The following is a 141,560-nucleotide window of genomic DNA, read 5'->3' as shown; positions in this document are numbered from 1 at the left end:
CAGCACCGCCATTGAGCAAGGAGGCATCGAACCCCGAGCAGCTCAGGGGCACCCCCTTTTGTGCAGCCCCCTCACTCTGACATCTCTAATGTCCATATAGAGCGCCACAGGAATGAGTCCTAAAACCTGGAAGCAAGTGAGCATCTGAGCGCCATGGGGTCTAACGTCTAAAAGTCAACTGGGATTTTGAATGGGTTTGTGGTGAGACGCCTGAAATAAGGTCTGTGGTTAACACAAGCTTAAGAGATGTTGGCGTTTTGTTAGACCACATGAACTACGTTAGGTAATACCCCCACTTGTGAATTTTGAAGTTTTTACCTGTCTTTAAAAAGGCGGTTGCTAACAAGTAGCTAAATGTGACTACAGTGGTTGTCGGGAACATTAAACGTCATCAGAGGCCGGGAACTCTCTCACTAGTCGGAGATGTCTCCTGTAGGTTTAATCTTTAGGTTAAGGCAAATATTATGTTAATAAACTATTTATTAAACTATGCGGATTAGTTTATCGGAGATCGTCTGAAGCATAGCGGTAGTGACATCACAATTATCCGACCGTGGCGTAGTTCGCTTGTAGCATAATGTTAGCATTTTATTTCTGTTGGCCCCATTAACGCTTCAAACATCATAAAAACGGTGTTCATCTGTGAAGATTATCCTGCTGAACAAAACGCCTACGCTTCAGAAACGTGCGTTTGCCACAGAGTTTATTTTCTGCAATGATCCAAAATCCAATTCGAAAATCCCACAGGCGCATTCTCGTTAGACCCCATGGCGATGATACTTCCGGGTTGGCCTACAAAAATACACTAGAATGAAATCAAAGTTTGAATTTCAGGTTTTTATGATGATCCAATTCACAAACTGGAATTTTTGGGCAATTTACTTGGGCAGTTTTCCTTCCGTCAAACACAACCCCCAATTGGAAATTCATTGTATTTGCAGCTGTAACATTACAGCGAATGGAATAATTCAAAGAGGTCGAATCATTATGCTACTATCAACTATAAAGGGCAATCCTAACAAACTAAATCCTTACAACTCACATTAAAAAATATATATATAGCCTGACAGTTTTGGAAAAAAAGGTTGATCTTCAAACATATAATAGAAAAATCATTCATTCAAATCCAGTCTTCCTCCTGCTCCAACACGAGCAACAAGACTATAGTGTTACAGCAGCAGGGTTTATTTATACATTAACTAAACATCAAGCATTGCAAAACTATTTGGGTCAGTGGGCTGAATAGTCAGAGGCTCCATGTTTATTAAACACTGGGTGTGGTGAGCTGTGTAGACGCCGCAGCCTGTGATGGAGGTTGGTGGCTTCAGGTTAGCTCAGGGCATCGGGTCCACAAACACGATCCATCAGCACAGAATCTGAGAGGAGAATTTGGTGAATTTTGTTTTAATGTGCGAGTGAGAACCTCTTAAAACTGCCTGAAGAGTAGTTCAGCATGTTAGTCCTCTATAACGCCTTCATTATGAATGTTACAGAGACGTAATAGGGGGGATTGAAGAGGTCCAACCTCTCTGTGTTGGAGAGGAGGGAGTAACGTTGCTTGTGTGTGTGCATGTCTGACTGTGTGTGTGTGTGTGTGTGTGTGCATGTAGAGCTCCCGCTGAGTGTTTCCACATTGTGCTCGTCTGCAGACTGGGACACCAACATTACACCATTTAATATGAAAGTACAAAGACGTAATGAAGCACCGCCTTCAAAGGCTCTTAAAGGGCTTGAAAGAATTAGCAACATTACAAAATGTGCAAAGTACAAACCTGTAATGTGTCCTCTCTCTCTCTTTAAGGACGAAGCTTGCTCTAGGAAAAAAATCCTGCTTCTGAATTCAAGTGTTGCCAAGGTTGGTTCTCTCACAGGCGATAGTCATTTTGCATAATTTATTAAAACATCTGCTCAACAAGTTTTCTCCCGATCACCGGGGGTGTGTTTTACACAAACACAGCACTTTTGATCGGAAGGTCGCAGACTGTTATAAAAAGAGAAAAACAAGAGCTGACTGTTTGTAACCAGTCAAGTTGGCACAGATCAGCACAATTAGCTGCTTATCTCAACATTTGGCAGGTTGCAGGTCTACTGGCTGAAACGGCAGAAAACTCGACCACACCAACCCCTCCTCCCTCTGTCAGGCAGTGAAGCTGCAATATCAGGACGACTGAAGAAGGAGAATTATTATGATGACCAAAACAATGAGTGGGACTTTCCTAAAAGACTAAACTACACAAATCACCCTTCTAAATCATCACTGACGACACGCTTGGAGTGTGAGGTGTCGTCTGTATCTGAAGTTTGCCCTCTGATCTTACTTTCAAAGACTGTCAAAAATGTGAAAACTTTGATACTGTTCGATTTCACCTGTTTTAAAATTAAACAATCTTTTTTATTTGAATTACTATTGTAACGCACTGAAGTTTAAAAAAAAGCCAGAAGATAGTCATTTATATTTTTAACCCAAAGATGCAGCAAAAGAGAAGTGACAGATAGAGAGAGAGAGCAGTGATACTACATTCAAATTCAGGGGTCAGCAAATACTGACATTTCTTTCAAAGACAGGTAGTCAGAGTCCTTTTTTTTTTTGCATACGGGGCCAAAGTTTGTAGGCTCATCAAACAGTCCCAAAATCAGGACAAAGAGAAAGTGTGACGATCAGGTTGTCGTCTCTGCCCTCTGTCTAAGTTTTACCGATGCCACAGGGTGCATTTGAATTGAGAATTTGACACAAAAAGCATGTGTATTTGCAAACCTCTGAATGAGAAATGTCGAATATGTCTCGTCTGTTTAACGGCTGCAGCAGGTGGTATGAACGAAGAGCAGAGAAGGACACACAGCGGGCAGAGTTAAGCGTCATACAAACAGAATCTGACACCTTCCTGCAGGGTTGTGAAAAGGTGTGGGGCATGTTATTTCTTCCTTAAATCATTACCGCTGCAAAACGATCAGAAAGAATGTTCACGGAGGCTAAGGGGTTAAAAACAAAACAAGATTTTCTTAAGCTTTATACTTGATAATTCTCAAATGTAACGCTAACTGAAATTGTATCGCACTGAACATGAGGTATCAAAAAAACAAGCGTGGATACTTTTAACAATCTTAACCACTCGGGGCGGCTAATTTCAGCACAATCTTTTTCAGTGGTTGGCCGCACTATTATCCAAAGCACTTCCTGTGTGTGTGTGTGTGTGTGTGTGTCCAATATGAAAGAACAGGATGTGATGATTACTGTATCTGTTCAACAATCTGCTGAGATGTATCATCAGACCACATGTGCATGCCTCCGTAAAGATGCACACACACAAACAACCAGCTCATTCATCTCTGAAAAAACCCCACAGGATATCTGATTTATCCAACCGCTGACTCAAGAGTCCTTATCACAGCTGGGGTTTGGCATGAGGCTGCCAGCTGTGTGAGAGTATGTCAGTGTGTGTGTGTGTGTGTGTGTGTGTGTGTGTTGTCCCTGACACCTTCTCCTCACACTGTTCAAGCTGGTTTGTGCGGTTGACTTTAAGCTATGACACTTTTGGTTTGGGTGCTGACAGCTGGAACTATTTTTAGGCAATGAATAAGTCAGTTTGAGGTCATTTTAACACCGACAGTCAAAAAAAAGTTTTCTAACTGATTACACAAGCATGGCAACAAGTGGGAGTTTAAATTACATGAACATAAATCCTAGTTTAAATAGGGTACAATGTTCGTGCAGGAGGAAGTATGCCACTGCCTTAAGTCACACAGGTAGGCCAAGAAGTTCTCTTTAATAATATAGCTTGTCACCAACTTTTTGAAAGCTGTTGCTGGCATCAAATTCAAAATGAGCACACCATTGTCCAAAAATAATACCGTCTCTGGTTCAAAATGTGATGTGAAATTTGTGCTGTTTTCAATCAAACAAAGGGGTCTTAAAATTTTATTAATTTGAATTTCTACACACTGTTTCGGCTTTTTTCAGAAATGGGGTTGTACATATCTCTGTTGGAGTCAGTGGAATAATCTGTACAATGTCTTCTTGTATGAAGCAGAACTTTTCCTGAAATAGCTCGCACTGGCTCATAAAGTGCATGCATAGAGTGGAAAACATCTCCCCAAATAAGTCTTAACCACGGTATAAATAAGCATGTAGATTTAGAGAATGCCCTTTTTGCTTCCTGCATGATTGCAGCCGCCATGTGACATACTGACAAATAACCTCTGCCCGGTTGTGTGCATGTACAAATGTACAACACCACACACTGTTCAGTGTTCACTTTCCTGTGAATACGTATCATATGGATTAACCTTTAACTGCACCCCATGTGACTAATATATGATAGGAGGCTTCAGCTTGGGTGTGCTACAATCACGACTGCTGCTGTCATCAGCTACACCACTACACTACTATACTATGTTTGGGCTGGGATGGTCTAGAGCTGGATGAAACCTGTTTTTTGAACAACTTTCTGCCCAATGCAAAACTCTTCTCTTGCCAAAAATCGCTGCAAAACACTAGATAAATATCCACAACTGACATTGGTGCATGCTACAATATCCGTGGAATATATATATATGGAATATGTTTGACCAAATCACTGTTGCATCCATAATATTAATAGTGACCTTAAATCAAAGATTTTAGGCCCTGTGTCCACCTAGGCCCTGCTGCTGCTTCCACTGCACATTTCCATTAGTAAGCATGAGCCCCTTAATGTGTTAGTGCCTCTGTGACACACTTATGAGTAACAACTTATAAACATTAAGAGGGTTTAAATGAACAATGGCCTGACTAGCCTAGAAAAACACAAAGCCAGTGTTTGTTTAATACTGCTGCGGGAGACAATAGCGGGTCACAAAGTGAGGTCAAACAAGTTCATTAATGACTGTAGAAAACTGAGTCCTGTTTGAGACTATTGTCGTGTGTATTTGGAAGAATTTCCCTCTTTGGGTTCCATATCATTGGCTGTAGAGTGAATCTTTTACACTTCTACTTCTTTTATTCAATAAAAAATATTTTAATAGTTTGCTTGCTTCTGATTAGCATGAAAACGAAGCTAGCTCAGATTCAATCAGTGTGCTGCTCAGTGTGTTGACATCCTTTATTCAGCACTCTGACTACCTGAAATATTAAGGTCTGGGGTATCCACAGTAACCAGGGGGGACGTCGAGTACTCCATGCACATGTTACCTAGGTAACCAGGAACCCTCCATGTAGAGCAGCTAGTGTGTGTGTGTGTGTGTGTGTGCAAATGAGCAACACAGAGCAGTTTTATGGGGCTCTGAAACTACACTGGACAAATAAACAGCCTGGGAAAACTCCTCTGTTGCTAGAATTAACATTGTTTCCCCTGAATGCAAACAGGCTGCGGGTGAGAAAGGGTGGGAGACGAAGAGGGAGGAAAGAGGGGAGCCGAGGGAGAGAAGCGGGGGTGGGGCTGTCCTAATTACGCTTGTCCCATGTATATGCACATTTTTTCACATGATATTTATGGTGCGTCCATTTTGGTCAAATCAGTGTTTCCCATACATCCGCTTATCAACCGACGACAGCAGAAAAGAAATGCACCACAAATAGATTCTGCTGGTTGATAAGGCAGCAGGGTAAAACTGCTTTTGTGTAACTTGTACACAACATCAACTGCTTAAATCAGCAGGGGGGAGGTGACCTACGAGAACCCTTGAGATTGTTCCTGGAAGTCGGCGGTTAAAAGACGAATAACAAACGTTGAGGACACAACCCAACGTGGGGTTAATGTTCCTGCTGGACTCAACGGAGACTTAAGGAAACTAGTCAACTAAAACTGAGATGGTGCTTAAGGCCTTAGTCGACTGTTGCTTTGTGAATAGACATCCAACAACAACAACTTTGATAAGAGCTTCATTTATCACACGCATAATACCAACCCATTAGCTGTTTTTAGCTTCCAAAACACTGGATTTGATGCTTCTATCTTTGATAACATACCATAAATTGAACATATTTCACATTTTAGTCTATTTGGTCAAACAACAAAACATTTAGAAGCCATTTAAGATGCTTAGAAATTGTGATAAGGACTCTCATATTATTGAAAATTTGAAAAATGCACAGTATGCCAGAGTGCTCTAAATGGAAAAAAATAACAACAGCTGACGTCGAGGTTGGTGGGGAATCATGGGAGTGATTCTCTTTGCTTCTTTTCCTCCCCACTCCCAATGAAAACAAAACTCTGGTTTTGAATAGTCAAGACACACGGGCAAAACAGACCTGTGAATATTACCGATGAGCTAATGTATCCTAGTATAACTTACATCGATATACATACAGCTACATGACACTATAATGAGAATATTTGTCTTTATATCAGCTATGTGTAGTTCAATGGAATCTCACTATCAACAAAAGAGCAGAGAACAACATACTGACGAACAGAAAACATAATGCAGCCGTAGCGGTCAACTGCATACGCTCACTGTTTCATGCAGCAGTCAGAGTACATAACATCATCCCCTCTCTCATTGGCTCGAGGTGAATTCTCCGCAGAACATCCTGCTGCTTCCTCACATCAGCTCACTCAGACTTTCTGCGGAAAAAAACTAGGGGTCTGGAAGGAGAAACTCCGGATGAAGCTCAAGTAAAATCCGGCTGTATGCGTTTACACATACAGCTCCTCAGGCAAATATCGGGAGTTTTTCAGGAGTTTCCTGCTAATGTGAAAGCCCTGAATTTATCCTGTTAAAAAAACTAAAACATCCCGTATGGGCCCTGTTAGAACTTTTTCAAACAGCATCTCTGCATCACTAAAGCCTCTTAAAGGCTCTCTGACATTAAAACACTTTTAAATCAAGCAGCATTTTATCTCAGTCTGTGAGAAACTCTTGTATAAAAGTGTCCAAGCTGGAGACTTGTTATCCTGACAGAAAACAGGCAGGAGCTGTTCAGGGTGGATGACGAGGAAGAAGAGAGGTCGGTGTAAGGATGGAGAGAAGGGAAGGGGCGTAATAATCAACTGTATAATGGGATGAGAAGAGGTCATGGTTTATCGTCACTCTGAAAACATTAACACACTGATTCTTCCTCACATGAACACACACACACAAACAGGGAACAAAAAAGCGCCTGATTCATTCATGCCTGATTTAGTCTCCACACTGTAACATTGGTAGCTAAGGGAAGCGATGGTGATGTAGAAACAGAGAAACAGATCACTTAACATGGAACTGATCCAACAAACAGAGGACACAGGGCTGCACAATGGGAGCTTTGTCTTAAATAAGTCTCTCTATGTTACCCTGGCGTCTTCATGTGTAATCCATTTGAGTTTACACTTCTCAACTACCGTATAGAAAATGTGCTACTGGCTGCTCAAAATGTCTATCATCTATAAAGAGGTCTCTCCCGGGCAATAGGCAAACTAGAGAAGCCTTCCGAAAGTAATTTCAGGGATCGGAGTGGGAGTGAAAGCAAACTCTGGCATTATATAAATAACCATTGTCAGGAGCAGCTACAGATAGCATCAGTGCAGCAGAGGTGAGCGGGTTTTGCAGACAGCTGATGTGTTCAGTACACAGAAACCATAAGGACATCAGCTGATGGACATCTTGAGTGTGCGTCACAGGCTAGAAGAGTTGTCACAGGTTCAGCAGCCATGATGGATGCATTAGTCTCACTGATGTTTTTAGTCAACAGAAATTAGCCTACTAAGGGATGTAATCTTTGCAAAGTCATGCAGGGGCGCTGCAGATTAATAAGCTTGGTCTATAGGAAGTGAAAAAATGCCCAACAAAGTTTCATATAGGCCGAGTAGCTGTCCCCAAAAAACCCCAAATTACTGAATTTATAAAAGACACAAAAAGCGTTGGTCCACTTCTGCAACTTTGACAGCTGGCCCAATTGTCTGGTGTGAAATGCTCACAGCTTTATGGCACTAGTTCACTCACCAGCCTGCGATTGTGACATAACATTGGGCTGTGTTGTTTTCTGTTTAGCAGCTATACCGGGGTGCAGAAAGTCATCGAACCCAAGTTTTTCTGCTCATACAAAAAAATTAGAAATAAATCTAACGTAAAAAAAAAATTCTCTTTCCTTGTCGATCTTTAAAAGTTAGCTTACTAAGTTTGAAACCCTATCCTATCTTAATTGGCATGTTACAAAGTACCCTCTCCAATGTAGCCATTTAACCACGGCCTGCAGACATGGTCGAAGATGAATACACATACACATACTCCACGAAGGACGGGCTGTAGACATTAGCAGAGAAATAAGTGTTGCATAATATGACTGTAGATCGCTTCTCAGTCGATGTGGTTGTTTGGCTTCTAACAATCTCTGTGACTGCTTTGCCACCCTCAAATCTAAAACCATGCCAAGACATTTGGAGCAATCTAGACAGCACTCTCTCTTTCACTTGTAGCAGCTTTTAGCATCAATCATGAAAATAACAGAGAGCGCATGGTTTTAAAACAGATGGTATTGAAATGTATCTACATTTCAAACTTTTTCTTGACAACTTCAGCATAAAAAAAACCCCCTCAAAACATATCTACAGTATATCAACTGTATGGTATAAGTCAATTTGTTGTGACTCTTTTCTTTTGCACAATATTTAACAAATCTTTACTGAGTGTCAACGTTAATAAACAGGGCAAACAAACAGGAATGCTCTCACTGTGAAGTCTACAGTACTGTCTGTCGGCATGTTACACAAGCAGGCCTCGGATTGACAGCAGCCAGAAATCCAGCACAGGCTTAGTGTAATGACTGGGTTTGCGATCTGGGGAAAAGTCAACAGAAAAATTCCCCACATCTTCCAATTTTCCACATGTCCTGAAGCCTGCATTTTTATCCGCTGGCTAATAAAGAAACTGACTAATAAACTGTTGACAGACAGGCTGACTCCTGGACGACAGCAGACAGTGAACACAGCTGCAGCAGCTCCGACCGAAGCTCTGCATCTAAACAAGTCATGACTCTGAGACGTCTGGAACTGTTTGTGTCTCTGGTGATTCAGATTTGTACTTCCTGGAAATAAATTATAATAAATGCTGGGAGGTTTTCATGACACAAATTGGCAAGTTAGCCTGCAGGCCATATAGTAATCCTAAAGGTAAATACACCTGTTTTGTTTCCTGTACAACTATGTCACAAAGTCAGGCCATATAACCCATGTTGGCCCATTTAGTCCGACAGGAAACTGGGTTTATCCGAGGTCAGTAAGGAGTACAGGTGGGATGTTAACTGAGTCCATGGAGAGCTCAACTGCCAAACAGCTGGCGGGTTGGATACAGCTGTGGTCACATCCAGAGGGAGGCGAGGGAGTGAGGCAATGAGAGGAAGGACGAGAGGGAGGGAGAGGAGAGAAGCCTTGGGGATCGAGGAAAAAGGAAAGCAGCTCTGTGTTTGTTCGTTTCCCATGATAAAATTAGGTTCAGACGACTATGAGTTGGTCATTCAGTATGTTTGAGTAATTTATTGCTAGATTGGTCACAGCTTTTCTTTGTTTCTACAAGTGTCACAGATGATTTTGCCAAAAACCGTTCATCAGATTCTGTCTAAATTCTTGAGAGTTTACACCGCACCGATACTTTTCAGATCAAATCAGGTCAAGTTTTCTTCATTGAAATGTGAAAGTACACATTGAAATGACATTTTGTTCCTCTAGGACCATGGTGCTACAAAGGACGAACAAGATTTGAGGTAGAAAAATAAGGTTAACTTTTTTAACTAGAGAAACAGATGAAGTGTCAAAAACTTGAGGTACTGGACAGAGTTTGAAGGGCCTGGACTAAGGGAGTGCTTTGAAACCAAAGCATTTTTTGTCTAATAACAAATACATCATGAATATTCCTTTTGAGCCCATAAAGTACATTTCGTCATTAAGTCTGTAGCCAAAAATCAGCCCAATTGGATCCATTTTCACAAACGCCCTTTCACACAATGCATCCTGAACATGTGGACACTTGTCAGGATAGATAAGACCTTGTCCCTCACAGCGGGAGACTTTACCTTGTGGAAATGAAGGGGGGTCTCAAGAGGCAGGACATGTTGTGAAAAGAATGCCATGGAAGTCACAGCGTCATGTGTCCCACACTATATTGATTCTAAAAAAATGTTTTGGATATGTTTGGCTGTTATTTGATAGGGGAGCTGAAGAGAGAGACAGAAAACGTGGGGAGCGAGAGTTGAGGATTTCATGTACCGATCAGGAGTTGAACCAGTGCAACTGTATCCTCTGTACATGGGTCGCCTCCTCTGAGCTAAACCAGCCCTAGATGTTGACGAGGCTGGTTTTGCCTGTTTATCAATGCTATGTGTAATTGGGACTTCTTCACTGTGTAAATGAAACAGTTGAGAAGAACATACTGACAAAAAGAAAAGATTGTGAAGCGGCTTCATTTACTGCAAAAACATCAAACTGGTCGCCGAGCAGTCCCAGGATATGAACGTCTTCACTCCAGCACGCTCGCTCACGGGGCATTTCCCAGAATGTCACCTGCTGAGAGTTCACACATCAGCTCAGTATGACTTCTTGTGGAAAATGTTCCTAGAGGGCTGGCAAGAAAAATCCCTGATGAAGTCCAGATAACTTCTGCCATTATAGTTCACACATGAAGCTCTGGATTTCAGGACATTTTTTCAGGAGTTGTGCGTCTGTGTGAAAAGGCTAAAACAATGCTTTAACTGGTTAGTACACTTAAAGTGGTGGTGTTTCCTGGTTTTAACTTTCATCCTTTGATGACTGATGTAGATAAATGTGTGTAAATCATGTGTTAGATTTATATATAGGGTATCTTTCAGTGAGGGTTTCATTAATAAATCCAGCCTTCCTTTGGTGCTGTCCAGGTAGAGTAGACGGAGACAGCGGGAGGGGGATATTCAGAATTGTTAACACATTGATATCTACACACATTTGCACACATTGCATTTATTGTACTGTATATAAAAACTGTTTCTGAAGCTTCAATTTGGACATTTTGACTGGTGTCATATGGGTTTTCCGGCGCAAGAAGTGATATCTGGACGAAGGGGGGATTTGCATCTCTTCCTTCCTAGCCTCAACAAGAATGACAGATGTGGAAGCAAGCTTGTGAATGACAGGTAGACATGCCTTATTGCTGCCCTGCTTTGTCTTCATTTTACTCTAAACTTGCCCATGTTTTAATGTTTGGTCTGTTTAAGCAGTGTAAACATATTCTCCTCTGACTGACAGGCTTTCATTCTGATGTATCCTGTTACTGCTCCCTGTTGCAGCAGCCAATGCCTCCACTGGGATCATTAAAGTTTTATCTAATCCATTATATCTATAAACTCCAGTTGTCTCTACGTCCATCTGCCTTCATATTAAAATACCCACCCCCCCCTCCCTTCTCTCCTGTTATTAAACCTGCTCTCCCTTCTTTCCTCTAATGGGTTTTTTTTCTCCTCCATTCTTCTCTCACACCTCCCTCCTCTCTCTCCATCTTCATCTTCCGCCTGTCTCCAGAAGGAGTGTGTTAGCACAATTTTATTAATTAAGCAAGACATGCTCCTTCGCGCTCAGGACAAAAACTAAATAACGAGGGCTTCTGCTATCATTGTCACTCATCCATGGCAACATGTTCTCTCTCTCTCGCACCAACATAAACACCCCCCCTCCACGTACACACAATGTGTTGAAAAGCTTGGCTGGACTGGATGTAACAGCCTGTATTGTCCAGGCCAGTGCCCTCAGCTTCAACATGACTTCATCCAAACCCGCTGTGATCTGCTAAGACACAGACTACTGCCCTGCTGAACAACAGGAACCCTCCTACCAGAGCAGAGCCTCCACAGTGAGAGCTTCAAAACCCAATGACACAACAGAAGACTGAGACTCTCCCTATGCAACTGTCCACACTATATTTACTGTTTTAAGAACATACTGCATCTATTTTTTGCAACCTCTACCTTATGCATGTATAAGCAATCTGCCTACATCGCTATGTATTATTTATTTTATTGTCCTTTGCACTCTTTTTCACTGCACTATAGCCATAGTACATATTTGTGTCAGTACAAAGAGAGTCGTATAAACTATAGAGTCGAGTTCCTTGTGTAGATTTACTAAATCTGACTCTGGATACATAGAATCAGAAACCATCACATTGTTATTTTCATCAAGTCTCTATCTCTCAATAACTGGTTTAAAAACAACAATGTTTACCATTTCCATGCTTCATGTCAATCCGGACCAATCTGCAGGTTGCATCACAGAAGGATCAACTTTATAGATTTAATCATCTCCAACATGATCATACAATTGGACCGACTACACTGCTCTACACCTTTAAGGATCGGCTCAACTCGCCTGGGAGCTCATCCAAAAAAAATAGGAGGTATAGTCAACAAATTTGGGGAATGGAAAGCCGGATAAAAACACACAATACACATATGTTAGTGGCTGGGCGTCGGTTGTTGGTTTGGACGACACTGTCCGATGATGGAGGCTGGGCATCGGGCGGTGGTTGAGGGACGATACGGTCCGATGGTGGAGGTAGGGTTTTTGTATGACATTTTTTATTTGATCAATTACTTGAACTATTTATCTGTTACCACTGTTGCCAGTTTGAGTTCTGCCAGTTAAATAACATCTAAAAGGCTTGGTTGCAATGAGCAATATTTCAATATACAAGTTTGTGTCTACTTTTGCATTGCCATAAAAATTCCTGCAAATGTACTCTACATTTGACTAAAAGATAAGAAGCTAGATGGTAAACAGATATCCCTCCAGACCTTTGTCTACTGTAGTCTGATGTCTATAAATATCAAAAATAGGAGCGGTAATGTTGAGCCGTTTAGACCCGAGTCTGGCTGTCACTTTGCTTTTCAGTATCAAATGATACAAACATACCCCCAGTGTCCGCGTACTCCAACAAAACCTCCCTTAGGACACCAGAGGGAAGACGTTATAAGCTTTTTTCAAATACAAACAACCAAGGGAGAAGCAAACACTTCAGAAGGGTAAAACCCTGCTCAGTGCTCTGAAGCCGACTTTCCACAATCACTCTTAAGTGCCCCATTTATTTACCAGCTGACAGACCTCAAAGTAAACTCAAAAGTCTAGCCAGCCGTTCAGAGTCTGCCCACTTTCCTCCACCTCTGCATCCATTATCCTCTTATCTTTGTCTTTCAGTTTGGCCGGTCGGTGGAGAAGCCGGACTTTCACACTTGGCTGCTCCGCTCTGCTGGCCTCCGGCTCACCTCCACCAGGCAGACCACAGCACAGCATGGCGGCATCCTGGCACTCGGCACACACACAAAACGCACACAGAGCTTCAATTCAGACAAACACTTCCTACTCTATGTGTGTGTCTCTGAGGGCTGGAAGCCAGAGCGGTAATAGGATGTTCCTCGCTTGCTTTGTGATGTCTCAAAGAGCTGAGCCGGAGCCAGAACGCCGGGTAAAAGCGAAGGCGCCCAAACTAAACTGCATTTTCTGAAACCGCCTTATGTGCGAGGCGCTTTCTATTTAGATCATGCTGTTTATGAATTATACCTTTTGATTGGAGTAGAAAGATGCAACAATTATTGGTTAAAATGATGCATTCATTTGTTTGCAGTCTCCTGAATGTTGCATTGCCAACAAGAAAAATCTAAGAATCACAAGTTTATTTAAAATCATATGCTCCGCCTGCTTGTCGCCTCCTCACATGGGGCGTGACCTAACCGCTATAGGCCATCCAGCGCCTGGCAACCAGCAACAATTTTAACCATTTTCACATTCATAATTAGCAGATCAATTATTTTCAAATAAAATATTTTTAGCTGGTATAAGTGTCCTAAATGTAAAGATTGCCTGAATTACTTGCATGCAATTATTTACTTTTGAGCTCTTTGTACAATAAAACAAGAAATTAAAAACCATTTATTCAGAAACTGTGATTGGACTTTTCCATATTTTCTCACAATTGAAACCAGTAACAGACTACAGCACTGTAAATGCTCAAGAAACATGCAACATGAAACATATATAACAGGGATTATGCAGCATTATATTGCAATATTTTCCCACTTATTAAACATTTAAATGTTGTTGTTTTTTTAATATCTAATGACACGAAAAACACCAAGAGTGTGTTATGTAGTCAGAGCAAGTGAACAGATATTTAAATATTATTAAAAAAAGCTGCAACCTTGCCCTGTTAAACTTCCATAAAGTATCATAAAGAATCAAGTGTACCAACATTATCTTACTCTCTGAGATTATTCAAGGAAACAATAGGCGGATAAGACCTTAATAAAGATAATAAATAATCACACCCTGATGGGGAAACTATTTACATTATCAACACGCTTAAGCCTCTTTTTTTTTTTTTTTTAACAATAACCTAGGCGTCATATTAATGGGATTCATCCAACAGTTGTAATCTGTACTGTTGTACAGCTAAACCCCCTGTATAGGTTCACGGTCTGTAAAATGAAATTAGGCAGACAATGACGCATATTATACGGCTGGTATTTAAAAAAGTCAGTCATGTGTAAGACACAACAGGCAATCATCTGTTTTTAAATCACATCACACGGACGATAATCCATAATCTGAAATCAGACAGCCAATCATGTGTAATCGGACGGCCGACGCGTAAAGCTCCTGATGGACTCTGGGGGGATTATGACGGCCTTTAGACAGCATCTCTACCCGGCACTGAGGAAGAAGATGATTCATGAATGAATGAATGAATGAATGAAACATCCTTGATGAGCCATTTTGCTTTGTTTTTTTTTCAAATACTCATGTAATCTTTTCATTTATTGAGATGGACTCTTCATGTTGGTTTCACTACTTTACTTTTGCACGTATTAAAAATACTGATTTTGAATTAATTGAAATTTAATTCAGCTTTGTTTATCTCATTACTGTCCATATTTTAATGTCCCAGAGCTTTTGAGAAATTACAGGGTATACATAATTTTACAAATACACCATGTTTAGAGGACTTCTTGTATTAAATAAAACAATACCAAATTTCCCTCTGGGATTAATAAAGCATTTTCTGATTCTGATTATATTTTGCTTTCTGCACACTGAGCTACATATGCAAACACACATCTTGTACAATGTGTGAAGATGTGGTTCTCCTTTGGATATAATGGATCAAAATTTGATTTTGTAATGTTTCAATTGCAATACATGCTTCATCAGTTTAAATAAAATGAAACCAGATGAGCTGGAAAGTACATAATAATAAGACACAGTGAAAAAGACCACCATTTTTTCACAAAACTGAATCAAATGTTAGTAGCAGTAGTGTTATCTTTCACTTTTCTGATTTAAAAAAATGACTGAAACCTATTTTATAGATTTAGAAACAGACTTAAAAGTAAATGAAATGTCTCATTCTAAAAGGTTGACTAGCCAGTCTCTACAACGGTCAAAGTGGAAACAAAAACTACCACAGCGGACTAAATCAAGCACCATAAAAATGTATAAATATGGATTACACACAGAGGCGCTGCTTATCAACAAGCAAGGCAGGCAACTGCTTGGGGCCCCAGACCAGTAGGGGCCTGGGTCAACAAAGCAAAAGGAAGAGGAATTATCCGCCTAAAGGAGAGAAAAAAAAAAGAGGAAGAAGAGTACGCATGGGGACATAACGGTGATGGACGCTGGTTGGAGGGCGCAATTTATTTTTGCCTAGGGCCCCAACAGACTCTTGAATCTCCACTGATTACACATGGAGGGGGGAGACACTGAAATCTGGACAAATCATATCCTCATTTGTACAAAATCTGTTTCGATCACAGAGGAGCACAAACCTTCAGTTACATTTTTGAGGGCCGAGTGAGCAAAAATTGGTACATATTAAACTGCAGGTAATAAACCACTGAGGTCAGTTAGAGGAGCATCACACACACACACACACACACACACACACACACACACACACACACACACACACACACACACACACACACACACACACACACACACACACACACACACACACACACACACACACAGGATGCTGCTGGTTGCCTCTCTGGTTACAGCAGCTTTGCCATGGCCTGGCCAACACCCCAAAAATCAAAGGTTGATGCTCCACCACAACGTCAGCAAATAAAATAAAACAATCTAACAAGCCTGTAGTTTAAGACAAGGAGCTTATCAAATTAAGTATTCATCACTCTGATGTTGCAGCACTAAGAGCTCCTGTTTGTATGATTTAATGAGGACCTTATATGTATATGTGTATGTACATCTTACAGCAGATATTGTGATTTACATTGGGCTATTGTTGAGTTATAACGAGGGAAGCTGCAGCAAATGTTGAAGTGTTTTATAAGGGCTGAGAGTCCAACTAATCACATGGCAGTGAAGAAAACACGCTGGGGGAAACTGGCAACAAAGAGACTTATAATGGCTAATTAGTGAGTGATAAAAAATAAATAAAAATCATTGTTAATTATGGTTGATTATGAGAAGAGGGAGCAAGAGGATGGTGGTCTCTCCAACACGGAATACACCACCCTGTTACCGGGAATCCCTGCCAGCCTCTCATTGAACAGGGTGTGACACACACACACAAAAACATCAACATACTACTTTATAACTTGCTATTTAAATGTAAAACATAATTAAAGTGGGAGATATATGTTTTAAGTGTACAGTTAATCAGGCAGAGAGGGTATGCTGACCCCCCACCACACACCCACCCCCCGCCCCGTCCCGTGGTTTCCTCGCAGCTTGTCTGCAGACTATGTTGCCCTATTGTTCCGCCGCTGTCACAGCCCTTAAGGTGGATTAGCTTTAGCTTTAGCTTTAGCACTCGCCGGCTAACAGCAGGACAGCCAGGAGGGGGAAAGCTAATGCTAACGATTCAACAACACAAAGCTAAAAAAAAAAAAAAAAAAAAAAAAAAAAAGGTAACACGGCACCTTTCTCCCTCTCCGTGTCCCAAACAAAGTCAACGTCGTACCCGTGCCCCTCCAACACAAAAGAAAAGACCGCAGTTAAAGTCAGTTTAAGGAGTTCAGACATACCCAGAGCTCCGTTCCCCAACTCATTGCGGATTCCACCCTGTTGACTTATCCCCGTATTTGACGCAGTTTTCCCGGCTCGGATTCTCCCAAACTGCCGCTGAGACTCCCGGTCCACACTGACTGACTGTGTCTGCCCGACAAACACACCCCTCCTCCCCCTGCTCCTCCTCCTCCTCCTCCTCCTCCTCTCTACAGGGCCGGTCACACCAGGGGCCCTGGACCACAGAAATACTCAGTTAGAGGTTAGAATCCCAAACAAAAAGAGAGAAAATGGGAACAAAATGATTCAATATGCTTCATATAAATGTATGACAATAACAAAGGACACTTAAGTAGCCTAATAAGATGTTTAAAAACAAGGCTTTTCAGATATTGTAATATATATATAGAATAGAATTACTTTATTGATCCCAAACTGGGAAATTGTGGGAAACAGCAGCAGGTTATCCAAACACACAGTATGAGTAAAAAAACACAATGTCAGCAAATCTAAACATAATATAATATTAACTACAGAGTAAAAAAGCACTAAAAATATCAAAACTAAGAATGGGAATATATACAACCAGGATTTAACTAAGCATTACTAGTCTTAAATAGGAAGATTAAATATGGAAGATTTAATGTAAATGTGCAAAAGCAGAGTCGTAAATGGTTGTAAATTAAACATGAAAGATTAAATGTAAAAATGCCAAAAACAGAGTTGTAAATGGACAGTACTGACATAAGTTAAAGTGCATGAGTGTAGACATATTATAAGCAGAAACTATACAATATAACGGCGAGTAGACAGACAAATGAAGTGAACATGAGTGCAGGGATAATTTGTCAATTTAACATGTGCAGAACAGATTACAGTAAGGTGAGACAGATATTATCATGATGACAGTTCTCTGCTCGCATGAGGTGAGCTGTTGTACAGAGTTATGGCCTTCAGATATCAGATATCAGATATTTTATTTATTCTTATTTAAATCAATGTAATCTTTAAATAATAGGTTAGTATGCGCACAAGAACTAGAGATAATAAAAATCAAATTAGTAGTCTACCTGTTAAAACCATTTAGCTTGTTCACACAGCTTACTGTAAAATCTGAAAAGGTCAGTAGTGATTATATACAATCAATATACATCAACAATAATAATTTTTAAATCTATTATGTACAACAATAGATTAAAAAAAAGAAAGAAAAACATTTAGGGGCCTATAGGAATTCAATGTGGGAGTCTGCTCACGGAAAGGTTAATTAATTTAATTTAATTAATTTCTTCTTGTAGAGCTAGACATTTACCTGCTGTGCATTGATTCCCCCTTCTCACCTGTAAATGCGCTTTACACTGAAGCCAAAGTCGTTAATTAGTAAATGAACATTACCATCTAGCGGTCAGGGTTTGTTACTACAGCTTCAGTGATTAGAGGATAGATAGATATATAGATAGATAGATAGATAGATAGATAGATAGATGTCCTAAGGGGATTTAACTTGTGATACACTTACATATATTTTTTCAGTATTTTATATGAAGGGTTGAAATTGTTATGCCGAGTAATGATGATCTCTGCTATTAACCTCGGCAGATAATTTCTAAAACAACAGGTTATTCTGGGACTATGAAAAATTAACAGACAGTAGCTCAGTCTGTAGGGACCGGAGGGTTGCCGGTTCAAGTCACATAATAAGCTGATCAGTTCAGCTCAAAAATGTAGATACTGGGAGGTAGTTCAATCTACAAAGATGCTTATTGTGTATCTTAATTTATAAAGTACAGAAACTCCGAACCACCGTTGTCAGATAAATGCTATCCAGACAAAAAGGTGAAGTGTTTCCTCTCTGAATGGTTGTTGAATATAGTTCATACAATTTAAATACTCATATAAAGTACAGAAAATATATATATTTTTTAAACTTTATTTGGATGTAATGAATTTCCACTGCACTTCACCTCCTTCTCCTGTAGGTGGCGGTAATGTACGACAGCTCTCAAACCGCCAACAGATACAGAACCGACGAAGAAAAATGTAGCTACTGTAGAGCTAGTATAGAAAGGTGTAAACTACCTTAAGGGGGCTGTTTAAGCTTATTATTTTGCCAAATACATAACTTGTTTAATTAGTTAGTCATAAACCGGGAAGAGACAGCCATGTACAGACACATGGCGAGGTAAGAGACGTCATAATAATATAATATTACATAAATCCAGACATTTATGTATCACTTGAAGTGCACTCAGATGTCTTTACGACCTTTGGCACACATTTTATTTACATGCTGTGAACGATTTGTCTTTCTTTAGAAAATGTCCATACAGTATTTGACAAATGTTTGACAGTATCCTCTGTCATTTGTTTAGATTTATGCGTAGAAATCGAGAAAAATATGAACAACACGTATTAGTGAACCATGTAACATAAAGCTTAACCTGCAGCTTATAGTTATATTATGTTAAACGAGAATATCACAAGTTAAAGTTGTTTGTTTGTTTATGCTCATGTTGCTTTTGAAAATGATGTCCATTCAATCACATCAAGGTTGACATACACGTAATACTTTTAATCTTTAATTAGTTTAGTTTATTGTTTTATTTTGAAAGGGCAAAGCAGATGGGAAGGAAGTGCTGTTATAATAAAAACATTGCAATCTAAACAAGTCGATAAACAACAACTAAGAACATCACAACTTTACAATTAGTATGTCACAAAAAGAAACGACATATAACAAAACTGCATCACACTCTCTTCTTCTTTGAGGTGGATTATTTAAAGGTTGAATTTGGAGTCTTACCAATTAATCGACCGATATTCAGATTCAGATTGAGATTCTTTATTTTCCCACAAGGGGCAGGAGCACACAGAAGACAAGAAACACAAGGACAACATCACCATAAAACATAAACCACAACGAATTAAAAATAAAAATAAAAATCAGACAACACAGCAAAATAGAAAACCAAATAAAAACAACACAATAAAATCAGTCAAGAGCTCATACCAGAATGGAAATTCAAGTTATTAAAGTGCAAAGTGGACTATCATGTGACTATCTGTATCGGCTAATTTAATGTCAGAAAAATGCCGATATAAGTAGGTTTATTCAATTTCGGTTTATTTTTTTAATTTTTTTTGTGCCTTTATTTAGAGATAGAACCATAAAGTTTGAAATCAGTTAGAGAGAGAGAGAGAGAGAGAGAGAGAGAGAGAGTGGGGAATGTGGAAAAGAAGCCACAGGTTGGATTTAAACCCAGACTGCCCGCTTGGAGAACCACTAGGCTACCTGCGTCCTGATAATTGTTAATTTCTAAGTCAAATTTAGTCTTTAAGCGCATTATATGTTTATTATGCATTTGAGGGAACAACACATCAAACGTGTGTGTATATCTACATCTGTCCATCTCTAAAGGTCGAAGAAAGATCTAAGAAAGATATCTGGCTGTACTGTATGTTGGTACCCGAGTTTTTTTTTTTGTTCCTAATGTTCGCCCCAAAAATCCCACATCAGTCGGGCCCTAGTTTTAACCGGTGATCACATGATTGGCTTGCCTTGAGTCATGATTTAAGTTCAGTTTTAAAAAAAACACTGAAGACTCTGATATGGGCTGGAACTGAGTTCCACTTTTCTTTGGCTCTCTCTAAAAGTGATGATTGTCCAAAAGTGGTTTCTTTAAATTTAGCTGAACAGTCACCTCTTGTCCAAATGTGTCAGATTCCAACCCATGATCTTAAAGCTGTGAGGGGACAGCGCTCATTTACCTTACTGGCCGGAAGACAGTTAGTAAACATGCTCCAAGTTGTTAAAACTACCATCAAGGGAACGTCTGTGTAATCTTCTAATGTGACCCTCAAAGGAGTGTGTGCAGCGGAGGAAGAGTGTGTCCCGTCTTTGTGCCTCCTTTTACCCCGTCATCATCATGGACGATGAGAAACACGACAGAGGAGAGACACTACAGGTGACAACATCAGTTTAACTTTTCCACGACGGTCACCTCTTTGTTTTGATCATGCTGTGAACAGGACATCTGCCACTACATTTGATCTGAAAATCTAGACACTTACTTACAATCTGTGTTTAGTGTATTCACTTGCTGTTTGCATGTTGTGTTGCAGGCTGTCTGATCCCCGTTGGCAGTGTCCTGTCCGCTTTATGAGCTCTGCAGCCCGTAAGAGGAGATCTCTGCGCAGTGCCTTCCCAGTGCTGGAGCAGCCCCTCCAGCCCATCCAACGACACGTGTATGAAGCAAACCTCCGAAACAGCAACGCCTGCCACAAGAAGTATGTCTCTGCTCTCATCGGCTGGCTTTTTTTTTCCGTCTCTGATCAACTCAAAACGACTTCATTATTAACTGTAGTACTTTGTAAGATGTTGCTGTTCCTTGTCTCTCCCTCCCTGTGTTAGGTATGTGGAGTTGAGTGAAAAGGTTAGAAAAGGTGGAGGGGATAATGCGGTAGCCAGACACACTCTGAGAAACAAAAAGCTGCTGGTCAGGGATCGCCTGAGGCTCCTGCTGGATGACGAGGACTTCCTGGAGCTGTCACCGTTCGCTGGTCTAGGTCTGCCGTACGGAGACATCCCTTCAGCCGGCTGCCTGACTGGTCAGAAACCACTAGCTGCATCTGTATCTTTGGTACTAACTATAGACTGTATCATGTGATTAGTTTGACTGCAGCTAAGTTCACACAATGTACTCCTCTTACTCTTTAGTTCAGCCAGCCTATGGCTTTGTTTTTCCACTTTATGAAAATCCAGGTAAGAAACAAATGTTTGCCTCTGACCTCTGCCCGTGTGTTTTGTCTGTATGTGTCGTTCTATGTCTCTGTTCAGGCATTGGCAGGATCAACGGACTGTGGTGTGTGTTTATTGCCAACGATGCCACGGTGAAGGGCGGCACGGCGTATCCAATCACAGTGAAGAAGCAGCTACGTGCACAGGAAGTCGCAATTCAGAATCGCCTGCCCTGTGTTTACCTGGTGGACTCGGGTGGAGCTTTTCTTCCTCTGCAGGTTAACATTCAAACGCGTCTCTCATTAAAATATTTTCTTTGCATTCACGCTTATTCTTTTGGTATGTTTACATGAAGCGTCCAAGCTACTCTGGCACACTGTCACCTTCAACAGAGACTTTAGAGAATGCAACTGCATCTCAAATCTTACCTTAAAGTTTATGTGTCACCATGGTGGTGCGATGGCAGACAGTAAAAAAAAAAAAAAGTCCCCATGGTGTGTAGTTCTCAGGGAACCCACTGGTGGATAGCTCCTCTTCAAAAAGTCCCCAGAACTATTTGGTTCAAAAATACCTGATAATGAAACCAAACTAACTCCCCTGTATCAGTCATGATGTTTTACATTTTGTGCGTCTGTAAGATTTCAGTCCAAACAAAGGAACCTTTGGGCTACGCTGCTGTTCCTCAGTTTATGTATTTTCCTTCCTGTTCACACCAGCACAGTGCCCGCCGCAGAGATCTATTTCTAAATGAAACCGTATAAGGGTTGACACAGGGATGTAGAGGCGTCTTTTCAGGAGGTTTGAATGTAAGCTGAATTTGGCTGCCTGTTGTTTTAATCTCTAACTCTCTTTTTATGTGTTTGTACAAAATGTGCAGTCAGAGATCTTTCCCGATAAGAACCAGGGTGGACGGACGTTTTATAATGAAGCCATCATGTCAGCCATGAAGATCCCGCAGGTAAAGAAATCAAGAGCAGTAGAGGCCTTTTTTTAACCAGGGGAGGATACAAACATAAAAAATGTGTGGGTATAAGTACGAAACAGATGACATAGCTGACCTCGCAATATATCCGAGCGGTCATGGAAAACAATGGATTGTACATATTATCCAAAGTTGCTTTGCAATACTTTTTCCCCGTGCATTTTATTTTGGTAAGTTAAAAGTAATATCTATTTCTCAGTTTGAGCGGCATCCTTCATTTGTGTCATTAAATCAGTGTTTAAAGTTAAAAGAAAGAGTGTACCTAGGAGAACCTCGGCAACAACTGCATCAAAAATATTTCATCTATAACTTTACCCAATGGCACGAGGACCAAATGAATATGAGAGATAAAGAAACTTCCAATGTGAAGTCTGCTTTGATCCCTTGTTCTTTATTCTCACACACAAACACATATCTTTCTAAATCTGAAGGTATCAGTGGTGTGTGGCTCGTGCACGGCGGGTGGAGCTTATATCCCAACTATGGCAGAAGAGGCTGTGATGGTGCACCGGATAGGGACCATATTCCTGGGCGGGCCGCCCCTTGTGAAGGCCGCCACGGGAGAGGAAGTCACACCAGAAGACCTGGGAGGAGCCAGACTTCATGCAGAGTACGTCAATTTAATTAAGAGCATCAAAGACTCTGATATTAAATAAATAACCGTACTAATCAATCATGTCCGTCTCGTGGTTTCAGAGTGAGCGGCTGTGTGGACCATTTCGCCTGGGAAGAGAAGGAGGCGTACGATTGCACCAGAAACATCATCTCTACGCTCAACTTCCAACTTCCTGATGAAGAGGAGGAGGATGAGGAGGCGACTAAGAGGAGGAAAAAGGAGGAGGAGCCTCTGTACAGCTCAGAGGAGCTCCTGGGGCTCGCTCCAAGAAGTTACAACTACAGTCTGGATGTTAAAATGGTACAGTGTGCAAAACGACAAATAGTTAGACTTGTACAACAAGTCTAAAGTATGGAGAAGAATCCATTTGACCTTAAACAATGTGTTGCCATGGTTATGCACACTTATAGAAAACACTTTAATTACTCTTTACATGCTTGGTTGTTATTTAGTTGAATTATTTAGTTTGATACCTTGAAAACGCCTGAAAACAGCTCAGCATTTTAATATTAAAGGTCACATATTATGCAAAGTACACTTCACCATGTTTCTCTAACACTAATTTGTGTCCTTAGTCTGTCTATAAACCCCTAAATAGTGAGAAAAGTCCATCCTCTCTGTCTTTTGCCTGCTCCACTTTTCAGAAAATGTGTGCTCAAACAGGCCGTTTGGAGATTTTCCCTTCATGACATCACAGAGGGCAGTAGCCCCTCCCACAGCTAGGTGTTTGTTCTTCCCTCTGAGTCTGCCTTCTCACCGTAAACAATATGACATGGAGCGAGAAAGCCCGAGACACCCGAGCCCTACCAGAGAGGGGGCGTGGTCAGACACAGCTCATTTACATTTAAAGGTACAGACACAGAAACAGCCTGTTCTGAGCAGGGCTGAAATAGAGGGGAAACAAAGGCCAACCATGAAGCAGAAATGTACGGTCTGTTGAAAAGGTTCTTCAGGGTCATAGCTGCCATGTGACTCTCTCGCTAAATCCAGAATTATAAAAAATGTGGGTTGTTTGTCTGTGTGCTCAGGTAGTCAGTCGGCTGACAGACGGGAGTCGCTTCCAGGAGTTTAAAGCTCGCTACGGGACCACACTCATCACCGGCTTTGGAAAGATACACGGGTAAAACGCACACACACACACACACACACACACACACACACACACACACACACACACACACACACACACACACACACTCATTACAGCTGGGCAATATATAAGTTTTTAATGTATTGATATGTTTTCAAAGGAGATAAAGGGTAAGACGGAGAGAATCACTCCCATTATTCCCCGCCAGCCTCAAGGATTAACAACCTGCCCTCAAGGACTTCTTAATCAGATCAGTACTCATCGACACAGGTCCAAAACAAAACTCTGATGCTTCCACCAGTTACCAACAGCTTCATACGTGAAATGTACCTTTAATGCTCAACCTCACTGATCTGATAAGAATAGATATTTTAAATAATAACTCAGAGTAATCTCAGCATTTTTTGTGTTGCTGACACTCAGAGGAACATTGTTCCTGCACACATTGAGTTTGTCTGAGTGTTGTAGAACTGGAAAGCTACCTTGGTTTCAAGACCGGTCACAAGACCACTTTTTGAAGGACTCTGTCTCGTCTTGGAATCTAAAGCATTTTTACTCGGTCTTGTCTCGGTCTCAGACTGGGCAGACTCTGGATTTTAAATCAAGACCACCACTGAGAGGCTATTTTTCCACGTCATCACTGTGCTTAGAAGGAAAACGCCTCTTTCTAAAACAAAATATAACTTCAATCAATATATACTTCAGTTTTTAGCCCCCGGTTACTGCCGCAACCTTCTTGGTGTTAAGGTCTAAGTGAGTGACACGCCCCCTGCACACAAGATGATGATGTTTCAGTGATATTTATGGTCTTGGTCTTGTCTCAGAGCACTCTGGTCTTGAGCCTGTCGTGGTCTTGGTTAGTGTTGTCTTGACTACAACACTAGTCTGAGCAGCACAGCTCGAGCTTTCATTGTATTTTACCAAGCATGTGAGACGTCTGAGTGTTTGTCTGTTTAAATTCCACCTTTTAGTCACCTGGTGGGAATCATAGCCAACAATGGGGAGCTGTCAAACGAGGCCGCGCTGAAAGGAAGCCACTTTGTGCAGTTGTGTGACCAGAGAGACGTCCCGCTCCTCTTCCTCCAGAACACAGCACCCGCAGCAGCTCTGACGCTCTCTCTAGCACAGGTAAAAACTCCCAAGAGAATCCCTCATCAGCTTGCATTAACACATGTTTCAGAGTCTTTCTTTTTTTACCACCAAAGGGTGCAGGCTTTATCTCAGATTTTTAATCAAGTCAATACAGAACATAAAAGAGAGAATAAAGGTAGTAGACAAAGAGATGAAAAGTAGGAAGGATCTGAGAATTAAGAAAAGCAGCACTTATAAATGTTTTTATTTCATATCTCTTCGTCTGTGTCTCTGTTGTAGGCAGAAACAAACACTAACCGTCTGAAGGCTCAGGGGTCGATGATGTCAGCAGTGGCATGTGCCTCAGTCCCCAAAATCACTGTTGTGATTGGTGGTTGCCACGGTGCCGACAGCTACGCCATGGTGAGAGCCTCAGGAAACATTTCTGAAGTTACTTTTTTTAGGAGCTGGAAATTAAAGGTCAAATGTCAATGCAGAAATGAATTTGAAATGTATAAAATGTTTACTTAAGAGTATCTGTCATAGGGGCGCTGGTGGCGCAGTGGTTGGTGCGCATGCATGCTCCATGTATGGAAGCTGTGGTCCTCCAAGCGGGCAGCGCGGGCTCGAATCCAGCCTGTGGCTTCTTTCCCGCATGTCATTCCCCACTCTCTCTCTCCCTAGTTTCCAGCTCTTTCCACTGTCCTGTCTCTCCATTAAAGGCAAAAAAAGCCTAAAAATAAATCTTAAAAAAAAAGTATCTGTCATAGAAGTTTTTGGTTCATAAATCCTTCATGATGTTCTCGCAGGATTAAAGGATACAGACGTTAATGATCTTTTTTAACTTATTTTTGTATCTAGTGTGGACGAGCCTTTGATCCTAATTTCCTGTTCCTGTGGCCAAACGCCAGAGTGTCGATGGCGGCTCCTGGTCACTCCGACTCTCTGCTCTCCTCAAACAGTGAGAAGCAGCAGCAGGAGGAGGAGGAGGAGGAGCAGAAGAAACAGGAGGACAAGTTAAATAGGAAATTAAAAGAGGAGAGCTCAGCCTTCTTTTCCTCGGGCCGGCTCTGGGACGATGGAGTCATTCTGCCTCAGGACACCAGGATGGTAAAATGATAACATTTTGTTCAACAGCCTGACACATTAAATCTGTGAATAATGCATTCAAAGCAAGTTCCTCTTTCTTTTTTTTAAACAACACAGGCTGCCAGCTACATTTCACATGTTGTGTTTCTGTGTGCAGGTTCTCAGAGACTGTCTGGACATCATCCAACAGAAGCAGTATCAGCTCTCCACAGAGAAACTACAGTCGGCTGTTCTGCGTATATAGAGAATCATTACCTCCTCTGGACAAAACAAACCTCTGTATATCTCTTAATGGAGCAATATGTAAGATATCTAGTGAATGAAACCATACAATGACCTTACTATATGATCAGACATTAAGGAAACATGCTATGTTGAAGTGCTGGCTTCTCTGACAACAATGCAGCAGCAAGTATGTCCTCCTTCTAACTTTAGATTCTGGTCCTGAATGGTCTGGATTTGTTTTGGACCAGAGAAGGTATAAGGCGGTTTTAAGGCACCCCCACACGGCCATTTTGGACGGCCGTTTTGGACGCCCCTTGGTTTGCCAGATATGAGAGCAGTTATCAGGTCAAACCAACAGGTGTTGCAGCGATGGAAGTGGGTAAGAGAACTGGTTCAGATAGAAGTGATTGTACCCGACATAAAAAGCCTCTGCATGGTTCTAATAAACTCCACGAGCAGAAACGTGCTCACACTAGGATCAATATTGGAGATGCTTTTGAAAAATGGAGAGAGATTAGAACGCAGAAAGGTTTACAGACCGATGCAGAGCTGGCTAAACACTGAAGCTTCAGTGTCCACCACATGGCAACTTGCGTGAGCATCAACTCTAGAGAGGAGGGGGCGGGGGGAGACAGCTCTCTACAATGTTTTGAATTTAGACTGCAGTACCCATTTTAAACACTAGGTGTCAGAGTTACATATTGCTCCTTTAGATCAAACTGCTGGTTGCCTCAGCTCATAAGTGACTCTCACCAACATGTGCCAAGAGGATTCACACAAAGCTCCGTCCTGTACAGACTGGTTATTGAAGGAAACGTTTGTAAGACGCTCTGAATGATTGTGCTCTTCTAAGGTTTTTTTTTAATTTAAGAGTGTGATAACATGCAGATACCTACCCTGGTTCTCATCAGGTTCTGAGAGTATCAGGTTTCTGTGTGAGAATGTAAACTCTGTAGACTCAGAAACTGGGATTAAAACCAGGATTCTGTTAAATGTGAACACTGTATCCAGGCATCTGCACATTCTTGGTTGGTTTAAATGAAAGCCTCTAAAGTGGGGGTGAGGACACCAGAATTTTAAACTATGATATGATACAAGTAAAATCAAACTTCCTTGATACCTCTTTTGATACCACAGCAACAAAATGGAAGTCCAAGCGTCAAAAATTAGCTCATTTTGGGTTTTTAATTACCAAAAATTACAGATTAACTACTGCACGCTGTCTAAATTGCACAAATACCGTGGCATGCAGACAGTGTCCCCTCCTCTGTACTCTGTAAGAGACGTAGTGTAACTTAAACACCAAAACTATTTCAGTCACGTCTTGTTCAGCCCACCTGTGAATTTGAACAGACCACAGCTGCTCTTTCTTTATTTTAGCAGCTTTGGGTTAAAACAAGTCTGAAGATTATAATATTTTCGATTAAATCTTTGGTACTTTTTGAAACTATTAATCATTAAAGAAACTAAGATTGTATCATTTAGAGCCTTTGGTATCAAGAAAGAAACCTTAGTCTGCAATGTGATGAGAAATCAAAACATGAAACAAACAAATGATTAAAACCCTGAAAGTGTTTGGAAAATGGTAGAATTTGTATTTTCGTTTTGTTTGTAGATTTCTTCTGAGGGTAATTTAAAGTCCTTTATAAAATAAGTCTGTGGTCTGGTGAAAAATGCAGCTGGCCTCATGGGTCCGTTTAAGCCTTGCCTTAAGTTCAAGAGAGATTTAGCTTTTTTTTTTAAACAGATCATCATGTGATCAGAGCCCCAACGTTTAGCACTGATTGTCCCTTTAGCCACATATCATGTCCTGTAATTACACCTGTAATTTAACCCCGTAATGTATTTTTACATATTTGTATAAAAGACTATTAAAATAGTGTAAATACATTTTAAATTGCTAAAGCATGTGTTGTTTTTTATTGATGATAGATGAAATGATGAGGTGCAATTTAAAATTTTGAATTAAAAATATTTCCCAAAAACTAAATGTTGTTTTTTTTGTAACAGGATGACATTTGACAAAAGATACATATATGAACAAATGTAATTTAAAAGTGTCTTATCCATACATAAATGTGCACAGTATTATTATTTTTTAAAACTGAGAGAGCTAAGCAGCCAGAATAGCTTAATTTTAAATTAAGTCCCGCCTCTAGGGACGTAAAGATTCACTCAACTCACGATTTATTTTACAAAATGAGACTGTTGACAAATTATGATTGAAAAAAGATTCCTTTAGGGGCTGCAAACCCACTTGTCACTTTGGTTTGTTTTTTCCTCTCAACAAGGGGAGGTGATTGGAGCGTCTCGTCGTGGTGTCGATTAAATGCTGCATCATGTTGGTCGTGCTATTTTGTCTTGTCTGTTATCTTCTCACCTCTTTCATTTTCTGTCTTAGTGAAGCCAAACTGCTTCCACACCTCTGATTTAAAAGACGGTAGTGCGTCCAAAATTTCAAAATCTTGCTCTACAGCTGCTGACGCTCACCATGTTATTTTGACACCCTTGAATCGATTTATTAATATAATTTTACGATTCACCTTTACATCCCTACCCGCCTCTGATAAGGTAAATAGCAACTCCTAGTTTGGGATTTTGGGGTGACCAATCTGATTTCAAGAGGGGGGCCCATGCAACCCCTCTGGACATGCCCCCTCTTACACTTTAAAGTGCTAAAAGCTATAATTTAATTGGTTGATAATCAACAATATTAATAAGCTCCTTTGAGCTTTTGACTTTTATGAACTGCAGTCTTAACATTTGGGTTCAGGATCTGTGCTTCCCCAGGTTGGCTCCATGCCTTTTTTATATTTTTGCCCCGCCTCCGTGTCTTTCACTCGTCTGTCAGCGTGAGGAAGACCGTCAAAGAGGCGAAGGTGAAAAGAACCGAGTCGAGCCAGGACCTCCTCCAGCGTGTCAGGAGGAACGTGGAAACGTAACCTGAGAGAAAACACATGAAACAGTCACTCTTTGGAGGAATAAAAACATACCCGTCGATGTTTCAGTGTTCATGTGTACTCACCTCAGATGGTGTTCGGTTGTAGTTTCACCATTCTGACATCCAGCTCCTAATAACACGCCTTCTTCTTTCAGCAACCTCTGACAGTACAGAACGTCCGCCTCCACCTCTGATACCTAAAAACAGAGACGTTAATATTTACAGTGTGTTATCATTATTGGCCTTACAACATCCAAACAATACCATATTTTTCTCTACATGTATTTGAAAAGGTCCTTGATATATTCCCACCTCTGCTTGCTTTAAAATCTCAGGTGGTAAACGCAGGCAGGGGTAAAGGTAGATCCCGCCCATCGCTGGTTCACAGCTCATCCCGGGTAGATCATTCAGGAACTCCTGAGCCCGCTGAGCATTCTGGGACAAAGTGGCCTGAGTGAGAAGAATCTTCTTTGAAGAAGAAAACACAGTATTTTGAGTAGGAATGTAAATCCGACGTCAGGAAACATAGAGGAATAAATGCAGCAGCACTTGATTCTCTTTCATAATCTCTTCTAAGCACACAGGAGCTCTACAGATGTGTCACCTGTGTGTATGCGTCATAGGAAGGGTCTCCAGGTGTCGGTGGGTTGACCATGATATGCAGAGCGAGCTGTCCTGTGACTGGAGCGCAGATATCAGTGCACAGACACGTATCCACAAAATGCTTCACCTCCGGGTCTATGTTGATCAGCTCCATGTATCCGGTCCTCAGACCACACCTGCTGGGACACAGACAAGTTATTTAGTCATTCTTACATGCTAGCACACTAAAACTGTCTGCAGGTAAAAGAGAGAGAACTCACTCTCCCATGGTGCCGCTGGAAAGGGAGTGAAAGGAGACCAACTCCACCTTCTCAGAGTACTCTTTGCCCATCTCAAACAGGACTCTCTTGAAGGAAACAAACTCTGTGCCCGGTCCGAACACACAGTCCTGGTACACCTGGAGCACAAGGGAACGACATTCATGAATGGACTTACTGCCGCCATCGGGAGAATGATACAAATATTAAAAAGTTATGACTTGAAAAGTTAATTGTTCTAACAAGATGTTTGCCTTGTTTTATCAAGATATGGTCATGTTATTTTAAAACATATAATTCATGGAATACCAAGAAACTTAATGATCTTGTTAAATGCTTCTTCTAAAAACATGATTTCTTAAAGGGGACATATCATGAAAAATCCACTTGTACAGTGTTTTTGAACATATATTTGGGTGACCTGAGTGTCTACTAACCCACAAAATGTGAAATAAACCCATCCAGTCCTTTGTTTGTGGTCTGCATAAGTCTTATAACACAGAGAAAAATGCTCTGTTTCAAATGTGCTCTCCTTGTGATGTCACAGTGGGATTCTGGTAAAAAAAAAAAATTCCCTCCCCTCCCCTGGTATCTCCACCCATGGACTCCACCCCCAGCCTAAAACAAAACTTTTGAGCAGGTCCGCCATTTTTATTCGCTAGCGAAGGAGTGATGTTAACGGGGAAAACTCAGGGGGGGCTCATTGCATTTAAAGAGACACACACACACCAAAACGGAGCGTTCTGAGAGAGCTGCTTTATACAAGGTCACAAACCTCCTCTGGTGCTTGATTCATGTTAAATTTTGACCAAAGCACAGCACAGATGTTTCATTTAGACCACAGGGGACAGTTTGAAAAGGTGGGAAAGGGGTATAATATGTCCTCTATAAATTAACCTTTTTCACACATGCACTCCAGAAATTTTCAGGACAGCATGTCCCTGAAACCTACCTGAGTTGCTCCCGCACACCTTCCCTGCTGGGAGACTTTCCGAGCTACATGTGTGAACACCAAGAGCCAAATTATTCACCCCTGACTTCATCCGTACTTTGTTCTGCCAACCGCCTAAATTTTCTGCAAGAGGTCAGGTTGAACTGATGTGTGAACACAGCAGGAAATATTCAGAAAATTCCCCATGAACTGGCTCTGATAGTAATTACATAAAAGGAAAAAAATACTGTCTTTATAGAACCGAACCCTGTCTCTACGTCTGCCATTTTGGATTTACGCAGCATGTTTTTCTGTTAAGACTTTCTTCCTGCCCTCCCTGTCAGACAGAGAGAACTTCACGTTGAGAGGGACATCGATGAATAAGCAACTCTGGAAGATTTCAGGGGCAGGCTTTCAGAAATGTTGTAGACATTTTCAGCAATTTGTGTGAAAAAAAGTTGTTGTTTTGTTACCTCGTCTACCAACAACAGGAGTCTCTCAGCTGCTGCAAACTGGATCACTTCCTGAATTGACTTTCTGTCCTGCACATGACCTGTGAAGACAAACATCAGCAAACTAAAGGTAATGACAACAAAGAGATTTGAACAGGCAGCTTTAATGTTGTTTTTCTTTGCCGTTTACCTGTAGGGTTTCCTGGGTTGCTGATGTAAATAGCTCTTGGGTTACAGCGCCCCCTAGCGACCTTTAAAGCTCGGTGTAGCTCGTTCAGATCGACAGCCCAGCCTTGGTCCCCCATTAGCTTGTACGGCTCTAGCGTCACCCCGGCCTCGTCCAGCAGGGCGGGTATGGTGTGAGGACAGGGCAACGGGGTCAAAACACCTGTCTGAGTCTCCCCCTCCACAGTGGATATCAGTCTCACTATCACCTGAAGAGAAATGATCAAAATGTCAAACCTATCCTTAGTACCTACTGCTGTGAGCTACTGCCATACTGAAATGCAGAAATTTAAAATGAGGGTGCAAAATGTTGAATTGCGCCCTCATTTTAAAGAACCCTCGTAGAACCAGGCCTGTTTTGGCCCCAGGCCTCTTGAGGGCCATCATGGGGTGACAAACTTCAAACCACAGCAGTAATGACAGTAGGAAACCCCCCCTAATGGGGCTCCATCTGACAGCACTCACTCTCATTGCCCTGCTTTAGCGTCTCAAGTATTACTCCTGTGAAAAACCAAAGATTGTCAATAAAAATCACTGAAGGAAAATGAAGAGGAATCATCAAATAAAGAGGAAGAGCGTCAGGACACTGGTAGCTATAATCATGGTTGGAGGGGCCTCCAATTAACTTTTGCCTTGGGCCCCAACAGGCTCTGGAATTGCCACTGGCTGTGAGGTACTTCAGCACTGAGAGTTTACATCAAAAACAGTCTACAAAGATGGACAACACATCACGTCCCTCGAAATGAAGCCAAAAGATTGAACGTTTTACAGGAAGATGTAAAAATATACTCTTACATATATTTGGCAGATAAATTAACATTTAACACAAAAACTATCGACTTAACCCCCTGAAAATCATTTTCTTCAGTTTAGATAAATGCATGGTAAGATTTGAATCTTTGCAGTCATGCCTCCAAAGTGCAGCTGCAGGCTTTCTGAAAAGTTGATATTTCTCATGATGTTAACTAGACAGCGAAACATTCTGATACAGTGATATTAATCGTATATTTTTACCATGAGGGCCTTCTGAGAGCCACCAGAAATGAAGACGTCTTTAGCGTATGAGGGCACCCCAGCGTCTCGTCTCGTGATGAACTCAGCCACGCTTTGCCTGACGTACCACATGCCAGAGGAGGCTGTGTAAGAACCTATTTGATCAAACATTAGATGTGTTATTTTTCTTTCTTTCTTAAAAAAAAAAGAATATCAACAGAAAACACCTCACCAATACTTCCTCCATCGCAGACCTCCAGGAACCTCTGAGCCCTGAGCCTGACATCCAGAGGCAGATCTTTGTCCTGTAAGAGCGCGGGGTACAAACACACTGACAAGACCTGAGAAGAAAAACAGCCCAAATATGGGATACATGCAAAGCACATAGAGAATTCAGAACATAAAGTAAGCTATAGTGTTTTTTGATCACTTTGATGACACAACTTGATCACTTTATTTTTTTTAGATCCTGTTGAATTTGGATCATATTTATGGATAAATAGTTCCTGAAAAATAGCTTTTCTAACCTCATTGCTAACGTTAGCAGCTGCTGTTGATGAAGAAAATAATCAAGCATCATCATATGAGCGTTCAAAAGTGTGGCGAATCAAAAACAGCTGCAGTCAATATACAAATGGAGTTACTTAAAATACCAGAGGAAACCATAAAAGGACAATATCCTAAAATAACAAACAAAAACACATTTTAGTCTTTCAGTTTGTTAAAAATAATGTCCGACAAGTTTGAGGAAGTAGTTTCCTGATGTAAACAAAAACAAACAAAAAGACTGACCTGGCGAACAAATGAGACAGGTTTCATTCCTGCTTTGTGGAGATCATCTGAGCTGACATCGATCACCTCTTTAAAGGGTTGCAGTGCCCCCTGCTGGTAGAAACACATTACATCAAGATAATAACTTGCCCTAGGCAAAATTTTATTGGGGGCCCCTCCAACTACCATTATGTCTTCCAGTGTCCTGACACTATTCCTCTTCCTCTTTCACTCCCAGACAGATAATTCCTGTCAGATGGGGCCCCATTAGGGAGGTTTCCTACTGTCAATTCTGCTGTTGACAAGCAGCGCCTCTGTGAATGACAGATCTTCTATTGAACTCAGATCAGGGTTAGGTGTGATGCTGTATTAGACTCTGCATCACTTCACTTCACTGAATCAGCGCTGTTGGGTTGTGGAGATGCAGTTGGACCATGTCAGTGTTATAGCATTTAAAAGTAAATTAAAGTGGAGCGGGTTGTTTTGGTTTATTTTTCGTGGTTGTTTGATGGTGGGGCTAAAATTATTCTTGGTATGGCTGTATCCCAACCAAGCCCTGTCCAGCCGACTCCGCTGTTTGGATGTCCGGGGATGACCCTGCAGGCCACGAGCCGAATCATGTCGGTCTAATTTGTTACGACAAGTGTTGCTGGACCTCTTCAAGCCTTTCAATCTTCATTTACCTTGCTAGTTGGTGAAGTTGTACCTGTGTCAGAACATCCCACTCTGCTTTGGATGTCGGGGGTTGCCAGAGATTTGTGACGTCAAAGTGAGGTCACGAGCCAAAAAAAAAAGGTTGGGAACCACTGCTTTAGCTTTACAGGTTTTGAACATACATGACCCTCTTGAATTACGACCTTAAACACATACAAACAAATAGCCTATATAAATCCATTTTTATCAAGTTGTGATCAAACGTACGCTAAATCCAATCACGTTCACTCACCTGTGTGATTTGTGCAGCCAGACTCTGCAGCTCGCTGTGTGATGAAACTCTGATCCCCTTCACTCTGGGATTCACAAGCTGCAGGCCACTCATCGTCCCTTTTTATGCTCAATTTTTTCTTAAGCTCTCCAAACAATTCACATCAAACCCCACACACTTTCAAAGGAGGAGTGTTGCAGGACAGACTCTGGAGACGCTTCAGTCAAAGTTGCAAAATCTGCCAAGCTCAGCGCATACCTGAGAATAAATATATAATCATTGAGTGTCCTTGCTCCAAGTGTTCTTTCTCCAAGTTTTATGAATAATCCTTCAAACTTATTTTTGGTCCGAACAGCGGTTCAAAAACCTGCCTCTGAGGTGAACTTTGTCCTCGATGAAGGTGGAAAATGCTACTCTGATGTTACATCCGATGACTGTTACATAAACATACAAGTTATGACCCTGAATATTTAAATCAGGGGAGCCAGTCTCCTAGTGGTTAGTGTGTGCGCCACATGTACAGAGGCTTAAGTCCTCGAGACCGCACAGCCTTGGTTCAAATCCGGCCTGTGGCTCCCTTCCAGCATGTTGTTCCCCACACTCTCTATTCCTGTTTCCTGACTTTATCCATTGTATCTCTAAAATAAAGGCATAAAAAGCCCCAAAAATAAATATCAAACAAAAGATAATATTTAAATCAATCTCTTAAAATCAAAGAAGTGAGAGATTTTAAATCTTAGGCAGAGTCCTTTATTTAAATGAGAGGATGCAAACATAAACACAACTAAAGCAAAACAGGTTAAACGCTTATAATAGTATAATATAATATAACATAAGGGCAAATAGAAACAATAACATAAGATATGAACAGTGACACTCGACCAGGCACCAGATCTCATACTTAGGGGTGGCATGCCCCAGTCGGGCCACCCTACTCCAAAAAGTCTGGACACGCCCCTGCACCTTGCATATATAAAAATCTTTAATAGTCAAAAGATAACATTAAGCATCACTTCTTGTTCTCTCGGCTCCCTCAGAAACGATGACAGTTGCTGTAAATACTTTTGTTCGACTGCCTCGTTTCAAGTCACTGTTCGGGGTACGATATGTTCAGAGATCCACTATTTAGAGTCCGAAGGATGAAGGCTTATGGTTTGTACAGACCGTGGAGAGTCACAGGGATGATGGTGTTGACTGTCGCCCGGGCCAGCTCAGTCAGTTTCATGGCGTCCAGCACCAACAGGAAGCCTGGTCTCTCTGCACCCGGCTTCACCACAATACTCAGCAGCACACCTGAAGCACAAAGACAGAAGATAAGGTTCCTTCACAGACATGATGGATAAATGCGTATCTAAGGGTTTCATTTGGGTTGATGTTTATCCGGTGTTTGAAAGTGTAACTCTGTGTCTTCTGTACCGTCGTCCTCCTCTGTAGCTCCAGGTCTGGATACAAACAGCGGCTCTGAAGGGTAACACTCGTCCTCCTGCCACACCCAGGTCTCCTTGGTCTGAACGTTCAGCTTCACGATCTAAAACAAGTCAGCAAAGACAACGACGACATCACCAAGACGTTTTTTTTAGATTTCATAAAGGTAGGGAGACAGACGATGTGTTTACTGAAGGCCACTCTCTCTCTCTCACCCTGTCAGGGATGAAGTGGTTGAGTCCCAGGCCGTAAGTGAAGGAGTATTTCCTCCCGCTGCACAGAGAGTAGTTAATCTGAGGAAACTCAAAAGCTGCATGAGAGAAGGAGAGACAACAAGATAGATGTGATACACAGAGTTTATAGCCACACTTTGTATTTTAAAGTAGATATTTTTTATTCACTTTCACCATTAATTATGTCAGTCTGGGACACTTACTGAGTCGCATTACGAGACGTGTAAAAACCTCCTTATTTATCGGATACTGGTGTCAGTTAAATCCCTTATTTTTAAATCCTCTACCTGAAACGGTTCATTTCAGCTACTGTCTCTTTAAGGCCCCCCTCCACACGGGCCCACTTCCCCCTGATTGACCATAGGAAAGCCATTGGTCATAGGTAAATTTGAGTCAGCTTCCGGGTGGGTGTGTCCTCGAAAGCGCTGCCGGGATGGGCATCCTACAACTTTGCTCCGTACTTTAATGGGAAGACTTCCAGGGATTGTATGCACAGATGTGTATGTGTGCAGTGTATGTGTGTGTGTGTGTGTGTGTGTGTGTGTGTGTGTGTGTGTGTGTGTGTGTGTGTGTGTGTGTGTGTGTGTGTGTGTGTGTGTGTGTGTGCGTGCGTGCGCGTGTGTGTGTGTGTGTGTGTGTGTGTGTGTGTGTGTGTGTGTGTGTGTGTGTGTGTGTGTGTGTGTGTGTGTGTGTGTGTGTGTGTGTGTGTGTTACCCAGTCTGGGTCCAGAAAAGAGGACTTCAGGTTCGAGCCAGATGGTGCCATCAGTACGAAGAACAGCAGTAGCTGTAGTGTAGGGCAAAGACACCAGATTCTTCCCCTGCTCCTCCTGAGAACAAACACAAAAAACACGAGAGGTATTCAGACCTTCTAACTTAACACGCAGTAAAAACTGTTAAAACAAGGTTATGCTCATGTTAAAACAGGAAGTTGGGATTTAGTTGGAGAAGAGTGTTAATAAGATCCACCAGGGGGCGTAATACCATAGTGATATGCAGATATATGTAGGATCATGGATGTGTGTATTATTCAGTTCTGGACTCTGCAGATCTCAGGGCTCATTGTTTAAAGGAAGAATGTGTGACTGTTCGATCAATAAATATCAAATAATATAACAAAGAAGGCCGTCTTCTTTAGGATAATACATAAATGAAATAATAATCTATACACCTTTTTAATCAATGAACAAAAAAAACATGTTTTGTGTTATTATAGCTACTTTAATCGTTTGTCTTGGACAATGGTGTGCGCGCATGTGTGTGTGTGTTTGTGTGTGTATGTGTGTGTGTGTGTGTGTGTGTGTGTGTGTGTGTGTGTGTGTGTGTGTGTGTGTGTGTGTGTGTGTGTGTGTGTGGTGTAGACTCACCCGATGTATATCCAGCGGCAGTACGTATCGTCTGACCTCGGGTTGAGGAGCTCTCATGGCTGCTTTCTTCACGTCCTCCCAGTCCTCCCTCAGGTTGGCCAGGTACAGGTAGTTATACACAAAGTCATGACTGTGCCAACAAAAAGAGAGAGAGAGATGTGAGGACGAGATTATAACGCTATTCTTTAAACACTCACACACACACACACACACACACACACACACACACACACACACACACACACACACACAGGGTCACACACTCACCCTTTCCAGGTGCAGACGTCGACCACGATGAATCCCTCCTCCTCCTCGTACGTGTTGATGTGGTGAAAGATGTTGAAAGCTGAAGTTCTGAACTTGTGGTTGCTCAGATAGTTTGCTGGGTCCTTTGTGGCGAGGTGGAACCACGTCTACAAAAACACACATTGATACATATATGAACACGTGTAATCAATGAAACCCCCAGAAAACAAACAACTTCAACAGACAGACTACAACAAACTCCTGAACGAGCTGAATGTTGCATTTATTTGTAGTAATTTGTGTCTTTTTGAAGTTATTTTGCTTTTTTTTCCCCTTGGGCTCACTTAGGTAACATTTTGCATCTCTTCATACTCTTCTTGCAGATGTTTTTGGGGTTTATGTCCAAAAGCTTCTTGTGTCTTTAAGGCTGATAGTGTTGCATTGTTGTCATCTTGCTCCTCTTTTTGTTCCCTTTGTGTTGGTTTTTGGGTCTTACCTGATGAGTCTAATACCAAACAAACCTCACAGTTGTTTATGTCTTTGCATTCACAGGTTTAGCATCTCTTTGCTGTAACTCTATGTCTATGCTTTGCTGTTCTGTCAATTGACTTTTGAGCGTTTTGATCAATCACAGTCTAGGCTGGTGATTAAACACGATTAATCGCACATTTAAACACACCAGTATTTACTTTATAAAATGTTAAACTCGTAATGAGCCACATGGAAACACAAAGAAAGGTACTAGAAGCCTGTTTCAACACAGCCCATATTGATGTTGTTTTTTGGGTGGCATATCAGATTTTAAGTGGGCCCTGGCTCTCCCCCTGGATCCGCCCCTGCTGCCCAGCCAAAATAACCTAAGCTCACCTTGCTCATCGTGCACAACACTGCACATACAGAGGCGCCTATTCCCCAACATATGAATGCAAACACAGAAACTGATGGTGTGTTAACGCTGCACAAATGTGTTATGCATGATTTTGCGCTAAGATAAGATCATTTTATTTGTTTTGAAGGAAAATTAAAGTGAATGAGGCTCTCTGTAAATGTGTAAAGTCCTGTTTAATTTGCATTGAAGTGTTTAAGTCTCTAGGTGAATCACACGTGTTAAAGTTGACAGCTTAAGTTGTTTCTTGTCAATTTTGGCCGCTTAGCATGCCTTTGACTTTTTTGTATTTCGGTTTGTTTTGTGTCACAGTTAAGTACTTTTTCTTTTTTTTTGAGGGGGGTAGGGGTCTTTTTATGTCTCTTTATGCACATTTTAAATCTCTTCATGATCATTCTGGCTTTTTGTTGCAATTGGTGTGTTAATTGTGGTACATTAAGGAGCTCTGTTTGATTAGTTTTTGTGTCTTTTTGGTACATTTTCATGTCTTTGGATTATGTTTGATCCTTGCTTTATAAAGAGGTTCTGGTTGAGAACCCTCATCTATCCATGATACTACTAAACCATACAACCACTCTTTGCTCCACCCCCCTGCCTAACTTACCCCCATGGTTTCGTTGGGTTCAAAGCAGTCCATGTATGTGGCTCCTCTGAAGCTCCACGCCGAGAGGAACTTGAGCAGGTTTATCTTCACCGGCGGCTCCACGAACACAAAGTAGTTTTTTGTCATACCAAAACTGCAGACATATAAACAGAGACAATAAATGTGTTCATATGAAGCAGTTACAACTTTGTGAGGTGTTAATTATTTATTTTATGTATTCTTGGTGAAAAAATGAAGTGTGAACCTATGAATGTAGGAGGGCTTTAACCGCTCACTGCTGGGCAGCTGAACCACAACCTCAGATTTCTCCAGTGGATTTGACTTGTCTGAAAACACAGGAAACGGGGAAGTGACATTAAAGTTCACATGTGCTCCTCCTCTTCAACCAGTTTAAATAAGACTCAGAACTACCCTAAACATGTCTGTGAAGTTTCTTGTTCTAAATCCACTCTGATCCTGTATTTGATCATGCCTATAAACCCCTCTATTTCAGCCCTGCTCAGAACAGGCTGTTTCTGTGTCTGTCCCTTTAAATGTAAATGAGCTGTGTCTGACCACGCCCCCTCTCTGGAAGGGCTTGTGTGTCTCGGGCTTTCTTGCTCCATGTCCTATTGTTTACGGTGAGAAGGCAGACTCAGAGGGCAGAACAAACACCTAGCAGTGGGAGTGTCACCCACCTGGGGGAGGATTTACTGCCCTGTTATTAAACATTTAAAATGTTTAATAACATTACAGAACAAACTCACCTTCTTGAGCAGGCGGGATCTTGACGATGTTATAAGCCAGACTCAGGTTTTTGCCAAAGCAGTTTCCGATGTTATAGACCGCACCATCTTCGTCGATGTGGGGATGGGCAGTCAACCCGTTCACTGAGAGGTACTTACACAGGTCCACCTGTTTCATGGATTCAGGCAGAAGCAGAAAAATGTGTCAGACTGATGAGGAGTAGGTGCAGCAGATCTGTACAAAGCTTTTTAAATGACATACCGTTAAACTTCAAATAAAGAACATTCAGATTTAAGGCCCAGTCTCGTTTACAGAACTCATTAAGAGACTCCTGTGCATTTAGTTTTGATTAGTTTGCAGATCAAAAATTGTAAGATTAACAACGGGGTCTCCCCACAGTGCAGAGACGGGCTGTCATACAAAGCAAGATCAAATACGTGATTTGTAATTTGTTGATGTATATCCCAATTTTTTTCCAGGTGTAAATTTACAATTTATAGTCTTTCCCATCTTTTCTGTTCATGGTAAATGGTAAATGGTCTTGAGCTCGTATAGCGCTTTTCTAGTCCTGTGACTACTCAAAAGGACTTTTACACCGCAGGTCACACCTACACATTCAAACACTGATGGCTGAATTGTAAAGTGACCACCAGAAGTAACTAATCCTATTCACACACATGCCGACAAATCAGCGGGAGCTGATCTTCTGGGGTTAAGTGTCTTGCCCAAGAACACTTCGGACATTTGGCTGCAGGAGCTGGGGATCGAAACCCCGACCTTCCTGTTGAGAGACGACCGACTCTACCAATGGAGCCACAGCCGCCCCTGAATGAGTTCTGTTTGAAATTAATCAAAGGCCTGTCTCATATTGACGCCTGTCCCAAATAAAGGCAGGGTCATCATTTCATAAGACTCAAGTAAACTAAAGCCTCATCTATTAATTTGAATTTTATGGTAACCATTTTAAATTACATAAACATTTAAAATAACACTATCAATACTAAGAAGAGTAAAATAAATCTGATCCATCATTTTTGCAGCATACATACAAAGAAAACTTATAGTCTCCAAACTATTATGGCCACATTATAATCAAGTAAAGTTAAAAATTTGCAGTCTTCTACAGAGTCATCCTCTCTGCAAGTTCTAAGAAATGATTGTGATGTTAACCAATCAGCTCTCACCTTCTCTAAAGTCTCCAGAGAATCAGGATCCACTTTAGTGATGTAGTTGGTTTCCGTGACAGCGTAGAAGTCTTCACCGATTGGATAGAGGTTCACCATGCAGTTATCAGTCACCTCCATGCCTTTGAAGTAAGTGAAGAACCTGTGCGGAAACAAAGAAGCTTATGGTCTTTTTTAATGAACTACAACTACTACAATTCATTTAGCAGACGCTTTTATCCAAAGCAATGTACATCAGAGAGTAAGTACAACACAAGCAAGGATCTAGAAAAAAGGGAACAATGTCAGTAAGAGCAAACGATCAGCTTTGAGTCTGATTGGACACACAGGTGCTGACAGGAAGTGACCAGAGGCAAAGCACAACATGGACGCCAGTACTTTAGAGCTCTAGTCAGTACAGAAATCATCTTAAAAGTCGTCGTTATCAAACAAAACCATCGTCATTACCATCATCTTCATCAATAATATCGAGACCATCAGGGCGCTGGTGGCGCAGTGGTTAGTGCGCGCGGCCCATGTGTGGAGGCCCACCCGCGGCTCCTTTCCCGCATGTCATTCCTCTATTCTCTCTCCCTGATTTCCAATTCTATCCACTGTCTTATCTCTCCATTAAAGGCCCCAAAAGCCCCCAAAAAATCTTTTAAAAAAATAAATTATAATTATAATATGGAGACCATTGTGATCGTCATCATTTTATGTGACCAAACTTCACTATCAGTATATAAATATGTAAAATAATGACATAACAGTTTATAAATACAGAGGGGCATTTGACAACACAGGTAAAGACTCTGCACAAACCCTCATGACAGCATCAGTTAAAAGACTCTACCACTGAGCCACAGCCGCCGCCCCTGAATGGCATTGACCATATATTCGAGGCCCCACGGGAGTAGCTGTAAGGGACATGGTTAAATAACATCCTGTTCTGTCGAGGGTTCACCTGGAGAAGATGTTCTTGCAGGGGTCTGGGTAAGCTGCTGTTCCAAACTCAGTGACGACGATTCTGTTCTCCGTCATGGCACGGACATAGGCGTCCGAATTGAGAAACCTGCAGACGAGAAATGACGCGTAATCATACGCCAGAGAACTGTAAATTCACAAGGTATTTATGAGTCATCAAACTGTCAGGGTTTATTTGAATTCCATAAAGCGTTTAACTGACTCGGCTAAATAAATGAAAAGCATTTTCAGCAGTTTGAAATGGCTGGATGAAGGATTTTTGTGGTCTGCTGCTGATGAATTTCATGTCAGCTGTTTTTCTTCAGTTGCAAATGATCGACTAACACAAATCAGATGTGATAAAATGCTTCTGTACCCATTTGAATTGGCATGAAAATGATAAATATGATAAAGGGAAACATCTGCTAAATTATTTGCTGTCAACAGAAAAGATTAAAAAAATGTGGGCACAGCAATTTTAAGATGTCTTTAAAAAATTCCTGGATTCACACCTTGATCAGATCCAAGCCAAAAACTCAAGAAATCAATTCAGTACAGTTGAGGAAGTTCTCCCGAGATCAGACATTATACCTCAAGCACTTAAAAAGTGGTATAAACGTTATGCTTACTTCCTGTAGTAGGTCAAAAGTGGTATGCTTACTTCCTGTAGTAGGTCAAAAGTGGTATTCTTACTTCCTGTAGTAGGTCAAAAGTGATATGCTTACTTCCTGTAGTAGGTCAAAAGTGGTATGCTTACTTCCTGTAGTAGGTCAAAAGTGGTATGCTTACTTCCTGTAGTAGGTCAAAAGTGATATGCTTACTTCCTGTAGTAGGTCAAAAGTGGTATGCTTACTTCCTGTAGTAGGTCAAAAGTGGTATTCTTACTTCCTGTAGTAGGTCAAAAGTGATATGCTTACTTCCTGTAGTAGGTCAAAAGTGATATGCTTACTTCCTGTAGTAGGTCAAAAGTGATATGCTTACTTCCTGTAGTAGGTCAAAAGTGATATGCTTATTTCCTGTAGTAGGTCAAAAGTGATATGCTTACTTCCTGTAGTAGGTCAAAAGTGGTATGCTTACTTCCTGTAGTAGGTCAAAAGTGGTATGCTTACTTCCTGTAGTAGGTCAAAAGTGATATGCTTACTTCCTGTAGTAGGTCAAAAGTGGTATGCTTACTTCCTGTAGTAGGTCAAAAGTGGTATGCTTACTTCCTGTAGTAGGTCAAAAGTGGTATGCTTACTTCCTGTAGTAGGTCAAAAGTGGTATGTTTACTTCCTGTAGTAGGTCAAAAGTGGTATGCTTACTTCCTGTAGTAGGTCAAAAGTCATGTGCTTACTTCCTGTAGTAGGTCAAAAGTCATGTGCTTACTTCCTGTAGTAGGTCAAAAGTCATGTGCTTACTTCCTGTAGTAGGTCAAAAGTGGTATGCTTACTTCCTGGGCCCTTTCCGAATTGTCACAGTTCAGTAGGCAGTACGTACTTTTCAGTATGGAGTTTCAGTATACTGAACTTTCGTGGTCATTCAGTCTGCATTTTTTGGGTCCACCTCAGTATACTGAACATTTCAGCATGGATACTGACTTCCGGGTTTCATGCAGTATGGATCGGATGCGTGTATTTTACCACCCACAATGCTGTGCGAAATTAAACTTAAATCGTCACTTCACGTGCGCCTCCAAATCAAAACAAACGAGCGTGGATTCATTTAATCAATTTTTAATCTAGAGTTAAAGTCCCGACTGAAATCACTACTTTTAATTAACAACAGAAAATGTAACAAATGTCTGCATTATTATAAAAGCTTTCCCCCTCTATTTAAATAATGAGTTCACTATTTAAATGCGTCTTTATTGGTTGATTTTACTTTATATTCTGTATATTACTGTCTTTCATTTTTACCTTTATGTAGCCTACTGTATGTTATTTAGTTATTTAATCTGTCTTTTACTTGATTTACATTGTGATATTGTTTTTTTGTTTACCTGACTGTATATGCGCATTACTCTTCTTGAATAAAGCTAAACAAAAGAAACGGGTGAATGCGGCCGGTTCGGGAAACGTAAATGACGTCACTTCCATACTGAATGAATCAGAAGAAGTAGGAACAAATATCTGCCTACTGTGTGTGCATACTGAATAGTAGATACTAACAGTAAACAACACGGATAGTACGTACTGCCTACTGTCTACTGAAAGATTGAGTATGTACTTGGCAATTCGGATACAGCCCTGTAGTAGGTCAAAAGTGATATGCTCACTTCCTGTAGTAGGTCAAAAGTGATATGCTCACTTCCTGTAGTAGGTCAAAAGTGATATGCTCACTTCCTGTAGTAGGTCAAAAGTGATATGCTCAATTCCTGTAGTAGGTCAAAAGTGATATGCTTACTTCCTGTAGTAGGTCAAAAGTGATATGCTCATTTCCTGTAGTAGGTCAAAAGTGATATGCTCATTTCCTGTAGTAGGTCAAAAGTGATATGCTCACTTCCTGTAGTAGGTCAAAGGTGATATGCTCACTTCCTGTAGTAGGTCAAAAGTGATATGCTCACTTCCTGTAGTAGGTCAAAAGTGGTATGCTTACTTCCTGTAGTAGGTCACCTGACCGTCCTTCATGTCAAACTTGTGAATGAGAGCATATCCATCAAACAAGTGGTGGAAAGGTTCATCCCCTATCTCAAAAAGGCCTGGACCCATCCTGAGAAGACTGCCGCCCAGCCATGACGGTATCCTACCTGCAAGAATACACACAAAACACACATCAGATCTCACTCTGGCGGATGATTTTAAGCATTTATGTTAACATAACTTTAAGATGAAATGATACAAGAGGTGAATAAAAGAGTCCAGCTAAAGAATAAAACATGCTACCAATAATAAAGATGTGTCAGTTTGTGTTGCATAGATAAATAATGTGTTGAAATGTTAGATTAATGAAAATAAAAACCCAGTTTGGTTTTCTGGGAGTTTTTTGCTTGTTGCCTAGCAACTGCTACACAACAAATGTAAGACATTGTCATGTAAGATAAATCTCACCTTGTTTGGATTAAATTGACGGAATATAAAGTCTGAGCAATATTGATTGCTGCCCCTTGATTTGCCTTCTCGGTTTCCTACCTGTGATCTCAGCAGGTATGGGTTCATTCAGCTCCTCCACTGTCTCAAAGATCTTCCTGTAGCCTGCAGCAGGATGCTCAACCCTGGAGAGAAAAATGACGAACCAAATTTAAAACCTTGAATGACTTGAATACTGATTGGTTTGATCATCTCTACACCAAAGTGCATTAACTCTTGATATCAATTTTTTTTAAGTGAAATTAGGGGCATTTGTAGGCCTCTGATGTTAGTCTGATATATGCCATGGAATTAAGGTAATTCAAATTCAATGTTTTTTAATTTGACTCCCAATAAAAGGAAATCACAACACCTACACTTCAGTAAATAAAAAGCAGGCTTCTATCCCTGTTCTATAGGAAGTTTGAGTAAAACCATTAAAGCCTCCAGAGGAGCGACTAAATGGAAATGTAAGGATGTCTTTCCCACTGTCAGCTTTATTTTCGGTATTTTTCCTCTTAAAGGTGACATATTCTCCTCCTCTTCAACCAGTTTAACTAAGTCCCAGAGCTCCCCAAAACATGTCTGTGACGTTTCTTGTTCTAAATCCACTCTGATCCTGTATTTGATCATGCCTATAAAACCCTCTATTTCAGCCCTGCTCAGAACAGGCTGTTTCTGTGTCTGTAGCTTTAAATGTAAATGAGCTGTGTCTGACCACGCCCCCTCTCTGGAAGGGCTTGGGTGTCTCTGTCTTTCTCACTCCATGTCCTATTGTTTACAGTGAGAAGGCAGACTCAGAGAGCAGAACAAACACCTAGCTGTGGGAGTGTCACCCCCCTGGGGGAGGATTTACTGCCCTTTGTGATGTCATGAAGGGAAAATCTCCAAACGGCCTGTTTGAGCACACCTTTTCTGAAAAGTGGAGCAGGCAAAAGACAGAGAGGATGGACTTTTCTCATAATTTGGGGGGTTTTGTAGACAGACTAGAAACACATATTAGTGTTAGAGAAATATGGTGAAGTGCATTTAGATTTTTTAAATATGTGACCTTTTTTTAACTTTAAAACCTCCTTTCTCGTATCTCTTTTTTATTTTCTGGCACATTCTGTTATAAATCAATCCTCATTAGAATTTGCAATGACATCCGAGGTAGTCTTATTTGGAATTTAAAACTTCAAGATTAAAGCACAGCATGTTGAGACATAAACTTAAAAATTAAATCTGAGGGGTGCAAGAGGGCTGATTCTCCAAAATGTCTTAAAGGTTTTAACTTTAATTAAAAGGTTTGATCTAACCTGCAGCAATCACATAATTCAATGCTCTAAACCAAAGCCCTTTCAAAAGTTCAACCATTTTGATTGTGAGGCAAGTTTTCCTTTACAGCAGGTTTTCAATGTTTACTCACCAACACATCTTTTTCTCTTTAACAGGGACAACAACAATCACTGCTAAGCTGCTCTAGAGTTTCTTTTCTACAAATCTACAAGTTGTAAAGGTTTTGTTTTCTTTGCAGATACGTTTGCATCTTTAAGTTCCTATCCTGCAGAAGAGAAAAGAAAGTTTTACTCACCGGCTGACCATGCTGCTGTATGTTCTTCTCACTCACAAACACAAGCTGCCTGCGTAAAAGACTCTGGCTTGCATTTAAACCAAACACAGATTTCCTGCGGCGAGGGATGGAAATTCAGACCACTCCTCCTCCATTTTTCCTCCCCCCTTCACTCATGCTCTCCTCCCCCTTTCTAAACTTCTTCACTTCTCCCTTGATTTCCTCTTCAGCATTTTTGCTCCTCTACTCTTCCTCCACCTCCTCCTCCACCTCCTCCTTCTCCTCTGCAGAGCTGAACAAGCCATCTTTGTCTCCCCTCCTTTCAGCCATCTGGCCCTCGACTCCTTGCAGAATGTTCTCCGGGCCTCAAATCAACTTCTTTGTCGACCCTGGAACACAAACACCCGCCCACCTACCCACCAGTGATATGGTCAAACTAATACAGTCAGCTGTTTAGAAGCAGTTTGCTTCTGCTGTTGTTTTTACATGCATGTAGAAAGAATCCAATACACCGGTAATTAGTTCCAGACAGCCTCAGAAAGTATTTTATTTGGCTCGCTTTGGTGGGGGAGAAAGGGGGTCAGAAAAAAAGGGGGGGGGGGGGGGATTGAATGATTAAACATGTCCAGTCTACTTAGTGTCCTGTGTCATTTTGATGAATGACATTCAAACACTGAATAGAATGAAAAAGAAAAGATGAATGAAGTTTAAAAGGAACATCAATCTTTCCTCTAGTGTCTCTGTGTGTTAATGCAGATAAGAAGCTGATGCTGCTTAATGTCTCACCAACTACTCACACAATGTTTGTTTGTTTCCAAGAGCATATTTTCTAGTTAGATTTTTGATAAATATAAAACTACAATTGCAAAAACAAAACATGTCTTGCATGTTTTTGCCCTTTTTGAACTGTTTATTTTTTTAAGTGCCATAACTAATCACGTCTTTGTACATTCATACTGATTCCCCATCGGTGTATTATGGTGTCCCGGTCTGTGAATTAACTTTGCATTCCTGGATTGTGGAAGCACGGCACAGCTGGAGATCCACATACACTCACACTCACACACAGCAATCCCTACTGTCTCAGCTGATACCATCTCATCTCTGTTACTACCTCTGAAGACAATACAGAAGGGGGATCAATTCGCCCCCCCCCCCCCCCCATTGCAACTCAGTGTCTTTCAGATTGAAGATGAAATCTCACAGGGACGTAAATAACGCGGCTTAAAGTGGTCTGAATAAGGAAAGTACCAGGATGAGGGTACAGAATGTACTCAAAGCATATAGTAAAATCAAAACAACCCTTTGTATACTTGCCATGTATCTTTCTGTATTTTTCAACAGTCAGGCGGCTTAGCAAAATTATGGGGACATGCCAGACAAAAGCATCATGATTATTTGTGTCCAACTGCCTAGGAACCAAGGAAAATGATGTAATACATTGCCAAAATTAACATATGTATTTGACCTTGGCAAAAATAACATTCTTGTGTTATTTTAATGCATTCCTTGACCCAGAGAATGTCTATATTGACCACAAAGTTGGACTTTCTTAGTGGCTTGGAAGACATATTGGCACTTAGATTTTTTACATGGCCGCCATCTTGATGAAGTGGCTCCCCTCCAAAAATTGAAAGCTATGGTGATGGAGACTATGTGGAAAAAATGTGGTGCTTTTGTCCAGCGTGTCCCCTTTCTTCCCATATCTGGTCCTAAGCCACCTGACTAACATATTCTGATGTATATCTGTTAGGGCTGGGCGATATGACCTCAAATAAACATCATGATTAATTGTACATTTTACCTCGATTACAATTAATGAACGATTGGACGTGTTGTCAGGTGACTCTGCCCTGAAAATAATGAAAATAATGGACATCGGCAAGATTACATCGATTATATTATGTTTTTTCCTCTCCATTTTTGTTGCTATATTAACTGTTATTTCAGCTTACTTTGTCACAGTTTGAATTGTACATATTTTATGTCATCACATTTATCCGTCATTTAATATCAACTCTTTTGAATGGAAACAACCTGCAGAAATTGTTCACACATTTAAACCCACATTCAGAGTGACAATAAACATCTGGAGTCTGGACAAAGATATTTAAATAGAACAGCTGAACAAGTTTATTTCCCAGGGTTTGCATAGTAAACAATGTACATGAAGGGTAAAACTGATGAGTGCACAGATGGACATCTGATCTGAGGTATCGACACACACCAGACTAGCACTAATACTTCATATAGGATAAATAGAAAAAAAAAAGACAGTGAGACAATTTAAGTCAAGCTTGACATGACGGGGGCTTAGTTTAACCTTCTGAAGGGAGAATTAAATATTCATAAATTAACTTTTTATGGTGATACGTGAGCTAACTTTTCTAAATCCAGTGCAAAATATCACTCTAGCCAAAACTCTAATCAGGGATGGGTCAAACATGACAAACGAAGAATAAAAGAAAAGAAAAAACTAAGATCTTAAAATTCAAAATATCCAGATAGAAATACAAAAAACACAATCACATTGGAAGCAAAAGAGGAAAATCAAAAGGATAAGAATAAAAAGTTTGAGTAAGGAAAAAAAGGCTCAGAATGAGTTTAAAATAAAACTTCAGACACAAAGATATAACATGTTTAGTAAAGTATCTAAAAACATGAAAAGAAACTCTTCGAGCAAACACACATCTCCCACCATCATTGTTCATATAAATAAAGACAAATTTAAAGTCTAATCATTTCCCAGGTGAACCAGTGATCTCACAATTGCATATTTATTCTCCCAAGTTGTTTCTTACACACAATAAAGCCGTTTTCACACATGCACCAAAACTCCTGGGTGTGTTAGGGGTGAGCTGCATGTGTGTGAATCTCCACATGAAGTCAGGGCGAGCTGAAGAAAGGATGCAGCGGGAAATATTCAGGAAAATTTCCCCGTGTGTAAGAGGGAGGGGGAGTGATGGCGTTTCTATCATGTGACCGGTGTGATCTGTGTGTAGCCATCGAGGCCCTGCAGCACTGTTCTTCTCGCTGTGAGGGAGAGATGTGAATAACCCAATGGGCAACTCAGGAGGAGGGGCAGGCTGTCCTGCAATTTTCAGGAGTGCATGTGTGAAAACAGCTTCACACACACACACACACACACACACACACACACACACACACACACACACACACACACACACACACACACACACACACACACACACACACACACACACACACACACACACACACACACACACACACACACACACACACACACACACACACACACACACACACACACACACACACACACACACACACACACACACACACACACACACACACACACACACACACACACACACACACACACACACACACACACACACACACAGGTCAGTATCAGCGAGCAAAACAGGCAACAGCTGAGCGGGGGAAATAAAGGCTAAAGAGAAAACACTTGTGTAACTATAAAAACTATATTTCAGAAGAAAAAACCCAGCTTCATTAAAACATGGTGTTGCCTTCATTATACTCAGCTGTCAACACACACACATTAACACACACTTATACCATTGCAGAAGTCCAGAAGTTACATATCAGCTCATACATGACACACAACAGGAGTGTAAGCATTTCCAATGTAACAAGGAAAAGATAAATGCTGCAAAGAGAAGTCAGTTTTCCAACGTCTTAGTACCAGAGTGCAGTTATAATGATGTAAAGAGCTGAGGCTTCTATAAAGGCGTCACCTGTACAGTTAATTTAGTTCCTGATGCTGAAAGCTTTGGTCTTCTTGATGCTGAGGAGCGGCGGTTTAATCTTTGGTTTGTTGTTTTCCCTGTCTGAAGAGGGACAGCGTCGGCTGTAGATGTCCGGGTACTGCTTCTGAAACTAAAGCAAAGATGATAAATCTCATTACTGAAAGACTGACTTTAGTATATTATATCCATTCTGATCCAAGAACGTAGGCTTAAATAAAATTCAGTAGTTATGTTACAAGAACAGATTTAACAAATCAACTGGTTTAGCACAGAAAGTGCTCATGACTCCATCACACACCACCACCCAAAAGGAGGCAGCAGAGGGCGACGTCCCATGAACTGAGACATAAAGAGCGAGTCATGCAGCATCAGCAGTTTTTGAAGTTAGTCTCCACAGAGTCGAGGAAACAGATGCCAGATCATTTCCTAAGTTTTAATTATCGCTAAGCTAATTCTGCTAGCCTGTTATTGGCATTTTCCAGCATGTGTTAGCATCAAGCTAAGGGATATATCCTGGTCCATTTGTGAGAAGTTGTGCCACCCTGGGGAACAACGCACCAGCCGCTACTGGTCAATGAATGAGCAAGCAAACATTGCCTCTCTTACCCTGCTGCATCAGTAGCATCAACTCACAAGATAACTGAATTTTTTTCCTTCGATATTGGACGGGTGAAGCCATGCTTCTCTGAATCTGTGCTTTGTAAAAGTGCTTTGCTCATGGGGGATTGATGTTGGTCTTTTTGTAAAGTCCCTTGAGATTACATTTGTTATGAATAGACGCTATACAAATAAAGACTGACTGTTTTTGTTCTTCTTCACCTGTTTCAGTTTCTTGCGTCTGTCCTTCTCACTCAGGTGTTGGTCTGTCAGCAGGATCTCCAGCAGCTCCTCCATGGCTTTTTGAGAAGATTCCGCTTTTTGCTGTTCGAACTCGGCGCCGCTGATCTGATGGCAAAACGCGTAGATCGGCATTGGAGCGCAAACTGGATCGCCAACATCAGCGTTAGTAACACCATCGACTGGGACCTGGAACCAGAGGAGAGAAAAAACACACAACGTTAACTATAAATCAAAAGCTGACACGTCGAAATCCTTCTGTGGTTACACTTTTTTGTTTTCAATTAGCCTGACATGCCTCATCATCAGCTTTGGCATTTTTCAGATAGTTACCTAATTACATTGTTTGCAAGCACAACATTTTACAGCACAGAGACAGATCGTGCAAACAGTTCACACATACAGCTCCTCCTGGAAATATCAGGAATTTCCTGCAGGTGTGAAAGCCTTCATAATGATGTCATCAATTAATGCATAATGTTAAGACTTAAAAAGGGAATAAGTCCAAGATTATACCGGTAACTGCAAAATGAATACAGGCTCTATCAATTGTATCAACAATCTGGCCCCTGAACCTCTCTCCAGATATGTTCAAAGACAGGACGGAAACAGGGTAACAAGAAGCACTGTGAATGGAGACTGTAGCGTACAACATCGTAGATCTACGTTTGGTCAATCAGCCTTCTCCATCAAAGGCTGCAAACTCTGGAACACATTACCACCTGAAATAAAATGAATGTCCGACTTAAAATCGTTTACAAAACAGGTGAAACGCTCAAAGCAAGCCAGAGCTGTACCTACTTTTAAATAGTATCTTTATTGTAACTTTATTTTAAACTGGTTTATAGCATTTGTATTGTTGTACATGTATTTTAATGTATCCTTGTATCGTTACGGGGTTTTATGTAACTGAATGTTATACATTTTAATCTGTTTGCTTACACAAAGGCCCAACTGGGGACACGAGTTGGAAATTAGCAATAGCTATATACTCTTTATGCAGCACATCAGTTTCATGCTTTGTATTGAAATTATGTTAAATTGCCTTGTCTCTATTAAAATAAATACATTCAAATTCAATTAAAGTTTTTTCCAGATAGATTTAAACCATAGACTGTAAATACTAATGGATGAAGCCTGAGTGACGTCCCCCATCTGTTACTGCAGGGGGCTTTGGAAGCCCATCGATGGCGGTCGCCATGCTGCAAATCCTGTCTCAGTTTTACTTTCAGTCAACCTAACGACAGACTGAGAGCTGGAGCTGAGGCGGGTTTTAAGCCTCCTGACAAACCGTTGAACCGCACCCTCCTGTCTGTCAGGTCAACTACGGACCTTGTTCACCCCCGTACAGTGTGTGCCAATCTTTATTGTTTTATTTTAATTTTAATATCTGCTGTAAAAACGGCTTTTTTGAATGAGATGTGTATGTGACCTCCTGCAGCCAGCCTCAAGCAAACCATCATCGATATGCAGGATTTTGCACTTCTGCATCAGCTTGATTTTTCAACACCAGAGGTTGCTGCATGATTTAAAAATCTGACCCCCTGTCGCTGCTAGAGCAAAAGGTCAACTTTCAAAAGGTAAAAGGGCGAACCTGTACTGCACGCAGGTACTGTATGTGGTCACTGATGGCACTGAGCAGATACTCGGGGACCGAGAGGATGCTCTGTTGATGGTCCATTAGGAATGAAACCAGTCTTGTGGCCAGAAGCTCGTCCAGATCACACTCCTCAGCGCTGCCCAGGACGCAGCCGGAGAACGTGTGAACCATCTGGAAGAAGAACCACAAAAAAAAAGGTAACAAAAATCAGAAAGAGAGAATACAGGTGAATAAAGACACAGGTAAGAAAGGAGCAAATTCATAGGATGTTTGTTTTTGTTGCTAACCAGTGTCCGGGTGCCGATGGCGGGGTGGAGGCGGGGCATGTCCACGTTCTGGCTGATGCGTGACATCATCCTCATGAGTAACTGCAATTTCCTGCGGGAGGTGGGGGGGAGGAGGAGCGTACAGAGCTGCAGGGCCTCGATGGCTACACGCTCACAGTGAGGCTGGAGGAGGCCTAAATACACACATTCATAAAGTAACGATTAGAGAGAGAGAGAGAGAGAGAGAGAGAGAGAGAGAGAGGTGAGCTCTGCAGGGCAATCGATGAAGAATCACTCCACATTCACTAGATATGATAGATGAATGGATGGGTGGATGAATGGATGGTAATATTAAACTACAGCTACAGTGAGAGACGATTAGTCAGCAAATATTCTACAAATATAAAATCTTATGGACTATAATACTGAAGGAAGAGGCATCGACATCCCAGATCTTAGCCCGATCCAGGACTGAAAAATGTGCCTCATGTTCTAATGCGGATATCTCCATGACCTTTACATTTTCAGATACATATACACACTTAACTCTTGTCATGGGAAGTATTTGGAAAATGTAAGCTTGCCAGTCAGAAGTAAACATTAGGTGTTTTGTGACTGGAGGAACTTCCCCGTTGCTCTAACCAGGAGGACAGACGCCGCTACTTCTTTTTCTTCTCTTGTTCTCAGCTGGAACTGGAATTGATCGTACCCTTGTACAATGTTGTTTTTAAAGGATTTATTTAGCTTCTACTTCAGAGCAGGTACTCTTCCAGCACAAGAGGAACTTGAGTGTTAATGTACACTAATTGTCTCAGACATACAGTAGGTTTATATTAATAAAACATTTGAGCAAATGCAGCATCAGGAAAGGGCCTTTTTTTTTGTAGAAACCAGTGAAACAGATCATTAAAAACATCTCAATAAAAAATGACCAATGCACAGACAATAAGACTGACCTTAAAGTCTGAACTGCCAGGTCACCTATTCAATGCCTTTATGACCATGAATGGAGCGCTGAATGTAACGCTTTTACTCTCCTATTCAAATCAAATCTCAACTTTACCCTCTGAATATGAACACAGTTGTATTTCTAGGTTAAAAACCTCTCATGCCAGTCGAGGTCAGATGTTAGATGTAGTTAGTCTGATTAGACATTCAGAGACAAGCAGACAGACAGACAGGTAGAGGGGAGAGGGTCTTACTTGGCTCAGGTTTGCTTTGAGTGGGCTGGGAGCTGCTGGTGGGCACACAGACAGGCGCTTTGAGCAGCGAGACGAGTCGAGACGGCTTCGACACATCCAGAGAGCTGAGGCAGCGCCGGACAACAGCGGGCGCAGAGAGCGTCCTGAGATTAGAGGTGCTGGCGGCGGGTCTGGGTCCACCGGGTGCCGCGGCAGCGTGCGACCCTTGTGCTTTGGCGGTAGCAGATGAAGAGAAGGAGGAGAGGGGGTGATAGGAGAAAGCGGGAGGGTGTAAGGAGGAAAGCGAGGGGCAGCGTGATGAAGAGGAGGCGGAGTGATGCTGGAGTGCAGGAGTGTTCACGTTGATGCAGCTGGCTGCTCGGTCTTGCAACTTGCTCGTTTCCTTCACCTCTTCCTCTCTTGTTTCGACGACAATATCCAGGCAGCTGCCCACGCTGCGAGGCCGTGAACAACGCAACCTATGTGTGACCGACGCGCCTGTGAAAGACGCCACAGACAGTCTATTTGTGGGTTTAACTCCTGAAGCAGTTTCAGGAATAACTGATGTGAAGTCTGTATGAGAGCGTGGTGTCGTGACTGCAGGGCTGTCTTCCTGGCTTCTGTAGCTCCGGGCGCAGGACGCCAGGCTTTCGTTGGAGAGAAAAAGCTGCTGCCGGGTGAGAGGGGCAGAGTTGTCTAGGATAGTTTCCATAGAACAGCTCCTGGATTGAGGCCTCATAGAAACAACTGTACTCAGGCTGATGCAGCTGCCGCCAAGCTGGCCGCCAAGCTGGCCGCCGAGCTGACCGCCGAGCTGACCGCCACCTCCTTTCAGCGCCGCCAGCCGGGACTGAAGCTTCCCGCCGAGCACGTCGCTCATGGGCGACTCGGTCTCGTCGCATGTCCCCTGTCTGATCAGCGACAGGAGGAGACACTCTGTGGAGCGGAAAGACGCTTTGGCCGGGGGAGGCGCCGAGGGGAGGTCATGCTTCTTTCGCTTCCCGCGTTGGTGTGTGGCGGGCGCTGCAACGTACCCACAAAACACTGAGAGCGAAATGCAGGGGACAGAGAGAGGGTGCAAAGCGGTAGCAGGCAGAGTGTCAGTGCAAGCAGACAGCGAAGAGGAGGGAGAGGGTTAAGTTAGTTCAAACATTTACTGTACATACACAACCATGAGCCGGTTTGAGACGACACATAACAAGCAAACAGACGCAGAGTCAGTACAGCCACTTAAAACTCTGTTTAGACTCCACAAACAGTGACATCATCCAGAGCCTCTGTTAGCCGTCCAAAGTGTTAGCATGTCTGCAGGACTCGGTTCAAGATCCCGCAGTCAGTCCTGTCACCTTGAGCGTCATTTCACTGCTGCAACACAATGAGCATCCACTGGAACTAAGTGTCTTCAAAGCACTTCAACCAGAAGCAACTTTGGAGAAAATTCATGTTGTGTCAATTTGCCTCCCCTTGTTGAAAGAATGCCACTCTTCACTGGTATTGCCCCATCATACAATATTAGATAGAATAGCTGAAGAGAGACAGGAAATGTTGGGAGGAGAGAAAGGTGGATGACATGCAGCAAAGGGCCGAGGTTGAACTCGAACACATGGCCGCTGCTCTGAGGACTATTGCCTCCGTACATGGGATGCGCGTCACAACCGCTAGGCTATCGGCGCCCCAAATCTGCTCCTTCTTACGGTCAACCACCAATGTTTTCCAGAGAAAACTTAAACAACGCCTCCTTCTGTCTGCATGCTGTAAATCACTTTAGCAGTGTCCGGACAGGTGGCAGCGATAAGTGGATTTCTTTCACTGACGGTCTGAATCATTTAGAGAAATGAGTGTGTTTCATGACCAGTTTAAAGCTCCTCAAAATACTTTCAACTAAACTTAGCTCATTGTCAGAAGTAACAGGAAACAGCACCAATGTGAACTCAGTCCACGATACGTACCCAGGACGTTGATAAACAGTTCATACAGCTCGTATGTGAGTAACGGCTGCGGGAGGCTGTAGAAGTAATCAGACACGGTTTTGAAGACGTCTCTCTCAAAGCCGGGATAGGACGGCTGCTCGCTGTCGTACTTGGGCCCTGAAGATAAACAGAATGTTACAGCAGCCACCAAAGCAAATAAGGACACAGGAGAGCTTATCCCCTAGAAATACACAGAGCAGTAAACTTTGCTGTACTGAAAGGTGCACATTTAATTTCTGAGATTTTAATCATCAGAAAGGACATCTGTGAATTCACGTTATGCATAAAAAAGAAAGAGGATTCATTTCGCATTTTCCTCCTCAATTGCTCAATTCTTTTGATGTTGCCGTTGAGGTATTTCCGCAGCTTCTTGTACTCACAGTTGGCCAGGCTCTTCATGGCAGACAAAACCCAGTGAGGCAGATCATCTAGAGAGACATGAACAGGTTAGACTGGTCGAAGGACGATGTTTAGAGTACTCTTAGTGGCGTGTAATTCAAATGAAGACGAGACCTCATTATTTAAGTTATGAGGTAGACTGAAGGGGATGTTTGTCGATTGTCAGCTTTATCTCAATCTTCATTCCCCACTCTCTATCTGCCCGTTTTCTGATGCTATCCCCTGTTCTGTGGATTTAAACCATTAAAAAAAAAGAAGAAATGAACCTACTTGTCTTGTCGTCCAGAGTAACCACCCCGTGCTTGTTGACTTTGGTCATATTGTGGATGATGTTCTGTGGGTTTATGTACCGCTGGTCCAAAACTTCATCAAGAGACGCAACTCCCAGAATCCTCTGCAGGCTGAAACACAACACGCAATGTTTAGTCATAACACACACAAAAATCCTCAACCTCATAAAATCTTCTTTCTGGAGGTTTGAAAATAAATCAAATAGCAGTGCTATGATTCAATGCAGAGGATGTCTATGACACAAAGTGATGTTTGATGTGTGTGACTGTACTGGGTCAGGGTGGTGTCTCTCCAGATCTCCTGCTCATCCTCTACTGTCAGCTCTCGTCTCGGCACCTGCTGCTCTCCCATTGGCTGATTCTCTCCGCCTCCTTGGAGGGCAGGATCTACATTTTCCTGTAAAAGCACAGAGAGAGCAAAGACCACCACCAAACAATTATTGTTTTGTCATCTTCAGTACCTCGAAACCTGCCACTATATTCTGGCATCCTGAAAGCCGCTGATTAGAATGAGATATGTCTGTGTTTTAACACTTAGCCGCACACAACAGGTATCATTCTGGCTCACTTGTGTCTCCTTGTCGTGCTTCTTGATACTCCTAAACTTGAAGAAAACGTCCTTGTCCCTGAATGAAGGCCGCTTCTTGATGGAGCGGGAGGCTGAGGTTGGAGCTGCACGGGGAATGGTCTTCAGAGGAGAGGTGGAGGGAAATCTGAGGACACAACAAAATATGAGTACAGATTGTTAGACAATCCACCTAATCTCTTTTTATCCCAAAGTGATTATGAAGAAGAGGACTCTCGGGGGCGCTGATAGCACAGTGGTTAGAGCGCGCGCCCCATGTTTGGAGGCTGTGGTCCTCTGGGCGGGTTAGAATCCAACCTGTGGCTACTTTCCCACATGTCATTCCCTACTCCATCCACTGTCCTGTCTCTCCAGTAAAGGCCCAAAAAGCCCCAAAATAAATCTTGAAAACAAAAAAGAAGAGGATTCTCCTGGGTACCTGTAGAGCGTGCCGTTGTCCTCCAGGTCTTCCGTGCCCCAGCGACCCTTCACATCTTCGATCACGTGGTTCTTCAGAAACTTCTTCAGGAGCTGCACCGTCTGCTGCCTTGTGACGTCGGGGCCGAAGTTGCTGTTGTTCCGGAGCAGCTGGTGCAGCCAGTCCACGGCGGCAGAGGCCGTGAAGCAGGAGGCGTGGTGTCTGAAGTTCTGCCGGTGTTTTCTGAGGGGCATACCGGCCCGAAACAAACGGGTCACCTCATTCCACTGGAAGAGGACAGAAGGAGAGAAAAATCGTACGGACTGATGAGTGCATGAACAGAAAATAAAAGAACAGCTGATGGAATTTTGACCTTTAGAGAGATTTGAGAGTAAGCTGGCATCATTATTACAACATAAAAGAAGTATCACCATTTCATTTTTGCAAACAAGCTTTGCTTTCTCACTCAGCATGATGGAGGCCCTGGTATAACAACCAGGGACGGGAATCACCAGAGGCCCCACGATGCGATATTATTCGAATTTTAAACATTTTCCCGACATGCTGAGAATTGCGATACACTATATTGCCGTTTAACTTTTTTAACTGCATATTATATCCTCAAAATTAAACTGAATCAAGAACTGTTTTGTCAAATAAGAATAAGTATAACTCACTTCAGACTTGTTTTTATTCATACACGATAATTGTTAACAATGCAACTTGTTCAAAATGAATTGTGGACTATTCTCCACTTTCAAACCTGAATTCATACATTTGAGTTTCTGGACAAAGGAGTCCTGCTGTCTACTTGTTCTCTTTTGATACTTTCTATATACATATTTTTAATGTTTGCTGTTGCAGCTAAAACACAAATTCCCTGTAAATGTCAACTTAAATGGCATAATTAACCATTCAGCTTTTCTTAAATATGATAAAATACTGAAAATAAATACATAGATACTAGAGGTGGGGAAAAAAATCAATAAGGCAATGCATCAAGATATTTTGTGTGGCGATATCATATCTTCTCATGGCCGGCAAGTATTTACTTTTTTATTATATGAATAGGAAATATGCTTTGTAGATGCTTAATTGCTGAAGGGGTTAAACAATGCATTAGATCAAGTTGCATTTTTATACATTTCTTCAGTCGTTTTAAATCACAATAATATCGAATCGAATCGAGTGTTGTGATAATATCGTCTCGTGGGGCCTCTGGTGATTCAGGTGTGTCCCATAGGTCACACATTTACCTTTAAGTAATGAACAAACAGTAATTTTATATCTATTATTAGGAAAAATTTAATGATGTATGATGTAAAATGATCTTAGCTTCAAGACCATCATTGAACATATTCTCAATATTTTTTTTCTTTTCTTACAAAAATGACTTTATTCATCAATATATATATATTTTTAATATATATTATGTCTTCTTGACTGTGAGCTCACGGTGTAATTTCCTGGAAAGGATGAGTAAAATATCTATCTATAAAATAAATGTCAACATTTATAAGAATGTCTGCAGGTTTAATTGGCTTATTAAATTGATCAATTAAGTTTCAGACATTCTTATAAATTCTAACTACATATGTCATTAGTCTTCAACTATAGTTTGTACTAACATTTTAAGGGCAAATAGATTTATTTAGACATTATTGATGAATTAATCAACGTGAAAACAGTTTGTGTTTGCAGGAAAAGCCACGACGACAAAACAACCAAAGCTACGTTTAATTGACTTTAGGTGGTAGAAAGATGTCGTAAAAGACCACTTTAAATCAGGAATAAACAAATGTTTTAATACCTAGCCAGTCTATTTAATAACCTGAATCCCTTTCGGTTTTGTATATTAAGTGCTCAGTCAAAAACGGATAACATTTAAAGAGTTAATGGATGTTTTCTCATGAATGAAGCTAACTGATAGCAGCAGGTTAAGTAGCCTTTGACCTTTCCCAGTTCGGCGTGAACTCACCAGTTTCGTGGCTCGATACGGTCCAGGGGTGATAACATGAGAACTCATACTTTACAACTTAATAACTTCATCAAGAGCTTTAAAAAATATCCATAACTTGATGGTGGAGTAGCGGCAAGTCTTCGATAATAATCCTCGGCTCAGCCTGTCTGACTGCTCGGCTGCTCTCCGTCTGTTCAAAATTACGAGCCGTGTTCTTCTGCCACCTGATTGGACGACGCTCGGGTCACGTGACGCGCGCCAGTCTGCGTCGGGTGGAGAATCAAAACATGAATTTATGGTGCGTTCATTTGGAGTCGAATACATCGGGAAAAACTACCTTCCGAGTTGTAAAATGCACATCAACACCTGCTCAAGTCGGAACAATAACTCGGAGGGGGGGATTAATACGTTTTATTAATTCGCGTATTGCACATCAACTTTTTGCTGAAATACTACTTGTTACAGAGTAGCATCCACAATGTTTGTTGCTATTGTAACGATATTCAGACTTCCCCAAATAAAAACACAGTCTGAAGTCGGAAGAACGACTTTCCAACTCGGAAACTGGGAACATCCGAGGAGCACCTAAACGCAGCAATAGACTGAGAAACTATTATTCATTTATTTATTTATTTATTTATTTATATTTAATGAATTTGTCCATGTTACATTTCTCTGGATTGATTTTGAACATAATAATAATATTAACCTTTTTAATATTATTCAATTGTTATTGTGTTTATTGTTAATTTTATTTTTTTAAATGTGCTTAAATGTTACTATGTTATGAGAAAGATGATATGGGTTGTTGTTTTTTTCACGGCAAGTAATAAATCCATAAATGCAAATGGTCTGGAATATCCACCAGGTTAAAAAGGAAAGAAAATTTATTTTTACTGACTTTAAAGAACGCCATCAGGACTTTGGGCATTTACAAAGCCTTGAAAAACTCTCTTTAATTGGAAAATTATATGTACCCTGACTAATTGTTGTTGTTGTTGTTGTTGTTGTTGTTGTTGTTGTTGTTTTTTAAATGAATTCCTCATGTTTTGTAATTTCTCTACATTATATTGTGGTATTGTAGAACAATGATTGATAAATAAAGAAAGCTGTAAATAAAAGTGAGGGCTTGATATTTGACATTTCTTTTTAATTAGGCTTAATTAAGGGAAGTATTTTTTAGGTCATGAAAATTAGATTTTCTTCTACAACATGTTCCTATTGGTTTAAAAATCATCTACATGTAACACGTTCAAGCTTTAAATGGACAGAATGAAAACACTGTTTGCTGTTCTCCAAATTTAGAGGAGAGCCAGTGAAGGAGCTGCATTCAGCTGTGTTGCATTCACTGACTTGCACTGTAATGGAATTTACTGCATTAGCATAACTATATGAAGAAAGGGAGTATGCTAAGAGTCAGACAAAAGGACAGTGGAAGTTAGAGGCTTTTTCAAAGGGATGAATACTGGGAGGATGGGGATTGCAAAAGACAGTTCTGTAGATATGTTAATGTCAACAAAGAGTACACTAACACAATTAATTAATCAATCAAGACTTCTGCTTCAAAGATCCTCTAAAGACATGTCTCAGGACAAGTTGAATATGCTGCATGGAGAACAAGAGTCTGATAAAGTATTTACAAATTAAAACAGTTTAATCACATTGTAAAATACTTTAAATTAAAAAAATAAATCTTGAATCCCTCCTCTTCCCCCCCTTTGAAAAACCCAGGATTTACATTTGTACAATTCTACAATTGACATAGCAGATGCTTTTATCCAAAGTGAGGTACATCAAAGAGTAGGCCTAAGTAAAACGAAAGCAATTATTGAGAGGAAACAATGTCAGGAAGTGCAAACATACAGCACAGGTGCTGACAGGAAGTGACCAGAGGCAAAGCACAGCATCGACAGCTGTATCTGAGAGTTCTATTAAGCATCAAAACCATCCTAAATATCACCATTAACAAACAAAACTATCATCGTCATCATCATCATCATAATTATCATTAAGGTCGTATAGGTGTTCATAAAGAGCTGGGTCTTTAGCTTTGTCTTAAAGGTGCAAAGGGACTCTGCAGACCCAATGGAGTTTGTTCATTTCACCACCAGGGGGTGTCAGAGGAGAAGAGTCTAGTTGGGCCCGGCCACACTGGCCATCCGTACCGTGCCCAATCACGCTTCAATCCTAGAGTCCAGTTCGTTTGGCCAGTGTGACCGCTCCGTATCGTGCTCAGGCACGGTACACTTCCTTGGCTTTGGCACACTTTGGAGAGGTGTGCTTCGGCACGGTACACTTCATGCAAGAGCACAAGCTCACACAACGCTGACAGCCTTCATTAAGGAGAAATCCAGAGTTTCATGGCTGTATCTGACTAAAATTACTCTATAAGCCACAAAGTTGCTGTCATGTTCTTTGTGTTGTTCTGCGAAGTGCGACTCGCCTGCGGACTCGGCCATGCGTCTATTTTATTATTTTTTAAATTTATGGCTCTATCTAATTAAAATGACTTAAAATAAGCTGCAAAGTCAGTAAAGTAGCTGTCATGTTCTCTGATGTGCAGACACCTGTTTCTCAACTGAGCACGCTTCATAATAACATAAAGCGTGCATGTGCTGTATTTACGACATTATGTACAAGAGGTAATCATGCTTAGGCACGGTTAATCTTGGCCAGTGTGACTGGGAATGGCGCAGCAGGGGGCCAATCAAGCTTGAGTACGGCATGGTACGGATGGCCAGTGTGACCGCGTCCTGAGTGCTCCCATATGCCACGTGTGCTCAAGCAGGGTTACACTTCCTTAGCCCTGGCAAGCTTGGAAACTAAGCACGCTTCAAACGTTATGTAGGCCTACAAAGGGAACCGTGCTCAGGCCCGGTAAGTCCTGGAGCAGTGTGAGTGCAGGCCTGCAGGGGAATGAGGAGGGAAGCTTAAGCACGATATGGGACAACTTTACCTGTGTGAGTGCGCCCTTAGAGGCCCTGTTGTGTGAAGGTTGGATCAGACGCCTTTCATTGGCAGAGCGTAGTGATTTAACATACACATTCAAGTTTTGCAAGTAGATGTTCATTCAAAAGTTTAAGCCAAAAATCATACGGAGGCTCAGCTGTAAAAAGATGTCAAATTCCATCATCAGATTTGCAGCGCTTGCATATTGACTCAAGATGTGATTCAGAACTGGTTGTGAAAACATTGCTGTCCTTAAGTCAGATTTTATGGGGACTGCAGAAACATGATTTACCCTTCAACATAATGTTAAAAAAGGCTTTACGTGGTCAACTCTGAACACATCATTCTGCACAGAGAAGGTCAAGCATCTGTATTAAGTTAAAAGAAGTAGTTGGTTTTAATAAAGTAGGGTTTAAGTGAAAAGCCATGTGGCCAATCCATCGTTCTGCTTCTTTCAATAAAGTCATCAAATTATTAGAAATAACTTTTTACATGTACGGGAAATGAAGTCCTTGAAATAAATCCAACGGTGTCACTGACCCTCACTTTAAAGTCATCTCAGAATAACCCAAATTAATTATATTTGTACTTTTAGCTTGAATACAACAAAAAGCCAGAGAGGCTATTAAACATTGAAAATATCTCTGTCATGAGCTCACAGCACATAATGCTTAAACCTTGAGCAAGGCTGCCCCCTGCTGGTCATTATGGGAACCTTCTATTAAAAGATCTCCAGCCTCTTCTTGTATGTTTTTTTTTTTTTTTTTTTTAAATCTTATTATTATTAAATTATCTACTTAATCAATTCTGTATTTTAAGATCAGCATCAAGCCATCAACAAGAAGACAACATCTAAAGTCTGTAAGCAGAGGTAAAAAAAACTTCCATTTTGTACTGTGGGTGAGTGTATTTTGATGTCACACTGCATACAGACTTGTTTTCAAAGGGAATATTGCACGTAATGGTAGTTAATTTAGCTCACAACAGAAACAACTTTAAAGATTAATTTGATTAAATAGCTAGTCTGAATTATTACTTGTAAATGGGGAATTTCATTGGTGGATAAATCAAACTTACATCTTGAAGTGTAAACTTAATAAAAGTGTGTAAAAATGTCCCATTACAGGTGAATGGATGAATGAAAGGCTTTATTTCCAACTAAAAATTAAAATAAGATGATAAAAAACAAACAAAGTGTCCAAATGGAGTAAGCAGAAGTGAAATGTCTAGCTTATATCTCTACCCCTATTATTTTAATATTATTCCATCAAATTTTTAAATGAATTTAGAACTACTCTACAAACAAGTATCCACAGTTTATTTGTCATAGTACAAATCCAAACTTTAGCACAAATAAATGCATGAAAGTAGCCTATCATCCTCCAAGATTAAAAGTATGAACTGAGCAGAATAAACCTTTTCCCCCCCCAGGGATCAATCAAGTCGAATCTACACCTAAATGAATTTAATGAAAAATTCTTTATTGTTTTATTGATCTGAAGTTGCAAAGCATGTCAGGCTACTTGTTTGATGGATATAATAGAGTAAAAAGTATATAAACGTATATTCATCTGAAATACGGTGGATTGGGCCTATACAGTAGGGAGAAGACCAAGTCAAGTGGAAAGTAGGATATATAAGATATCTATCATTTTCAACCACTGAAACCATCAATTTCAATGGTTGAGTTGAAGACCTTTTAAAATCCACCACTGAACATTTTGCAGAGTGCAATGCAAATGCAATATCATTTTATATGTCTGCAACTGGCTAATCGTCAACAGTTCATCCACGACGGTGAAGAGTATCAAGACTCCTCAAAACACTGCCGTGACCCGGATTCGAACCGGGGTTGCTGCGGCCACAACGCAGAGTACTAACCACTATACGATCACGGCGAGCTGTGCTTCGGACGACTGGAAAAAACTGTTCTGCACTCAAAGTCCACTGATCTAATGTGGATAACATTCAGCACAACGACAGACTGCTGATTAAAAAACAGAAAGCTTTCTAAAACTTGAAAAATACAACAACAAAAAGTCAAACTAAAAAGCAATACTTTGGCCATACAGTTTCTTTCAATGCAAAGATCCTTTATGAAAAGGAGTCATCACTCAAATATAAAATATAGGACCGACATGATGTACAGAAGCAGATGGAAAACGCGCCTGGGTTACTTGTTCTTAAGAAGGAGTTTGGTTTAATTTGTATTTCTTCAAAAAGCGTTCAAGAATAAATTGTTCATTTTGTTTTAAAACATAAAATACAAATAAAGTTCCGAGTGAGCCATCTTGTTTTTTTTGGTTTCCATTTGAAAGCAGGCGTGGTTAAAGGGAGTTTAAACATGCAGTCGCTTGCTGATTGGTCGTAGGCGATGTATTCATACGGATTCTGCCTGTTCTCTTCACTCATTGGATAAGACGTAGCCGTTGCTGGCCTATGATTGGCTGAAAGCAGAAAGCGAACGAATTCAAACCCCAAGCAGTGTGTGTTGTTGAGGGAAGCGTGTTTTAACGTTTACTAGTGCGGAGCCGTCAACATTAGCAGCAGCTTAAACAAACTACCTGCGTAACATGTAGCAAGAGCAGCAGGCTATTTTACTTTACTTAAAATGTCAGAAACTTTACCTCCGACTCGAGGGGGACTTCTGGATTTCAGTCCGGTGAGGAGAGACGTCGCGAATAAGGAGAACGATGTTCCTGTTTTGAGTTTGATTCAGTTTTCAAAGGCTCCTTTTGTGACTTTTGGGACCGTGAAGTTGGGGACCTCCAAGTCGGCTGTGTTGCGGATTGAAAACCCCACGGAGGATGCAGAAGCGGAGGTCATTGTTGAGAAGATCTCCTCCAGTAAAGGGTTTTCTGTGGACTACAACAGCTTCACGATTCAGGTTTGTTCCGAGCTAACTATGCTACCTCAAAACTCTCCTCTACATCCATTCATTTCATAATGCTTTGTCCCCTCAGAGCTGTGATCATGTTCAAGAGCTTTTGCAACGATAAAATAATATCTAGAGCTCGTGTTTTAGCATGAGCTGTTTTTTTTGATGGTGCATTTAAATATTTGTTTGTGTGTGTTTTGTGTCTGCAGCCTGGGGGCTCGTTTGGTCTGACAGTAACCTGGACCCCAGCAGAGGAAGGAGGAATCAGAGAGCTGCTGGTGTTCAATGCCAATGGAGTCCTCAAGCATCAGGCTGTTCTGCTGGGGAGAGCAGAAGCTCCCAAAAAGAAAAAAGTAAGAATCCTGAGCTGCTCATTGACACTCAAATATCCTCCAATGTTATGCATTCTCCTTATATTCTAGTAGACATGCAAGGATTATCTGTTTTAATTCCCCCCCCTCCAATTGTGTGAACTTGTGTCTGCTAGTTTTTTTTAATATTAAGGTTTTTTTTATGCATCTAAAAACAATGCAAATGCATCTAAAATGTAAAAAGATGTCATAACACAGCCTCAGGACCGACCACCAACTTGTTACCCAAATTTCTGATATTTTTCAACTAGTTGGGGCTGCGAACAACAGACTGGTCGATTAAATGCTGCGTTCTTGTTGGCTGTGCTATTTGTTTAGTTCATTGTCTTCTCGCATAATATTTGCACACAGTTTTTGTCTCGTCTGGTATCCTCTCACCTCTTTCATTTTCTGCCAAAAGGCTTCCACACCTCCGATTTAAATGACGGTGGTGTGTCCAAAATTTCAAAATCTACAGCTTCTGACGCTCACCACACCTTTTTGAATCGATTTATCCAGATTTTAGGATTCATCTTTACATCCCTAGTGTTTCATGTCAAATAATTGCTAAAACCTCCTGCAACCTCCTACAATGCCACGCTCTGCAAAACATTTACTTTCTAATTTTTATTAAAACATTGTTTTAATTGCCTACAAAGGAATAACAGTTTGGTCCGTTGACAGATAGATAAATGTTCTGTCTTTGCATGATGTCTTGCACGTAATGCATCTAATAATCTCGCACTAAAGGGGAATAATCCTTAGATTGCACCCATCAGGGTTGATGAGAGACAAGCATCCGTAAAATATAAAGACACAATCACAGAGCAGTAGATACGTGTATAGTGTTACAACATGACCTGTTTGTTTTTTTAGAAATATGGTAGGGAATGTGCTAATCGGACTTTTTAATACTTTAATTCTAAATATGACATTCATGCTTTTTATTTTCCTCTCGTGTTTCAGAAAAGCTTATGGGACACAATCAAAAACAAAAGAGAGGGCGAGAAAGTAGCCGCACCCAGGAGGAAGAAGCCGGAACAACCGCTGAAGATGTCGGCCAATAAGACCTTCCAGGTGTCCCGAAAACCACAGTACAAACGGGAGAAGCCCCGCAGCCCCCTCGCCTCTCTCAACGAGGGCAAAGCTGTTCGAGAGCGATCCCTCTCCAAGTACAGTCCCCTGATGGACTACCCTCAGAAAGCAGAGGAGCAGGACACCTCTAAATCCAACCAGAGGCAGCGGTCTCTGGCTTTGACGGACCAGGAGAACGTCCACCCTCACTCTCCTCTCGTCCTGCTCGTCCCAGCCGCCAAGCTGGCGGACTCGTCTGACACCCCGACGAGCAATCCAGAAAACAAAGGTCTGCTGAGAATGCTGAACAGGACGCTGTCCCCTATCGGGACCCCGGAGAGGTTCAAGAAGCTCATGCCTCATATTCAGTCAGACAGCCCAGCTCCTCTGAAGTCCGCGGCGGATTCTGAAGAAGCCGACAGTGGGTTAACCGGGACCCCGGCTCTGACTTTGAAGGATGCTCTCGCTCTTATCGACTCCGATCTGAGCCATGTGAGCGCCAGTCCTCGGGACGCCAGCTCCAGCTGTGGGTTTTCAGATTCACTGGAATCAAAAAGTGTGAATCACGGCTGCGCACCCGGGCTCAAAGCGTTGCCTGACAGCCCACCTGTGCACGAGTCCAATGAGCCCAGACTTACCTTCTTTGTCAGCAAAGGGGTTGATGTGTCGGCGGCTGATACGGCAACAGAAAGGGTCAAAAAGGCTTCTTTTACCTCCGCCACGGTGATTAAAAGCAAAGCTCCAGAGGAGACAAACTGCTCGAGTGGAAGGAAAATAAAGAAGTCAAGGCGGAGGCTGTTGGAGAGAACTCTGGAGCTGTCAGGCAGCAGCAGCAGCAGCAGCCAATCCGAGTCTGGATCAGGAACTCCGAGTCTCCCTGTTATAGATCCAGAAGCCAACGGAAGGCCAAAATCTGAAGCTGCAGACTCTCTATGTGATTACAGGAATCAAACCTTCCCCAGCCTGACTCCTCGGCCCGACGGCTCTCCCACACCTGTCACCTTCCCCGTCACCTCCATCGCATCTTTGTCTCCTGCTCGCTTCTCCTTCCCTTCCACTCCACCGCCTCCTGCAGTCCCCGCTTCCATCGCTTTAACCTTCACAGCTCCATCGCCCTTGGGCTCATCATCTCCTCTCCATCAGAACACCACATCACACCGCAGCCCGCGTCAGCTGTCCCCAACGGTTTTGCCGCCTCCGTGCGTCCAGGAAGACCAGTTTCCCGTTCAGATGGCGGGGCAGAGCAAGAAGAGGAAGAGCGAGGAGTTTTTGAAAAGTGATGCGAGGCCGCAGGAGGCCGGGAAGACGGAGCGGGTTAAGAGGAGCAGGGTGGTGGCGGCAAAAACGGAGTCGATAAGATCGCTCCAGGAGAGGAGGCAAGCGTCGCTGAGACAGCAGCAGAGTGCAGCAGGTGAGTGGAATCCCACCGCAGCAGAATCGATCGGTGCTTCTCCCCAAAGAGGGGCGTGGTGTGCATTGAAGCCTCGATGCACTCCACTGTTACTACTTTATTTAAATCTCAAGACACACCGGCAGGATCGTTCCACACTCAGGAACACCTCATCGTGTGTGCGCAACAGTGGTGAACTCCAAGCTGCTCACTCTGCAGGGAGAATTATAGACAAGTTTCAGACTTCTCAAGTAAATGGACAAAACACTTTCACACATATATTTTATTCAACCTTTATTTAACTAGTTTGGTCCCATTGAGATTAAAAACCTCTTTTTCAAGGGAGACCAGGCCGCAGCTAAAACACAAAGTTACAGACGGAGACACAAAGGGAGACAAAGTACATTCACTCAATTTTGGATTCAAATAGAGAAGATCTATGAGTCAAATCTGAGAGTCAGTTGTTCAAACATTCAAGCTTGAAACATTGACATCGTGTAGAATCTGCTTCCATGTCTTTCATTTTAGATTTAAAAACATTTAAGGACTCCAGCTCCTCGAGATTTAAGTCCAGTGTTTCCCCTAGGTTTACAGCGTTGGGGGGGGGGCACGTCACGCCGACACACTTGAAGGAATCTTGGTGTTCATGTGTTACTTTTAATGACAGCTGTCCTTTTTCTATCGGAAAGGTATCCTTAATTGACTTCTTTCCCTGATTTCCGACTCTATCCATTATCCTATCTCTACAATAAAGGCCCAAAAATATATATATATATATATATTTTTTTTACTTGACCTTTCAAGGGGGGCGGGGGGTGTTGGGGGGCGGGCCGTCCCCTAATATAATGGTAGAGGAAACACTGAAGTCATTCTACAAAAGACTCCAGTCATATCATCGTACTACATCTACATCACCCATCAGAAGGGTGAATCTAGTTGAAATGATTTTTAAGAAGTTGTTTTAAAGTGTTCATGAATGAATGGATGCTGCAGCCCTCTCTTCTGCACCTACATACCTGGGAAATGGCGGCAATTCTTCAAAGTGAAAGTAGTTAAAAAAAAAAAAAGATTGAGTCTCAGTAGGTTGCTGTTAAAATCATTTGTGTCTTCACACATGGGAGTCAAATGATGTATGTCTTTAAGATTCTGTGCAAAGTGTATCTGCCCTGTCCTGTGACCCTCTGTATTTACTCTTAAGTGTCCCCCCTCTACCCCCCCAGGCTCCGTGCGCTCCATGACGTCATCCTCTCTAAAGACTGTGAGGTCTGCAGCTCCTGCCCAGGCAAAACAATCGAGCTCCAAACTCACCTCCAGAGGTATCTAACTGATTAAGAGTTGATTTTATTTTAGCTGAGTAAGTCCGGTAAGCCCTTTTCACACATGAACTCCTGACACTCTCAGGATAAGATCACAGCGTTGAGGTTCTGATGTTTTCAGGAACTTTCCTTTCCGTGTTGTATGCACTCGCACACTGTTTTGGATGGGATGAAGGGGGGGGGGCAGGCAGGCAGGCAGCTGGGCAGTGCATGCTGAAGTAAGAGGAGGAAGGAGGGGTCTTTTGTAATGACCCCTGTGACTGTAAACATCTGAGGCTATAAAGCAGAGACACTCAGAACAACACAAGTTACGTCATCACCCTGCCCACCCGCTCGAGGTGAATGTTCCAGACTATCACCTGCTGCGTTCACACACCAGCTCACCGAGGCTGGCTGAAAAAAAAAAAAAAAGTCCAAATAAATTCAGGGTCTGTCCTCGGCGTTCTTTTCAGGATTGCATTCAGTGCATGTGTGAAAAGGGCCTCTAAATGAGTTAGATTTCAGATTTTCTCCGACGTAATCGCTGTCAAAATTCAAAAGTGCTTTGATGTCTGTGGCTCAAACAGGTGCTACATCTCTGAAGTCTTCTGGTGCTCGGTCTGTGAAGACGGCAAAGGTTGTTGCTGTGGCTCAGTCAAAGCTCACCTTTATAAAGTCGGTGCAAACAGGTACGTGACGCCAGAACAATCCAGAATCCACATTTTGTAACAAGTAAAAAAAAAAAGTTGTTTTACATGTTTTAATTTTACCTCCAGCCATACCGAGACACCCGATGCCGTTTGCCGCCAAGAACATGTTTTATGATGAGCGGTGGATCGAGAAGCAGGAGCGGGGCTTCACCTGGTGGATCAACTACGTCCTGACCCCCGATGACTTTAAAGTCAACACTGAAGTCAAATGTAACCACCTTTATATTTGCATCCAGATACTTTGTTCAGTGTGCACATTTCAAAACTGAAGCTGAGTATCTAAGCCTAAAAAAAGGAGCCATGACATCACTTTTTTTTTTCTTTTTTTTTCATTGTATGTCTCGTGCAGTGAACGCCGTGTCCATCGCCATGGGCAGCGACCACAAGTTCAGCGTCCCTAAAGCCCCCACCAAAGAGGAGATGTCTTACAGCACCTACACGGCCCGACGCAAGCTGAACCGCCTCCGACGCTCTGCCTGCCAGCTGTTCACCTCAGAGGCCATGGTCAAAGCGATCCAGAGGCTCGAGGTGGAGGTGGAGGCCAGGAGGCTGCTCGTCCGCAAAGACCGCCATCTTTGGAAGGACATAGGTAAACAAAGATCTTAATGTTAAACCTGCTGGATTTATTTTTAAGTGCACTGGAGTTTCAAACAAACCGTGTTTATTTTCATCTTCCAGGCGAGCGAGGGAAAGTCCTGAACTGGCTCCTCTCGTACAACCCGCTGTGGTTACGGATCGGTCTTGAGGTATTCTGACGCAGCGCTCTTCTCTTCTGCTCTTTCACTTTGTTGTACAGGATGTTGCTTAACACAATGTTGCTCGTTCTCAGACAATCTTCGGGGAGTTGATCTCACTGGAGAGCAACAGCGACGCCCTGGGTCTGGCGCTGTTCATCCTGCAGCGGCTGCTGTGGAACCCGGACCTCGCCGCGGAGTTCAGACACGCCAAAGTGCCTCACCTTTACAAAGACGGTAATTTCATGATCATGTGAGAAATGTAGTAGACGAGTCATTTCACTGTGATCAGAATGATAGTACGTGTTAAATCGCTCTGTAATGATGAAAGGAAAGGTGTGGCTTTAAAACCATTATTCAGTCATTTCCTAATAGTCCCCGTATTGAAACATGTTTGTCACCATCATGTGTGTCCCTTCTCCGTTCAGGCCACGAGGAGGCGCTGTCTCGCTTCACGCTGAAGAAGCTGCTCCTGCTCGTGTGTTTTCTGGACAAAGCCAAAGAGTCTCGTCTGATCGAACACAACCCCTGTCTGTTCTGTCAGGACGCAGAGTTCAAGGTACGCTCAGGTTTCCCCGTGTCAGCAACAGTTTTTAGATTTATTTATTCACTTAAAAAAAAAAACATGTATGGAGGTTTAGTTGCCATGCTACCCTCAGTGAACTTCATTCTAAAAGGGAACAGATGCATCAAATGACACATTTGGTAAAAAGCACTGAAGTATTTTTTCAACACGTTTTTTCTCATCTGGTTCTATGAGGATTGACCTCATTTACTGCCTTAACTCAGATGTAGATTTGACCGGGGTTAAGAGCAAAATGAGGCTCGTGTTTTGAGTACAGATTTTAAAGTTAAGAGGAACATTTCTGAATTAACACTGATCTTTCAAATAAATGATGTTTCCTCTCGTGAGTTCTTCTCTGCTGGTGTTCACTCCTTCCATCTTGTGTCCATTGTGTTTTCTCACAGACCAGTAAAGACCTCCTCCTGGCCTTCTCCAGAGACTTCCTGAGCGGGGAGGGGATCCTCCCGCGGCACCTCGGCTACCTCGGGCTGCCCGTCTCCCACGTTCAGACGCCCCTGGACGAGTTCAACTTCGCGGTGAAGAATTTAGCGGTCGACTTGAAATGCGGGATTCGTCTAGTGTGAGTTGAGACCTCGAGACTTTAAACGTGGTGCTTTGATCCTCGATGTGATATTTGCTTTTTTCGCCGAAGGTCAGACTCGGCTTCATGTCAGACTCGGCTTCATGTCTCTCTCCTCACAGCAGAGAAGGATTTAAAGAGGACATATTATCCCCCTTTTCTGCCTTTTCAAACAGTCTCCTGTGGTCTAAATCAAACATCTGTGCTGTGCTTTGGTCAAAATATAACATGAATCAAGCACCAGAGGAGGTTTGTGACCCTGTATAAACCAGCTCTCTCAGAACGCTCCGTTTTGGTGTGTGTGTCTCTTTAAATGCAATGAGCCCCCCCTGAGTTTTCACAGTAAACGTCACTCCTCTGTAGCGAGAATAAAAATGGCAGACCTGCTCTAAAGTTTTGCTCTAGGCTGGGGGTGGAGTACATGGGTGGAGATACCAGGGGAGGGGATTTATTTTACCAGAATCCCACTGTGATGTCACAAGGGGAGCAAATTTGAAACGGAGCATTTTTCTTTGTGTTGTAAGACTTATGCAGACCACAAACAAAAGACTGGAAGGGTTTATTTCACATTTTGTGGGTTGGTAGACACTCAGGTTACCCAAATATATGTTCAAAAACACTGAAAAGTGGATTTTTCATAATATGTCCCCTTTAAAGTTTAGGAGACTCAAGCAGAGCAGTGTGCTAGAGAGGATTTCCTCATTTTGGGATTCACTTTCTTATTGATAAAAATGTGTTGCCCCTTGATCATGTTGTTTATTTTGCTTGTATACTTCCTTAAATGCACAGAAACACAGGTTGAAACATCTGCATGCATCTGTTTAAGTTCTTAAGAGGTGACCTTCTCGGAAACACGTCTAATTTCTCTCTCTCAGCTCACAGCTTTGTTTTTTTTCTCTTCGCTTCCTCTCAAAAGTACGACAAAAAAGGGATTCTCGCCAGTGATTTATGAGACATTTGTTTTCCTGCTTCCAGACGTGTGATGGAGCTCCTCGTGCAGGACTGGAGTTTGTCAGCCAAACTCCGCATGCCGGCCATCAGCCGCCTGCAGAAAGTCCACAACGTCGATTTGGCTTTGCAGCAGCTCAAGAGCAAAGGGGTGGACCTGAAGGATGAACACGGTAATTAAGAGTTTCAGCTTGACGGATTTTTGCATCTTTTTTTTTAGTTTCTGTGCAACACTCTCTTTCACTGAAGTGTTACTTATTTAGTGTTTTTACACACAAAAGAGTTTCCTCCACTCTGTCGCTTTTTTCAATTCATTTCTTAAATCCTTCACTTGAGTGAGAACAACAACGTCAGTGTCCCCGCTCACCTTTTTGGGTTTGATTGTTGTTTGTTATGTCGCTGAACAGCAACATAATCGGATCACTTTGCACCTTATGATGCTGCATTTGCTGCGTTAAACTTTATGTGACAAAATGATCGCTTCTGCATACATCAGAATGTGTTAGAACGAGTACGCAGGGTAAAAACAATAACTTTGATTTATCAACTTAATCCCTAAAAAAAAGACATGATTGAATATTTAAGATTTGCTTTTGTGGACATGAAGAGGCCTCAGTAATGGCTTTAAATGAACAGTTACTTTAATCGTCCGTCAGTCTGTGATTTCTTCTTCTTTTTAGTGTTGATGATATCCATTGTCTTTATTTTCAGGGGCGGCCATTGATGCCAGAGACATCGTGGATGGACACAGAGAGAAAACTCTGAGCCTCCTGTGGAAAATCATCTTTGCATTTCACGTATGTGTCTGACTTTGTTTTCAGTTTTAGTCTTTGTTTAGCATGTGGCCAGAGCTGACTGACATGCTGTCATCTAACCATGTGCTCAGGTGGAGGTCATTTTGAACGAGGATCAGCTGAGGGAGGAAATCTGCTTCCTGAACAGAAGCTTTCGGACCAAACTGAGGCTGGCGTCCCTTAAAGCGGACCGGGGTCTTCAGTCGAGTCCTGCAGGGACTCGGTCGGCGTACGAGCACAGCAGCACTAAGATCACTCTGCTCATGGAGTGGGTCCGAGCGGTGTGCGACTTCTACAGCCTGAAGGTGAGTTTGAAACTTTTCTTCCTTTGATTTCTGGAGTTTGTTTTAGCTTTGACTTGACTTCTTCTTCTTGTCAGGCAGGACGCAGGGAGACTTTGTTCTGAACTTTGTAATGTCGTGTTTTAATTGAGCAATTAAGCTGTTGGTTCGTAGCAGCCTGTGAGGCTCTTGTCTCTTTGCTCTTTGTCTCACCTGAAAACACCTTGTTGAGGAGCATCTTCAAAGCTTCAAGTTTGTCTCTACCTTTTCAGACTGCTGCACTTTCTTCTGGTTACTAAACAAACGGCAAGGACGTGCTTTATGGAAAATGTTTGCACCAAAGTTGACCATGTGTTTCAGTTTCTTTAAAGGTATAACATGTAAATATATTGTGGAATAACAACTTTCTTAAAAGAGAGACGGCCCCGCCCACTCGGGGACCCTGATGCTAGCTGCACAGTGACAGAGTGACGGCTAGAGTCAACAGACTTTCCAAACCAAAGTGCAGACTTCCTAAGGCCGAAAACAGATCATCTTTAGGATGCATTTTCAGATGTTTATTAGCGCTCGTTTGCAGAAACCTGAAAGTGAAACAGGAAGGGAGGGGGGGGGAGCTGAAGGATGGAGGAGGTGTGTCTGAAGGGAGCACTGTTTTGCTCTGAATGTCAGTGAGCATTTTAAGGGACCAGAAATATTCCTCAAACTAAATATTAGCCTTCAGAAAGTCGGGTTTATTACGTCTCTTTCTCTATTAGAACAGCTGTTTATCTCCGCTGTTCACACGGCTGGACATCAACACACAACTTCTACCTAAACATGTAGCCCTCCCCCTCCTGTGAAAGTGAGTTCACAGTCTCATGATTTCCCCCTTTAAAAGAAAAGTCACTGAGGTCTGTCTGCGTGTGCAGGTGGAGAACTTCACAGTGACGTTCTCGGACGGCCGCGTCCTCTGCTACCTCATCCACCACTACCACCCCGGCGTCCTGCCCGCGCAGGCTGTCAGTCACAGCACCACCCAGACGGTGGAGTGCTCACGGAGGGGGCGACTGGAGCTCGACTGCTCCGCCAGCGACTCGGACAACTCCTTCGACTACCCGCCAGCAGGCCACAACGGTACTTTAAATTCACTTCATGATAAGGTTTTACTTCAAATTGAACAACTTCTTTCTGTAAATATGTTTACAGTAATGGCTCAAATATACCAATTTAAATGATTTAAAATGTGTGTTAGTTTTATTTATTCTTTGTGGCTTACGACCCCCCCTGCCCTAGAGCACAGCTATTCTTCATGTTTTTACTATGAGTGTGATTATCTCGATTTACCGACTAATAAAACCCTTTTATTTTAATCATTGTAACTTGAGGTCAAAGCGAGCGGCTGACTTCAGATGTATGTAAAGGCATTTTAAAAAAAGAAAATGTAGCGACAGTTCCTGACTTGTTATGACTGGATCTGTGCATTGTTGTTTTTTTTTTATTTGTGCACAGGCATCGGCTCTCCGTCGGTTGAATTCAAAGAGCTGCTGGAAAATGAGAAAAACAACTTCAGGCTGGTCAACACGGCCGTGTCTTTCCTGGGCGGAGTCCCCGCCATGATCAACCCGGCCGACATGTCCAACACCATCCCCAACGAGAAGGTGAGAGCAGACCTGGAGGTGGTCTTTACCCCTCCCCTCTCCCTGTAGACGTTATTTTGTCAGCAGAAGAAGAGTCAAAGACGGACTCGCTGCCTCGTTATTTTTCATTATTGTGGACTGAAGATTCAATAACTGATGTTTGAATGGAACAGTATCAACTACAAATCAAGGAAGTGATTTGTAGCTCTATGTCCAAAACTAAATAATCTTTTTAAAGCACAAAGTCATCAGGGTCTCATCTAAAAGATTTGTCTGCAGTCATGCAATAAACAGTGTAGCCTGAAATCAATCTTAGAACCTGTTTAAAAATCTTCTAAATCTATTGAAGCTTTTGTAAAAACAGACAGAGCAACATGTCTTTATTCACAGAGCTCTTTTCTAAACTTCCCTTTCCTTCATCTCCAGGTGGTCATGTCGTACCTGTCCTTCCTGTGCGCTCGTCTTCTCGACCTGAGGAACGAAACCAGAGCAGCTCGGGTCATTCAGGGCGCCTGGAGGAAATACAGACTGAAGAAAGATCTGCAGCTGTACAAGGTTAGTTCAACGTTTGATAAAACTCCAGAGTGTGATGAAAGTTAGTTTATCTGATGTAGACACTTTGGTCCTTTTGGTCCTCTGTCTGTGTGGAAGCTCAAGTTGTGCACTACAAACCTGAGTCTGTGTTGATAATGTGGCTCACATTTTCTTGGGAGCAATTGCAGTTGCCAGTTGAATGATAATAGACAGAGAAAGGAGTGCATGATCTTAAGTTGGTGAACACTGTTAAGTTGATCTTGTTCCTGGTTTTTGTTTGGTCACAGGAAAGAAACATGGCTGCTGGGAAAATCCAGTTACTTGTGAGGAGTTTTCTGCAGAGGCGCCGAGCTCAGAGGCAGAACGAAGCAGCCGTTCTCATCCAGTCGCTCTGGAGAGGCTACGCTGCCCGACACAGGATGAGGCTCCAAAAAGAGGCTCAACTTCGGACTCTGCAGCACAACGCAGCGACTGTCATCCAGGTAGGTGTCTAAACAAGACCGTTGAGAGGAAAATGTCCCATCACACCGGACATATTTTTTTGCTGTTTCCTCTGGCTCTTGAGGCGAGAAAACAAGAAAAGTCAGAATTTATTGCATTATTAAGATCAAATAAAAAGAAATGTAAACATGCAATGCTTTCTCAATGAGCAGGCGTATGTTTAGCTTATTGGATGTAGTCAGATGAAGCTCATGCTAGCTATCAGCTGCCCTCATATTAAATGGTGAGAATGTAGTGGTAAGATAAAATGTGTTTAGGAGGATTTACAACTAAAGGTGTGTTAAAAAACGAAGAGCAGCAGACAGAAAAGGAATCAGTGATCTATAGCTGATATGCAGTCTTTGTTTATTGACTGCACTTCATATTGTTTATGCAATATTAAAGAACATACAATGCACATATATACTTCTCTTACTGTGTAGGCTTTGTTTACGTTTACACTTAAAGTGTGATTAGATCATGCAGGACACTTTTCAAAACCAGGTGTGATCAAGGCCTCAAGCAGCGTGCACAGTCGTAAAGTAAAAGTGTTCCTGATTTGAAATATTTTTTGTAATATTGAAGCCTTCTTGTGTTATTTAGTCACACTATAAATGTTTGTTATCGTTTCCTGCAGACTCAGTGGAGGATGTTTTCGACCATGAGGGCTTACCAGCGCCTCAGATACTACACCATTGTTGTCCAAGCACAATGGCGGATGAGCAGGGCGGCCTCAGCGTACAGAAAGGTCCACTGGGCGACCACTGTCCTTCAGAAGCACTCCCGAGCTCTGGCCTTGGGAAGAAAAGATCGCGAACACTACCTCTCTCTTCGAGCTGCAGCCGTGAAAATACAGAGAGGGTACAGGAGGTGGAAAGCTGAGAAAACCTCAAAGGAAGATCGTGCTGCCCAAGTGATACAAGCTGTGTTCAAGAAATGGTACGAGGGGAAAATGGCTGAAAAAAACGCTGCCGCTGTTCGCATTCAGTCCTGGTATAGGATGCAGACATGTCTCCGTCAGTATAGGGAGATCAGGAGAAGTGCGGTGCTCATCCAAGCCCGGTACAGAGGCCACGCGCAGAGACGCTGCTTTCAGAAGTTGAAGCTGCAACACCGCTCTGCTGCCGTCATTCAGAGTGCCTTCAGAGGCCACGCTGTCAGGAAGCAGGTGGTGAGGATGAGATGTGCTGCGGTCTTCATCCAGCGTTGGTTCAGGGCCTCTGCGGAAAGAGACGCGGAGAGGCAATTGTTTGTGAGGTTGAGACGTGCTGCCATCACCATACAGGCGGCTTATCGCGGTAAAATGGCTCGGGAGTCCCTGAGACAACAGCACAAGGCAGCAACGGCGATCCAGGCAGCTTTTAGGAAATATGCTGCCCAAAGGCGCTACCTCCGTTTGAGGAAAGCTGTGTGTGTGATGCAGGAAAAGTACAGAGCCACGGTCTTGGCTCGTAAGACAAAGGAGGATTACGACGCTCTCAGGCATGCCGCTCTCACTTTACAAGCTAAATGGAGAGGCAGAGCTGACAGGAAGAGGATCGAGAAGTGGCATCGCTGTGCAACACTGATACAAGCTTACTACCGTCGGCACAAAGCGAAAACAGAGTACAGGTCCCAGAAGGCAGCTGCTGTCCTCATACAGCGTCATTACAGAGCTCATGTGGCCGGACAGGAGACGAGGAAAGCATACCTACACGTGAGAGCGGCCTGTGTTACTCTCCAAGCTATGTTCAGAGGCATGAGAGTCAGGGCGGAGTTGAAGAAACAACACCTGGCAGCGACCGTTATTCAGTCTTCAGTCAGGATGTTTTTATGTAGGAAACAATATTTCCTCCAGCAGAGTGCTGCGATAATCATCCAAAGCCGATACAGAGCTCTTCTAATGTGCAGGGCGCAGCAAAACAAATACAGCGAAATAAAGCAGGCGGCCTTAAAGATTCAATCTGTCTACCGGGGATTCAGAGTAAGACGAGACCTGAAGAGGAGGCACACCGCTGCCCGAGCAATCCAAGCTCAGTTCAGGATGCACAAAATGCGCATGGCATATCTCGCCACCAAGTGTGCTGCCATCATTATTCAGGAACGCTACAGGGCCAAAATGCTCAGGGACCAACAGATGCAGACGTTCAGAGGCTTGAAATCTGCAGCTGTCGTCATTCAGGCAGCGTATCGAGGCCACGTGGCCAGGAGGAAGATCACACGGCTGCACCGAGCAGCCACAATCATCCAGCGAAAGTTTTTCACCGTTAGAGAGAGAAAAAGATTCCTAGCTCTCAAGGCTGCAGCTCTGCTCTGTCAGCGCAGGTACAGGTTAGTGATCCTGGCAACAAATGACCGTTTAGACTACATATCAAAGCGTAGAGCGGTCGTTTGTTTGCAGGCAGCGTTCAGGGGGTGGCGGATAAGGAAGCAGTTGCGTATCCAGCATGCCGCAGCTTTAATCATTCAGTCTTACTTCCGAAAGTACCAGCAGAGAAGCTACTACAGGAGGCTCAGCTGGGCTGCAAATGTGTTGCAAGCACGTTTCAGAGCCAACAAGAAAATGAGAACAGAGATGCAAGTGCTGAGTGCAAAGAGGAGCGCTGCCGTCGTCTTACAGGCCGCCTTCCGTGGGATGAAATCCAGACAAATAATCACACAAAGACATCAGGCTGCTGGTGTTATTCAGAGAGCGTACAGAGCCCACTGTGAACACAAGCAGTATCTGACCTTAAAGTCCTCCGTCCTCACCATCCAGCGGAGATACCGGGCCACTGTAGCAGCAAAGGAACAAACGCTAAATTATCAAAACATGCGCAGATCTGCTGTGGTCCTTCAGGCAGCTTTCAGAGGACAGCAGGTCAGGAGGGAGGTTACTCACTGGCATCAGGCCGCAACTGTCATACAGTCTGTGTTCAGAAAACACAAAGAAGAAGTTAAATACAAGGCCATGCTCCTGTCTGCCGTCATCATCCAGAGATACTATCGGGCCTGCATTCTGCAGAGAAACGAGAGACAACAATTCCTTAAAATGAAACACTCTGCCATCGTCCTTCAGGCGGCCTTCAGAGGTCATCATGTGAGAAGCGGTGTTGCGAAGATGAACAGAGCAGCGACTATCATTCAAGCAAACTACAGGAGGCATAAACATCAGTCAGCCTTCAGGAGACAGCTCTGGGCAGCCTGTGTCTTACAGCAGAGGTTTAGAGCTCAGAGAGAGAGAAAGACTGAGATGAAACATTATCAAGAGGTGAGGAGAGCTGTCGTTGTGTTACAGGCGGCATACCATGGAATGAAATCAAGACAAATCATCAAACAGAAGCAACAGGCTGCTGGTGCAATTCAGAGAGCGTACAGAGCCCACTGTGAACACAAGCAGTATCTGACCTTAAAGTCCTCCGTCCTCACCATCCAGCGGAGATACCGGGCCACTGTAGCAGCAAAGCAACAAACGCTAAATTATCAAAACATGCGCAGATCTGCTGTTGTCCTTCAGGCAGCTTTCAGAGGACAGCAGGTCAGGAGGGAGGTTACTCACTGGCATCAGGCCGCAACTGTCATACAGTCTGTGTTCAGAAAACACAGAGAAGAAGTTAAATACAAGGCCATGCTCCTGTCTGCAATCATCATCCAGAGATACTATCGGGCCTGCATTCTGCAGAGAAACGAGAGACAACAATTCCTTAAAATGAAACACTCTGCCATCGTCCTTCAGGCGGCCTTCAGAGGTCATCATGTGAGAAGCGGTGTTGCGAAGATGCACAGAGCAGCGACTATCATTCAAGCAAACTACAGGAGGCATAAACATCAGTCAGCCTTCAGGAGACAGTGCTGGGCAGCCTGTGTCTTACAGCAGAGGTTTAGAGCTCAGAGAGAGAAAAAGACTGAGATGAAACATTATCAAGAGGTGAGGAGAGCTGTCGTTGTGTTACAGGCGGCATACCGTGGAATGAAATCAAGACAAATCATCAAACAGAAGCAACAGGCTGCTGGTGTTATACAAAGAGCATACAGAGCCTGCACTGAGCGGAGACAGTATTTGAAACTGAAAATGTCTGTCCTCACCATTCAGCAGAGGTATCGGGCCACTGTAGCAGCGAAAGCTCAAAGAAGCCAATACCTGAATATGCGCAAAGCAGCAGTCACCCTTCAGGCAGCTTTCAGAGGACAGCAGGTCAGGAGGGAGGTTACTCGCTGGCATCAGGCCGCAACTGTCATACAGTCTGTGTTCAGAAAACACAGAGAAGAAGTTAAATACAAGGCCATGCTCCTGTCTGCAATCATCATCCAGAGATACTATCGGGCCTGCATTCTGCAGAGAAAAGAAAGGAACCAGTTTCTCAAAATGAAACACTCTGCCATCGTCCTTCAGGCGGCCTTCAGAAGTCATCATGTGAGAAGCGGTGTTGCAAAGATGCACAGAGCAGCGACTGTCATTCAAGCAAACTACAGGAGGCATAAACATCAGTCAGCCTTCAGGAGACAGCTCTGGGCAGCCTGTGTTTTACAGCAGAGGTTTAGAGCTCAGACAGAGAGAAACACTGAGATGAAACATTATCAAGAGGTGAGGAGAGCTGTCGTTGTGTTACAGGCGGCATACCACAGAATGAAATCAAGACAAATCATCAAACAGAAGCATCAGGCTGCTGGTGCAATTCAGAGAGCTTACAGAGCCCACTGTGAACACAAGCAGTATCTGACCTTAAAGTCCTCCGTCCTCACCATCCAGCGGAGATACCGGGCCACTGTAGCAGCAAAGGAACAAACGCTAAATTATCAAAACATGCGCAGATCTGCTGTTGTCCTTCAGGCAGCTTTCAGAGGACAGCAGGTCAGGAGGGAGGTTACTCACTGGCATCAGGCCGCAACTGTCATACAGTCTGTGTTCAGAAAACACAGAGAAGAAGTTAAATACAAGGCCATGCTCCTGTCTGCAATCATCATCCAGAGATACTATCGGGCCTGCATTCTGCAGAGAAACGAGAGACAACAATTCCTTAAAATGAAACACTCTGCCATCGTCCTTCAGGCGGCCTTCAGAGGTCATCATGTGAGAAGCGGTGTTGCAAAGATGCACAGAGCAGCGACTATCATTCAAGCAAACTACAGGAGGCATAAACATCAGTCAGCCTTCAGGAGACAGCTCTGGGCAGCCTGTGTTTTACAGCAGAGGTTTAGAGCTCAGAGACAGAGAAACACTGAGATGAAACATTATCAAGAGGTGAGGAGAGCTGTCGTTGTGTTACAGGCGGCATACCGTGGAATGAAATCAAGACAAATCATCAAACAGAAGCATCAGGCTGCTGGTGTTATACAAAGAGCATACAGAGCCTGCACTGAGCGCAGACAGTATTTGAAACTGAAAATGTCTGTCCTCACCATTCAGCAGAGGTATCGGGCCACTGTAGCAGCGAAAGCTCAAAGAAGCCAATACCTGAATATGCGCAAAGCAGCAGTCACCCTTCAGGCAGCTTTCAGAGGACAGCAGGTCAGGAGGGAGGTTACTTGCTGGCATCAGGCCGCAACTGTCATACAGTCTGTGTTCAGAAAACACAGAGAAGAAGTTAAATTCAAGGCCATGCTCCTGTCTGCAATCATCATCCAGAGATACTATCGGGCCTGCATTCTAAAAAGAAGAGACAGAGAGAACTTCCTGAAAGTAAAACAGTCTGCCATCATCCTTCAGGCACATTTCAGAGGCTGCTGTGTTAGGAGGGACTTTAAGCGACAAAAGCAGGCCGCCGTTGTGATCCAGTCACGCTGGAGGTGTTTGGTGCAGAAACACGACTTCATGAGGAAGCGGGAGGCGGCGTTGATTCTCCAGCGGAGGGTCCGGGCGCTGCAGCTCGGCAGGTTGGAGAGGAACAACTATGTCCAATTGAGGCGAGCTGCCATCACATTTCAGACTCACTGCAGAGCCTGGATCGCCAGACAGCAGGTAATAATGAGCTCTATTTCAAATGAGCTTTATTTTACCTGGCTTTCTTTTAGATTTAACACCATAAATAAACATGTGACATAGCCCTTATAAAGATATAGAATGTTTTTATGTGATTGGATGATTTATCTCTGCATGATCGCTCGTTTTCCCACCACTTCTGAATGAACACCTTATGCATTGTTTATTTCTCTTTAAATCGATCCATCAGTCATTCCTTATTTCCTTTTAAGACGATTATGTCAAAGAAACCCTGAAAATTGTCTACCATGATGCAGCACTCGTAGTGGACAGATACAGCTGAATCTGTACAAAAATCAAAGAAAACAGCAGAATGCCTGGAAAGATGCTGCTCATATTTAAATGCAATGTCTGTCGTTGTGTTTCAGGCATTGGAGGAAGCCAGAGCAGAGAGGAGGCTTCGTTTTACATCCGCACTCTTCCACCATCTCAGTGCCATAAAGATCCAGAGAGCTCTAAGAGCTCACTGGGCTTTAGAGTCGGCCAAAAGACAAATCCATTGTGTCGTCACCATACAGGTACAGAGGGCGGGAAAAAAAGCCCACAATGCCATGTTGCTCTGATGAATTTAATTAAAAGAATCATTGAGGAGCACAATATTTTTCTCTATAATGATTTTCTTGTTTCCTTCGTAGCGATGGGTGAGAGCGAAGCAGCAGAGGAGACGGTATCTGGATGAGCGGAGGAAGGTGGTCACAGCCCAGAGAGCCGCCCAGCGCTGGTTGGCTCGTCGCCACAAAGCCGCGTCCGTCCTCCAGCAGGCCGTCCGCAGGTTTCTCCTTCTCAGGAGGCAGAAGAGGGTTCAGCAGGGCATTGTCAAAGCTCAGGTACGGCAGGCGAGGCTGGATATACTGCTACTGGTTTTTAATGCTATAATCAGTTCAACTATTAATACTGGCCGTGATGATATCCTGCAGGCTCTTTGGAGAGGACACCGTTCCCGCCGCCTGAACGACAACCCCAAGGTGGTGGCGTTAAGGCACCGCCTGCGCAAAGTCTCCGCCGAGGTCCGAGAGGAAGACAAACTTCGCAACAAGACGTCGTCCGCCCTCGACTACCTCCTTCGATACAAACACTTCTCCTACATCCTAGAGGCCCTGAAGAACCTCGGTAAGGCCGCCTCCGCTCTGGCTAATCACTCAAGAAATATGAGTTTATTATGAGCGACAAAAGCATCAGCAGAAGAGCAAATCTACTGTAGATGATGTTGGACGGAATGATTCTAAGTTACAGTTGAAGCAGATTCATCTGGGTTGCAAACGGCTCATAAACCTGCTTCTTACTGTGAGCATTTGCAAACCGTTTCTCCTGAGTGCTAAAACTGTGTCTCTGATGGTGTACGTTGCACAGAGACGGCCACCAGACTGTCCCCGGAGTGCTGCGAGCAGCTGGTCGAGAGCGGCGCCACCAACGTCATCTTCACGCTCATCCGCTGTTGCAACAGGAGCGTCCCCTGCATGGACGTCATCACCTACTCCATCCAGATCCTCCTCAACCTCTCCAAGGTACCGCCAACTTCCTGCAGATTTAAGGCACTTTTTTCCTTTTTCAAACCGGAAGTTCATCCACTTCCTTCCCACAGATCAGACTTTTTCCACTACACTTCCCACCTTTTTTTTTTGTTTCCAATCATTTCTCATCCGCTTTGTCTGTGTAAGCGTTTTCTGATTCCACCCGTCTCCTTGTCTTACCCTCAGTACCACAAGACCACCGAGGCCGTGTACTCGGTGGAGAACTCAGTGGAGACTCTTCTGGACCTGCTGCAGAGATACCGGGAAAAGGCCGGCGATAAAGTGGCAGAAAAGGGCGGCAGCATCTTCACCAAAGCCTGCTTCCTCCTCGCTCTCCTCCTGCAAGACAAACGCCGCGCCGTGGTCCGTCGCTCGATGACTTACAGACTCTTGTGACAGTAAATTTAACAGAAAGACACCTGATGTAGATTTCTAAATGTAATGGCTTTTTGTTTTTTCTTTTAGGAGGTTATGAAGCTTCCAAAGGTCCTGGACAAGATCCGCAGTATTTACCGCCTCACCGCACGCAAACACAAGATGGACGCCGAAAGGACGGTGCTAAAACAAAAGATGAACGCGTCAATCAACGGGAGCTTTTATGTTCCAGCGACGCCTCGCAAATCCAAACCTCCGCCAAAGTACGTGTATGCATGTTTTATTTAGTTCATGTCTGAGATGTCCTGATAATCCTTTGATTCCTTTATTAATCAACTTCCTGCCTTTGTTTTCCAGGTTTGCGCCGGATTGGGTTCTCAGAAAGGACAAGCTTAAAGATATTGTGGACCCTCTGCGAGCCATTCAAATGGTGGCTAACACACTGTCCATTGTGTTGTAAATATTCAAGCTTTCAAATCTGTATTCATCTCTTTTTTTTTACTTGAAGAAAATATTGTTTTATGGATTGTTTTATCTCCTTTTTTTTTTTTTTAAACAAATGGATTTCCATATGTAACCTGTAAATATTAAAATGGATTTATTTCTTACGTTTTGATCTTCTTTGTCTCTTTTCATCGTGTTTGCATAGTTTTCCCTGGCTCAAAACGAGAATGTAGATGTTTTCACATTATGCACTCCTGAAAATTTCTGGAGAATTTCAGGAGGACTATAACATAGATGTCACAATAACATCAAAAGAAGAGTGTAAAAGATCATACGGGAGAAAAGGAAAAATAATGCAGAAGTTTCATTACATGCAAGGAGATCCTACAGGTCATACACCTTGAAGGAACAAGCTGAAGACCCAGCTCTGTCATGAACGTCTACACACTTAATGATTTAGATGATGATTTTTGTTTGAAAATTACGATATTTAGGATGGTTTTGATGCTGACTAGAACAGCTGTCGATGTTGTGCTTTTCCTCTGGTCACTTCCTGTCAGCACCTGTGTGTCCGATCAGACTTAAAGCTATTGTTTGCTCTTACTGACGTTGTTTCCTCCTCTTGATCCTTGTTAGTGTTGTACTTAGTCCGATATACGTCTCTTTTGGACTATGATCGTGCACCGATCGCAGGTAATAAACACCCCCCCCCCCCCCCCCCCCCCCATTTGATCAAGGTGAATTCTCCTGATTTTATCCTGCTGTGTTCTCACATCAGCTCACACAGACTTTCTGCAGGAAAAGTACTATAGGGGGCTCACAGCAGAAAGTCAGAGTGAGAAATATGTTTGTGTTCACACATGCAGCTCTACCCAAAAAACTACAAGAGTTTTTCTGCAAAAACTAAATATTAATGGACGAAGCCTGAGTGACGTCACCCCTCTGGTTCTGCAGGGGGCTTTGGAGCCCCATCAGCAGCCATGGACACTCGATGAACTGCAGGATTTTGCACTTTTGCGTAGGTTTCATTTTTCAACACCAGAGGTTGCCGCTTGATTCAAACACTGCTGCTTTACTCCGCATCCTTTAAAGTAAGAGAGGGAAACTTCCCACAGTACCTTGTGATTAATCCCACTCACTTTGTCTTTAAATAGGAGTCACCTTATTGGTTCCCCTTGTTATGAATGTACCTGATCGAATGAAAAGAAAAGACATTGAGTGAACACAAATCTTTATTAAAGCTGTCAACAACCAAGACACAGAAATAAAATGAATGAATTCCTTTTTACTTCATATTTAGTCTACCAGCGATGTTCTCAAGTTTCTGATGTAAATGTTCAAAAAACTTTACTGGCAAGAGGGAAGGTCAATCACACCGTCATTACAAGCTGGACGCATGTTCATTGAGGCGCCGGGTCTTCTTCCTACAGTACAACTGAACGTTACCACATCATTATGGCTTAAATACAGCTTCTCCTGAGTGCTGTGTTTGCTCAAGCTTTCACTGGCCACAGTGCACGGTTCTGCAAGAGAACACAGACAAAGAGATTAATGACATTTCCAGATATACTTTTTTACTTTTTATGTCTTTCAAAAATTCATTATTAAAAAAGACAAAACACAACTGTTCAAGAACAAGTAGTGTTGTAGTACGCGAGACCGGTCTTGGTCTCAAGACCACTTTTTGAAGGTCTTGGTTTCGTCTCGGAAATCAAAAGCATTTTTGCTCAGTCTTGTCTCCGTCTCAGACTGGGTGGATTCAGGATTTTTATTGAAGACCTTCACTGATCTGTTTTTTTTCTCCACATCATTTCTGTGATTAGAAGAACTCGGTCTCGCCCTGCCTTTGTCTCAGTCTTGACTCGGTCTCGATCCCTAAGTGTCTTGGTCTTGTTTTGGTCTCAGAGCACTCTGGTCTCGGGTATGTCTTGGTCTTGGTTATTGTGGTCTTGACTACAACACGAAGTACAAGTATAAGGACATCCAATGGACTTTTTTTCTTTTGTGCAAAGTTTTCTAAACTTCTCATCCAATGAGAGAAAATACTTCAACTAAATCATTTTTAAAAAGTAAGTAATTTGATTTAAATAAAAAGTTGTTCTGCAAAAACAAAAAAATCATAATGAATTAATCAATCAATCAAAAATCCATCTTTATTTGTATAGCGTCAATAACTGTCCTCATAAGTATTGAAGCTGAAGTAATGAGCTCGTTTTGAACGTGTTGGGAGAAAGTGAATATTTCAGCTCAACCAGAATGACATTCTCAAGTGAAATATGAATATACCTGAAAAGTATAACACTTACTAAGATAATTCTTAATTGATCCCCAGTGGGGAAGTTCAATGTATTAAAATGTTTTTTAATTGGAGATTGTTTCCTGGTTTCAGGTTTTTAACTAGTTATTTTTTTACCTGTACTTTTCTTTTTTAAAAACATTTAACGTTCTATTTTTGGACAATGAGAAAGGCCCGCACACACCGTCAGGATTTATGCTGATATAACAAAGTTTCGGTCAGACCGACCTTCATCAGGTATAATTAGCGTCCTCTGATGCAGCTGTCACACACTCAGGTGTACAGAGATTTTCACTCTCTGTTTTTGACTTCACTGTATTGACTTCTATTTCCCAAATGTCCTTCTTTGTTTGAATTATTCTCATTACTGAAATGAGTAGCATTTAAGAATATTTTCTTACCTTTATGTTTGCAAATGTTGGCACACTTTAAAGTCATTTCAAGAGTCACCAGTATCTGTGGTATCTGGACAGGTGAACGAGCACCTCCAAACTAAGAACGAAACCCCCAACCGCTCTGATACGCTCCCTGCTTAGCGGTGTGTAGAAACCCCACTCTGACATCCCTTCATCAGTGAATATAGGTGCTGCTTGTGTATGTGTGTAAAAAAGGATGCATATAAAAGTTTACTGAGGCATCTCATATTTCTGGTCCATTCTCCGTTGTTGCAGGTTCTGTAAGGATTCCCGTCCATGGTGTAAAATCTCTGACATACGTACTCAACTCTTTCATTGTGCCTGTACAGAGGTTTCAAGCTTTCCTTCACATCTCCATCGGCAAGCGGTAGTGGCCAGAGGCAGCCTGTGGGCACTATCAAGCTTTTCAGATGTCTCTCTGGAGAAAAGAAAGCGGTAATTTACAGTAACTTGGAGTCCATTGTTTCATTATCTATTTTAGAATTATCATAGCTTTATTTTGAAAACCAAAGCATTCAGTAGAGAAAGGACAAAAAGTTAAGTTATGTGTCATTATGAAGTGCTTTACTGTTTTAAAAATCCTTATCTAATGCTCTCCCCATGGTTAATCTTTAACATGTTTGTCCAGCAGGCTCAAGTCACTTCCAGTCAACTGAAGATTTACTGGCAACAGTGTCATCACACCATCAACACAAAAGGTGAAGAAGAGCTTAAGTTAAAGGTGACCTTTTCTTTTCTTTTGATTTATACATTTAGTAAGAAATTACTTATTCATCCTTCAGTCAGCTTCTGTGTGTAGTTTTTAATTTAGAGGTGATTTTACATGGTTTAAAGGGATAGTACACACATTCATATTTTACATTGATGTAAAACCAGGTGTTGTCCCTGTGGTTACTGCACTGCAACTTGTGTTCTTGGTGATGACCATAAACTGATGTCAGCAACCGTGACATCACTAGATTTGGTGGCAATTTTTTTCAAAAGTGATTAACGATCACTTCAGCCTGGCTCAGATTACAGGATAATCGGGCCGATTTGAGTTGCGATTCCCCCGTCCCGACAATCTAGGAGGGTGTTCCTGACTCGAGGCTGAACCAACTATCTGCCCCGATTATTGTGTAGCAGGAGTGGTATAAAGATCCAATCTTAACCTCCCTGATCTGCTCAGAGTGCATTGGCGGCTGCCCCGATAAATATCAAACATGTTTGAGATTAAGATTTAAAATCTTAACGATTACGTCATGAAAGGCTCAGGTGTAAGCTTGTGTGATTACAATAACCGCGAGAGACAAGGGAGGGTAGTAGTAATGGCGACAGGCGACAAAATGCAACCCGTACGGGTCTGATGGACTTCTCAGATGTACATAACAGTTAAAATCTTACCTCCAGCTTTGTCTGAAGAACTGACAGTCCATGAAGTCTGCCTCTCCCCAGCCATGTTATGTCTTTTCTGTTTATGAAGTCTCTTGTTTGATTCAATGCTTTGCTTTGGCCAACACAGATCTCTCTCAAATTGTTTCACTAGTTTGCTCGACCCCTGGTGCTCTACCTCCTGCTTATTGAGACAGGATGATTCAACAGCTTGTGATTAATCTCCCTCGTTCTCTCTTTCTATAGGAAATATGAATATAGTGTCTCTCTTAATTAGTACTTGATTGAAAGAAGAAGAAAAGCGACTGAGTGAACACTGATTTTTATTCAAATTGTCACAACCAAGACACAAAAGAATCAGAAGAAGTTCATTTTGAGAATATTTTTTATCCTGCCTGCTGTGTCCTCTAGTTAATAATGTAAATTCCTCAAAAAAAAACTTTACTGGCAGGAGGGAAGGTGTATAACACCATCATTACAAACTTGATGCATACCCACTGAACCAACAGGTCGTCTTCCATAGGTACAACTGAATGTTATTCTGTCATTATGAGGTGCATACAGCTTCTCTTCATTAGAGTGTGTGAAGCGAATATTGTATCTATTCATGGTTTCTCTGGTCACAGTGCAGGGCCCTGTAAGACATAACAGAAAAAAACAGCATTATGATTACCCTAAAGACTGCACAGCATACTGTTAATAATTACTGCTAGGTTTGGTTACAACATATTAGAGCCCGACCGATATGAGATATTTGATCTGTATAGATGGCTATAGATATAACCATTTGTTGCTTTGATCCCCCAAAGGCAGTTATCAAACACTTGTGGAAAAAGTATATAATGAAGAAAAGATGGTCACTTGTATGTGCGTCACCACTTGACACTCTGGAGAGTGATGATGCTTGTTGTAATCCATATAGCGCCCTCTGCTAGTGACAGAGAACTGCTAGTGTGATACAATGAATTTAAATGAAAGGTTAGTGACCGGTGAATAAATCTAGTAATATCGACGTATTTATGTGATACAGTTAGCCAATACCAATAGTCACTGAATATGCTAATATGGCCCGTTATTATCGGCTTGTGGATTAATCGGTCGGGCTCTACAAAATATAGTGATAGAAATCGAAGAACAATGGTTGGACCAATGTAAGAGAATAAAGAAGGTCAGTAACATATTCTGTTACAAAACTTAACATTTAGAGCACAAGTACGAGACACAAAACTATCAAAACAGATAGCTAGTTAGATAGCTAACTAAAGTTAAAATATTGATATCTTGCGCCAGTAATGTGATGATTTCATCGCACAGGTCAGGATGAGGATATATCATATTTGAGCTATACAGAAGGAAATTCTGGAGGATAAAAACTTACTGAGGCATTTCATCTGTCCAGTCCATTCACCATTCTTGCAGGTTTTATAAGGTCTGCCATTCATGGTATATAAATGCTGACAGTCATACTCAACCCAGTCGTTGTGTCTGTACTTAGAGTGGGCACTGTTCTTGGTGTCTCCATTTGCAAGGGGTGGTGGTCTCCCACAGCCTTTAGGAGCTGAAGGAGCATAAGCAATAACAGAGAAAATGCAAGTTAATTACCATTTTATCCAATTATGACATATTTTCCTTTCAAATACCGATATCAGACTTAAATAGAAAGTGACAGAATATTTTGCAACTACATTTTGTTGCTATGAAATATTTGATCTGTATAGATGGCCATAGATATAACCAATCAATAAATATTTATGTCATGAAGTCAGCCAATACCAATAGTCACTGAATATGCTAATATGGCCCGTTATTATCGGCTTGTGGATTAATCGGTCAGGCTCTACAAAATATAGTGATAGAAATCGAAGAACAATGGTTGGACCAATGTAAGAGAATAAAGAAGGTCAGTAACATATTCTGTTACAAAACTTAACATTTAGAGCACAAGTACGAGACACAAAACTGTCAAAACAGATAGCCATTACGTTAGCTGCACTGTTTTCAAGTTAAAATATTGATATCTTGCTCCAGTAATGTGATGATTTCATCGCACAGGTCAGGATGAGGATATATCATATTTGTGCTCATCGCATTGAAACCGTAGATTATGTCCAACTTTAATGGTTTGATTTGCAATGATTGGTCCAGTTACAGTGAGACGGGGATCCAACATTACTGCCTCTACATTGTCAGAGTTATTCAGATGTTACATAACGGCCAATTGGTGGTCGGTTTGGTTTAAGATGTTTGGTGATTAATAGTGGTTGCTGTAGTGTTTTATGCATGTAAAGGGTTCTTTCTTTGCTTCTCCCATTCCTCTCCATTTCTCTCTGAAGATTTTCCTGTGTGTTCGGTTCTCTCTTAAGAAAGCCTGCTTTACCTTCACAGCTTGGAGCCTGGGCACTCCACTCTCCATTTTCATCACAAGAGATCTCTGACGTCCCATTCAGAACCTCTGTGTTAGACTTGCAGCTAAATCGAACTACATTGCCGTGGATTGCGTCCTCCGGGTCCCAGATCATCTGAACATTATCGGCCACATGAATCACTGGACACTGCTGAGCTGGAGAAGGAAACATGATGAAATTTAAATGTATCCACACTTAGGCAGGTGAGCGATTAACTCTTTATAAGAGAATGACAAAGAAATCAAGGAACAACACCATCCCAGCCTCCAGCCATGCAGATGCGAGAGTTACTCCGGCTGACCATTAGATAACTGGAACCAGGATTATGTAGAAAATAGATCATAAAATTCTGTATTTAGAGCCACGTTTAAATCTAACTCCCTGTTATGCTCAACATGATACATGGACAATACAAGGAGATATTATAGGCTACTTTTTTTTACCCTTTTTGACAGGTGTATACAACTTTTGACCCAAACACAAAATCGTTGCCTCTTTCTAGATGGAAATCTGCAAACCGGGCGTGGCCAAGATAACCAAATGGTCTTACTTCAAACATGAAAATTGAGAAAATTAGTCAAAACAAAACAAAAAAAAACTATTCTTTTTGTAATACAATTTATAACAAGTAAATTCAACAATAAGAAAACAATAAAGTAGAGCCCACTTTGACATTGTGATTTCTATCAAACCAGGAACAATCATAGACTGTAAATATTAATGGACGGAGCCTGAGTGACGTCAGCTGCCTGCTCCTGCAGGGGGCTCCGGAGGCTCACCAGCAGCAGCCGCCATGTTGGAAATGTTGTCTCAGCCTAACTTTCAGTCAACCTAACGACAGATTGAGAGCTGGAGCTGAGGCGGGTTTAAAGCCTCTTGATGAACCATTACATCGCGCCCACCTGTCAATCATGTCAGCTACGCGCGTAACTATGGATAACACATAACGTTCATGAAATCTAAACGGATGCGTTATAAAAAAAAAGGTTTATAGGTTTGTATCATATTGTTTCATTTATATCATATATCGTTTGTATCATATTGTATTTTGTATCATATCATATCGTTTGTATCATATCGTATCGTTTGTATCATATCATATTGTTTGTATCATATTGTATCGTTTGTATCATATTGTATCGTTTGTATCGTATCATATTGTTTGTATCATATTGTATCGTTTGTATCGTATCATATTGTTTGTATCATATTGTATTGTTTGTATCATTTGTATTGTATCATATCATTTGTATAATATCATATAATTTGCATCATATCATATCGTTTGTATCATATCATATAATTTGTATCATATCATATCGTTTGTATCATATCATATCGTTTGTATCATATCATATCGTTTGTATCATATCATATCGTTTGTATCATATCATATAATTTGTATCATATCATATCGTTTGTATCATATCATATCGTTTGTATCATATCATATTGTTTGCATCATATCATTTTTATCGTTTGTATCATAACAATTTGTTTGTATCCTATCTCGCCATTTGTATCACATCGTTTCGTTCATATCAAATCCTAACATATCATTTGTATCGATTGTATCGTATTGTTTCGTTTTCATCTTTTTGTATCGCACTGCATTGTTTCATTGTTGTTTGTATGTCTTATCATTTGTATGATATCGCATCGTATCATTGGTATCGTATCATGTCATGTTGTTTATATTGCATTGACCATATTGTACTGAGCTTATGGTATCGCAAATTTTTTTTCTCATAGATGCACAAAAAAATGTAATATTGAAAATGTGTCAGTAATCCAATTAAACTACTCCTGAACTTATCAAAATCTTTGAAAAGCTCACTAACAAATGTCAAAATTGAACTGATGTTTAAAAATACATAATTAGATCTTTGACAACTGGGTAATAATACTTGAGACAATACAGTGCATATGTAAGTCAACCATACCTCTGATTAACACTCGTCCTTTAGATTATATCAAAACATACAATTATCATTGCTGTTTTTGAATGTCCCTTTTCTGATCCACCCCTTTCTCTTTAAGTTAAAAATTGCAACAACAAAAAAAGTCCATCTTACCATTCTGTGATAAGGAAACTCTCACATTCCCACACAGCTGGAGAAACAAAAGGATTAAAGTCAAATGCATTTCAACCTACAGTCGAGCAGTGAAACACACGAGTGTAGCCCTTTTGATAAGCTCTGTTTTCTCTGCAGAGTCCCTGTGTGTGTGTTCCCTCAAATGCAACACTCTGGGAGCAGTGAAACAGATGCATTCAATGAGACTCAACAGCAGACACTGCTCTATCTCTCTCTCTCTCTCTCTCTCTGGTCACCTGCAGAGTTTTTTTTCCTCCATTGTAAAAGCCATCTAGTGCTTCATACATTGATTGGACCCAGGTCCTGACCTCCTTGTCCTCATAACAAGTTATGGCCATGCTGGCGCCCCCAAAATTGTGGTGAATTATGGTGAATTTACTTTCTTCTCGTAGTATTTCAACTTTATCTTGTAACATTAAGACTTTCATCTAGAAATCTAATTTTTCACACGTTAATTGTGAAAAAAAACCATCCAGTCCTTTGTTTGTGGTCTGCATAAGTCTAACAACAGAGAAAAATTTCATATTTTTTCTCCTTGTGACATCACAGTGGGCTAGTGGGAAAAAAATACCCTCCCTTCCATTGTATCTCCACCCCCAGCCTAGAGCTAAACTTTTGCACAGGTCCGCCATTTTTATTCTCGCTACAGAGGTGGGATGTAAACCGGGAAAACTCCGGGGGGGCTCATTGCATTTAAAGAGACACACACACCAAAACGGAGCGTTCTGAGAGAGCTGGTTTATACAGGGTCACAAACCTCCTCTGGTGCTTGATTCGTGTTATATTTTGACCAAAGCACAGCACAGATGTTTCATTTAGACCACAGGGGACTGTTTGAAAAGGGGGATCATATGTCCTGTTTAAAGTATTCCTTTTTGATAAAGCTTATAGTTAGGGCACGACTATAATTTGATGCTCATACTTTACTCTTAGTTGTGTAAAATTTTCTCTGTCAGGTTTTAGTTGCATAGACTGTTTTTAAGACTGGTACTTTTTCATCTTTTAAGGTCCTCAGACTGAGAACAACAAGTTACTGTGACGTCTTTTGAAGGAATTCAGTCTCATGTGTTCACAGCAGCGTTGCTTTTTTTTAAACATGAATCATTCATGTTGACATAAAACTGTTTTTGCTTGCTCAGTCAGTGACTTTTAATCTAATTTCTTCATTGACTGGTTGCTCCATGGAGGGATTTTTTTCCAATGAACTTTGTCCTGTACCAGCTCTATTCCAGTAATATTGAAATCTGTTTGCCAACTGGAAGCCTAATGTTTGCAAACACAAATGTAACAAACATTCAGCATTTCTTTTTAACTTGAACTTTTGGTGCCATCTGGTTAAAGTGTTATTTAATGTATTTGATTATAAATGCTATCTGACATGTGTCCTTTAAAACACGAGGTTACATCATTTATATAATAGTTGCAAAGCAAACCTCTTGGCATTTTTTAACGAGAAAATCAGAAAGGAACACACAGTTTTGATTGCAACAATGAAGATTTAAGTAAAGTTTCTGCATAGTGTAGTATCGCTGTGTGTTTCTATGCGTCATGTTGTGTTCATGTGGCTTGTGCAATCCCACTGGGCAGTTCAATGTTGCAACCCTCAGTGCTCCCACAGTGCTGCAGCTGAGGGAACACACACACAGGGACTCAGCAGAGAAAACAGAGCTTATCATAAAGGCTACACTTGTGCGTGTCACTGCTTGGCTGTAGGTTGAAATGCGATCGACTCTTATCCTTTTGTTTCTCCAGCTGTGGGGGAATGTTAAAGTTTCCTTGTCACAGAACGGTAAGACATACTTTTTAAAATACTTGCTTTGCAGCGTTTAACTTAAAAAGAGAGAGGGGTGGATCAGAAAAGGGGCATTCAAAAACGGCAATGATGATTATATGTTTTGATATAATCTTAAGGACTAGTGTTAATTGGAGGTGTGGTTGACTTACATATGCACTGTATTGTCTCAAGTATTATTACCCAGTTGTGAAAGATCTAACGGTCTTACAGTTTGGGGAAAACTCTGCGTCTGTAGCACGCAGCTGTTGAAAAGAAATGTCCAATAACTAATTTGTTCCTCCATTCTGTCTCTCATCAGACTGTTCACAGCTCCCAGATATTCCTCACGCCCATGTCTCAGACAACACCAAAAAAGATGAATATCAGCAAGGAAATGTGATTCGCTTTACTTGTGAAATAGGATATATATCAGGTCCCCCCATCAGATATGTGTGCTCAGAAAGTGGCTGGATAGCAGTCCATGAAGGAACCTGCTACTGTAAGTTAAATGTCGATTCTTTTGTTCTCCTGGGGCGACCTGGTAACCGGGGTAGTCAACTTACAACAAAAGTGAATTGTTTAAAAGCTTTATTTCAATGTATTTTTTAAACATCCGTTCAATTTTGATTTTTCTTAGTAGGTTTTTTAAAGATTACTGACACATTTCCAATATTACGATTTATTGTGAATATATACAGTATTTGAAAAAAAAGGTTTACAATATCGTTCACCTTTAAATGTTCACTTGATGAGTCCTCTTCTTCTTCTCTTTCAGTAAAGCCATGTGAACTTCCTGATGATACTCCCAACGGCTACTATGAAATAATCAAGGGTGCAGACTTTGTTTTTGGAACAACGATCAAATACTTTTGTAACAGAGGGTATGTGGACCTACGATAACACATAGACACACTAGAAAACAAATGGTAAGATTGTAATTACAACCATATCCATAATTTTTTAACCAAATTTAACACATTATGTTGTCAAACACCTGAGCAATAGTGTCACAGAGAGGTTCCAATATTTAAAAGATATATGAGGGCACAAATGGCAGTATTTACCTGACACATTGTTTGTAACCCTTTGGTAAATAGGTAAATACTCAAATTTATGGTTTTAATCCAGTAATGTTTTATTACTTTGCAGGTATCAGATGGTGAGCAAGGAAGACACAAGGACATGTTTGCTGGACAGATGGACCAATCACGTGCCAATATGTGGTCGTAAGTCTTGGAAACGATAGTAACAAAATTGTAACAAAAAAAAGAAAAAAAATGAGGACTTAGGCTCGGCGTACACAGCACAACCGACACTATGAAAAATTTTGTCTGAAATTGTACAGCGACAACAATACATTAAGGAAGGTGTCAGGAGCTAATGTTAGCTCAAAGGAGGTTGAATGGTAATGTTAGCTGTTGTCAAACCAAATAACCTGAAATACAGCACTACAACATCACAACAGCGTTTAAGAAGAAAATGGCCACTTCTCTAATATGCCTCATCAATCGTTCTCTTTTCTTTCCCTTTATCTACCTCCCTGTGTTCACTCAGCTGTGAGCTGTGAGCATCCGCCGGCAGATGGACGGATTACAGTAAAAGGTTTTTATGAAAATCAAGAGCTCATACTTCCTGACCGTTTCCTCACGTTCAGCTGTGATGATCCTAGGACTTATCTTAACGGCAGTTCAGTGCTGATATGTGGTCATGAAGGGGAGTGGGACCATCCATTTCCTACTTGTGAAGGTACAAAAAAGAATTATGTGATACTTAATTCTAGAGCATGTTTAAATACACTAAAATGACTGCATACATTACAAACATAAAGCATATAAAACCCCAAGTCCACTGAAACTTAGTTTTTAATTTGATTACATCTGTTTTATTCTTTGCAGATATAACTTGTACTGTTGGCGAGATGGATCCCCGTCTCACTGTAACTGGACCAATCATTGCAAATAAAACCTATAACGTTGGACATAATCTACGGTTCCAGTGCGATGATCAATACTCACTGCAGGGGCCAGAAGTCATCGAATGTTTACAAAATGGGCAGTGGAATAAAGCCTTTCCAACATGCACTGGTACGTTGACTTCCATAGTGAAGTGAATCCAATTCGTGTGTGTTTCTTTTCCAACGGCAGATTTCATGTTCAACCTTTTTAACAATCACATGAGAGGCAGTGATGTTGGACTGAATATCAGCACTTCTGTAATTCAGTCGCAGGCCGATTGGGAAATTAAACATGGAAGTGCTGATAATCAGTACATCTCTACCTCGAGTGTGATGCTGCTTTTATACAAAAGTTACTCAAGTAGTCAAAATTAATAAGCAAATACAGCGGCCAGATGTGTGTGAGTTATGTCTTAAGTTAAGGTGCAGTCCACACTAAACCCTACATTGATACTGGTTAAGTTCTAACTTTATTAGTGTCCAAGGCTGCCCATAAAGGGGGGGAAAGGGAAAAGCTTTCTGGGACCCATCCACATTGGTGGGCCCATGAAGCTTAGGTAAAACATTGTCTATCCTATATTTGTTCCATTTATTTTAACCAAAATACTCACCATTCCTTATTAACACAACAAAAGTACATATTTTACTTTACGTTGCCTGTATCAAGATGTAATGTTTTTTTGTTATATTAACGTTGCGGGTGGTACATTGAACTTAACTATTAGGCATTCAATGTTGGACTGTGTGTTGCCATGACAATGAAAATATTGTTGCAGAAATTACGTTTTAACATGTGACTAATCAGTTAAAAGCATTTTTTAATGAATATTTATTCTACAGTTTATATGTCAAAGACCTTTGGATTTAACAGGCTTTTTCCCTCATGACAGACACATGCAAGTTCACAGTGTTACCACCCGGCATACGCATCACCCCGCCTCGACCACGGAACAACCAAGTAAGACAAGGACAAAAAATCAACTTCGAATGTCCCAGCAATCAGCACGGACACGTTCTTCAAGGGAACATGATGGTTGAATGTTTAGCTGGCGGACAGTGGAGTGATCAGTTCCCAACATGCGGACGTAAGTCAACTTATTCTTTATCTTTTTTACTCCAAGGGGAAATGTTGAAAAAAGATGATCCATGGCCTACTTTAAGGTGTCAAGTATAATGCAAACTCGGAGTGCCGCCACCCTACCCTTAGGCCACAAAATGTAGTTGCAAAATATTCTGTCACTTTCTATTTAAGTCTGATATCGGTATTTGAAAGGAAAATATGTCATAATTGGATAAAATGGTAATTAACTTGCATTTTCTCTGTTATTGCTTATGCTCCTTCAGCTCCTAAAGGCTGTGGGAGACCACCACCCCTTGCAAATGGAGACACCAAGAACAGTGCCCACTCTAAGTACAGACACAACGACTGGGTTGAGTATGACTGTCAGCATTTATATACCATGAATGGCAGACCTTATAAAACCTGCAAGAATGGTGAATGGACTGGACAGATGAAATGCCTCAGTAAGTTTTTATCCTCCAGAATTTCCTTCTGTATAGCTCAAATATGATATATCCTCATCCTGACCTGTGCGATGAAATCATCACATTACTGGCGCAAGATATCAATATTTTAACTTTAGTTAGCTATCTAACTAGCTATCTGTTTTGATAGTTTTGTGTCTCGTACTTGTGCTCTAAATGTTAAGTTTTGTAACAGAATATGTTACTGACCTTCTTTATTCTCTTACATTGGTCCAACCATTGTTCTTCGATTTCTATCACTATATTTTGTAGAGCCCGACCGATTAATCCACAAGCCGATAATAACGGGCCATATTAGCATATTCAGTGACTATTGGTATTGGCTAACTGTATCACATAAATACGTCGATATTACTAGATTTATTCACCGGTCACTAACCTTTCATTTAAATTCATTGTATCACACTAGCAGTTCTCTGTCACTAGCAGAGGGCGCTATATGGATTACAACAAGCATCATCACTCTCCAGAGTGTCAAGTGGTGACGCACATACAAGTGACCATCTTTTCTTCATTATATACTTTTTCCACAAGTGTTTGATAACTGCCTTTGGGGGATCAAAGCAACAAATGGTTATATCTATAGCCATCTATACAGATCAAATATCTCATATCGGTCGGGCTCTAATATGTTGTAACCAAACCTAGCAGTAATTATTAACAGTATGCTGTGCAGTCTTTAGGGTAATCATAATGCTGTTTTTTTCTGTTATGTCTTACAGGGCCCTGCACTGTGACCAGAGAAACCATGAATAGATACAATATTCGCTTCACACACTCTAATGAAGAGAAGCTGTATGCACCTCATAATGACAGAATAACATTCAGTTGTACCTATGGAAGACGACCTGTTGGTTCAGTGGGTATGCATCAAGTTTGTAATGATGGTGTTATACACCTTCCCTCCTGCCAGTAAAGTTTTTTTTTGAGGAATTTACATTATTAACTAGAGGACACAGCTGGCAGGATAAAAAATATTCTCAAAATGAACTTCTTCTGATTCTTTTGTGTCTTGGTTGTGACAATTTGAATAAAAATCAGTGTTCACTCAGTCGCTTTTCTTCTTCTTTCAATCAAGTACTAATTAAGAGAGACACTATATTCATATTTCCTATAGAAAGAGAGAACGAGGGAGATTAATCACAAGCTGTTGAATCGTCCTGTCTCAATAAGCAGGAGGTAGAGCACCAGCCCAGAGGAAAATAATTTTAGAAAAGAGATCTTAAAAAGGTTTCATTTATTTCTCCAAGACAACACTGAGATCCATGTGAAAGCTAAATGAGACAATGGCTTATTTCTCCAGCTTCTCACCCTTGCCTCCAGATAAAATAGCTGCACAAATTCTCAACCTAGTCTCCCTTTCAGTTCCAAAGGAGATCTCATCAAGTTCTGAAATGATTCTTGGATTTTCCTCAAGTTTTGAGACTCTTTTTGAGCTCAGGTGGAGAACTTGGAGAGCTCTCTCAATTTACTCAATCTAACCTCCCTTCACTTTTTTTTAAACTCAGTTTTTGAGTCATGTTGATCTCACATGGAGCAAAAAAGAGCCTTTTGCTTGTGATTTATCGGTGTCATGAAAATGTACTATTTTAATGCAATACATTTTAAAACAAAGCCCTATTTTTATAGGTCTGACAACCTAACTGGCTTTTAACTTATTCTCTTTTATCTATTTAATTTTGCATGGTCCTGTTATCTGCACTTTTTTTAATATTCACAGCACATAGTATGTATGCAAGAAAATATTTACCATAATCAAACTGCTTTACTTTTTCAGAGTGAGCTTTCTACCTATTGGCCTATGAATATTAACAATATGAGCTACAGACACATGGAGACTTGGGGAGCAGTAAGCTGTAGCAGGCAGACACCGACACATAATAGGTTTTGAAAATGGGCCAAAACTAGGTCAATTCTTAATAAAATTCTAAGAACCCATTATTATACAGTATACAGTTATGAAAATAAAAGAAAATAGACAGGATTATTAACACGTGACCAGTTGCTCAGATACACCATGCTCATTTTAATTGATTTTACATGTTGGTCCTTTCCAAAAAAACACTTCCAAGGCATTTTAAACCAAGTTGTTCGCTTCTGCACTGTCTTCACATAATAGGTCTTCATCAAAGGACAGGTCATCATCAGATGACTGGTTATGATCTTAAGTTCCCTCCTCAACAAACTCATGTAGGGGGTGACCAAATGTATCTATGTGAAGAGGATCTTCACTCTCTGATTCTTCATTAAGGCCAGCGTGATGTGTCTCTTTTGTGTGTTCAGAGCATTGGGAAAATGTATGGTTGTTGTTGTCGTCACACAAATTCCTGATTGATGGATGTTCCTCAAGGGCAAAGTCAGATTCAGGAGTAGCATGGCACTCTAGTCCTTCTGTGCAGCAACCATCTGGCCTCTAGTTTGTTGATTCTAGACACAAAACAAAATCATATAAAACATTTTACAAATTTGTTAAATGTACACCAAGTGTTCAAAGGCAATATTCATGAGTTTGTGGCTTACTAGTCTGTACGTGTTTATTTTTCATAGAAATTCTGTCCATCTTAACCCATAGCCAGTTACTACACTAATAGAGCGACGAAGAATGTGTTTCAAAAGATATTATATTTGAATTTTTGGATATTAATTTCATTATCAAATCATAGCCCCATAAGCAATATAATAGGCATATGTGCAGACAACACAGGGTAGAGGCGAAGACATAGCTGCCTCAAAAAACTTGTTAAATATTTCTGGGAGGCATGCTTCTCAGTTGCAGTTTGCTTAACATGCAATAGAAGGGGTATGTGGTCATACTTTACCAACTCACTAATCGTTTGCTTCTGAATCATATCAATAATTTACAGCCTATTTTGTTGACTTTCACAAAACTTCATATGTCTGTGTATTTAGAAAATGTGTTTTTGTTAGAGCAGTTGTTACCTGAGTTCTCCACTCTTTGTGTGTCCTTCTGAAAACAGAGGAATCATAAGGTTAAGATATTCAACTTACAACATACTTATAGGCTGTTGTGTTTCTAGTGCAATAATTTTATCTAGAGTCACTCAGAAAAAATGGGATGCTTGTGTATATTCTTGACAAAACTGTAATTTCAAACGAAGCACAAAATTCTTATATTCTTACATAGTATTATGCTGCCAAAGGCAAAGAAACTACTGAACTGTAGACCTTAAATAACAGTTGACCATATAACCACAAAAACTCTCCAGCGTGAGTGATATCTTTGTGTCATTTTCCAATGGATCAAACCCCAGCTCTTCCCCTGAAATAATTTCAATGGACAAAAAATAAGCAATTAATACCCGGAGTAATAAGTACCTTAATTCAAAGTCAAAAAGCCTCTCTTTCTTTAATTACAAAACATTTCCTGAATATTTGAACTATTCTATTTTTAAGTAAATCATAAACACATATACAGGCAGGTAAAAAAGACTCAACATTAAGTGTCTTAGTGAGGTGTTGAGCTACGACAGGCAGCCAGACCAGCTTCAATATGCCTTGGCACTGATTCTACAAATCTGTGAATACTACAGGAGTGTACACCATTCTAAAAAAAAACAAAACATGTTTCCTCTTTTAGTGTTTTGATGATGGTAACAGAGAGAACCGTCTAATATGTGACTCTATACATCAAAGTTCTGAGCTCACCAAATTAAAATATAGAGGTAAATTGTGTATTACTTACCCCACTGCCAAAAAGCTCTATCCAACTATAAAGGAGCAATGATGACCTTTGATAACGTGGTTGCAAGGACAGGGAAACTGTATGAATGACAGAAAAGGCACACACACTGTTAATACATACAGTGATTTGTCAAGCCTCTATTCAGTAGGGAATATAGCAAAAATAAAGTAAAACAGTTGAATTAACTGATGAAGATAAAAGGGCATTTGGACTCAACCCAGATCCCTAGAGTTCACCAAAGACACAGTGGTCTGTGGACATTGACATGTGGACAAATCAGGTTTCCTGACATTAATACAGACATGATTTCAAAGCTAAAGTTCACAAATGAAAGCCTGCAGGTAAATTTTGTATTATTTCAAAAATGAAAACTAATTTTCCCTGCTGATGAACTTTTTATTTCTAATTTGACAACTACACTCCAAGACTTTGCAGGACAGTAAGACCAAACATGTAAACAGTAATTCAGTGTCCTTTGACGCTGTTACTGTTCTTTATGTGTGATTTATGTACATTTTCAGTGTTCATTTTATCTGAGGCTCACATGAAAAAAAATAGTGTATAGGGACTGGAGGGGGTTAGATTACATTATATTAATTACTAGCTGCAGGTTTAATACAAAAGCAACTGTACAAGCTTCTAACCAGAGTTCACTTAGCATGTGGCTAATTAACATCAGTTTCACTCATGATTAGCTATTAGCGATTAGCATGCTAATAAATATCAATTTGGTTGTTAAACTTCACCATTCGACACACAAGACAATACTATTAACACTAAACGCACATTAGCTGCAATTTCTTATTTCTGTAAACTGCTTACAGAGGAAATCTCCTGTAACCATAAACACATTTTCTGTAGAGAATTACAAAATTTCAGTACAATTATTAATCACTCACCGAAGCTGAACTGCGCAGGCGCATCAAGACGCAGTCCTGAGGTGAAGAGGACGTTGTGTCAGCAATCAAAGATGTTATTGGATGAGTGCGCTGTCCATTGTACACAACGAATTGTGATTGGTCAATTTAATTCTCAAGGCGGACCTATGACGTAAGGAAGACACCGAGAGCGCGAAAGCAGCCCGGAGGAGGAATGCAGGAAAAGAGCAACTCTGAACCCCATAAAAGACAGTAAGTTACACCTTTGTTAAATATATTGAGTCCAGTTTTGTACAATTCAGCATATTTCTTATGATTTTGTGTTGGTTCTGATACTTCATTGAGGAATTTTGTCTTTAGGTGCTGAGTGTCAAAGTTAGTTAGCTACTTTAGCACGTGGCTATGAACTTGCTTAGGTTATCTAGCGATTAGCAGCAAGGCGCCACAGGTTTTTTTTTCCAGTTGTTTCAGAGCTCCGATTGAGTCAATTACAACAAAAGGTTATTTCACAGCTAAACTTGTTTGTCTTCAATAATTACAGATCATAAAACAGCGTAAAGTCATTGATTTTGGCTAATCTTACCTCGTTATTCTGTTTGTTTGGGATATAAACAGCATCACCAGCATGGTCGTTGAAAAAACTTGGAACCACTTATAAATGTTTTACTTCTGTGTACTGTATTTCAGGATGCAATGCCATACAGAGCAACCTTAAAAACAAAGGTTCCCAATCGAGCCAACAACCCACCTGAGAGATTTGATGAACCAGCTCCTGGCTCACCAAAAGATGACCAAGATCGTAACTATATTGTTATTTCACTGCTCAACATTTAACAGTGTTTCATCCAGGAGGGATCTTGATGTTAGACCTTAGTTGGCATTACCCTGCCCTAATATATAAATCAATAAATTATGTCCTGTATCAAATTTAAAACTATTTCCTTCTTTTTCTTAACTCTGAATGCCACTATCTAAATAATTCACCTTGTCTGTTATAGGTGGTGACCAACTTAATGCTTTTTGGAGAGTATTGAGCAACTACGACCTAGAGTTGGTGTTGGTCACCAACACCAACACAGGCACCATCAGAGGAGTGCCAAAATGCAGTGGCATTTGGGGAAACATGGAAAAGTGCCAGAGGGGAAGACAGTCTTGGAGAAGTCAAAAGTAAATGGGATTTTAAGTAAGTATGTCACTCATTTTGACCCTTTTGTCAGTGTGCATACTAGAGTAAGGATACCAGAATTTTGAACTTTGTTATGACAGCAGTGAACTAAAAATTGACCAGCTGGACACCCAAAACTTATAAATGCTCTCATTTTTTATTTCCATCCTGCAAATTAGAAAGGAGCTCTGAACACATAGCAAAATTTGACACACCGTTTATTGCAATGAATTGAAAAATGAAACAAGTAATGTGAGAATAAAATATTATTATTAGTATATTTATAATCCAGAAGTATATGCTGTTTATTCTGCTCTCTGTCTGTATTTTAAAAATGTCTTATATTTTACAAGGTTGCACAGTCGTGCAGTGGTTAGCACTGTTGCCTCACAGCAAGAAATTTCCTTCTAAAATGCCCGTTGAACAGGCCTTTTCCTGTGTGGAGTTTGCATGTTCTCCCAATGCGTGCATGTCCATGCACTCCGGCTTTCTCCCACAGTCCAAAGATGTACTCGTTAGAGAAATAGGTTTCTTTTAATTTAGCCACAGACATAATTTCACAAGGTAAAAATTACTGATTTTATCAATTAAATCTGATGGCCTATAGCTATTTCACCTGTTGCTCTCTGCACCATCGAGTGAGAAGTCAGCGGTAATTTGAAAGGCACAAGATATGAAGTTAAAATGAGGAAACTCCAAAGACTGGATGTTGATTGTCTCTTTGGTAACAACTAAAAACTTGATGAACTCCATGAGTTGACTCCATGAAGAACACTGTTACTGTATTAATCTGTAATTATTTTTTGGTGATTTGTGCTTTCTTTTATTTTTGCAGCTTACGTCATGCACTGTGGCACATGGAAAGGGTGGACACCAGTGGAGAAAGCAAAGGCCAAGAAAGCCCTTATAAACAAGTGTCACAAGAGGGCTAAGAGCTTAAATGTGGCACATTGAATGGACATTTTGAGACCATCTAATTAAGAAATGCTGCTTGAGGTAAAGGACTGGAAATTGTTCATGTTGTGGATTGTTTTCCCATCACCAGATACTGTTCTAAAAGTAGGTGTTTCTGGGTCTAGGTTAAAGCTTATATGAAGAACTTTCAGTCTGCATAGATTTTGTGCACATAACAGGAACAGTAACTAAAAGTAACAAAAAAGGGCAAACTTGCTGATTGTCTGTTTTAGTTTTGTTGGTCACCCAGCTGAAACCTGTTCTTTATAGAAGCATCAGTATTGGTTGACGATGAAAATGAAGACTTGCTTCCTAATCAGCTGTTTTAATAACGGAAGTATTTGTTATAACATATCAAGTTGTTTGTTTTTATTGAAACAAATGTTGATCATTTGATGTTTATGTAGGTTGGAATTTGTAAGGCTGCTTAATTTTAGTAGGCTCATCACAGTCTCTCTTTGTCTCATTATTTTCTCCTTTGGAGATGAAAATGAGCCATTAACAAGATATCTGCTTTAAGTCTCAAATAAGACTCCTGTGGCTATAGTCTCAACCATTTCTCCTAGTGAATTTTAGGAGAAACAAAAAAAGAAATGAATGAGAAATATTTGAAACTTGAAAGAGGCTGGAATGAGAATCAGAATTTTGTCTCCCGAGATGCAGAAGAGAAAGCCTTGAGCAGTAAAATTTTCCTGTGTGAGGGGTCGAGCAAACTAGTGAAACAATTTGAGAGAGATCTGTGCTGGCCAAAGCAAAGCATTGAATCAAACCAGAGACTTCATATACAGAAAAGACTTAACATGGCTGGGGAGAGGCGGACTTCATGGACTGTCAGTTCTTCAAACAAAGCTGGAGGTAAGATTTTAACTGTTATGTACATTTGAGAAGTCCATCAGACCCGTATGGGTTGCATTTTGTCGCCTGTCGCCATTACTACTACCCTCCCTTGTCTCGCGGTTATTGTAATCACACAAGCTTACACTTGAGCCTTTCATGACGTAATCGTCAAGATTTTAAATCTTAATCTCGAACATGTTTGATATTTATCGGGGCAGCCGCCAATGCACTCTGAGCAGATCAGGGAGGTTAAGATTGGATCTTTATACCACTCCTGCTACACAATAATCGGGGCAGATAGTTGGTTCAGCCTCGAGTCAGGAACACCCACCTAGATTGTCGGGACGGGGGAATCGCAGCTCAAATCAGCCCGATTATCCTGTAGTCTGAGCCGGGCTGAAGTGATCGTTATTCACTTTTACAAAAATTGCCACCAAATCTCGTGATGTCACGGTCAGTTTATGGTCATCACCAAGAACACAAGTTGCAGTGCAGTAACCACAGGGACAACACCTGGTTTTACATCAATGTAAAATATGAATGTGTGTACTATCCCTTTAAACCATGTAAAATCACCTCTAAATTAAAAACTACACACAGAAGCTGGCTGAAGGATGAATAAGTAATTTCTTACTTAATGTATAAATCAAAAGAAAAGAAAAGGTCACCTTTAACTTAAGCTCTTCTTCACCTTTTGTGTTGATGGTGTGATGACACTGTTGCCAGTAAATCTTCAGTTGACTGGAAGTGACTTGAGCCTGCTGGACAAACATGTTAAAGATTAACCATGGGGAGAGCATTAGATAAGGATTTTTAAAACAGTAAAGCACTTAATAATGACACATAACTTAACTTTTTGTCCTTTCTCTACTGAATGCTTTGGTTTTCAAAATAAAGCTATGACAATTCTAAAATAGATAATGAAACAATGGACTCCCAAGTTACTGTAAATTACCGCTTTCTTTTCTCCAGAGAGACATCTGAAAAGCTTGATAGTGCCCATAGGCTGCCTCTGGCCACTACCGCTTGCCGATGGAGATGTGAAGGAAAGCTTGAAACCTCTGTACAGGCACAATGAAAGAGTTGAGAACGTATGTCAGAGATTTTACACCATGGACGGGAATCCTTACAGAACCTGCAACAACGGAGAATGGACCGGAAATATGAGATGCCTCAGTAAGCTTTTATATGCATCCTGTTTTACACACATGCACAAGCAGCACCTATATTCACTGATGAAGGGATGTCAGAGTGGGGTTTCTACACACCGCTAAGCAGGGAGCGTATCAGAGCGGTTGGGGGTTTCGTTCTTAGCTTGGAGGTGCTCGGTCACCTGTCCAGATACCACAGATACTGGTGACTCTTGAAATGACTTTAAAGTGTGCCAACATTTGCAAACATAAAGGTAAGAAAATATTCTTAAATGCTACTCATTTCAGTAATGAGAATAATTCAAACGAAGAAGGACATTTGGGAAATAGAAGTCAATACAGTGAAGTCAAAAACAGAGAGTGAAAATCTCTGTACACCTGAGTGTGTGACAGCTGCATCAGAGGACGCTAATTATACCTGATGAAGGTCGGTCCGACCGAAACTTTGTTATATCAGCATAAATCCTGACGGTGTGTGCGGGCCTTTCTTATTGTCCAAAAATAGAACGTAAAATGTTTTTAAAAAAGAAAAGTACAGGTAAAAAAATAACTAGTTAAAAACCTGAAACCAGGAAACAATCACCAATTAAAAAACATTTTAAGACATTAAACATCCCCACTGGGGATCAATTAAGAATTATCTTAGTAAGTGTTATACTTTTCAGGTATATTCATATTTCACTTGAGAATATCATTCTGGTTGAGCTGAAATATTCACTTTCTCCCAACACGTTCAAAACGAGCTCATTACTTCAGCTTCAATACTTATGAGGACAGTTATTGACGCTATACAAATAAAGATGGATTTTTGATTGATTGATTAATTCATTATGATTTTTTTTGTTTTTGCAGAACAACTTTTTATTTAAATCAAATTACTTACTTTTTAAAAATGATTTAGTTGAAGTATTTTCTCTCATTGGATGAGAAGTTTAGAAAACTTTGCACAAAAGAAAAAAAGTCCATTGGATGTCTTTATACTTGTACTTCGTGTTGTAGTCAAGACCACAATAACCAAGACCAAGACATACCCGAGACCAAAGTGCTCCGAGACCAAAACAAGACCAAGACACTTAGGGATCGAGACCGAGTCAAGACTGAGACAAAGGCAGGGCGAGACCGAGTCCTTCTAATCACAGAAATGATGTGGAGAAAAAAAACAGATCAGTGGTGGTCTTCAATAAAAATCCTGAATCCACCCAGTCTGAGACGGAGACAAGACTGAGCAAAAATGCTTTTGATTCCGAGACGAAACCAAGACCTTCAAAAAGTGGTCTTGAGACCAAGACCGGTCTCGCGTACTACAACACTACTTGTTCTTGAACAGTTGTGTTTTGTGTTTTTTTATAATGAATTTTTGAAAGACATAAAAAGTAAAAAAGTATATTTGGAAATGTCATTAATCTCTTTGTCTGTGTTCTCTTGCAGAACCGTGCACTGTGGCCAGTGAAAGCTTGAGCAAACACAGCACTCAGGAGAAGCTGTATTTAAGCCATAATGATGTGGTAACGTTCAGTTGTACTGTAGGAAGAAGACCCGGCACCTCAATGAACATGCGTCCAGCTTGTAATGACGGTGAGATTGACCTTCCCTCTTGCCAGTAAAGTTTTTTGAACATTTACATCAGAAACTTGAGAACATCGCTGGTAGACTAAATATGAAGTAAAAAGGAATTCATTCATTTTATTTCTGTGTCTTGGTTGTTGACAGCTTTAATAAAGATTTGTGTTCACTCAGTGTCTTATCTTTTCATTCGATCAGGTACATTCAGAGGAACCAATAAGGTGACTCCTATTTAAAGACAAAGTGAGTGGGATTAATCACAAGGTACTGTGGGAAGTTTCCCTCTCTTACTTTAAAGGATGCGGAGTAAAGCAGCACTGTTTGAATCAAGCGGCAACCTCCGGTGTTGAAAAATGAAACCTATGTAGAAGTGCAAAATCCTGCAGTTCATCGATTGTCCACTTGAGGCTGGCAGCAGAGGCACCAGAAGTCACATACACACACAGTGAAAAAGCCAGTTTTTAAGGCAGAAATGAACATGTTTACAGATCTGGTCTGATTAGGTCATGTCTCAAACGGCGAGTGCTCATTTTTTTAAATTTAGTAATCCATTTTGATTTTATGAAGTAAAATACTTATCACAATAAGGCCCATAGCTCATCACTCACTGCCTCTCATGTGATTGTTAAAAAGGTTGAACATGAAATCTGCCGTTGGAAAAGAAACACACACGAATTGGATTCACTTCACTATGGAAGTCAACGTACCAGTGCATGTTGGAAAGGCTTTATTCCACTGCCTATTTTGTAAACATTCGATGACTTCTGGCCCCTGCAGTGAGTATTGATCATCGCACTGGAACCGTAGATTATGTCCAACGCTAACGGTTTTATTTGCAATGATTGGTCCAGTTACAGTGAGACGGGGATCCATCTCGCCAACAGTACAAGTTATATCTGCAAAGAATAAAACAGATGTAATCAAATTAAAAACTAAGTTTCAGTGGACTTGGGGTTTTACATGCTTTATGTTTGTAATGTATGCAGTCATTTTAGTGTATTTAAACATGCTCTAGAATTAAGTATCACATAATTCTTTTTTGTACCTTCACAAGTAGGAAATGGATGGTCCCACTCCCCTTCATGACCACATATCAGCACTGAACTGCCGTTAAGATAAGTCCTAGGATCATCACAGCTGAACGTGAGGAAACGGTCAGGAAGTATGAGCTCTTGATTTTCATAAAAACCTTTTACTGTAATCCGTCCATCTGCAGGCGGATGCTCACAGCTCACAGCTGAGTGAACACAGGGAGGTAGATAAAGGGAAAGAAAAGAGAACGATTGATGAGGCATATTAGAGAAGTGGCCATTTTCTTCTTAAACGCTGTTGTGAGGTTGTAGTGCTGTATTTCAGGTTATTTGGTTTGACAACAGCTAACATTACCATTCAACCTCCTTTGAGCTAACATTAGCTCCTGACACCTTCCTTAATGTATTGTTGTCGCTGTACAATTTCAGACAAAATTTTTCATAAAACATTACTGGATTAAAACCATAAATTTGAGTATTTACCTATTTACCAAAGGGGTACAAACAATGTGTCAGGTAAATACTGCCATTTGTGCCCTCATATATCTTTTAAATATTGGAACCTCTCTGTGACACTATTGCTCAGGTGTTTGACAACATAATGTGTTAAATTTGGATATGGTTGTAATTACAATCTTACCATTTGTTTTCTAGTGTGTCTATGTGTTATCGTAGGTCCACATACCCTCTATTACAAAAGTATTTGATCGTTGTTCCAAAAACAAGTTTTCTAGAGTTTTCCCCAAACTGTAAGACCGTTAGATCTTTTAGGTCAAGAAGTTTGCTTTGCAACTATTATATAAACGATGTAACCTTATGTGTTTTAAAGGACACACGTCAGATCGCATTTATAATCAAATACATTAAATAACACTTTAAGCAGATGGCACCAAAAGTTCAAGTTAAATAGAAATGCTGAATGTTTGTTACATTTGTGTTTGCAAACATTAGGCTTCCAGTTAGCAAACAGATTTCAATATAACTGGAATAGAGCTGGTACAGGACAAAGTTCATTAGATAAAAATCTCTGTATGGAGTAACCAGTCAATGAAGCAATTAAATTAAAAGTTACTGACTGAGCAAGCAAAAACAGTTTTATGTCAACATGAATGATTCATGTTTAAAAAAAAGCAACGCTGCTGTGAACACATGAGACTGAATTCCTTCAAAAGACGTCACAGTAACTTGTTGTTCTCAGTCTGAGGACATTAAAAGATGAAAAAGTACCAGTCTTAAAAACAGTCTATGCAACTAAAACCTGACAGAGAAAATTTTACACAACTAAGAGTAAAGTATGAGCATCAAATTATAGTCGTTCTAACACTACTTCAATCAATCTTTAACTGTATAGAGCCAATTCATAACAAGTGTAATCTCAAGACACTTAACAAAGAGCAGGTAAAAGACCCGACATTAATCCATCATGAGCACTTAGCAACATTTAACAAAGTTACAGTGGCAAGAAAAAATGTCCTTTCAAAAGGCAGACATCTCAAGCAAAACCAGACTCATGATGAACAGCCATCTGCTGAGATTGCGCCAGGTTTGAAAAGTGGGATAGAGGGAGATGCAGGAGGAAGGATAGGGACAAACAGGAGTGGGGCGTGGGGGGTGGTGGTCCATAGCAGCAGGCTGTCCCGACCTACGAGAGCTCAGGAGGTCCCAGGAAAATATGCATTTAGTAAGGGTTATGTACTTTCTAATGGCGCGATCACACTGGCCATCCGTACCGTGCCGTACTCAAGCACTATTGGCCCCCCCTTTCCCCAGCGGGGGGTCGGCCGGCACGGCCAGCCATCACACTGCTTCAGGACAATCCGGACATAAGCACGGTTACCTCTTGTACATGACATCGTAATACAGCACATGCATGGCTTTATGTTATGATGACGCGTGCTCAATTTACAAACAGGTGTCTGTACATCAGAGAACAACACAGAGAACATGACAGATACTTTACTGACTTTGTGGCTTATTTTGAGTCATTTTTATCAGATACAGCCATAAATATAGGTCTAAATATAGGTATAAAAATATAGGTATAAAAAATAAAGGTCACGCGCGGTAAAGTCCGCGCCCTCACCCTCACCCTCAGAGAACATGACAGCTACTTTGTGGCTTATTTTGAGTCATTTTAGTCAGATACAGCAATGACACTCTGGATTTCTTCATAATAAAGACTGTCAACGTTGTTTACCTGCGTGCTTGTGCTCGTGCAAGTCTGACTGTTACAATCATAAAAAGGTACAAAACACATTATTATAGACTAAGCATGACTTTAAGAACAAATGTACAAAACATTCCTAAAAATCAAAACAAATAGAAAGAAAACAACAAAAGAAGAAGAGTCAGAGATTTAATCTGGATTTAAAACCTTTATAGTTTTGTTTAGGTCTTAAGGTTGTTTAGTTTTAATATCAGTGATAAGTGTTAAGTTATCAACTCATTCATTCTGTCCCTTGACACACTAAACACAGCACTTTGTAAATCAATTTAGCCATTTGGAAAGCAATACGGCCTGATTTGCATACAATTTCCAGGACTTCAGGCAGCGGAAGGTGCAAGTTCCCCCTGTAGTCTAAGCCTATAGCAGCATTCTGTAACTATAGGAGGTGGCCCATACCTACACCAGCCCTAACGATAAGCTTTATCAAAAAGGAATGCTTTAAACAGGACATATGATCCCCCTTTTCAAACAGTCCCCTGTGGTCTAAATGAAACATCTGTGCTGTGCTTTGATGAAAATATAACATGAATCAAGCACCAGAGGAGGTTTGTGACCCTGTATAAACCAGCTCTCTCAGAACGCTCCGTTTTGGTGTGTGTGTCTCTTTAAATGCAATGAGCCCCCCCTGAGTTTTCCTGGTTTACATCCCTCCTCTGTAGCGAGAATAAAAATGGCGGACCTTTGCAAAAGTTTAGCTCTAGGCTGGGGGTGGAGATACAATGGGAGGGAGGGTATTTTTTCCCACTAGCCCACTGTGATGTCACAAGGAGAGCAAATTTGACACGGAGCATTTTTCTCTGTTGTTAGACTTATGCAGACCACAAACAAAGGACTGGATGGTTTTATTTCACAATTAACGTGTGAAAAATTAGATTTCTAGATGAAAGTCTTAGTGTTACAAGATAAAGTTGAAATACTACGAGAAGAAAGTAAATTCACCATAATTCACCAGAATAGATAATAAAATAGTAATTTAATAAGAATAGAGTTGTAAATTTACAAGATTAAAGCCACAATTTTGGGGGCGCCAGCATGGCCGTAACCTACTATGAGGACAAGGAGGTCAGGACCTGGGTCCAATCAATGTACGAAGCAGTAGATGGCTTTTACGATGGAGGAAAAAAAAAACTCTCTCTCTCTCTGCTCAGGTGACCAGAGAGAGAGAGAGAGAGAGAGAGATAGAGCAGTGTCAGCTGTTTAGTCTCATTGAATGCATCTGTTTCACTGCTCCCAGAGTGCTGCATTTGAGGGAAAACACACAGGGACTCTGCAGAGAAAAAAGTGTGTTTCACTGTAGGTTGAAATGCGTTTGACTTTAATCCTTTTGTTTTTCCAGCTGTGTGGGAATGTGAGAGTTTCCTTATCACAGAATGGTAAGATGGACTTTTTTTGTTGTTGCAATTTTTAACTTAAAGAGAAAGGGGTGGATCAGAAAAGGGACATTCAAAAACACCAATGATAATTGTATGTTTTGATATAATCTTAAAGACTAGTGTTAATCAGAGGTATGGTTGACTTACATATGCACTGTATTGTCTCAAGTATTATTACCCAGTTGTAAAATATCTAACTATGTATTTTTAAACATACAAATGAAACAATGTGATACAAATGAAACAATATGATACAAACTATATGATATGATACAAATAGTCTGAATAGTTATTCTCCTCATGGGCACACACTGCACTGGGGTGAACCTTTTTTTATAACGCATCCGTTTAGATTTCATGAACGTTATGTGTTATCCATAGTTACACGCGTAGCTGATTGACAGGTGGGCGCGATGTAATGGTTCATCAAGAGGCTTTAAACCCGCCTCAGCTCCAGCTCTCAATCTGTCGTTAGGTTGACTGAAAGTTAGGCTGAGACAGGATTTCCAACATGGCGGCTGCTGCTGGTGAGCCTCCGGAGCCCCCTGCAGGAGCAGGCAGCTGACGTCACTCAGGCTCCGTCCATTAATATTTACAGTCTATGATTGTTCCTGGTTTGATAGAAATCAAAATGTCAAAGCGGGCTCTACTTTACTGTTTTCTTATTGTTGAATTTACTTTTTACAAATTGTATTACATAAAGAATAGTTTTTTTGTTTTGTTTTGACTAATTTTCTCAATTTTCATGTTTGAAGTAAGACCATTTGGTTATCTTGGCCACGCCCGGTTTGCAGATTTCCATCTGGAAAGAGGCGACGATTTTGTGTTTGGGTCAAAAGTTGTATACACCTGTCAAAAAGGGTAAAAAAAGTAGCCTATAATATCTCCTTGTATTGTCCATGTATCATGTTGAGCATAACAGGGAGTTAGAGTTAAACGTGGCTCTAAATACAGAATTTTATGATCTATTTTCTACATAATCCTGGTTCCAGCTATCAAATGGTCAGCTGGAGTAACTCTCGCATCTGCATGGCTGGAGGCTGGGATGGTGTTGTTCCTTGATTTCTTTGTCATTCCCTTATAAAGAGTTAATCGCTCACCTGCCCAAGTGTGGATACATTTAAATTTCATCATGTTTCCTTCTCCAGCTCAGCAGTGTCCAGTGATTCATGTGGCCGATAATGTTCAGATGATTGGGGACCCGGAGGACGCAATCCACGGCAATGTAGTTCGATTTAGCTGCAAGTCTAACACAGAGGTTCTGAATGGGACGTCGGAGATCTATTGTGATGAAAATGGAGAGTGGAGTGCCCAGGCTCCAAGCTGTGAAGGTAAAGCAGGCTTTCTTAAGAGAGAACCGAACACACAGGAAGGTCTTCAGAGAGAAATGGAGAGGAATGGGAAAAGCAAAGAAAGAACCCCTTACATGCATAAAACACTACAGCAACCACCATTAATCACCAAACAACTTAAAAGTAATGGCCAAACCGACCACCAATTGGCCGTTATGTAACATCTGAATAACTCTGACAATGTAGGCACAACTGAGCCACAAATTGAAAGGTTGCCGAATCAAAATAATTGCTATAGTTGTTTATCATTCAAGAAAACCTCAGAAAAAAACTCTCCTATCTGGAATCTGATGTTCATCGTCATTTAGTGTCATTAACATTAGATCTATGCCCATATTTCAATTAATAATTATAAAACAGGTCCAAAATGTTAGGGTCAAATGAGCAGCTGATCTTCATTGCATTCTTTATGGAAAACAAATGTAGTTATGATGATGCTTGTGTGTATATTTTTCAACAGGGATCAAATGTGCAATACCTCAGATTCAACATGGACGATTAACTGGAGAGCTCCGAGATCACAAAGAACATGAAGTCCTGCATTTTGAGTACAATCAGAGGTTCAATAAACAGACTGAAAGACCGTCAAAATGCACAAAAATAGGAACTAAAGCCGAGTTCAGTCCAGCGCCTGTGTGTGAGCGTAAGTATAAACTGAGTTATATCGGTTATATTACACTGACTGGTGGGAGGTGAAGGGTTGTTGTGGGATTGTCGACTGCCTCGATCAACAAACTGATGAACTGAATTTTCTTTTTCTCCAACAAAATGCAGCAACAAAATGTAAACTGCCGCTGACGACACTCGAAGGCACCAGATATGACACTTTCCAAAATGTGTTTTCACCTGGAGACACAGTCACAACCAGATGTGGTGATAAGTACTGGATCTCTACACCTCAGAGCACCTCAGCTGTATCCACATGTAATGACGACGGAGAATGGGATATCACACCAGTTTGCCAAGGTATAGAAGTGCATGGTATCACAGTAATCACATCATGAGACGGTTGTTTACTGCGCGGTGTGTAGAATTAAACTGTGGTGATGATGATTATTAATGCCATCTTGATCTACCAAAGATTAACAAGTCTTTCTCTTGTTTTAGAGGTGAGGTGCAGCAATCAAAGAGACTTACGTGTGTATTCTTGGAATGTCCGTTGGGGACAAATAATAACACTGGATGAGAGTGTAAGCTATCGGTGTAAAACAGGATATAGGGCAGCATCAAGCTCGGCCAGGTGCACCAGAGATGGATGGAGTCCAAATCCACTTTGTCAAGGTATTGTGAAGTTTTCTTTAGTTAATAACATGAGTATTAATGTTAAATCATTGAGGTCTAATTAATCTTTTGGCTGATGTTCCATGGAAACATTCTAGACAATTTCAGGAACACCTGCCACTGAAATTTTCTAAAGTTGCTACTCACACTTATCCCTCACAATGTGAAGTTTGCCCTGTTGGACGGGAGGGGAGGAGGGACTCTGGAGGCTTGGCATGAAATGAAAAGGATGCTGTGGTCGTTATCTGTACAGGATATCCTAGATACAGTAGCAGGAGGATAAAAGTCCAACACTATAACAAGTCCAACACTACTCAAGAGGCTGCCTTCAAGTCAGACTAGTGTGGTATCACCTTTTCCCACACACTTTACCTGGGCTGTTCACCAAGCTGTATGAAGGGCAATCCAAGTATGTTTCATGACCAAGCAGCAACCTCTGGTGTGAAAAATATAGCCAATGCAGAAGTGTCTAATCTGGCATTTGTCGAGGGTCCCCTTGTTCTCTATTCATTTCCATGATTTCCGAAAGACCAACAATGATGAATAATTGTACCATCGAGTGAGTTAGAAGTGTGAACAGAACTGTGTTTAACTGCAATTTTCTTTTTCAGATATAACATGCAACAGACATGAGGTTCCAAATACTGATATTGTGAGCAATGACAAGCAGACGTACATTTACAACGAAAAGGTCAGGTACGTCTGCAAGGATGGTTTTGAAGGACAATTCACTCTCTCCTGTAGAGACAATTACTGGTCTGGGAATGCGAGATGCGAAGGTAAGAAACAACAGAACAATAAGTTCATTGTTAAAATACATTGTTTTGTTTAGCTCATCTGTTTTTTTTGTCGTCTAAGCATTTGGAGAAGATCTTTCGAAATTACGACTTGGAGAAAACCTTAAAACTTCATGACTCCCAGTCAACACAGTAACTTTTAGATCAGTTAAGAAACACAGAAAATCTTAGTTAGTCAGTCGGCAAGCAAAAAAATACTGTGAATTTTATTTCAATGACCTATGCTCCCTTTGAGTTGTTGGAAACCCTGACAGCAGAACAAGGGGTTGTGTTATACCGAGGTCACACTACACCACTTTATTTTCTGTTATGACGGTCACTGTGTCAGATTAGGCGATCACAGAGACAAACATTTTGTACCGTGACTTGACCGACATGACATGACAGAATACATGGTTGTTAGCTGATGTGATGCCGTTGGAAGGAAGACGATGGGCAAGACGACACCCGGAAAGAAGAATGTAAACGAAAACAAAATAATTGCCAGAACGTGACAAACTCTTCCAGTGTCGCATAGTTCAGTCTCGCAGCACCAATTTTCTGTAAGAAGGTTGTGAGGCGTCCCAGATGCGGCCTTGATTGTAGTTCAGGAAGAACTGTGTTACAGGATACAACGATCCATTTTCAAGGTAGACGGGTCCTGAAACCCTACATCTGCCGGATCGCTTACAACGTGTAGTCTGACCTCAGCTTAGACTTACTCAATGTTGGTCGTGTTTTTTTTTCAAATGATAGTGAAGTTTATGCTTATCACTTAAATCCCATGTATTTCACCAATTACCCTACACACCTGCAAAGACACAACCGCTTGACAATAACCCACAGCGCTTGTGACAGTGTAGCTTCTAATACTTAGTTTGGCTAATCATAGAATGCGAGCTAATGCTAATCAAAACTACTTGTTTACTGTTGTGAACTGATGCTAGCTCAAGTATGCAAGCATTAGTACACATGACTGTTGGTTCAATAACAAGAAAACATGAACGTAACCGAGAGGCTGAGACATAAAAATGTTAGACAACACATTTGTGCTGGGCACGCACACTTGAGCTCTTGTTTTGACGTTATAAGTGCATTCCTGTTGATTTGATCGAGCATTACTTTAAAGAAGACATATACATATATATGTCCACCTTTTCAAACAGTCCCCTGTGGTCTACATGAAACATCTGTGCTGTGCTTTGGTCAAAATATAACATGAATCAAGCACCAGAGGAGGTTTTTGACCCTTTATAAACCAGCTCTCTCAGAACGCTTCATTTGGGTGTGTGTGTGTGTCTCTTTAAATGCAATAAGCCCCCCCCCCCCCCGATTTTTCCCGTTAGACATCACTCCTCTGTCGTGAGAATAAAAATGGCGTACCTGCGCAAAAGTTTTGCTATAGGCTGGGGGTGGAGTCCATGGGCGGACATACCAAGGGAGGGGAGGGGATTTTTTTTTACCAGAATCCCACTGTGACATCACAAGGAGAGCAAATTTGAAACTGAGCATTTTTCTCTGTGTTGTAAGACTTATGCAGACCACAATCAAAGGACTGGATGGATTTATTTCACATTTTGTGGGTTGGTAGACACTCAGCTAGTTTACCCAAATCTATGTTCAAAAACACTGTCAAAATGGATTTTTCCTTTTATGGCCCCTTTAAACAAATACCATACAACCTGACCAGTTAACCAACACTATTGATTATCACCCCATAGAAAAAAAAATTAATAAAACTGAACAGATCTGTAGTTATTTTAAACAAAATATCATGGGGCTCTGATGTGAATATATAATTACAGTTGTTCTGTCCTAAGATGATGTTTTAGTTTATATTATTTCTTTTCAGCAGCAGTAAAATGTTGGAAAAAAAAGACTATTACAGGAATTTTCATTTAAACACTTTATTGGCGATGAGCCTACTTAAATAAGATGTTTTGTTTTTCATGAAGATAGTCAAATGAAGTGGAGGTCGTGTGACTAACCGGACACTTTCACTGAATCTGTTTCAGAGGTACCGTGTAAAAAACATCCCATCCCCAATGCAATCATTACCCACAATGAAAGAGAAACATACCAGCACAACCAAGCAGTACAATACACCTGTGAGCACGATCGTGATATGTCCTTCTATGTTACCTGTGAGAAAGGTAAATGGACTGGGATTCAGAGCTGTCAAGGTAAGAAATTTTACGACAGTACAATGACAAATACAATGCTTAACGTGCGATTCTAGTTTCTTTGTCTTTTCAGCAACAGAAATATCTAACACTTCCTCCAAGATAAAAAGAAGCAAACGTTTAATATAAAAGGTGTTACTAGTTCGAACAGTTAAATGTTCATTTGTTTTCACATGAGTAAAAGTTCACAGCTTAGAGAGATTGTTCTTGAATTTAGACTCAAGCACTGGAATCATACAGACGACGATGGCCCTCCTCAAAGGACTTCACATGATACTATGTACTTATATCTTTCCATCAGTGCTGTCTGAATATAATCCTTCTTTGTTCTTTTTTTATATAGCGACTGCATGTGGAGAAGCTGAAATTCAAAATGGATTTGTTGTTGCTCAGGAGGATAACAAGCTGTACTACACCTGCAATGACAATTTTAAGCTTCCCACCAAAGGCTGGTGGGGAGAAGCCGTATGTGAAGGCAGGAAGTGGTCTGGACTTCAAGACTGCATTGGTAATTCATCTTTGTTGGGTTGAGGGGTGGGGGGGGGGTACAGTACAGTAAGTAGCAGTACTTTAAATAAGGAGTTTTTTTGGCCACAAATCGGGCAAAAGCTGTTTTATAGGTTTCACATTCTGACAATATGACAGGTGAAAATGAGGAGAATATGAAATCTTTATAGAGTGTTTGGGTTGAGAGAGGATTTTCCAAAGAAATAAACAAAACACTATTCTGTGAAACAGTAAATGCATATTACACCAGTCCTCTGACATAGCACATTTTGTTATATAATTTTAGTAAACACCATGATAATACATTTTGTGCTATTTTAAATTTCTTTGCTTGATCACACTTTTGTGACATCACTGAAGACGGCTTCTTCATAGAGTAAACATTTTGTTCATTTACTTCAATTATCACGGCTGTCAGCAGCGATGTAATTAATGTCTCTTTGTAATCATCTCCACTGTAGAGGAAAGTCGGTGCGGAGAAGCTCCTGTGATTCCTAATGCGGAAGTCACTTTCCTAAACCTCCGTAGCAGACAAGAACTGCAGATAACTTGTCAAGATGGATACCGCAATCAGGTTGACCGTTTATCATGTGAAGACGGAAATTGGAGTTCAGATGAATTATTGCCGGAATCAATTTGTCAACGTGAGTCAATAGTCAGTTCTTACTGTAGATCATAAAAGTATTTATAAAATGTACAGGATGTAACTCTGTGCTGTGTGTATTTTGATATGTTGCAGCTGTCTCCAATCCCTGCAAACCCCCACCTAAAATTGAAGATGCTGTAATTGTGAAGTCTTACCAAAAGCAATACCTGTCTGACTCGGAGGTGACTTATCAGTGCCGTGATAAGTACACGATGGAGGGAGAGGGCACGGTTCGATGCTTGCATGGCCAATGGGAATTTAAGAACATTTCATGTAGACGTAAGTACATCCAAAATGAAAGGATTTCAAGAAAAAGTACGTACAAATTCAAAACTGTCCTCATGAATATGTGCAAAATGGAATTTCAGTGCATCAAATCTTTTGCTTGATGGTTCAACGGACACTTGATTTGTAGCTGTGAGTTTTATGACATCTTCAGAGTTTTGGTGTGTTTACCGACACAAATTAATTTATGATGATCAGAGATTAGATACGATGGAATTAAAAATGAGATCAATTGGTGTAGATATACTCACACATTTATTGTTTTGATCCCTCAAATTCCTGTATGTGAAGGTAAGAGCTTACCTGCTTAAGTATGGATACATTTAAATTTGATCATGTTTCCTTCTCCAGCTCAGAAGTGTCCAGTAATTCATGTGGCTGCCTCAAAGTCAAAATAGCGTGGTATCACTTTTTCCCACACACTTTACCTGGGCTGCTCACCAAGGTGTATGAAGGGCAATCCAAGTATGTTTGGCGACCAAGCAGCAACCTCTTGTGTGAAAAATGAAGCCAATGCAGAAGTGCCTAATCCGGCATTTGTCGAGGGTCCGCTTGAGGCTGACTCTAAGAGCCCTGAAACTCACATACACACCCCATTCCAAAATGGAAGTTTTTACAGTAGATATTAACATGTTTACAGCCTGGTCCAAAAAAAGAAATAGGTCTTATTAGTTATTGTCCTCATGGGCAAATAGCCTCTCAGTGGTGGTCTTGATCAGTCTTAATTTAAAATCCTGAGTCCGCCCAATCTGAGACAAGACCGAGTAAAAATGCTTTGTTTCAAGACAAGACTGAGACCTAAAAAAAGGCTTACAGACCGGTCTTGAGACCAAGACCAATTGTTGATTCTATTACCTGAGTGCCTGTGTTTCTGTATGACTGAATTATGACCACTACCATTCAGTTTGACCAGTACTGTAAACCTAGTTTAATCCGTCACAAATGCAATGGCATTTCACCCATTTCAACAAACAAAGCAGGCACTGAGGAAGATCTAAAGGCTCCTGAACAGATTCTTAATGCTTTAGATTGAACAATATCTATTTTTTTTAAAGAGTCTTGGCAGCAGAGACATACATAACACAGCCATGATCAAACACTGACCTTATACATAGCTTGATAAATTGTGTGCATGGTTCCTCTCTCTGCACCCCATTCACAACCACATAAACGTTTCTTTCTATGTAGTACTTTTCCACATTTCTCAATTATATTTCTGATATGAACGGCCCAAGTGAGCCTTTCATCAAACCATACTACCAAAAACTTAAATTCCTTTACTCTTTCTAAAGGACAACCATACAAACACAGCTCTATATCAAGCATTGTTTTTCTTAAAGCCAAACACTGTGTACAACACTACAGCACATCAATTAAACCTGATGCATTTTGAGACGTGGTACTGAACACCTTTTTCTCTCTCTCTCTCTCTTTTTTTACAGCTTAGTAACCAGCTCCAGCAGACTCTCAATAAAAACCACCATATTTACATTTTTTCCATGGTCCTTCAATTTGTTGTGTGGTCAGAGCATTTAATAAACCAACTGTTTTGATTGTTCTTACTGATGAAGCTTCATGATGAATAACCAACAATATGCTTATTGGAAAGGGTATCGTGGAAAAATTGATTCAATTTAGTTACAGTTCGGTGTGTAAAACAAGGGAGGTGGACCCAAGTGCAGAATAAACTAATAAAACTATTTATTAAAACAAAAAGGCAGAAACTAAAACTATCTATCAAAATGTCCAAACTGAAAAAAATCCCAAAATTGACAAGCACTGACACTCCAACACACGCCAAACAATACTGGCAACAATGAACTGACACAGAATGGAAGAAACACAGAGACTAAATAGACATGGGGTAATCAAACACAGGTGAGACTAATAACACAGGTGAAGACAATGAGGGCAATCACAATGGAGGGAAACACACAGAGGAAGGAATGGACACAAGAAACACAGAGGACAACTACAAAATAAAATACGTGAAACACTGAAGACACACAGAACTCAAGAATGATGAAAACACACTAGAACATAAGGAAACACTGAAAATACAAAACTAAATAATACCAAATCATGACAAATTTAGGTTTATAATGCAGAAGTTGTGAAGCTGTGGCTTATAGAGTAAGCATTCAAAGACTATTTCATTTCAAACCTTTAAAAACAGATGAATTAAAAACAGTTACAATTTCAAACAAAGTAGCTAGAATAAAAAATTCTGAACTCTGCAAGAGAGGGAAGAATACTAATCTTTAGAGTTTGCTGGAGGGTGTTTGGGGCATCAAAAAGAAAATGCAGATTTACCGAGCAAAAACTAATGGGACTTTAAGGGCCAATCAGAAGAACGAGTCATGTAGGTGCCAGAACTCCACTCCAACAGGTCTGTGATGTGAGGTGTATGTTTTACAATAAGGGCCTTGAAAATATATAAAAACGAAGGCTTGTTCTGCCGAATCTATCACCAGTTATAAATCTGAGGACAGAGTGATAGACGGCGTCCAGTTGAAAAATCAACAATGATTTTTCTGCACAATAATGTGAAATTTGAAGAAAATAGAATTTTGTTTTGATCTCATTAAGTAGCTGTTTTTGGTTAATGACAAATTCTTCCATAGAATTAAAAGCAAGTTACAAGTTTTTGATGGCTAATTGTACAGAATCTGCAGTACAATACAAAATAGTGTTGTCTGGATAGAGACGGGCATGACAACCAACCAACATGAACAGTGAACAGCATGGGACCCAAGACTGAACCTTGTGGCACACCTATATTAAAGGTATAGTATGTAGAATTGAATGACATTGTTTACATTCAAATATCTAAATTAATGTAATTTTAATGTTCAACATACAACATGCACATTTTTTACTTCCTGCATGCTCATGTTTCAAAAAAGTGAAACAGATTCATTTAAACCTTAAAAGCCTTGAACGCACAATATGTAAAATCCTCTGCCATGGGGCTCTCAATCAAAACAATAACAAAAGATGATGTTTAGGCTAGTGGGGAATCCCCCCACTGTGAAAATGAACTCTGTAGTCAATACGAACGAGCGAATCCGACCTCACAAAAAGAATAGATTTAAATATAATTATATATAATGTCATAATTTACATGATGTTTTTATCACAGCAGCACATAAAGCAACAGTACAGCAGCTTTTCAATAGCAGCTCACGATCTTTAACGTAATAGCCGCTGTTTCCTTGGCAACGATAAACATTTTGCGTCTGTCATGGCGGCTCATCATGGCAGCACAAGACACGTCCTGTTAATACTATAAAATTACGGATTTCTCTGGCTTTGATTACTGTTGGAAATATTTAAGGTAATGTAAGTTCTTAACAAAAAACTAACAATTTTTAATTAATTTAGATATTTAATTATTTAGTTATGAAAGTAAACATATATAATACAACACATGAAATCACACTTTAACCAGATGGCACCAAAAGTTCAAGTGAAATAGAAATGCTGAATGTTTGTTACATTTGTGTTTGCAAACATTAGGCTTCCAGTTGGCAAACAGATTTAAATATTACTGGAATAGACAAAGTTCATTAGAAAAAAATCCCTCCATGGAGCAACCAGTCAATGAAGCAATTAGATTAAAAGTCACTGACTGAGCAAGCAAAAACAGTTTTATGTCAACATGAATGATTCATGCTTAAAAGGAAAAAAGAAAAATGACCACAATGCTGAGTACACGAGACTGAATTCCTTCAAAGCACGTCAGTAACTTGTTGTTCTCAGTTTGAGGACATTCAAAGATGAAAAAGTACCAGTGTTGAAAACACCCGCCCACCTCAGACAACTGAAGGGCCAACTGGCTCTTGAAATGTAAGACCTTTTAAAACCCAAACCCAAAAACTCTCCGCCGGAGACATGCGAGGTGAGGCAGCGACGAGTTGAGCCTCATCCCAGATTGCGCAATCCCTCACAAACCGGGTTGAGCGTATGCCTTTTGCTTTCTTACTGTTTGTCACCAATGTAATGTTTGTAGACACTTTTATTATACGTCCTCACTTTCCATAGAATAAGTAATGTATTTCACGTGTGTTTATAACATATTTAGTCTAATTTGACATAAAACTGCACTGAAAAAGCATGAGGTGAGGCAGCCAGTACCTCTGCCTCAACTGCAGGGGGCGTGCTTCAGGTTGCGTGAGGCTCATAAGGTCAAGAGTTTATGCTTGTTTTGATGTTGCTCCCCTTCTATGTAGAATTTTTATTTCAAAATTTGGCTCTGATTGCAAAAATGGAAGAGGGAGATTTTATATCTAAGCTTAAATATTTCTCAGAATTGGACTTTCAATCAAAATGTGAAGTGATAAATAATGGAAGACTTTTAAAACTAAAAGAAGATAATGAGGACTTTTAAGGACAAAGTTACAGATATTTTAGTCCAGAAGTGTATGAGAGGTATTAAGAATCCAATAAAGGGTGGCAGCAATCACCTCAGGGTGTCGGGTCAGGACACTATTTTTGATGCAAAGGTGTGAGTGAGGAAGAAAGATGGAGAATCCAGTTCCAGTTCAAGCCATTTATATAAAATTCAGGTGAACAGTACAAGGCATGAGTTTGAGGCCTTTCCTTTTCTTGAAAAAACTGAACCTATATGTGTATATATATATGTGTGTGTGTGTGTGTGGGGTTCTATAATGAAATAAATAAAAGAAAGACAATTAGGAATGTCACTTATACATCCAGGATACAGACTGTTGAAAACACTTGCTACTGTTATCAATTAGCATGTATTTAAAGTGAAAAACAACATCAGCACTTAGAAATTGAACAGACATTGAAAGTTGCTATGAACAATACAAAAGACATTAATTTCCAGCAATACGCAAATCATTTGTCTCAAGGACGCACACAATAACAATAAAGTCCGTCAGAAAATACACGAGTCCCTTTAGTTGAATCCAAACTGGGCATGTCTCCTCCATAGGTCTCCTCTCACTGCCGTCACTTCGGAGATGCGCTGTGCATGCTGCATTCAGGGGCGCTCAGACAATGAGCAACACATTCAGGTGCACTCAGAAACGGGAGATGCAGAACAAAATACTAACCTGAACAGGCCTTTTTTACAAGAAGGATAGGCGAATGGACTTTGTTTACCAGTAAAGGTAAGACCATGAATACACCACAGTATATAGGCCTACTTTTATTTTTATTGAATGAGTATGAATTGTGGAATTGCGATGGAAAAAACATTTGAGGCGCTATAAATTTAACGTTCTTCCTTGGCCAAATATGCACCTTACCTATATGTGTGTTTAAATAATGCTGATATGAGATATGAAACACAACCAGTAGTCAATGTGCAAGCTGCCAATTGAATGGTGAGTTTAAGCTACTCTATAAATGGGTTCATATATTTGTAAATCCGGATCCCAGGCTAATGACGAAACAACCTTCACAGGCCTAGACTGCTCCGGGCTTGGAAAGGGATAGGGGGAGATGGGATAAGATGCAGGAAGAGGGATATAGGGAACAGTGGCGAAGTGGGGAGTTGTTGTTCAGGAAGGCCGTCCACCAACAATCCTGAGGAGCCTCCAGGAAAATATGTGGTTAGTGACTGAGATTTACAGATAGATACATGCAGTAATATGATGTACTGTACGCACAGCGAGAGACAGAGATAGAGAGAGGGAGAAATAAGAGCTCAAGGTGCCAGTTGCCCCGGTAGTCTAAGCCTATAGCAGCATAACTAGGAGCCGGTCTACACCAGCACCAGCCCTAACTATTAGATTTATCATTATTTTTTAAGACACTTTATGACCCAACATTTAAGACTGCTTAAGAATCTGCAGTAACCTTGATCAAGAAGTAGATATATTATAAAAATGTTTTTTTAAAGAAATGCTTTTAATTTAATTTAAATTTGACATACTTTATTAATCCCAGAGGGTAAATTCAGTCCCTACAGACAGAACTACTACCCCCAAGGTTAATTTATTTATTATTAAACATGCCCTCTATATATAACTTGTTTGACAAACGTCAGTGTGTTAAGTTAGGTCACGCTAAATCTGAATTTTTGTTTATCAATAGAGGTGTGCCACAAGGTTCAGTCTTGGGTCCCATGCTGTTCACTGATTATATTAATGACATTGTTTCTTCTTTGAATGGTTGTCATGCCCGCTGCTATGCAGACGACACTATTTTGTACAGTACTGCAGATTCTGTACAATTAGCCATCAAAAAACTTGCAACTTCCTTTTAATTGTATCCAAGAATTTATCATTAACCAAAAACAGCTACTTCATGAGATTTAAACAAAATTAATTCTATTCTCCAGAGCCAAAAATATTGATTATGAAAGTGTACACATATCTTCTTTAAATGGCTCAGACATTGAGAGTGTCAATGAGTATAAATATCTTGGCATGTGGCTCGATGAGGAATTTACTTTTAAGTTCCCTGTAAAAACTGTCCATGTCTCCAAGTTGCGACAGAAAGTTGGCTTTTTAAACGTTGGCTTTGTTGGAGTGGAATTCGGGCACCTACATGAATTCGTTCTTCTGATTGGCTTCTTGTTAAAGTTTAGTTTAGTAAAGTTTATTAGTTTATTTGAATCAGGGACAGTGAAAAAAAACCCATTAGTTTCAGAAGAGAAGAGATGCTTTGTACCAGATTTACCTAACTAGTTGCTTTCCATCTGTTGTCCCTGGGCAGGTAGTGGCAAGAGTCCCTCTAGTTTTCGCTGACCTCGGTAAATCTGCATTTTTATTAATCCCAGAGAGAAATTCCATCGATACAGTTTCTCCAAAATATACAGTATAGCAGTAGAAATATAGTAATAAAAACATTTACAGACATATTTACTTCAACACATAAGGCCATTTCCTCAACTGATTCCGAAATTTCTTCTAGAATTGATCTTGGAAATTTGTGGCAAAGAACAGACTCCTGGCTCCTCGTCCTCACCGCTGCTGACAGGCAGGCATTATATCTCGGCTGCTGAACTGGCAGCGGCCAAAGGCGGCTATATAGCAATATAGCTGTGAGACGGTTGCTGCCGACAGGCCGGTCTTGTGTCGTGGCCAGCTCCCGGCGCAACAAACTTTGTTTTTTACATATTTTCAAGGCTCTTATTGTAAAACATGCACCTCACACCACAGACCTGTTGGAGTGGAGTTCTGGCACCTACATAACTCGTTCTTCTGATTGGCTCGTTGTTAAAGTCCCATTAGTTTTCGCTCTGCAAATCTGCATTTTCTTTAGATGCCCCAAACACCAGCAAACTCTAAAGATTAGTATTGTTTTGATTTCAAGCCACTTTTTTTGAAATTGTAACTGTTTTTAATTCATCTGCTTTTAAAAGTTTGAAATGAAATAGTCTTTGAATGCTTACTGTATAAGCCACATCTTCACAACTTCAGCATTATAAACCAAAATTGAATACATTTTTCCAAGATACCCTTTCCAATAAGCATAGTGTTAGTTATTCATCATGAAGCTTCAACAATAAGAACAATCAAAACAGCTGGTTTATTAAATGCTCTGACCACACAACAAATTAAAGGCCCATGGAAAAATGTAAATATGGTGTTTTTATTGAGAGTCTGCTGGAGCTGGTTACTAAGCTGTGGGAGAGAAAAAAAAGAGAGAGAGAGAGAAAAAAAGGTGTTCAGTACCACGTCTCAAAATGCATCAGGTTTAATTGATGTGCTGTAGTGTTGTACACAGTGTTTGGCTTTAAGAAAAACAATGCTTGATATAGAGCTGTGTTTGTATGGTTGTCCTTTAGAAAGAGTAAAGGAATTTAAGTTTTTGGTAGTATGGTTTGATGAAAGGCTCACTTGGGCCGTTCATATCAGAAATATAATTGAGAAATGTGGAAAAGTACTACATAGAAAGAAACGTTTATGTGGTTGTGAATGGAGTGCAGAGAGAGGAACCATGCACACAATTTATCAAGCTATGTATAAGGTCAGTGTTTGATCATGGCTGTGTTATGTATGTCTCTGCTGCCAAGACTCTTTAAAAAAATAGATATTGTTCAATCTAAAGCATTAAGAATCTGTTCAGGAGCCTTTAGATCTTCCTCAGTGCCTGCTTTGTTTGTTGAAATCGGTGAAATGCCATTGCATTTGTGATGGATTAAACTGGGTTTACAGTACTGGTCAAACTGAATGGTAGTGGTCATAATTCAGTTGTTGTGTGTTTCTCTCAAAGGACATTCCGAGATTATCAAGTCGAGGTCCTGGGTTGTCGGTATAAGTACAAAATGGAACCAAGAAACATACAGAAACACAGGCACTCAGGCAATAGAATCAACAATTGGTCTTGGTCTCAAGACCGGTCTGTAAGCCTTTTTTTAGGTCTCAGTCTTGTCTTGAAACAAAGCATTTTTACTCGGTCTTGTCTCAGATTGGGCGGACTCAGGATTTTAAATTAAGACCGATCAAGACCACCACTGAGAGGCTATTTGCCCATGAGGACAATAACTAATAAGACCTATTTCTTTTTTTGGACCAGGCTGTAAACATGTTAATATCTACTGTAAAAACTTCCATTTTGGAATGGGGTGTGTATGTGAGTTTCAGGGCTCTTAGAGTCAGCCTCAAGCGGACCCTCGACAAATGCCGGATTAGGCACTTCTGCATTGGCTTCATTTTTCACACAAGAGGTTGCTGCTTGCTCTGATTCATGTAGACCACAGGGGACTGTTTGAAAAGGTGGACATATACAGTGGGTACGGAAAGTATTCAGACCCCTTTACATTTTTCACTCTTTGTTTCATTGCAGCCATTTGCTAAAATCAAAAAAGTTCATTTTATTTCTCATTAATGTACACTCAGCACCCCATCCTGACAGAAAAAAAACAGAAAAGTAGAAATTTGTGCAAATTTATTAAAAAAGAAAAACTGAAATATCACATGGTCATATGTATTCAGACCCTTTGCTGTGACACTCATATTTAACTCACATGCTGTCCATTTCTTCTGATCCTCCTTGAGATGGTTCTGCTCCTTCATTGGAGTCCAGCTGTGTTTAATTAAACTGATTGGACTTGATTAGGAAAGGCACACACCTGTCTATATAAAACCTTACAGCTCACAGTGCATGTCAGAGCAAATGAGAATCATGAGGTCGAAGGAACTGCCCAAGGAGCTCAGAGACAGAATTGTGGCAAGGCACAGATCTGGCCAAGGTTACAAAAGAATTTCTGCAGCACTCAAGGTTCCTAAGAGCACAGTGGCCTCCATAATCCTTAAATGGAAGAAGTTTGGGATGACCAGAACTCTTCCTAGACCTGGCCGTCCAGCCAAACTGAGCAATCGTGGGAGAAGAGCCTTGGTGAGAGAGGTAAAGAAGAACCCAAAGATCACTGTGGCTGAGCTCCAGAGATGCAGTAGGGAGATGGGAGAAAGTTCCACAAAGTCAACTATCACTGCAGCCCTCCACCAGTCGGGGCTTTATGGCAGAGTGGCCCGACGAAAGCCTCTCCTCAGTGCAAGACGTATGAAAGCCCGCATAGAGTTTGCCAAAAAACACATGAAGGACTCCCAGACTATGAGAAAGAAGATTCTCTGGTCTGATGAGGCCAAGATTGAACTTTTTGGCTTTCATTCTAAGCGGTATGTGTGGAGAAAACCAGGCACTGCTCATCACCTGCCCAATACAATCCCGACAGTGAAACATGGGGGTGGCAGCATCATGCTATAGGGGTGTTTTTCAGCTGCAGGGACAGGACGACTGGTTGCAATTGAAGGAAAGATGAATGCGGCCAAGTACAGAGATATCCTGGAAGAAAACCTCTTCCAGAGTGTTCAGGACCTCAGACTGGGCCGAAGGTTCACCTTCCAACAAGACAATGACCCTAAGCACACAGCTAAAATAACAAAGGAGTGGCTTTGGACCATTCTTGACTGGCCCAGCCAGAGCCCTGACCTAAACCCAATTGAGCATCTCTGGAGAGACCTGAAAATGGCTGTCCACCAACGTTCATCATCCAACCTGACAGAACTGGAGAGGATCTGCAAGGAAGAATGGCAGAGGATCCCCAAATCCAGATGTGAAAAACTTGTTGCATCATTCCCAAGAAGACTCATTGGCTGTACTAGCTCAAAAGGGTGATTCTACTCAATACTGAGCAAAGGGTCTGAATACTTATGACCATGTGATATTTCAGTTTTTCTTTTTTAATAAATTTGCAAAAATTTCTACATTTCTGTTTTTTTTTCTGTCAAGATGGGGTGCTGAGTGTACATTAATGAGAAATAAAATGAACTTTTTTGATTTTAGCAAATGGCTGCAATGAAACAAAGAGTGAAAAATGTAAAGGGGTCTGAATACTTTCCGTACCCACTCAAGAGCTCAAGTGTGCGTGCCCAGCACAAATGTGTTGTCTAACACTTTTATGTCTCAGCCGCTCAGTGACGTTAACGTTTTCTTGTTATTGAACCAACAGTCATGTGTACTAATGCTTGCATACTTGAGCTAGCATCAGTTCACAACAGTAACCAAATAGTTTTGATTAGCATTAGCTCGCATTCTATGATTAGCCAAACTAAGTATTAGAAGCTACACTGTCACAAGTGCTGTGGGTTATTGTCAAGCGGTTGTTTCTTTACAGGTGTGTAGGGTAATTGGTGAAATACATGGGATTTAAGTGATAAGCATAAACTTCACTATCATTGGAAAAAAAAACACGACCAACATTGAGTAAGTCTAAGCTGAGGTCAGACTACACGTTGTAAGCGATCCGGCAGATGTAGGGTTTCAGGACCCGTCTACCTTGAAAATGGATCATTGTATCCTGTAACACAGTTCTTCCTGAACTACAATCAAGGCCGCATCTGGGACGCCTCACAACCTCCTTACAGAAAATTGGTGCTGCGAGACTGAACTATGCAACACTGGAAGAGTTTGTCACGTTCTGGCAATTATTTTGTTTTCGTTTACATTCTTCTTTCCGGGTGTCGTCTTGCCCATCGTCTCCCTTCCAACGGCATCACATCAGCTAACAACCATGTATTCTGTCATGTCATGTCGGTCAAGTCACGGTACAAAATGTTTGTCTCTGTGATCGCCTAATCTGACACAGTGACCGTCATAACAGAAAATAAAGTGGTGTAGTGGGACCTCGGTATAACACAACCCCTTGTTCTGCTGTCGGGGTTTCCAACAACTCAAAGGGAGCATAAGTCAATGAAATAAAATTCACAGTATTTTTTTGCTTACTGACTGACTAACTAAGATCTTAACTGATCTAAAAGTTACTGTGTTGACTGGGAGTCATGAAGTTTTAAGGGTTTCTCCAAGTCGTAATTTCGAAAGATCTTCTCCAAATGCTTACACGACAAAAAAAAACAGATGAGCTAAACAAAACAATGTATTTTAACAATGAACTTATTGTTCTGTTGTTTCTTACCTTCGCATCTCGCATTCCCAGACCAGTAATTGTCTTTACAGGTGAGAATGAATTGTCCTTCAAAACCATCCTTGCAGACGTAACTGACCTTTTCGTTGTAAATGTACGTCTGCTTGTCATTGCTCACAATATCAGTATTTGGAACCTCACGTCTGTTGCATGTTATATCTGAAAAAGAAAATTGCAGTTAAACACAGTTCTGTTCACACTTCTAACTCACTCGATGGTACAATTATTCATCATTGTTGGTCTTTCGGAAATCATGGAAATGAATAGAGAACAAGGGGACCCTCGACAAATGCCAGATTAGGCACTTCTGCATTGGCTTCATTTTTCACACCAGAGGTTGCTGCTTGGTCGCCAAACATACTTGGATTGCCCTTCATACAGCTTGGTGAACAGCCCAGGTAAAGTGTGTGGGAAAAAGTGATACCACGCTAGTTTGACTTTAAGGCAGGCTCTTGAGTAGGCCTGTCATATGTTAAGAGTTTCAGTCTCCTCCTGTCATACACAAAACAAACAACCAAAAAAATAAATAAACTGCACCATCTTGGAAAATAATCGTTGGTGTGAACTGGCCTCAAAGGGGACGTATATGGTGCTCTCAAACATGCACAAAACGGGACGTGCATGTTGAGCTGCATGTGTGATGTGAATGCCAACTGCCTAGATTCATACCATTCATTACCCAGACTTTTTTCTGGCCAACTCCCGGGTAGAACTTGCAAATTAAGTAGCCTGAGCTGATATGTCAGGAAAATTCACTGTGAGTGGCACGGGGTGATGACGATTTTACGCTACCAGTGAGATCGTTGTGCAAGTAATGAAGATGCTTATGATCTCTTCAGTTGGCCATTATGTTCTTCTTAGCTCTTTTGTTGATAATGTGTAAATGCCCAATAATGGTAGCATTGATATAAAAGCAGAAAAACTGTTGTTATAGTGTTGGACTTTTATCCTCCAGCTATCTTGGATATCTTGTACAAATAACGACCACGACCGTGAGGCGCGTGCCTGCAACCCGCAATCGTCATTCTATCACGCCCCCATCTCTCCATGTAAGGACATCCGTTTGGTGTATCAGTACGAGAGCGGAAGGTGAGGTGGAAACGAGTAGAAGTTTTTAGGAGATGGCCCCAAAAGGCAAAAAAGAGCAGTGTGTCTGGGGGCTTAGATACTGTTACAGTTAATGACATAGTCACAGCAATTCTGTACATGCATTGGCAGACAGAATCAGCTGATAAACCATTCAACACACTCTCTTCTGAAGGCACCGGCTGCAATATCTTTCAGCAAGGCTAGATCTTTACACTTTCTTATACATAAATCACAATCATGTAAATTCCCTGTATGCTCTTAAATAGTCTCAGATTAGTCAGCTGGTTTTGGTAACAGGTGTAATATTTCATGGCAATATTAGTGGGAGTGGTCGACGATTAGATTTAAGATTTTAGATTAAAGGATGAAAAGGTGAACAATTCATAATTATTTAATACATTCAGTCAATTCATTAGTTAATTCACATTTTTTATGCATCTTTTTAAACATTTTCATGTATATATATATATTTTAATGAATGTATTTTTAATATGTCATGCATTTAGTTAAAATAGTTATGTTAACATTTTCTGAGAAAGCTGGTTAATCATTTGTGCGTACGCATGGTCTGAGGAAGTTCTACTTTTGTTTGCAGAGTAACAACAATTTCAAGTAAGACTATATTGATGAATCCCAGATTTGTGCTTCAAACGTTTGTACGCACGGTTTAAGCTTTATGCGTATGCACTGTTAGTGACTGAGGCCCATTGTGAGGGACAAGTGTGAGTAGCAAGTTTGGAAAATTTCAGTGGCTGGTGTTCCTGAACATGTCTAGAATTTTTCTGTGGTACATCAGCCAGAAGGCTAATCCTAATTAGACCCAATGTCCTTCCCCGCTTTCTCAGACACGGGTTGAACATTAATACTCATATTATTAACTAAAGAAAACTTCACAATACCTTGACAAAGTGGATTTGGACTCCATCCATCTCTGGTGCACCTGGCCCAGCTTGATGTTTCCCTATATCCTATTTTACACTGATAGCTTACACCCTCATCCAGTGTTATTATTTGTCCCTGATAGACACCCCAATAAGACACACGTGAGTCTGTTTCAATGCTGCACCTCACCTCTAAAACAAGAGAAAGACTTGTTAATCTTTGGTAGATCAAGATGGCATTAATAATCATCATCACCACAGTTTAATGACTGATAAACACGGCGCAGTAAACAACCGTCTCATGATATGATTACTGTGATACCATGCACTTCTATACCTTGGCAAACTGGTGTGATATCCCATTCTCCGTCGTCATTACATGTGGATACAGCTGAGGTGCTCTGAGGTGTAGAGATCCAGTACTTATAACCACATCTGGTTGTGACTGTGTCTCCAGGTGAAAACACATTTTGGGAAGTGGCATATCTGGTGCCTTCGAGTGTCGTCAGCGGCAGTTTACATTTTGTTGCTGCATTTTGTAGGAGAAAAAGAAGATTCTGTTCATCAGTTTGTTGATCGAGGCAGTCGACAATCCCACAACAACCCTTCACCTCCCACCAGTCAGTGTGATATAACCGATATAACTCAGTTTATACTTACGCTCACACACAGGCGCTGGACTGAACTCGGCTTTAGTTCCTATTTTTGTGCATTTTGACGGTCTTTCAGTCTGTTTATTGAACCTCTGATTGCACTCAAAATGCAGGACTTCATGTTCTTTGTGATCTCGGAGCTGTCCAGTTAATTGTCCATGTTGAATCTGAGGTATTGCACATTTGAACTCTGTTGAAAAATATACACACAATCATCATAATAACTACATTTGTTTTCAATAAAGAATGCAATGAAGATCAGCTGCTCATTTGACACCAACATTTTGGACCTATTTTACAATTATTCATTGAAATATGGGTATAAATTTAATGTTAATGACACTAAATGATGATAGACAGCAGATTCCCTTTAATATATCCTTAACCAGAGTTCTGTCATGCTCACACCATTAGAGAATGGATTCCTGGAAAGAGATTGCTGTGGCGCTTCTCAAATATATGAATTCATTCTGAGCAGTTCCACTTTTACTTTCTGTTCTCCCTGTTAGATTGCAGATGGGAAAACTCAGTTTCCCCTGTGAAAGTCTTGCATAGCAGTTGCACCATGTGGAGCTAATTTTCCTGTCAAATCTTAACTGTTGACTATTATCATTTAAAACATGCCATCCTGAGCATAAATAAAGTCATGATGTCCAAGAGGAAGCATTGTGTATGTGCATGATTAGCAATCAGAAGCAACATTTTATGTTTACTTTTTTTCTCTCTATTTTTTAAGGGGATTTATTTTACCACCATTTTTTCTAATTGTGTAAAAATCATAGACTTTATAAAACATGGACGTAGTCTCAGTGACTTCACCCACTGGTTTTAAAGAGGCATTCTGAATCCTAGTATTGGAAAAGCTGTCTCCACCTAAATCAAACTAGAAAGAAGCAAAGAGGTGGAGCTGAGGCGGACCTTAAAGTCCTGCACCAATCACAATACAAAAGGCGGGGCATAATGTTGGGATGAATTTCATTGGATTGTTAGCTCCGGCAAAGCCTTTTAATTGCTCAACAAGTTAGTTAATGGCAGATAATGTTGGTCTGGTGGCTGGAGAGGTGCCATGTCACTTTCTGAGCACAGCAGCCCAACTTATCTCTCCTCTAATGCATGTCCACAGGTCCTGTTTGTGCATGTGTGTTTTTCAGGCCTTTCTATATGAGAAGCATGTCTCTCAATAACAGAATGTAAACCAGAATTTCCCCTCAGGGATCAATAAAGTATGTAAAGTTAAAAAAAAATATTGAATTAAATTGAAAAATAATGTCAGATAAATTAACTTTTAACACAGGTACACTGGATTAAAAAGTGGAAAATATTTTGTTAATGCAGGAACTTTAAGCTTCCTGGTAAAGAGCTTCAACCTGCCCACCTGCCTTTCATATCACCCACGCCCCAATTTTGAAAAAATACAAAACTCTTTGCCTTTGCATAATCAAAACACAAGTAAAAAAATAATTCTTCCCCCTTACGTGGTGCACGAACAAAGATATGAGCTAGACACCAAAAAATGTTTTTTGTACTAAGCTGAAGACATGTTTAAATATGCTACATGACCCAATGGGGATTCCTTGGGTTTTGCAGCCAGCCTCTAGTGGACACTTGAGGAACTGCAGTTTTTTTGCACATCAGATTTTCCTGTGTGTTTGGTTCTCTCTTAAGAAAGCCTGCTTTACCTTCACAGCTTGGAGCCTGGTCACTCCACTCTCCATTTTCATCACATGAGATCTCCGACGTCCCATTCAGAACCTCTGTGTTAGACTTGCAGCTAAATCGAACTACATTGTCGTAGGTTGCGTCCTCCGGGTCCCTAATCACCTGAACATTATCGCCGACATGAATCACTGGACACTTCCGAGCTGGAGAAGGAAACAGGATCAAATATAAATGTATCCACACTTAGGCAGGTGAGCGATTAACTCTTTATAAGGGAATGACAAATAAATAAAGTACCAGCTGATAGTGGGCCTCTGTTTAAGCTCTTACCTTCACATACAGGAATTTGAGGGATCAAAACAATAAATGTGTGAGTATATCTACACCAATTGATCTCATTTTTAATTCCATCGTATCTAATCTCTGATCATCATAAATTAATTTGTGTCGGTAAACACACCAAAACTCTGAAGATGTCATAAAACTCACAGGTACAAATCAAGTGTCCGTTGAACCATCAAGCAAAAAATTTGATGCACTGAAATTCCATTTTGCACATATTCATGAGGACAGTTTTGAATTTGTACGTACTTTTTCTTGAAATCCTTTCATTTTGGATGTACTTACGTCTACATGAAATGTTCTTAATTTCCCATTGGCCATCCAAGCATCGAACCGTGCCCTCTCCCTCCATCGTGTACTTATCACGGCACTGATAAGTCACCTCCGAGTCAGACAGGTATTGCTTTTGGTAAGACTTCACAATTACAGCATTTTCAATTTTAGGTGGGGGTTTGCAGGGATTGGAGACAGCTGCAACATATCAAAATACACACAGCACAGAGTTACATCCTGTACATTTTATAAATACTTTTATGATCTACAGTAAGAACTGACTATTAACTCACGTTTACAAATTGATTCCGGCAATAATTCATCTAAATTCCAATTTCCGTCTTCACATGATAAACGGTCAGTGTGAGCGCGGTATCCATCTTGACAAGCTATCTGCAGTTCTTGTCTGCTACGGAGGTTTAGGAAAGTGACTTCCGCATTAGGAATCACAGGAGCTTCTCCGCACCGACTTTCCTCTACAGTGGAGATGATTACAAAGAGACATTAATTACATCGCTGCTGACAGCCGTGATAATTGAAGTAAATGAACAAAATGTTTCCTCTATGAAGAAGCCGTCTTCAGTGATGTCACAAAAGTGTGATCAAGCAAAGAAATTTAAAATAGCACAAAATGTATTATCATGGTGTTTACTAAAATTATATAACAAACTTCTATAACAAAATGTGCTATGTCAGAGGACTGGTGTAATATGCATTTACTGTTTCACAGAATAGTGTTTTGTTTATTTCTTTGAAAAATCCTCTCTCAACCCAAACACTCTTTAAAGATCTCATATTCTCCTCATTTTAACCTTTCATGTTTGTCAGTATGCGAAAGCTATAGAGCAGCTTTCGCCTGACTTGCATCTAAAAAAACTCCTTATTTATCGTATACTGGCATCTGTCAAATCCGTTATTTCAGCCTCTGCCTGATACTGTCTCTTTAAGGCCTACCTCCCTATGTGTCCACTTTCTTCTGATTGGCCAGCTCTCTGGAAGCCTCACTTGGGGCAGAATGCTGTAGGGCTGCTAGGGGCTGCACAACCAACCCCCCCCCCCACCCCCATCAACCCAACAAAGATGAATTACCAATGCAGTCTTGAAGTCCAGACCACTTCCTGCCTTCACATACGGCTTCTCCCCACCAGCCTTTGGTGGGAAGCTTAAAATTGTCATTGCAGGTGTAGTACAGCTTGTTATCCTCCTGAGCAACAACAAATCCATTTTGAATTTCAGCTTCTCCACATGCAGTCGCTATATAAAAAAAGAACAAAGAAGGATTATATTCAGACAGCACTGATGGAAAGATATAAGTATATAGTATCATGTGAAGTCCTTTGAGGAGGGCCATCGTCGTCTGTATGATTCCAGTGCTTGAGTCTAAATTCAAGAACAATCTCTCTAAGCTGTGAACTTTTACGCATGTGAAAACAAATGAACATTTAACTGTTCGAACTAGTAACACCTTTTATATTAAACGTTTGCTTCTTTTTATCTTGGAGGAAGTGTTAGATATTTCTGTTGCTGAAAAGACAAAGAAACTAGAATCGCACGTTAAGCATTGTATTTGTCATTGTACTGTCGTAAAATTTCTTACCTCGACAGCTCTGAATCCCAGTCCATTTACCTTTCTCACAGGTAACATAGAAGGACATATCACGATCGTGCTCACAGGTGTATTGTACTGCTTGGTTGTGCTGGTATGTTTCTCTTTCATTGTGGGTAATGATTGCATTGGGGATGGGATGTTTTTTACACGGTACCTCTGAAACAGATTCAGTGAAAGTGTCCGGTTAGTCACACGACCTCCACTTCATTTGACTATCTTCATGAAAAACAAAACATCTTATTTAAGTAGGCTCATCGCCAATAAAGTGTTGAAATGAAAATTCCTGTAATAGTCTTTTTTTTCCAACATTTTACTGCTGCTGAAAATAAATAATATAAACTAAAACATTATCTTAGGACAGAACAACTGTAATTATATATTCACATCAGAGCCCCATGATATTTTGTTTAAAATAACTACAGATCTGTTCAGTTGTACAAAGTTTTTTTTCTATGGGGTGATAATCAATAGTGTTGGTTAACTGGTCAGGTTGTATGGTATTTGTTTAAAGGGGCCATAATATGAAAAATCCACTTTGACAATGTTTTTGAACATAGATTTGGGTAAACTAGCTGAGTGTCTACCAACCCACAAAATGTGAAATAAATCCATCCAGTCCTTTGATTGTGGTCTGCATAAGCCTTACAGCACAGAGAAAAATGCTCAGTTTCAAATTTGCTCTCCTTGTGATGTCACAGTGGGTAGCTGGTAAAAAAAGAAAAATCCCCTCCCCTCCCCTGGTATCTCCACCCATGGACTCCACCCCCAGCCTATAGCAAAACTTTTGCACAGGTACGCCATTTCTATTCTCACTACAGAGGAGTGATGTCTACCGGGAAAACTCGGGGGGGGGGGGGCTTATTGCATTTAAAGAGACACACACACACCCAAACGAAGCGTTCTGAGAGAGCTGGTTTATTCAGGGTCAAAAACCTCCTCTGGTGCTTGATTCATGTTATATTTTGACCAAAGCACAGCACAGATGTTTCATGTAGACCACAGGGGACTGTTTGAAAAGGTGGACATATATATGTATATGTCTTCTTTAAAGTAATGCTCGATCAAATCAACAGGAATGCACTTATAACGTCAAAACAAGAGCTCAAGTGTGCGTGCCCAGCACAAATGTGTTGTCTAACACTTTTATGTCTCAGCCGCTCAGTGACATTAACGTTTTCTTGTTATTGAACCAACAGTCATGTGTACTAATGCTTGCATACTTGAGCTAGCATCAGTTCACAACAGTAACCAAATAGTTTTGATTAGCATTAGCTCGCATTCTATGATTAGCCAAACTAAGTATTAGAAGCTACACTGTCACAAGTGCTGTGGGTTATTGTCAAGCGGTTGTTTCTTTACAGGTGTGCAGGGTAATTGGTGAAATACATGGGATTTAAGTGATAAGCATAAACTTCACTATCATTGGAAAAAAAAAACACGACCAACATTGAGTAAGTCTAAACTGAGGTCAGACTACACGTTGTAAGCGATCCGGCAGATGTAGGGTTTCAGGACCCGTCTACCTTGAAAATGGATCGTTGTATCCTGTAACACAGTTCTTCCTGAACTACAATCAAGGCCGCATCTGGGACGCCTCACAACCTCCTTACAGAAAATTGGTGCTGCGAGACTGAACTATGCGACACTGGAAGAGTTTGTCACGTTCTGGCAATTATTTTGTTTTCGTTTACATTCTTCTTTCCGGGTGTCGTCTTGCCCATCGTCTTCCTTCCAACGGCATCACATCAGCTAACAACCATGTATTCTGTCATGTCATGTCGGTCAAGTCACGGTACAAAATGTTTGTCTCTGTGATCGCCTAATCTGACACAGTGACCGTCATAACAGAAAATAAAGTGGTGTAGTGTGACCTCGGTATAACACAACCCCTTGTTCTGCTGTCGGGGTTTCCAACAACTCAAAGGGAGCATAGGTCAATGAAATAAAATTCACAGTATTTTTTTGCTTGCCGACTGACTAACTAAGATTTTCTGTGTTTCTTAACTGATCTAAAAGTTACTGTGTTGACTGGGAGTCATGAAGTTTTAAGGGTTTCTCCAAGTCGTAATTTCGAAAGATCTTCTCCAAATGCTTAGACGACAAAAAAAACAGATGAGCTAAACAAAACAATGTATTTTAA

At 40.9% G+C, this 141,560-nt stretch overlaps 10 protein-coding genes, 1 long non-coding RNA gene and 1 other non-coding gene across 15 annotated transcripts in view; 4 read left to right on the top strand and 8 right to left on the bottom strand.

Annotated features, from left to right (window-relative positions):
- fnbp1l (formin binding protein 1-like) overlaps nt 1-17,093 on the bottom strand; it is a 48,830-nt gene extending 31,737 nt beyond the window's left edge. For all 3 annotated transcript variants that reach the window (XM_065955669.1, XM_065955670.1, XM_065955671.1), the window contains exon 1: nt 16,958-17,093. In XM_065955669.1, coding sequence (XP_065811741.1) covers nt 16,958-16,981 — 24 coding nt within the window. In that variant the 5' untranslated portion in view covers nt 16,982-17,093. The remainder of the gene's footprint in view (nt 1-16,957) is intronic.
- A 1,879-nt stretch (nt 17,094-18,972) lies between these two features.
- Nucleotides 18,973-28,738, top strand: si:ch211-198n5.11 (methylcrotonoyl-coenzyme A carboxylase 2). The gene is made up of 13 exons (XM_020637280.3): nt 18,973-19,119; nt 20,801-20,902; nt 21,060-21,224; nt 21,349-21,545; nt 21,775-21,953; nt 22,553-22,633; nt 23,089-23,267; nt 23,354-23,573; nt 24,302-24,393; nt 25,335-25,491; nt 25,735-25,857; nt 26,296-26,544; nt 26,681-28,738. Exons 1-13 carry the CDS (start codon nt 19,100-19,102, stop codon nt 26,765-26,767), a joined length of 1,851 nt encoding a protein of 616 aa, XP_020492936.2. The 5' UTR covers nt 18,973-19,099; the 3' UTR covers nt 26,768-28,738.
- A 129-nt stretch (nt 28,739-28,867) lies between these two features.
- Nucleotides 28,868-35,414, bottom strand: LOC109986547 (alanine aminotransferase 2-like). The gene is made up of 11 exons (XM_065955668.1): nt 34,868-35,414; nt 33,943-34,035; nt 33,383-33,491; nt 33,172-33,305; nt 32,123-32,366; nt 31,954-32,033; nt 30,553-30,689; nt 30,294-30,468; nt 30,002-30,157; nt 29,774-29,886; nt 28,868-29,691 (listed from the first exon to the last, which is right to left on the bottom strand). The coding sequence occupies exons 1-11, from the start codon at nt 34,958-34,960 to the stop codon at nt 29,505-29,507; spliced, it is 1,521 nt and encodes a 506-aa protein (XP_065811740.1). The 5' UTR covers nt 34,961-35,414; the 3' UTR covers nt 28,868-29,504.
- Nucleotides 35,415-35,806: 392 nt separating this feature from the next.
- On the bottom strand, nt 35,807-47,229 carry LOC109986569 (retinal Mueller cells isomerohydrolase). Its single transcript, XM_020637277.3, has 14 exons — nt 47,076-47,229; nt 45,566-45,648; nt 45,033-45,183; nt 42,460-42,567; nt 41,517-41,658; nt 40,353-40,500; nt 39,851-39,932; nt 39,607-39,739; nt 38,138-38,283; nt 37,871-38,000; nt 37,219-37,333; nt 36,487-36,581; nt 36,263-36,374; nt 35,807-36,139 (listed from the first exon to the last, which is right to left on the bottom strand). The coding sequence occupies exons 1-14, from the start codon at nt 47,084-47,086 to the stop codon at nt 35,994-35,996; spliced, it is 1,602 nt and encodes a 533-aa protein (XP_020492933.1). The 5' UTR covers nt 47,087-47,229; the 3' UTR covers nt 35,807-35,993.
- Nucleotides 47,230-50,343: 3,114 nt separating this feature from the next.
- Nucleotides 50,344-60,489, bottom strand: depdc1a (DEP domain containing 1a). The gene is made up of 12 exons (XM_020637279.3): nt 60,314-60,489; nt 58,357-58,622; nt 57,921-58,065; nt 57,625-57,749; nt 57,333-57,463; nt 57,044-57,091; nt 56,643-56,780; nt 54,715-55,737; nt 53,534-53,706; nt 53,241-53,417; nt 51,629-51,835; nt 50,344-50,939 (listed from the first exon to the last, which is right to left on the bottom strand). Exons 1-12 carry the CDS (start codon nt 60,359-60,361, stop codon nt 50,811-50,813), a joined length of 2,610 nt encoding a protein of 869 aa, XP_020492935.2. The 5' UTR covers nt 60,362-60,489; the 3' UTR covers nt 50,344-50,810.
- A 4,581-nt stretch (nt 60,490-65,070) lies between these two features.
- On the bottom strand, nt 65,071-65,142 carry trnah-gug (transfer RNA histidin (anticodon GUG)). The gene has a single exon. It is a non-coding gene; the product is annotated as a tRNA-His (tRNA).
- Nucleotides 65,143-67,444: 2,302 nt separating this feature from the next.
- On the top strand, nt 67,445-85,847 carry aspm (assembly factor for spindle microtubules). Its single transcript, XM_029277947.2, has 24 exons — nt 67,445-68,957; nt 70,157-70,252; nt 70,819-70,920; nt 71,008-71,151; nt 71,291-71,530; nt 71,620-71,687; nt 71,771-71,912; nt 72,104-72,234; nt 72,645-72,820; nt 73,796-73,941; nt 74,480-74,565; nt 74,655-74,867; nt 75,752-75,956; nt 76,332-76,480; nt 76,886-77,014; nt 77,281-77,475; nt 78,111-83,390; nt 83,780-83,929; nt 84,047-84,238; nt 84,329-84,521; nt 84,762-84,916; nt 85,109-85,285; nt 85,388-85,560; nt 85,655-85,847. The coding sequence occupies exons 1-24, from the start codon at nt 67,526-67,528 to the stop codon at nt 85,755-85,757; spliced, it is 10,077 nt and encodes a 3,358-aa protein (XP_029133780.2). The 5' UTR covers nt 67,445-67,525; the 3' UTR covers nt 85,758-85,847.
- Nucleotides 85,848-90,130: 4,283 nt separating this feature from the next.
- On the bottom strand, nt 90,131-94,484 carry cfhl5 (complement factor H like 5). Its single transcript, XM_020637267.3, has 4 exons — nt 94,305-94,484; nt 92,202-92,384; nt 91,203-91,382; nt 90,131-90,459 (listed from the first exon to the last, which is right to left on the bottom strand). Exons 1-4 carry the CDS (start codon nt 94,372-94,374, stop codon nt 90,266-90,268), a joined length of 627 nt encoding a protein of 208 aa, XP_020492923.2. The 5' UTR covers nt 94,375-94,484; the 3' UTR covers nt 90,131-90,265.
- A 1,448-nt stretch (nt 94,485-95,932) lies between these two features.
- On the top strand, nt 95,933-100,649 carry LOC110005681 (complement factor H-like). Its single transcript, XM_020660961.3, has 9 exons — nt 95,933-96,114; nt 96,419-96,598; nt 96,875-96,980; nt 97,249-97,325; nt 97,654-97,845; nt 97,995-98,183; nt 98,944-99,138; nt 99,398-99,577; nt 100,321-100,649. The coding sequence occupies exons 1-9, from the start codon at nt 96,045-96,047 to the stop codon at nt 100,512-100,514; spliced, it is 1,383 nt and encodes a 460-aa protein (XP_020516617.1). The 5' UTR covers nt 95,933-96,044; the 3' UTR covers nt 100,515-100,649.
- A 955-nt stretch (nt 100,650-101,604) lies between these two features.
- On the bottom strand, nt 101,605-103,834 carry LOC109986559 (uncharacterized). The gene is made up of 4 exons (XR_010666519.1): nt 103,302-103,834; nt 102,740-102,878; nt 102,539-102,566; nt 101,605-102,025 (listed from the first exon to the last, which is right to left on the bottom strand). It is a non-coding gene; the product is annotated as an uncharacterized lncRNA (long non-coding RNA).
- Nucleotides 103,835-114,328: 10,494 nt separating this feature from the next.
- On the top strand, nt 114,329-123,053 carry LOC110005680 (complement factor H-like). The gene is made up of 11 exons (XM_065955667.1): nt 114,329-114,480; nt 115,629-115,811; nt 116,293-116,475; nt 116,607-116,798; nt 116,940-117,113; nt 117,725-117,892; nt 119,905-120,072; nt 120,416-120,580; nt 121,041-121,223; nt 121,319-121,504; nt 122,953-123,053. Exons 1-11 carry the CDS (start codon nt 114,411-114,413, stop codon nt 122,955-122,957), a joined length of 1,677 nt encoding a protein of 558 aa, XP_065811739.1. The 5' UTR covers nt 114,329-114,410; the 3' UTR covers nt 122,958-123,053.
- Nucleotides 123,054-128,997: 5,944 nt separating this feature from the next.
- LOC109986556 (complement factor H-like) overlaps nt 128,998-141,560 on the bottom strand; it is a 21,134-nt gene continuing 8,571 nt past the window's right edge. The window contains exons 10-19 of one of the 2 annotated variants that reach the window (XM_020637265.3): nt 139,409-139,576; nt 138,901-139,065; nt 138,105-138,287; nt 137,824-138,009; nt 137,217-137,399; nt 135,545-135,727; nt 135,222-135,413; nt 134,903-135,076; nt 132,906-133,073; nt 128,998-129,111 (exon numbers count right to left, since the gene is read on the bottom strand). In XM_020637265.3, the coding sequence (XP_020492921.2) occupies nt 129,107-129,111; nt 132,906-133,073; nt 134,903-135,076; nt 135,222-135,413; nt 135,545-135,727; nt 137,217-137,399; nt 137,824-138,009; nt 138,105-138,287; nt 138,901-139,065; nt 139,409-139,576 (1,607 nt within the window). In that variant the 3' untranslated portion in view covers nt 128,998-129,106. The remainder of the gene's footprint in view (nt 129,112-132,905; nt 133,074-134,902; nt 135,077-135,221; nt 135,414-135,544; nt 135,728-137,216; nt 137,400-137,823; nt 138,010-138,104; nt 138,288-138,900; nt 139,066-139,408; nt 139,577-141,560) is intronic. The other variant, XM_065955666.1, reaches the window with a different exon arrangement.

Source organism: Labrus bergylta, chromosome 6 (genome assembly GCF_963930695.1).
Source record: "Labrus bergylta chromosome 6, fLabBer1.1, whole genome shotgun sequence".
NCBI classification, from domain to species: domain Eukaryota; kingdom Metazoa; phylum Chordata; class Actinopteri; order Labriformes; family Labridae; genus Labrus; species Labrus bergylta.
Note: the sequence above shows the minus strand (reverse complement) of the source record. Positions and strands in the feature narration are given on the sequence as shown.

Bases quoted from the DNA above. Each gene is read 5' to 3' on its own strand.
- si:ch211-198n5.11 (XM_020637280.3), top strand. From the start codon at position 19,100: ATGTACAGACACATGGCGAG. The intron at 23,574-24,301 runs GTACAGTGTGCA...CTGTGTGCTCAG, and splicing joins ACAGTCTGGATGTTAAAATG to GTAGTCAGTCGGCTGACAGA. The intron at 25,858-26,295 runs GTGAGAGCCTCA...TTTTGTATCTAG, and splicing joins GTGCCGACAGCTACGCCATG to TGTGGACGAGCCTTTGATCC.
- LOC109986547 (XM_065955668.1), bottom strand. From the start codon at position 34,960: ATGAGTGGCCTGCAGCTTGTGAATCCCAGAGTGAAGGGGATCAGAGTT. The intron at 34,036-34,867 runs GTGAGTGAACGT...TGTTTCTACCAG, and splicing joins TGGCTGCACAAATCACACAG to CAGGGGGCACTGCAACCCTT. The intron at 30,690-31,953 runs GTAACAAAACAA...CTTGTGCTCCAG, and splicing joins TCCTGTTGTTGGTAGACGAG to GTGTACCAGGACTGTGTGTT.
- LOC109986569 (XM_020637277.3), bottom strand. The intron at 39,933-40,352 runs GTGAGTTTGTTC...CTGTGTTTTCAG, and splicing joins GATCCCGCCTGCTCAAGAAG to ACAAGTCAAATCCACTGGAG. The intron at 36,140-36,262 runs GTACAGAAGACA...TTTGTGCTTCAG, and splicing joins AGCTACAGAGGAGGACGACG to GTGTGCTGCTGAGTATTGTG.
- depdc1a (XM_020637279.3), bottom strand. From the start codon at position 60,361: ATGAGTTCTCATGTTATCACCCCTGGACCGTATCGAGCCACGAAACTG. The intron at 55,738-56,642 runs GTACGTATCGTG...TTTCGCTCTCAG, and splicing joins ACTGTTTATCAACGTCCTGG to TGTTTTGTGGGTACGTTGCA. The intron at 53,418-53,533 runs GTTAGCAACAAA...TTCTTCTTCCAG, and splicing joins CCATCGGCACCCGGACACTG to ATGGTTCACACGTTCTCCGG.
- aspm (XM_029277947.2), top strand. From the start codon at position 67,526: ATGTCGGCCAATAAGACCTTCCAGGTGTCCCGAAAACCACAGTACAAA. The intron at 70,253-70,818 runs GTATCTAACTGA...TGGCTCAAACAG, and splicing joins CTCCAAACTCACCTCCAGAG to GTGCTACATCTCTGAAGTCT. The intron at 75,957-76,331 runs GTACTTTAAATT...ATTTGTGCACAG, and splicing joins CCCGCCAGCAGGCCACAACG to GCATCGGCTCTCCGTCGGTT.
- cfhl5 (XM_020637267.3), bottom strand. From the start codon at position 94,374: ATGCATTTGACTTTAATCCTTTTGTTTCTCCAGCTGTGTGGGAATGTG. The intron at 91,383-92,201 runs GTAAAGCAGGCT...ATGCTCCTTCAG, and splicing joins CCAGGCTCCAAGCTGTGAAG to CTCCTAAAGGCTGTGGGAGA. The intron at 90,460-91,202 runs GTAAGTTTTTAT...TATGTCTTACAG, and splicing joins TGGACAGATGAAATGCCTCA to GGCCCTGCACTGTGACCAGA.
- LOC110005681 (XM_020660961.3), top strand. From the start codon at position 96,045: ATGCGATCGACTCTTATCCTTTTGTTTCTCCAGCTGTGGGGGAATGTT. The intron at 96,115-96,418 runs GTAAGACATACT...GTCTCTCATCAG, and splicing joins AGTTTCCTTGTCACAGAACG to ACTGTTCACAGCTCCCAGAT. The intron at 97,846-97,994 runs GTACAAAAAAGA...TATTCTTTGCAG, and splicing joins TCCATTTCCTACTTGTGAAG to ATATAACTTGTACTGTTGGC.
- LOC110005680 (XM_065955667.1), top strand. From the start codon at position 114,411: ATGCGTTTGACTTTAATCCTTTTGTTTTTCCAGCTGTGTGGGAATGTG. The intron at 115,812-116,292 runs GTAAAGCAGGCT...ATTTTTCAACAG, and splicing joins CCAGGCTCCAAGCTGTGAAG to GGATCAAATGTGCAATACCT. The intron at 120,581-121,040 runs GTAATTCATCTT...TCTCCACTGTAG, and splicing joins TGGACTTCAAGACTGCATTG to AGGAAAGTCGGTGCGGAGAA.